Source organism: Odocoileus virginianus, chromosome 10 (assembly GCF_023699985.2).
Source record: "Odocoileus virginianus isolate 20LAN1187 ecotype Illinois chromosome 10, Ovbor_1.2, whole genome shotgun sequence".
Classification (NCBI taxonomy): domain Eukaryota; kingdom Metazoa; phylum Chordata; class Mammalia; order Artiodactyla; family Cervidae; genus Odocoileus; species Odocoileus virginianus.
In genome coordinates, this window is record NC_069683.1 from 58,324,249 (window position 1) to 58,468,427 (window position 144,179).

Here is a 144,179-nt window from a genome sequence, read left to right on the forward strand (position 1 = left end):
CCTTCCTTCTCTCCCTATTCTATGCTTGCCAATTTGGCAGAATTTAGTCTTAGCGCATGTCCACTTGAGTCCTTCAGGAATACATCTGACAAAGTGACTCTGATCCCATCTTCCTTTAGCCGTGTTATAGTCCCAGTCTGACTCTATTGTGGGGACTGATTCCCCCATAGGGAGGGCTGCTATCTCTTGTTACCTGTTTCCTATTGACTCATGTTCAAGCCATTCATCTCCAAAGGCACTAGCTTTTTTTTCCAAAACATGAGTTTTTGAGTCAGGAGTCAGCCTGTGTCCTAAGATATACACTACATCTCTCCAAGTAATGTTAAGCTCGGGGATCAAATTTATCCCAGTTTAAAATACATTTCAAAAGGATGCTTCTGGAACTATTACCTCCCATCTGTAAGAAGGAAAAAAGTGGCATCCAGCGCTGTGGCTTTTTTTCTACTGGAGTCATCCCTCCTTGCTCTAGACGGGGGTGGAGTCAGACTTTCCACCAAAGCTTTTTGCTTCCCTGGTTGAACTTAGTCTGTCCCTTACCAATGGAGGCAACTTACTCATTCCTGTCAGCCTTCCTTGTTCTGCCATCGAGGTAGGGTGGAGATGCACCAGGGGTAGACCTGATGGGCATCCCAAATTGATTTATAGTTCCTTACCATTAAGAGCTTGGCTTGATTTCCCCTTTTCCTCTGGTGCCACCTGGGGTGGAGCAGAGTAGTCCTCCGGAATGTTTCCCAAGCTAGGAGTGCTAGGGAAAGCATCTGTGTTCTGTGTGCCTGCGCACATTCTTGAGCATATTCCTGGCCTCAGTAGAAGCAGTGAGTCATAAAGGGATGAACGGAAAAAGCCAAGATGTCTCTTCTCGGTGTCACCACACCACTATATGTGACAGCAAAAGAGGTGGTGGAGGGTTGGCAAGCAAGGAAAAAGTGATTTTTGTCCTCGAACTACAAGGGCCAGTCCTTCCAGTTCATTTTCATAGATTCCACAGGAGGAATATCTAGGGAGTTAAGACAGAAGCCACTGGAGAACTTTATCTGGTTTGCTAGGAGCTAGCATTGCCAAGGAAAGAATCCCGCTGTGCTCCCAATCTGGCCATATTCTCGGGTTCCCATCCTATGTTCTTAGAAACCTCATGTTCATTAGCAGCACTTCCATCCATATAGTCTGGAGCTACAGCCATTGAAAAGGACTCACTTTTAGGGCTCTGGTCCAGTATGGAAGCAGCCAAGAGAGAGACACTCCTGGAGCTAGAGCTCCACCTAGCTCCCATCAGCAGTGCACAAGAAAACAACCAAGATGTAACTTTTGGCTGCTAGCAAGGCTGGGTGCCTCGTGACTATGCATATAAGCTTGGGGTCTATGTAAAAGTACACAGTAATAGCATGGATCACAAGTCCCTTGAAAGTCTATGATCCAACAGATTAGGTTAGTAGTTCTAATTCCCAGGCAGTTATGAAATGGTCAAAGAGACCAGAGAAAGCTGACTGAGAAAGGGAAGTTCAGTCCACACGCTTTGCCCATTTCTTGCTGCTCCCCTTCACAGGGATGTTGGGTGCCTCTTCGCATTGGCAGGGTCAGTATAAACCCCTGACAGGCTCCCCTTTCAGGGCTGCCTTCAGTCGTTACGAGGCGCCACAGAACTACAAACCCGGGCTCAACACTTCCTTTGTACTTCTTTTGTATATCTCAGACTTTCAATCTGTAGACTTAGTAAAAAAAAAAAAAAAAAAAGCAGAAATCTTGTACACTGTGAAAGCAGAGAAGCTCGAACTTTCTGCTTACCTTGTCCTTTGTCTTGAAGATACCAGATGAGCCCCCAAGATGATACCTTATGGTGAATGGTGTTGGATTCGTGATCTCAGAAGGAGAGAATTTACCTTTGGGACCATAGACGTGGCTTCAGGCACTCAGAGTTTCATGTGGCAAAAGTTTTATTACAGTGAAAAAAGGGATAGAAAAAGCTTCTGACACAGACATCAGAAGCGGGTAGAGAGTGCCCCACTCACTAGTCTTATCAAGGCCCTATATACTTTTTCAACTGATTACTAACAATAGATCAAAAGAATGTCTCAAGGTTGTAAATGTCTTACTAGACCCACTCCCACAACATACATTTTAGGATAACAGGATTAGTTAGAAGGTTCTTAAGAAGGAGAAACTTGTCTTCAAGCAAGATACTTTGTTGTTGTATAATCATTAGCACAGAGTTTAAGGAAAAACATACCCTTGAGCAAGATGAGTTCTTTTGTTGTGTAATCATTAGCTCTGGGCTTAAAGAAAATTAGTCTTAGGTGAAATATATTGTTTCCATAACAACTCAGAGCTTAAGGAAAAAAAGTGTATTGTGTGTCTAAGATGAAGGAATGTAGAAAAAAATTTTTTGTCTCTTCCTCCTCCTCGAGGGCCCCCAGACTCCTTACCAACCTACCTGAGAATTAGCTCTCTCAACAAGTATCATTATGCTCTATTCATTTCATGAATATGAATCTTCTCTCCTCAGCTTATTTTGCCCCAGGGCCTAGGCCACTGTGATACCTAATAATATTTCAATAAATGTGTGAATGGAAACCTGTAGGTTGATTTGCCAACTACCTGTTTTTGCAACTTCTACGTGTTGGCACTTCCTGGCCCTGTTCTTCCAAGACCGCAGGCTGCTCTGGTGCCTGCTGTAGCAACCTGTTTAGGCTGCAGCCCTGTGTCCAACTCTTTCCTGCCATCTCCCTTACTTCTCAGAGTAGTTTATTACTATCTGGGACTTTTTTTTAGCTAGAGCCCATTCACAATAGCAACAGGGAAATAAATCCATAGGTACAAAGCCAGTAAGAAGTGAGACCTATATGAAGGAAATGACAAAACTTTACTGATGAATCAGATTTGAATATTTGAAAAGAGACAAGAATCTGGATGGGAAGATTCAAATTACATCTATTTAAAATAGATGAAATTTTCATGAAATAATTACAAATATTTCTATTCCTTCTTTTCCCTCTATCATACTTTGATACTTCTATCACAGTCTTTCCAAATGCATACTCTCCTCCTCAGTTACTAATTCCTTCTGATTTAATCTTTCAAACAGTTTTTGTATCTTTTTCCTCTTCTTCTTATCCACCCCTACAATTGCAGTTTGATCCCCAATAATTTGTTACCTGAACTGCACAACCAGTCTCCCAACAATCTTGCTGTCTTACTTTTGACCTCTTAAATTCACCCTCAAGTGCCAGCTCTTTAAGATAAGCTTTAAGGCCATTCTTATTCTGTGTTCTCAGATCTCTGACAAGGCTGAACTGTTTATAATACTCTGCCCAGATTGTGCTCTGTTCACCTTGGTGCCTTTGTCCATACTGTCTCCATAGTATTGTCTCCCATGGCACCTAATACAGTCCAACTATTTCACTCACCTCACTGTGTAATGGATTATGTGTCTATCTTCCAACTAGACTTGCAGGCAATGTGCTCCCCTTATTCCTCTTTGTATCCAGGAGATTAGCATGATGCTGAACATATAACAGGCCCCCAGTGAATACTTGCTGATGAATGGATGAATGAATGCACAGTTCCCTAGCTCTCTGATTGTGAAGGAAAGAAAAAAGAACATTTTTCAGGGATATTCTACTTATATAACAGCACCATAAACAAATCTGCATCAGGTACATGGAGCTGCTGAGTGGTAGGAAACAAAAACAGGATATTCATGGTTGATCAGTGAGATGGAAATAAATATGGTTATTTGAGCTGAAACTGTCATTCCTTGAATCAGTGATAATAAGACATATATACTCATGGTCCCATTATTCAAGGAGTTGTGAAGGGTTGACAGAAGATGTACTGTCTGGAATTTTTGCTTCAGTGACTCAAATTATCACTGATAAAATTTAAAAAGAAAAGAAAACAAACCAGTGGTCTTCTTAAACATCTTTAGTGAGACTGTAGCTACAAACTGTCTGCTAGAGGGACCAGGTAATGGGGATGGTTGACTCTAGATTATCTCATATAATGTCTGCAAGACCCACAGCTGCAGTGTCAGTACCAAATCAGCAATGAAGCCAGGAGGGCTGAGTGCCTGGCAGACCCGCAGAAAGCAGTAGATTCAGGGGAAGCTCCAGCATAGTGTCAAGGTCAAGGTTCCCTTTCAGTTGTTTGTGAGAGAGCACCTCTGGGCATGTGGGTATTTTTTGACTTGTTAGGGAAAATTTTTAATCAAAGTTCTGTGTTCCTGAATATTAGCAGGCCTGGTATACCACACCCTTCATGATCAGGCCTCTGCCTTCGTCCTTGGCTTCTGGCTTGTTTTCAGTTTAGGTATCAGTGAATACTCTGTCCAAAGGTGTGCTGAGCTAATGGTGTTCCCTGGATGGATCGTGTATGTCTCTATGCTTTGGCACCTGGTATATTCTGTCAGAATTCTGTCCAGCTATAAACAATAAAGACTTAAATAAAGAACAGACTAAACCAACTGAAACTGAAAGATAATGTGTTTCACTTTCACAGAAAAGTCTGGAGAAGACAGTCTAGGGCTGGTAGATCAGCTGAGGCCCTCAGGGACCTGGGCTACATTTAGGCCATCACTAACATCCTTACAATGTAGCTTTTGTATTTATGGTCCAAGATGGTAAATATCACATCCAGTTTATAGTAGCAGAAGGAACTAGAAACAAGTAAAGGGACAGAGGGCATTCCTTTATGGAACACTCTTAGAAGCTTCTCACAACACTCCCACTCACATTCTGCTTAATAAAATTTGTCAAATGATCACACCTAGCTGGAAGAGAAGGCAGGAAATGTAAGTCTTTAGTCTTGGGTAGCCATGCACTTCAGGTTATTATTAGGGATTTCAATTACTATAAGAGATGAGTCAATAAAATACTGGGGAATGATTAGCATTATTTGTTGTACCAAGAAATTCTTATCTTTCATGTAAAATGGTATAGCCCCTCTGGAAAACAATTTGACTGATTCTTGGAAAACTAAACATGAATTACCATATGATTTAGCAATTGTACACTTAGGGATTTATCCTAGAGATATGAAAAGTTATTTTAACATAACTGGTGAAATCGAAGTTGGGTGAATTACATCAATGTTAATTTCCTGTTTGTGGCATTATAGCATAGCTACACAAGATGTTATCATTGGGGGTAAATGGATGAAGGTATATGGGATTTCTCCATATTAGTCCTTTTGATAGCACTGTGGTATGAAATGGTTATATTAAGAAGTTTAATAAAAAATGCTTTCAGAAGCTGAGGGTAAAAATAAAAAAATAACATAATTAGAGGTGGTCCCAAATGGCAGAGGAATAGGATGGAGAGACCACTTTTTCCCCAAAAGATTCATCAAAAGATCATTTGAATGTTGAGCAACTGTCACAAAACAACTTCTGAATGCTGGCAGAGGACACCAGGCACACAGAACACCAGACCAGTCTCTTTGAAAGGAAGTAGGACAAAATATAAAAGATGAAAACAGAGACAAAAGATTTAGGGATGGAGACCCATCCTGGGGAGGGAGTCGTGAAGGAGGAGAAGTTTCCACACAGTAGGAAACCCTCTCACAGGTGTGTCTGTGGGGAACTTTGGAATCTCAGAGGGCAACATAATCAGCAAAAAAAAAAAAAAAAAAAAAAAAAAAAACCCACAGAATACGCACCTAACTACAACTACTACAGGAGAAGTGACACTGATGCTTGCATCCACCAGCAGTGAGTGGGGCTGGGCAGGGAGGCACAAGCTGCATCTCTGGTCCTTAGGGTTAAGACTGGGCCTGGATGCCCTGAGGACAATCTGAGGGAGCTAATGTGAGATAGCAAACCAACCGTGGGATTGCCAGAGAGACCAAAAAAAGAAAAACAAACCCTTTCCTACAAGAGGTTCTAACTCCACATGGTGACCCCTGGCATGCTCACTAGAACAAAGGATTGAGCAACTATCAGAGGAGAGCAAGACAGCTGCCATAGAGGGCCCTTCCTCCGCAGAGGCCGAGAGGCAGTTGTGCAACAGCCGGAACTGCAAGGCAAGGAGCTGCTGCAATCTTGGCCCCAGAGACTGCATCTTCCACCAAACCGTGAGCAGGCTCCCCATTGATAACCACGTCTTCCTGGGATCCTGGACAGTTGACTTCTGTCAGGAGTGTCACAGCCTGAGATCAGCTCTGCGGAGGAGACACATGGCTCATCTGGGACGGCGCCCTCAAGGCACACCTAGGACACTGAGAGGCTGGGACTAGGGAGGTGCATGAGACGCATGGCCCACCGGGGGTAGTGCACTCGCCAAGCACCTGGGAAGGGTACAAAACACACAGTCCATCGGGGTCTGCGCCCTTGTGGAGGACCAGGGAACCTGGGGGGCTTAGACCTGGGAAGTGCACTGCACGCAGCGCCCGCCAGGGACAGTGCCCGTGCACAGCCCCCTGAAGCCTGAGCAGTGTGGACCCGGAAGTGACGCCACCTTGGGCTCTGGCAAGCCCAGGGTTGTCCATCCACTGCGAGCACTCCCCACACACGCCAGCCGGTGTTTGTTTGCAGTGCCCCTCCCTCCCCACAGCACAACAACAAGTGAGCCTAAGTAAGTGACCTCCTTTGCCCCCTTGTGTCCGGGAAAGTTAGACACTGAAGAGACTTGCAAACAGAGGAAGCAGAAACAAAGAGGGGAAAATGCTCTGGAAGTGACAGGTGTAACAGAGTAAAACCCTGCAGTTAATGCTGAGACCGTGCATTTGAGGGGCAACCTTAGACCTTGAGAACAAGTACAGGCTGGAACGAGGGACTATTTGACACTGAACTGACCCCATACTGCTCACAACAGCTCTAGAGAAATTCCCAGGTAAATTTTTACTATTATCACTTTCTAATTTTTAAAACAATTTTAGTTATTATTCCTTTAACTTTCATTTATATAGCCTACTATTACCATTTTAAAAAAAACTTCTATTTTTTTAAAAAACAAATTCCATATATATTTAAAAAATTTTTTGTGATAAGATTTTGTTTTGTATTTTTCATATTGTATTTTTGAGAGTCTAACCTCTATTCTAGGTTTTTAATCATTGATTTTGATATTTGTTATCAATTTTGTACCTTTAGGAATCTAATCTTCAGTATCCATTTTCACTTAGGGATTTGATTACTGGCTTGATTGCTCTCTCCCTTTTCTCCTCAAGGTTACCTCTATCTCCTTCCTCCATCTTATCATCTTTATACAACTCTGAAAATTTCTCTGGGTGTTCCTGGCTCTGAAGAATTGTTTCACCATTAACCAAGGGGCTTTATCTTCTGTGCTGTATGGACAGAGAAGTCTTGGAGCTACTGTAGGAGAAGGCCTGAAAGCCAGAGGCACGAGGCTTAACTCCAGAAATTTACACCATCAGAGAACTCCTGAATTCAGGAAACATTAATAGACAAGAACTCACCTAAAAGTCTCCATACCTACGCTGAAACCAAGCTCCACCCAAGAGCCAACAAGTTCCAGTGCAAGACACACCATGCTAATTCTCCAGAAAAACAGGAACACAGCCCAGAACATTAAAAGACAGGCTGCCCAAATCTATGCCAAACCCATAGACACCTCAAAACTCACTACTGGACATTTGCATTGCACTCCAGAGATAAGACATCCAGCTCCACTCACCAGAATACAGGTGCAAGCTCCCCCAATCAGAAAACCTTGAGAAACCACTGGTCCAACCTCACCCACAAGGAGTGAACTCCACAACTAAAAGGAGCCATGAACTTCCAGCCTGCAGAAAGGGCACCCGAAACACAGCAAGCTAAACAAAATGTAAAGACAGAGAAATATCCAGCAGGTGAAGGAACATGATACAAAGCCACCAAACCAAACAAAAGAGGAGGAGATAGGGATTCTACCTGAAAAATAATTCAGAATAATAATAGTAAAGATGATCCCAAATCTAGAAAATAAAATGTAGTTACAAATAAATAGACTAGAGACAAGGATTGAGACAATGCAAGAAATGTTTAGAAAGGACCTAGAAGAAATAAAGATGAGTCAATCAATAATGAACAATAATGGTGAAAAATTAAAAGCATTTCCTCTAAAACCAGGAACAAGACAAGGGTGCCCATTCTCACCTCCACTATTCAATATAGTTTTGGAAGTCCTAGCCACAGCAAGCAGAGAAGAAAAAGAAATAAAAGGAATCCATATTGGAAAAGAAGAAAACTCTCACTGTTTGCAGATGACATGATCCTCTACATTGAAAAACATAAAGATACCACCAGAAACTTACTAGAGCTAATCAATGAATATAGTAAAGTTTCAGGATATAAAATTAATACACAGAAATCCTTTGTGTTCCTATACGCTAACAATGAAAAAACAGAAAAAGAAATTAAGGAAACAATCCCATTCACCATTGTGATGAAAAGAATAAAACACTTAGGAATAAATTTACCTAAAGAAACAAAAGGCCTATATATAGAAAAATATAAAACACTGATGAAAGATATAAAAGATGACAAAAATAGCAGAGAAATATACCATGTTTGTGGATTGGAAGAATCAATATAGTGAAAATGAATATACTACCCAAAGCAACCTATAGATTCAACACAACCCCTTTCAAGTTACCAATGGTATTTTTCACATAACTAGAACAAATAATTTCACAATTTGTATGGGAACATAAAAAACCTTGAATAGCCAAAGCCATCTTGAGAAATAAAAATGTAACTGGAGGAATCAACCTGCCTGACTTAGACTATATTACAAAGCCCAGCCATCAAGACAGTATGGTACTGGCACAAAGACAGAAATACAGATCAGTGGGACAAAATTGAAAGCCCAGAGATAAATCCACACACGTATGGACACTTTATCTTTGGCAGAGTAGGCAAAAACATACAATGGAGAAAAGACAGTCTCTTTAACAAGTGGTGCTGGGGAAACTAGCCAACCACGTGTAAAAGACTGAAACTAGAACACCTTCTAACGCCATACCCAAAAATAAACTGAAAATGGGTTATAAATCTAAATGTAAGACCAGAAACTATAATAACAGCAAGATCCTCTATGACCCGCCTCCCAGATTAATGGAAATAAAAAGAAAAATAAACAAATGGAACCTAATTAAATTTAAAAGCTTTTGCATAATGAAGGAAACTATAATTAAGGTGAAAAGGCAGCTTTCAGAATGAGAGAGAATAATAGCAAATGAAACAACTGACAAAGAATTAATCTCCAAAATATACAAGTAGCTCATACAGCTCAATACCAGAAAAATGAACAACCCAATCAAAAAGTGGGCCAAAGAACTAAAGAGACATTTCTCCAAAGAAGACATACAGATGGCTAATAAGCACGTGAAAAGATGCTCAACATCACTCATTGTCAGAGAAATGCAAATCAAAACCACAATGAGGTACCATCTCATGCTGGTCAGAATGGCTGCCATCAAAAAGTCTACAGACAGTAAATGCTGGAGAGGGTGTGGAAAAATGGGAACCTTCTTACACTGTTGGTGGGAATTCAAACGGGTACAGCCACTATGGAGAACAGTGTGGAGATTTCTTAAAAAACATGAAATGAACTGCCATATGACCCAGCAATCCTGCTGCTGAGCATACACACTGAGGAAACCAGAACTGGAAGAGACACATGTACCCCAATGTTCACTGCAGCACTGTTGACAATAGCTAGGACATGGAAGCAACCTAGGTGTCCATTGGCAGATGCATGGTAAGGAAGTTGTGGTACATATACACAATAGAATATTACTCAGTTATAAAAAGGAATGCATTGGAGTTAGTTCTAATGGGGTGGATGAAACTGGAACCTATTTTACAGACCACATAAGTCAGAAAGAGAAACACCAATACAGTATATTAATGCATTTATATGGAATTTAGAAAGATGGTAATGATGACCCTATATGCAAGACAGCAAAAGAGAGACAGATGTAAAGAACAGACTTCTGCACTATGTGGGAGGGAGAGGCAACAGTGGGATGATTTGAGAGAATAGCACTGAAACATGTGTATTACTATATGTAAAATAGATGACGAGTGCAAGTTCAAAGCATGAAGCAGGGCATACAAAGCCGGTGCTCTAAGACAACCCAGAGGGTTGGGGTATGGAGCTATATGGGGTATAGCTGAGACACATGTGCACCCGTGGCTGATTCATGTCTATGTGTGGCAAAAACCACCACAGTAATATAAAGTAATTATACTCCAATTAAAGTAAATAAATTTTTTAAAAGTAAGGAAAACTTTGCTAAAAAGCTAAAGTTAATTGGAAATTTTATAAGTAATCAATTAAGCTAAAAGAAGGCTAGACAGGAAAAAAGACCAAAGAACATAGATTTCATACATTTTCATAGATTTCATATATTTCATATTTTTCATAGATCTCATAGATTTCATATTTTTCATAGATTTCATAGATTTCATGTATTTTCATAGATTTCATATTTTTCATAGATTTCATGTATTTTCATAGATTTCATAGATTTAATATATTTTCATAGATCTCATATATTTCATAGATTTCATAGATCTCATAGATTTCATATTTTTCATAGATCTCATAGATTTCATGTATTTTCATAGATTTCATATATTTTCATAGATTTCATATTTTTCATAGATCTCATAGATTTCATATTTTTCATAGATTTCATATATTTCATAGATTTCATAGATTTCATATTTTTCATAGATTTCATAGATTTCATAGATTTAATATATTTCATATATTTTCATAGATTTCATATATTTCATATTTTTCATAGATCTCATAGATTTCATATTTTTCATAGATTTCATGTATTTTCATAGATTTCATATATTTTCATAGATTTCATATTTTTCATAGATTTCATGTATTTTCATAGATTTCATATATTTCATAGATTTCATATTTTTCATAGATTTCATATATTTCATAGATTTCATAGATTTCATATTTTTCATAGATCTCATAGATTTCATATTTTTCATAGATTTCATATATTTCATAGATTTCATAGATTTCATATATTTTCATAGATTTCATAGATTTAATATATTTCATATATTTTCATAGATTTCATATATTTCATATTTTTCATAGATCTCATAGATTTCATATTTTTCATAGATTTCATGTATTTTCATAGATTTCATATATTTTCATAGATTTCATATTTTTCATAGATTTCATGTATTTTCATAGATTTCATATATTTCATAGATTTCATAGATTTCATATTTTTCATAGATTTCATATATTTCATATTTTTCATAGATCTCATAGATTTCATATTTTTCATAGATTTCATATATTTCATAGATTTCATATATTTCATATTTTTCATAGATTTCATAGATTTAATATATTTCATATATTTTCATAGATTTCATATATTTCATATTTTTCATAGATCTCATAGATTTCATATTTTTCATAGATTTCATGTATTTTCATAGATTTCATATATTTTCATAGATTTCATATATTTCATAGATTTCATGTATTTTCATAGATTTCATATATTTCATAGATTTCATATATTTCATAGATTTCATAGATTTCATATTTTTCATAGATTTCATAGATTTCATATTTTTCATAGATTTCATATATTTCATAGATTTCATATTTTTCATAGATTTCATATTTTTCATAGATTTCATATTTTTCATAGATTTCATGTATTTTCATAGATTTCATATATTTCATAGATTTCATAGATTTCATATTTTTCATAGATTTCATGTATTTTCATAGATTTCATATATTTTCATAGATTTCATAGATTTCATATTTTTCATAGATTTCATAGATTTCATAGATTTCATATTTTTCATAGATTTCATATATTTCATAGATTTCATATTTTTCATAGATTTCATATATTTCATAGATTTCATATTTTTCATAGATTTCATAGATTTCATATTTTTCATAGATTTCATAGATTTCATAGATTTCATATTTTTCATAGATTTCATATATTTCATAGATTTCATATTTTTCATAGATTTCATAGATTTCATATTTTTCATAGATTTCATATATTTCATAGATTTCATATTTTTCATAGATTTCATATTTTTCATAGATTTCATGTATTTTCATAGATTTCATATATTTTCATAGATTTCATATTTTTCATAGATTTCATGTATTTTCATAGATTTCATATATTTCATAGATTTCATAGATTTCATATATTTCATATTTTTCATAGATTTCATAGATTTAATATATTTCATATATTTTCATAGATTTCATAGATTTCATATTTTTCATAGATCTCATAGATTTCATGTATTTTCATAGATTTCATATATTTCATAGATTTCATATTTTTCATATATTTCATAGATTTCATATTTTTCATAGATTTCATATATTTCATAGATTTCATATTTTTCATAGATTTCATATTTTTCATAGATTTCATAGATTTCATAGATTTCATATTTTTCATAGATTTCATATATTTCATAGATTTCATATTTTTCATAGATTTCATATATTTCATAGATTTCATATTTTTCATAGATTTCATAGATTTCATATTTTTCATAGATTTCATAGATTTCATAGATTTCATATTTTTCATAGATTTCATATATTTCATAGATTTCATATTTTTCATAGATTTCATAGATCTCATATTTTTCATAGATTTCATAGATTTCATAGATTTCATATTTTTCATAGATTTCATATATTTCATAGATTTCATATTTTTCATAGATTTCATATATTTCATATTTTTCATAGATTTCATAGATTTCATATTTTTCATAGATTTCATAGATTTCATAGATTTCATATTTTTCATAGATTTCATATATTTCATAGATTTCATATTTTTCATAGATTTCATAGATTTCATATTTTTCATAGATTTCATATATTTTCATAGATTTCATATTTTTCATAGATTTCATATTTTTCATAGATTTCATGTATTTTCATAGATTTCATATATTTCATAGATTTCATATTTTTCATAGATTTCATGTATTTTCATAGATTTCATATATTTCATAGATTTCATATATTTCATATATTTTCATAGATTTCATAGATTTCATGTATTTTCATAGATTTCATATATTTCATAGATTTCATATATTTCATAGATTTCATATTTTTCATAGATTTCATATTTTTCATAGATTTCATATTTTTCATAGATTTCATGTATTTTCATAGATTTCATATATTTTCATAGATTTCATATTTTTCATAGATTTCATGTATTTTCATAGATTTCATATATTTCATAGATTTCATATATTTCATATTTTTCATAGATTTCATAGATTTAATATATTTCATATATTTTCATAGATTTCATATATTTCATATTTTTCATAGATCTCATAGATTTCATGTATTTTCATAGATTTCATATATTTCATAGATTTCATATTTTTCATAGATTTCATATATTTCATAGATTTCATATTTTTCATAGATTTCATATATTTCATAGATTTCATATTTTTCATAGATTTCATATATTTCATAGATTTCATATTTTTCATAGATTTCATATTTTTCATAGATTTCATATATTTCATAGATTTCATATTTTTCATAGATTTCATATATTTCATAGATTTCATATTTTTCATAGATTTCATAGATTTCATATTTTTCATAGATTTCATAGATTTCATAGATTTCATATTTTTCATAGATTTCATATATTTCATAGATTTCATATTTTTCATAGATTTCATAGATTCATATTTTTCATAGATTTCATAGATCTCATAGATTTCATATTTTTCATAGATTTCATAGATTTCATAGATTTCATATTTTTCATAGATTTCATATATTTCATAGATTTCATATTTTTCATAGATTTCATATATTTCATAGATTTCATATTTTTCATAGATTTCATAGATCTCATAGATTTCATATTTTTCATAGATTTCATAGATCTCATAGATTTCATATTTTTCATAGATTTCATATATTTCATAGATTTCATATTTTTCATAGATTTCATAGATTTCATATTTTTCATAGATTTCATATATTTCATAGATTTCATATTTTTCATAGATTTCATATTTTTCATAGATTTCATATTTTTCATAGATTTCATATATTTTCATAAGATTTCATATTTTTCATAGATTTCATGTATTTTCATAGATTTCATATATTTCATAGATTTCATATATTTCATATTTTTCATAGATTTCATAGATTTAATATATTTCATATATTTTCATAGATCTCATAGATTTCATGTTTTTCATAGATCTCATAGATTTCATGTATTTTCATAGATTTCATATATTTCATAGATTTCATATTTTTCATAGATTTCATATATTTCATAGATTTCATATTTTTCATAGATTTCATATTTTTCATAGATTTCATGTATTTTCATAGATTTCATATATTTTCATAGATTTCATATTTTTCATAGATTTCATAGATTTCATAGATTTCATATATTTTCATAGATTTCATATATTTCATAGATTTCATAGATTTCATATTTTTCATAGATTTCATATTTTTCATAGATTTCATATATTTCATAGATTTCATATTTTTCATAGATTTCATAGATCTCATAGATTTCATATATTTCATAGATTTCATATTTTTCATAGATTTCATAGATTTCATATTTTTCATAGATCTCATAGATCTCATATTTTTCATAGATTTCATATATTTCATAGATTTCATATTTTTCATAGATTTCATAGATTTCATATTTTTCATAGATTTCATATATTTCATAGATTTCATATTTTTCATAGATTTCATAGATTTCATATTTTTCATAGATTTCATAGATTTCATAGATTTCATAGATTTCATATTTTTCATAGATTTCATATATTTCATAGATTTCATAGATTTCATATTTTTCATAGATTTCATATATTTCATAGATTTCATATTTTTCATAGATTTCATATTTTTCATAGATTTCATGTATTTTCATAGATTTCATATTTTTCATAGATTTCATGTATTTTCATAGATTTCATATATTTCATAGATTTCATATATTTCATATTTTTCATAGATTTCATAGATTTAATATATTTCATATATTTTCATAGATTTCATATATTTCATATTTTTCATAGATCTCATATTTTTCATAGATCTCATGTATTTTCATAGATTTCATATATTTTCATAGATTTCATATTTTTCATAGATTTCATGTATTTTCATAGATTTCATATATTTCATAGATTTCATATATTTCATAGATTTCATATTTTTCATAGATTTCATATATTTCATAGATTTCATAGATTTCATATATTTCATAGATTTCATATTTTTCATAGATTTCATATTTTTCATAGATTTCATAGATTTCATAGATTTCATATATTTCATAGATTTCATATTTTTCATAGATTTAATATATTTCATATATTTTCATAGATTTCATAGATTTCATATTTTTCATAGATTTCATAGATTTCATGTATTTTCATAGATTTCATATATTTCATAGATTTCATATTTTTCATAGATTTCATATATTTTCATAGATTTCATATTTTTCATAGATTTCATATATTTCATAGATTTCATAGATTTCATATTTTTCATAGATTTCATATATTTCATAGATTTCATATTTTTCATAGATTTCATAGATTTCATTGATTTCATATTTTTCATAGATTTCATATATTTCATAGATTTCATATTTTTCATAGATTTCATATATTTCATAGATTTCATATATTTCATAGATTTCATATTTTTCATAGATTTCATATATTTCATAGATTTCATAGATCTCATAGATTTCATATATTTCATAGATTTCATATTTTTCATAGATCTCATAGATTTCATAGATTTCATATATTTTCATAGATTTCATATTTTTCATAGATTTCATGTATTTTAATAGATTTCATAGATTTAATATATTTCATATATTTTCATAGATCTCATATATTTCATAGATTTCATAGATCTCATAGATTTCATATTTTTCATAGATCTCATAGATTTCATGTATTTTCATAGATTTCATATATTTCATAGATTTCATATTTTTCATAGATTTCATATATTTCATAGATTTCATATATTTCATAGATTTCATATATTTCATAGATTTCATATATTTCATATTTTTCATCCAAATGAAGAGTTATGACTTCAAAGAAGTGGGTGAAGGGAGTGCAGCCGAGGTGCTGATATTGTCTTCCTTCACCTGAGTGGTGTAAATAATTTATACTTCATTTTTGCTACATTTCTTGTATCTCTATTGAACTTCACAGCTTAAATGATTAAAAACAAGACAAAAATAAAACAAATAATTAAATTAAATATCCACAGCAACTTAATAGCATTTTAGATGGACCTTCACATTTGTGTAGCACATTCATGCATGTTAATCCATTTCATATTTAAATAGAGGTAGGAACACGAGTACAAGTTAGGCCCTAAAGCCAGGAAATTAGTTGTGTGTAAATGTAACTCCAAGTCTAGTTATGTCATAAGGATATTTTAATAGCTTTCTTTGAACTGGCTAGTATTCTAAATTAAATTTACTATCTTTATTCTAAATCATGGAAAAAGATTCAGATTGCTGTTAATCTGTGTGAGAGTCTTTGGTTTATTTAAGAATGGCTCTATTCTGTTTTGTTATGCTCTTATATAGTGTCAGAATGCTTGGGCAGCAGAGTTCTGTTATTTTGATTGTCATTCTCTTGGTGTTTTCAAGTTCCTGGGTTCATTCTAGGCTCAGACTTCAAATTATTTCTCTGATAGTTGTGCATGCTCCGTTGCTAAGTTGTGCCCAGCTCTTAGCCCACCAGGCTTCTTTGTCCATGGGATTTCCCAGGCAAGCATACTGGAATGGGTTGCCATTTACTTCTCCAGGGGATCTTCCCAACCCATGGATCAAATTTACATCTCCTGCATTTGCAAGCAGATTCTTTATCACTGAGCTACCTGCCAAGTTGTAAGTTTACCTCTCTTCAGTGAGGTGAAAAGTTTGGCTAGTTTGGCAGGAAGCGAAAACTGTCTTCTCCAGCATGTAGGAAGCTAGCCACCCTGACTGACACCTTGAAAGAAGGAAACTCTTTGAGAATGGCCATCAGGGGGTGTGTGCATCTGGGGTAGCTGCAGCTTTGGCTACTGTGGGAAACTTCTCAAGAAGTATTTGGAGTGGGAGGGCTGGCAATTCACCTGGGACCTGTATCCGCATTGATGTCTTAATTTTGGGGTGCTGCTATAACAATACTGTGGGATGAGTGGCTTACACAGAAAACTTTCGTTTTTCACAATTCTGGAAGTTGAAAAGTCAAGATCAAGGTGCAGCTTTGGTGTCTGGTGAGGACTGTCTTCTTGGCTTGTAGATGGCCATCTTTTCACTGTATCCTCAAAGGGCAGAGAAAGGGAGAGAGAGAGAAAGGAAGCTCTCTGTCTTTTCTTATAAGGGCTCTTATCCTATTTATGAGTTTTACCACCAAAGGTGATAAAAGATCCCACTTCCTAATACCATCACCTTGAGGGTTAGGATTTCAACACAGGAATTTGGAAGGACACAAACATCCAGTCCATAACAACTTTCCACTTACTCTATACTAACTCCTGTTTGTGCCTCTGGGTAACGACAACAAAACATGTAGTCCTTTGTTAGAGGCGGGTACAGTGTCAAGTTATATTGACAAAGTAAGTTGAGGGAAAGCAAAGGAAGTGTTTGATTTACTTCTAAACTATCAACAATTGAGACTAAACCTTGTAAGGTTTCAGTGGAGAATGACCAGATCAGTATTTTTTAGAGCAAGAAGCAAGGCAGTAGATTTAGTCTATGAGTTCCATGAGATCAATAGCACCATCTTCTTTTCCATTTGATTCCCAGAGTTGGCAAATCCCTGATACAAAAATAAGTTCTCAACAAATGCTTGCTGAATAAAATTGATGAGGACACTGGATACAAGGACAAATTTTATAGCTTAATTTTCTGTTAGAGTGAGCTCACAGCCAAAAACCAAATGGATAAAAGCCAACCATAATTAGACATAATTAGTACCATAATTACTATCAATGTGTTTAATTGGTACTTTGGAGCTTCCCAAGTACTTTAATTAATGATAGTTTACTTGATTTTTACTCTTACAGTAATCTGAAAGGGAGCTGCCATTATTATTTTTCTGTTACAGATGGTAAGCCAACTTTGAGAGGGTAAGTCATTAGCCTAATGAGGCTAGCAGCACAGAAACTGGAATATGGATCTTCTGCCTGCAGATTTTTCCTAGTGTACCCTGAAGAAATAGTAAAAACTTGACCAAAAGTGGATTACAAAATTCTTGGTATCATACCGCTTCAGGCTGTTGATGTTTCTATTCCTCAGTAATTGCTACATGATTTGCACAGAAGAGCTAATACACCTACAATATAAGTGTATGGGTGTGATATGAGATTTGGCAAAAAATAACTCACAGCTCTCTCTGGGCTTCTGGGAGAAAACATCTGCTCTTCTTTCTCCCAGCAGAAGGACCTACATGCAAGCTCAGCCTCCCTGAGGACTGGAGATTTCCTTCCTTATGGTGACATCCCATAGACCCCGAAGTCTGCAGGGATAGAGCAGCTGGCAGCCAGATCCAGACTGCCTGCCTACAGAGTGCACCTATCAGATCATTCCCTCTGCCAAGGTGTGGTTTAGGTTTGCCCCCAAAGAGAAGAGGAAAAGATGTGCAGGAGCTCTTCACCTGAACCCAGACTGACAGTGCGTCTGGCACAGCACACAGGCCCTGGCAGCCTTGGGACAATGGGAAGCACTCACACCATTTTTTTCTCTTACTAATACTTGCTTTGAAATTTCCCTAGGAGAGTCTATTCCAAACCCATGTCTTGGGATGCTGTGGAATTCATTCAAGCTCTTGCATGGTAGGCACTGATCCACCATGAAGGGACTCCCCTAACCCCCAATCCTGTCTTTGATTCACCTTGCATGACAGAGGGGGCTTAACTGTTGTTTTACAAATTTAATCTCACCTTTCTCATCTCTTTGCCACACTTTTCTAGCTGCCATCAACTTTCCTCTATAGTCTCTTTGCAAGACACAATGCTAGGTACATAATAGATAAAATAATAGAAAGGTACTAAGTCAACATCTGGGACGACAGAGGATGAGATGGCTGGATGGCATCACCAACTCGATGGACAGGAGTTTGAGTAAACTCCGGGAGTTGGTGATGGACATTGAGGCCTGGTGTGCTGCGATTCATCGTGTCGCAGAGTCGGACACGACTGAGTGACTGAACTGAACTGAACTGAACTGAAGTTAACATTTTTTGCAACCCTACCCCTTGGTTTCTGTGAAGTATCCCAGTGTTGTTAACAGATGACATCACACATATTAAGGTGCCTATGAGTAGTAGCATTCTAGAGGCTATGTCAGGTCATGGGACACAAGAATCTTTGAAGTAAAAGGAATGTTTTATTTACAAAGAGTTCACATCTTTGAAGTTCTATAAATTTCTTTTTCCACATGATGCTCTATAGCTCCTAGACTGAATATACTGCAGTCAGGCCCTGCAAGGGCACTTTGCTGAGGTTTTCCACCGCAGGGCCAGAAGGAGGTACACCGGTATCTATTGCTCTTGGAGGAAGAAAGGATCTGGAGATGAGTTCACAATCCTGTTGGAACTGTTCTTTCTGTATCAAGGAAGAAATTCAAATACCAAAAATATGGCAAGTTCTGAGGGATAGTATGATAAAGTATGAATTTATCCTACAGACATCTGAGCAAGAGATGTTATTTATGTATACTGTACTATAATTTGGGCATATATATATGTATATAATCTACATGTTTATAATATACCCTTGACAGTGGAAAATAATTCCAACTAGGTAGATAGCATAATGATTAAGTCAGCATTTAAGGCTCTGGGTTCAAGATCTTGCTATGCTCTATCTATCATTTACGTATTTATGATCTATCTATTGTCTTTTGACCACCTTCACTATGTGATGCTACTTATTTGTTTATTCATTTATTACCTTTTGACTATCTTTACACATTTGGCCCAGCCCATACCTCATACCTCTGGCAACTACCAATCTGTTCTTTGTATCTAAAAGTTACTTAAAAAAAAAAAAAAAGATTTCACATATAAGTGAGATCATATGGTACTTGTCTTTCTTTCTCTGACTTAAGATCCATCTATGTTGTTATGAATGAAAGGATTTCCCTCTTCCTCATGGCTGAATAATATTCCATTGTGTATATAAATATATCATGTTTTCTTTACCTATCCATCCATCGAAGGACATTTAGGTTAATCTCATGATGTGGCTATTATACATAATGCTGCAATGAACCTGGAGGTGCATGTATCTTTTTGAATTAGTGTTTTCATTTCCTTTGGATAAATATCCAAATGTGGAATTTCTGGACCCTAGCGTAGTTCTATTTTTAGGAATCTCTGTACTGTTTCCCACAGTGGTTATGCCAATTTACATTCCCATCAATAGCACACAAGGGATTTCCTTTTCTTCATATCCTCACCAATACATGTTATTTCTTTTCTTTATGATAATAACCATTCCAACAGGTATGAGGTAATACTTCCTTGTGATTTTCTTTCTCTTGAAACTTCTGGTAATATTTTTAAATTCTCTAAGCTTGTTTGCCTAGCAAAACAAGCATGCAAACAATCTCACTTTGCATGTTGTTGAGAAAATGAAATAATGTACGGGAAAGACTAGCAGTCCTGGCACGTGGCAGCAACACTCACTAAATGGTAATTCTTGGAATGGAATCCATACCAGAATCTCTTTCATCTTATAGGACTTGATATTATACTTTGTCCTGCTTTTTTGCCATTTTGTTTCTGGATTAGAGCAGTCACTTCTGTCAAGCTCCCTGAAGAGTCAGAGGCATTGCTTGGATGAAGCATGTGTCACTGTAGCTCAGCTTCCTAGATGTGCCTCTGGGCTTGGCTGGCACTTTTCCTTTCTGCCTCTTCTTTCTTCCCTCCACCTCCCATGCCCTAGCTCTACATTCCAGCAACCTTGGTCCCCTCCTCATTCCTGTTCAGTGTGGATCTGGCCCTCTGTGTTTATGGACCAAGATAGTTTGTCACCATGAAGTTTGGTCGCTGGATTTTGTTTCCCCATTTCTGACTTCCTATAAACCCAGCCTGTTCAGCTGACCTTTCAGTTCAGACCAAGCCCTTATCTCTGTTGTGTCTTAAGATTTTGGGGTAGTACATTAGATATCAAAATGTCTATGTCCCTATGATGTATCTTTCCTGCCAGAGGTTAGAAAGTGAAGTTAGTTTGCATTTGTCTAATTGAGCACTGAGTGGATGATTCCTGCTTATGTCTGTCTCTTTGTCACTCTTAGTCACCTAATATCTCAGTTTCCGCAAATTGTCCCAGTTCACCCTACTGTCCTAAAGAAATTAACAACTTCCTCTTTTTCTCTCAGAAGTACCCTGGTTTGGAAGATGTATCTTCCAGACCTATCTTTCAGGTTAGTATATATTTAAGCTTCAATTCAAATAGTAAAGATGGTGGGTGACCAAGCAAAAAATATTTTTTTTTCACTACAATGACAAGAACTGTGAGAAGGGAAATCAGATTGAAGTCACAATTTTCAGAAATAATGCTTCAAAAAGTTTTCTTTCTTGGGCAAACTGTTCTTATCATAGCAACTAGTGTTTTGAAAAACCTGGTAAAGGCATGCTACATAATTTACATTTTAAGCGGTTGACCCTTGTTCAATGGAGTAACTATAAGCAAGCTAAAAATGTTCAAGGGAAAAACACACAGCACATAACACTTTAAAATATGCCTTTGAATGCTTCTCCCCCTTTTTTTTCACACCTCACTTCATATGACAGGATAGAATACATCTTTCACAAAGAGGTGTGAACAAGAAATCTAATAATACTTAGAACTAGAAGGAGAAACGGCAGAGTCTGTTCATCCTAAAATTGTGTAGTCATGTTAAGAAACAACAGAGAGAAATCATTCAAGGAGCTGGGAGGGAAAGCTCCTAGCTTTGCTACCATCAACTATCTCTGCCTGATCTGATGGACAGATGCCTGATGAACGGAGGTTTGTGACATTGTATAGGAGGCAGTGATCAAGACTATCCCCAAGAAAAAGAAATGCAAAAAGGCAAAATTGTTGTTTGCGGAGGCCTTACAAATAGTTGAGAAAAGAAGAGAAGCTAAAGGCAAAGGAGAAAAGGAGAGATATATACATCTGAATGCAGAGTTCCAAAGAACAGCAAGGAGAGATAAGAAAGCCTTCCTAAGTGATCAATGCAAAGAAATGGAGGAAAACAATAGAATGGGAAAGACTAGAGATCTCTTCAAGAAAATCAGAGGTACAAAGAGAACATTTCATGCAAAGATGGGCACAATAAAGGACAGAAATTGTATGGACCTAACAGAAACAGAAGATATTAAGCAGAAGTGGCAAGAATACACAGAAGAACTCTACAAAAAAGATCTTAATGACCCAGATAACCACGATGGTGTGCATGCTCACCTAGAACCAGACAACCTGGAGTGTGAAATCAAGTAGGCCTTAGGAAGCATCACTATGAACAAAGCTAGTAGAGGTGATAGAATTCCAGTTGAGCTATTTCAAATCCTGAAAGATGATGCTGTGAAAGTGCCACACTCAATATGCCAGTAAATTTGGAAAACTCAGCAGAGACCACAGGACTGGAAAAGGTCAGTTTTCATTCCAATACAAAGAAAGGCAATGCCAAAGAATGCTCAAACTACTGTATAATTACACTCATCTCACATGCTAGCAAAGAAATGCTCAAAATTCTCCAAGCTAGGCTTCAACAGTACGTGAACTGTGAACTTCCAGATGTTCAAGCTGGATTTAGAAAAGGCAGAGGAACCAGAGATCAAATTGCCAACTTTTGTTGGATCATCGACAAAGCAAGAGAGTTCCAGAAAAACATCTACTTCTGCTTTATTGATTACACCAAAGCCTTTGACTGTGTGGATCACAACAAACTGTGGAAAATTCTTCCAGAGATGGGACTACCAGACCACCTTATCTTCTGAGAAATCTGTATGCAGGTCAAGAAGCAACAGTTAGAACTCTACATGGAACAACAGACTGGTTCCAAATAGGGAAAGGAGTATGTCGAGGCTGTATATTGTCACCCTGCTTATTTATCTTCTATGCAGAGCACATCATGTGAAATGCCAGGTTGGATGAAGTACAAGCCAGGAGAAGTATCAATAACCTCAGATATGCAGATGACAGCACCCTTATGGCAGAAAGCGAAGAGTAACTAAATAGCCTCTTTAGTGAAAGTGAAAGAGGAGAGTGAAAAAATTGGCTTAAAACTCAACATTCAGAAAACTAAGATCATGGCATCTGGTTCCATCACTTCATGGCCAATAGATGGGGAAACAATGGAAACAGTGACAGACTTTATTTTCTTGGGCTCCAAAAATCACTGCAGATGGTGACTGCAGCCACGAAATTAAAAGACGCTTGTTCCTTGGAAGAAAAGTTAGGACCAACCTAGACAGTATATTCAAAAGCAAAGACATTACTTTACCGACAAAGGTCTGTCTAGTCAAAGCTATGGTTTTTCCAGTAGTCATGTATGGATCTGAGAGTTGAACTATAAAGAAACCTGAGCACCAAATAATTGATGCTTCTGAACTGTGGTGTTGGAGAAGACTCTTGAGAGTCCCTTGGACTGCAAGGAGATCAAAGCAGTCAATCCTAAAGGAAATCAGTCCTTAATATTCATTGGAAGGACTGATGCTAAAACTGAAACTCCAAAACTTTGGCCACCTGATACAAGAACTAACTCATTGGAAAAGACCCCTGATGCAGGGAAAGACTGAAGGCAGGAGGAGAAGGGCATGACAGAGGATGATGGTTGGAAGGCATCACTGACTTGACAGACATAAGTTTCAGCAAGCTCTGGGAGTTGGTGATGGACAGGAAAGCCTGGCATGCTGCAATCTGTGTGGTTGCAAACAGTCACACACAATTGATCGACTGACCTGAACTGATCTCTGCCTTACAGAAGAGACATGAGCTGGTTAAATACCATACATTATCAAGCCATGTTAGTGACACATGACCATACTGGATAGGAAGAGACAATGCATATATGTGGCGTGAAAAGAGAATAACACCTTCATATATAACAGTGACAGCTGTGATGGAAACTCAGGGCTCCCAAAACAGATCATTTACCAGGTTTACGAATTCTGACTTATTCTTAAGAGGAATATATATTCCTGTCACTACTCATCATATATATCATGCAATAAATCAACTCCTTCCCTTTTCCATTCTAAGAAAGGGCACAAAGGTATATAAGATGCAATGCAAAATCCTGCCACTTGGCACACAGCTGAAAGGGAAAGGACAGAAAATCCTAGAGGAGCTAGAATGGACTAGGAAACAACAACCACCTTAATATCTTCTATATCAGCTAACAGTAGAGAAATCAGGCTTTAAAGGAAGTTGCAAAGAAAAAGCTGGATCTTATTCATTCATTATAGCAACATCAGGCCTCAAGGTTAGTTAAATAAAAGCACTCTCTCAGACATAACACGCTGTAATTCATACCTGGTTATTCTGAACAATGGCATGATTTATATTTAACTTCAGGTTGTCAGTCTTTGACATTCTACCCACCCACATATTTGCATATTCAGAAGGTGTACAAACACAAAAATATTAAAATGAAATCCACTATGCATTATAGTAGAATGACATGTAATTTATTCATAACTGAGTTAGGCCGTACTCAAAATTCACTTAAATAAGCAAATGATTACACAAATGTCTAATAATACTAAAATTGATAGTCAGAAGGTATAAAATACCATGGGGATGAAATGCCATGGTAAAATACTATTCAACAGACTATAATCATAATTCTTAACTAAATCATGGTTTTTAAAATGACCTTAAGCAGTTTCGAAATGATTTGATTTTGTTCCCCTGCCAAGCAATTTACTTCTTCCACTGATAAAAGACAGGGCCATTAGTCTCATAAGTCAGGTTCTTCTCTTGCAACACATTTTCTTGCAAAAATTTTTTTTAATATTACTTTTTGACATAAACAACAAACCAGCCAGCACTCAGTGCCCCAAGCAAAGATGCTTGGATCAGAACAGGGCCTGGGTTTAACTTGAGTTCAGCAAGAGGCAGGCAGTGAAAAAGCTTTTGCAGCATTTGCAGTATGCGTACTTCTTTTCTGAGGCTGAAGCATCATAAACATATTTAGGCATCCAAGCCAGTAAAATTATGAGAATAAAATAATATGATGTCCAGATGACTATGCCACAATTACAACTGGGGGTAAATTACAATATAATTCTGCAGTACTTCAGACAAAAACAACACCTACCTAAATTTTGCTTCCTGTAAGCCTTGTTACATTTTCATGAAGTGCAGTGGTGTTTGTAATAATGATTTATCCTATCATGTGTCTGTTTGTATCATTTTAAAGTCTTATACTTTATTGGAATGAGGTCCAAGCATGAACCTGGTCTGAAGAGCTAGCAGCTGTAGTCACAAAACATATCAATAAATTAAAAGGCTTTCACAGAACAAGATTCAGCTAAATCTTTTACATATAAAATACAGCTAGAGAAATACAATTCTTCAATGCTCAATTATGAGTGAGAGGAAGACAATTTAAAAAAATAGAAAACTCTCTCCATACTGGATGTCAAGGCAAGATGTATGTAACACTGCATGATGCCACAATATGAGCAGTCACTGGATGGCAGATACTCCAGAAACTGTGGTATCTGGGGATCTGGTAATTATGACCAAGATATGCAAACACTGTAACAAAAGGCATGCATACAATCACTGAGTGCATTCAGGGCATGAGCTGGGACCTAAGCAGAGATCTAACACAATAATGAGGCAGTGTTCCGGGGTATCCATTAAAACAAGTGTGGGTGACTACATGTTGATTAAACCTTCTGAGGCAGCAAAGTGTGGGCACAATGCCATGTCTGGATTCTGCAGCTGTTTTATGATCCTCTTGCGGAATTTCTCCCGCACACGATTAAATTCCATTATGTCCAGAGGGTCCTCTTCAATCCAAAACTTATGAAACTCGTGCATCAAATAACCTGTTAGAGATAAGACAAGTGACAAGAATGCAAGAGGAAGAAAAAATCCTTAATCTTATTCAAAATCACCCTGAATGCTGAAAGAGATGTCAAACCAAGTATCAGCAACTCTGAAGCACAAAGATGAGATCAAAATGCAATAACTACTACTGTTAAAAATTATTCTTTAAAACTAGTGCAAGTAGAAGCTACCAATCTACAAGATTTTTGTACTTGGTCCCAGAATTATTCTCACTCTTCTAGAAGAGGAAGAAAAATCAATTCTGCCATTTCTAGAGTATGAAAAACATCTGGAACATATTCTGAAAGGTAGACAGTAACTACTTCATTCTTCCCCTCCTAGTTAAATTAACATAATGGTCTGATATTTCAAAAGTGTTCCACTCAGCCCTTTTTCTCTTGAAATTTGATTTGAATAAAGTTTTAAATTACCCTGACAAGTCAAGCAATTGCATTCTGACTATTATGAGACAATCAAAACTATAAATCAACTCTGAACAATACAGACTGGTCATTAAACTACATGAAATTGTTAATAAGACATTTTTGCTTTGAACCATAATTTCATATTCAAATTTTTTGTCTCAAAAATGTCTAGATTGGGGATATTTTGGAATAACTGATAAGTATTTGATATGAGAACCTACTTATTGTATTCTGCTTCCCCACTATGCCCTTCTTCTATCATATTTAGAACTGAAATGTGAATCAGTTCAGTTCAGTTCAGTCACTCAGTAGTGTCCAACTCTTTGTGACCCCATGGACTGCAGCACACCAGGCTTCCCTGTCCATCACCAACTCTCGGAGCTTACTCAAACTCATGTCCATTGAGTCAGTGATGCCATCCAACCATCTCATCCTCTATCGTCCCCTTCTCCTCCTGCCTTCAATCTTTCTCAGCATCAGGGTCTTTTCAAATGAGTCAGTTCTTCACATCAGCTTCAGCATCAGTCTTTCCAAAAAATATTCAGGACAGATTTCCTTTAGGACTGACAGGTTTGATCTCCTTGCAGTCCAAGGGACTCTCAAGAGTCTTCTCTAACACCACAGTTCATAAGCATCAATTCTTCGGCGCTCAGCTTTCTTAGGGAGTCCAACTCTCACATCCATACATGACTACTAGAAAAACCATAGTTCTGACTAGATGGACCTTTGTTGGCAAAGCAATGTCTCTGCTTTTTAATACGCTGTCTAGGTTGGTCATACCTTTTCTTCCAAGGAGCAAGTGTCTTTTAATTTCATGGCTGCAGTCACCATCTGCAGTGACTTTTGGAGCCCAGAAAAATGAAGTCTGTCACTGCTTCCATTGTTTCCCCATCTATTTGCCATGAAGTGATGGGGCCAGATGCCATGATCTTAGCTTTCTGCATGGTGAGTTTTAAGCTAATTTTTTCACTCTCCTCTTTCACTTTCATCAAGAGGCTCTTTAGTTCTTCACTTTCTGCCATGAGGGTGGTGTCATCTGCATATCTGAGGTTATTTCTCCTGGCAATCTTGATTCTAGCTTGTGCTTCATCCAGCCTGGCATTTCGCATGATATACTCTGCATATATGTTAAATAAGCAGGGTGACAATATACAGCCTTGACATACTCTTTTTCCTATTTGGAAACAGTCTGTTGTTCCATGTCCATTTCTAACTGTTGCTTCTTGACCTGTATACAGATTTCTCAGGAGGCAGGTCAGGTGGTCTGGTAGTCCCATCTCTTGAAGAATTTTCCACAGTTTGTTGTGATCCACACAGTCAAAGGCTTTGGCATAGTCAATAAAGCAGATGTTTTTCTGGAACTCTCTTGCTTTTTCGATGATCCAGTGGATGTTGGCAATTTGATCTCTGGTTCCTCTGCCTTTTCTAAATCCAGCTTGAACATCTGAAGTTCACTGTTCAAATACTGTTGAAGCCTAGCTTGGAGAATTTTGAGCATTACTTTGCTTGTGTGTGAGATGAATGCAATTGTGCAGTAGTTTGAACATTCTTTGGCATTGCCTTTCTTTGGGACTGGAATGAAAACTGACCTTTTCCAGTCCTGTGGCCACTGCTGAGTTTTCCAAATTTACTGGCATATTGAGTGCGGCACTTTCACAGCATCATCTTTCAGGATTTGAGATAGCTCAACAGGAATACCATCACCTCCACTAGCTTTGCATTACTTACCACTCTTGACAATAAACAGGCACTGTGAAAAATTCTTTAATGAGGAATTCACTTTTCCACTGAGAATTTCACTCACTCTAGGACAGCACAGGGTTTTAGAAGAATACAAACCCATTTGGTTTCAACATTTTTCTGCTTTACATGCAACTATTGGAAAACATTTTGAAAGGTTTAAATGACTAGAATAAGAGTTGAAGGTGGAGGGGTTGTTAATAATCTAACACCATTCTTCTTTCTCTCAAGGTTACAAAAGTCAAGCTGTAAATCTTGCAAACTGATTCCGTGGGACTTTCTTCCTCTACCACATCAGAAAAATAATTAGACACTGTAACATTATTCTAATCAAATTGTGAAAATGGTGGCTTGGCTTCCAGGGTATGTATTATAATCATAAACCTTCACTAATTTATATAACATTACAGAGTGTTCACAAATCAATTTGGCTTACTCATCAGTTGGCTCATCTGTTAATTAACAAACATGTAACAGATACAAGGAAATGGTAAAGTTTCATGCTCCCCAACTCTCAGTTTTTTGGAGAGGGACCAAGGCAGAAAATTTCAGATAATGATTTGCTAGCTAAGGAAGCTAACATAATGACATGGAGAGCAGAGGAAGGAAAGAGAAGCCAGACTATTGCTTACAGTCTCTTATTTAATTCTCACAACAGTTTTATAGAATAGGAAATGCAGATAAGTCTACATTTTACAGATGAGGACAGTGGGTTTAAACAGATGGTATACAATCATACAGTTATAGCTGGAAGCTAAGACATGAAATGAACTGCCTTTTCCAGTGGACTCTCTTCTTCTGGTTATTATTCCTGTGTATAGTTCCTTCTTTGAAGGTCAAAGAAAAGCTAATTCTTTTTTCTCTTCTGGCCATTGTACTTCCTTCTCTCATTGTACCTAATCTTATTTCATTCCAATGCAGCTGCATGTTCAGTGGAGCTTTAGATTGAATGTAATTTTCATAGCATATTGACTTGGCAGTGCAGTCAGTGCTCACTGAATACTGTAAAGTCAAAATGATAGAGCTCTTATATTCTTTCACCTAGATGAAATGCCTGTTTGAAATACAAACTTGCCTTTCCAACCCAGGACTGCAGCAAATTTGTTGTTGCCTGACTGTGTCCTGGTTTTGCTTCACTGCATTTGATTAGTACACAACAGAAACATACATAAGGACACAGGTAACTGCAAGAATATTAAAGAGGAGATGTGCAAAACTGATTATGTTTGATAGAGGAATAAAAAATCCAGGGCACAGTTTGCTTCTTCTAAAGAGGCCTAGTTCCTCTATTATAGAAGTAAATATAATCACCTAGTTGTCAAAGTAAGAGCTGTAACCACAAATGTAAGGGGCTTCCACTTTCCATTAATAAGTCATTAAAATGTAAGTATTTTAAAATTTGCTTTTTTATTCAAGTCATGCACATTTTTGCTGTTCAGTTGCTAAGTTGTGTCTGACTCTTTGTGACCCCATGGACTGTAGCATACCAGGCTTCCCTGTCCTTCACTATCTCCCAGAGTCTGCACAAACTCATGTCTATTGAATTCTGATGCTATCCAACCATCTCATCCTCTGTTACCCTTCTCCTCCTACCCTCAATCTTTCCCAGCATCAGGGTCTTTTCCAGTGAATTGGCTCTTAACATAAGGTGGCCAAAGTACTGAAGCTTCAGCTTTAGCATCAGTCCTTCCAATGAATATTCAGAATTGATTTCCTTTAGGATTGACTGGTTTGATCTCCTTGGTGTCCAATGGACCCTCAAGAGTCTTTTTCTCCAGCACCACAATTCAAAAGCATTAATTTTTTTGGCGTTCAGTCTACTTTATGGTACAATTCTCACATCCATATATGACTACTGATAAAATCATAGCTTTGACTCTATGGATCTTTGTTGTCAAAGTGATGTCTTTGCTTTTTAATACACTGTCTAGGTTTGTCATTGCTTTTCTTCCAAGGAGCAAGCATCTTTTAATTTTGTGGCTACAATCACCATCTGCAGTGATTTTTACAGCTCAAGAAGATAAAATGTGCCACTTTCATTTTTTCCCCATCTATTTACATGAAATGATGGGACCAGATGCCATGATCTTAATTTTTTGAAGGTTGAGTCTCAAGTCAGTTTTTTCACTCTCCTCTTTCACCCTCATCAAGAGGCTCTTTTTAGTTCCTCTTCACTTTCTGCCATTAGAGTGGTATCATCTGCATATCTGAGGTTGTTGATATTTCTCCAGGCAATCTTGGGTCCAGTTTATGAGTCATCCACCCTGGCATTGTGCATGATGTACTCTGCACAGAAGTTAAATAAGCAGGGTGACAATATCAATGTGCAGCCTTGACCTACTCCTTTCCAAATTTGGAACCAGTCCATTGTTCCATGTCCAGTTTTAACTGTTGCTTCTTGACCTACATACAGGTTTTTCAGCAGGCAGGTAAGATGGCCTGGTATTCCAATCTCTGATGAATTTTCCACAGTTTCTTGTGATCCACAGTCAAAGGCTTTAGCATAGTCAGTGAACTGATTGACGTACAGCTGATTTACAATGTTGTATTAGTTTCAGGTGTCCAGCCAAATAATTCAGTTATACATATGTATATCTATTTTTTTCATATTCTTTCCCTTTTTGATTATTACAACATATTCAGTATACTTTTGTGCTATACAGTAGGTCCTTCTTCATTATCTATTTTTGTATAGTGTGTATATGTAAATCCCAACCTCCTAATTTAACCTCCCCACCTTTCCCCTTTAGTAGTCATAGTTTGTTTTTCATTTCTGTGGGTCAGTCTATCTTTTTTTTTGTAAATAAGTTCATTTGTATTTTTTCAGATTTCACATAAAAGCAATGTCATATGATATTTGTCTTTCCCTGGTTTACTTCATTTAGTAGGATAATCTCTAGATCCATCCATGCTGCTATAATTGGCATTATTTCATTATTTTTTTTTATGTCTGAGTAATATTGCATTGTGTGTGTGTATACATATATGCATGTGTGTATCTATATATCTGTCCATATCACATCTTCTTTATCCATTCATCTGTTGATGGACATTTAGGTTGCTTCCATTCCTTGGCTACTGTAAATAGTGCTTCAATGAACACTGGCATGCATGTATCCTAATTCCTGCTTCCTTAAATAAACAACATTTCAATTCATTCAGCTGATTCTTTGATTACTGACTTCCATAGCTCTAAATAACATATTTTCCATTGCTTGGTTTTTTTACTTCCTTCATTTTGAAGATTCTCTTCTCTTCCCTTACAGATCTCCTGCTTTCTGGACCCCACTTATTCCTGTAAGGATTGCTCTCTTATTTTGTGGAAATATATCCTTCAAGAGCTTCCTTATAAAGATACAAAAAAGTAAAATGTTTAAGACCTTGCACTTAAAAAAATGTGTTTATTTTATTCCCACACTTAATTAGTAAGTTAGACTGGTTATAGAATTCTAAATTGGAAACTATATTTCCTTAGATTTTAAATAACATTCTCAAATGTTAGAAGATGTTATTCGACTATCTTCTGGAATAAAATGTTGCTGTTGAGAAGTCCAATGCCATCTTAATTCTCAAGTCTTTATGTGACAGACTTGGAAATTTTTAGAATCACTTCTTCCCTAAGTCATAAAATTTCATAATGATATGGACCTGAGTGTGAATCCATTTTAATCTGTTACACTAGTTCTTACTAGCTGAAATATAAAGTCATCCTTCAGCTGTGAATATTTTTCTTGATTTATTACTTTGATTCACTCCCCTTAGTTTCACTGTTCTTTTTTTGGCCCTTCTATTATAGACGTCTAAGAATGGTCCTTTCGACCTTTCTTTTCTATTTTCCATCTATATTTCTTGTTCTACTTTCTGGAAGAGTTTCTGGCTTTATCTTCTAATTCTCCCTCAAGGTTTCATTTATGTAATCTGATTTTTAATTTCTAAGAGTACTCTTTTATTCTTCGAATGCTCATTCTATGGCATCTTGTTCTTGTTTCACAGTAGCATTCTCCCATCCAAGTACTAACCAGGCCTGACCCTGCTTAGCTTCCAAGATCAGATGAGATCGGGCGTGTTCAGGGTGGTATGGCCATAGACCACAGTAGCAATTCTCTTATCTCCTGGAGATATTATTGATACATATCTCTAAAATTTTCTTCTCTCTGCATTGTTTCTATTTCTTTCAGTTCAGTTCAGTTCAGTTGCTCAGTTGTGTCTGACTCTTTGCGACCCCATGAATCGCAGCACGCCAGGCCTCCCTGTCCATCACAAACTCCCAGAGTTTATTCAAACTCATGCCCATCAAGTCGGTGATGCCATCCAGTCATCTCATCCTCTGTCGTCCCCTTCTCCTCCTGCCCCCAATCCCTCCTAGCATCAGGGTCTTTTCCAATGAGTCAATTCTTCACATGAGGTGGCCAAAGTATTGGAGTTTCAGCTTCAGCATCAGTTCTTCCAATGAACACCCAGGACTTATCTCCTTCAGGATGGACTGGTTGGATCTCCTTGCAGTCCAAGGGACTCTCAAGAGTCTTCTCCAACACCACAGTTCAAAAGCATCAATTTTTCGGCACTCAGCTTTCTTCACAGTCCAACTCTCACATCCATACATGACCACTGGAAAAAGCATAGCCTTGACCAGACGGACCTTAGTTGGCAAAGTAATATCTCTGCTTTTTAATATGCTATCTAGGTTGGTCATAACTTTCCTTCCAAGGAGTAAGTGTCTTTTAATTTCATGGCTGCAGTCACCATCTGCAGTGATTTTGGAGCCCCCCAAAATAAAGTCTGACACTGTTTCCACTGTCTCCCCATCTATTTCCCATGAGGTGATGGGACCAGATGCCATGATCTTAGTTTTCTGAATGTTGAGCTTTAAGCCAACTTCTCACTTACAGTGGCTTTATTTCTGCCAGCTTTAGACTCTCTCTCATGCTTGAGGCTTTCCTTACTGTTATTGCTATCTAGGGCTACACTCAATATGCCAGTAAATTTGAAAATTCAGCAGTGGCCACAGGACAGGAAAGGTCAGTTTTCATTCCAATCCCAAAGAAAGGCAATGCCAAAGAATGTTCAAACTACTGCACAATTGGACTCATCTCACATGCTCAAAATTCTCCAAACCAGGCTTCAACAGTATGCGAACCATGAACTTTCAGATGTTCAAGCTGGATTTAGAAAAGGTAGAGGGACCAGAGATCAAACTGCCAACATCTGCTGGATTATTGAAAAAGCAAGAGAGTTCCAGAAAAACATCTGCTTTTGCTTTATTGACAACGCCAAAGCCACTGACTGTGTGGATCACAACAAAATGTGGAAAATCCTTCAAGAAAAATGGGAATACCAGACCACCTGATCTGTCTCCTGAGAAATCTATACGCAGATCAAGAAGCAATAGTTATAACAGGACATGGAAAAACAGACTGGTTTCAAATCAGGAAAGGAGTACGTTAAGTCTATACATTGTCACCCTGCTTATTTAACTCATATGGAGAATACATCATGCAAAATGCTTAGCTGGATGAATCACAGGCTGGAATCAAGATTGCTAGGAGAAATAACAGTAACCTCAGATACGCAGCTGATACCACCCTTTTAAGGCAGAAAGCGAAGAGGAACTAAAGAATCTCTTGATGAAAGTAAAAGAAGAGAGTGAAAAAGTTGGCTTAAAACTCAGCATTCAAAAAATGAAGATCATGGCATCCAGTCCCATCACTTTATGGCAAATAGATGGGGAAACAATGGAAAAAGTGACAGACTTTATTTTCAGGGGCTCCAAAATCACTGCAGATGGTGACTGCAGCCATGAAATTAAAAGACACTTGCTCCTTGGAAGAAAAGCCATGACCAACCTAGACAGCATATTAAAAAGCAGAGACATTACTTTGCCGACAAATGTCTGTCCAGTCAAAGCTATAGTTTTTCCAGTAGTCATGTATGGATGTGAGAGTTGGACTATAAAGAAAGCTGAGTGCCGAAGAACTGATGCTTTTGAACTGTAGTATTGGGGAAGACTCTTGAGAGTCCCTTGGACTGCAAGGAGATCCAACTAGTCTATCCTAAAGGGAATCAGTCCTGAATATTCAATGGAAGGACTGATGCCGAAGCTAAAACTCCAATACTTTGGCCAACTGATGTGAAGAACTGACTCATTTGAAAAGACCCTGATGCTGGGAAAGAGGACAAGGGGACGACAGAGGATGAGCTGGTTGGACGGCATCACCGACTCAATGGACATGAGTTTGAACAAGCTCTGGGAGCTGGGTAATGGACAGGGAAGCCTGGCATGCTGCTGTCCATGTGGTTGTAAAGAGTCACACATGACTGAGCAACTGAACTGAAATGAACTGAGGGCTGCTTGAGAAATTATTCCAAAATTCAGTGGCTTAAAACAACCATTTTAATATACTCATTTATTCAATGGGTTATTAGGAATAAGAAAGGGCATAAGAGGGATTTTTTTTTTTTTAAAGAGGGATTCTAAATGAGATTTCTGCTTCAATGACTATGCTAAAGCCTCTGACGGTGTGTACCACAACAAATTGTGGAAAATTCTTTAAGAGATGGGACTACCAGACCACCTGACCTGCCTCCTAAGAAATCTGTATGCAGGTCAAGAAGCAACAGTTAGAACTGGACATGGAACAACAGACTGGCTCCAAAATGGCAAGGGAGTACATCAAGGCTGTATATTGTCACCTTGCTTATTTAACTTATATTCAGAGTACATCATGTGAAATGCCGGACTGGATGAAGCACAGCTGATATTAAGACTGCTGGGAGAAATATCAATAACCTCAGATATACAGATGACACCACTGTTATGGCAGAAAGTGAAAAGGAACTAAAGGGCCTCTTGATGAAAGTGAAAGAGAGTGAAAAAGTTGGCTTAAAGCTCAGCATTCAAAAAATGAAGATCATGTCATCCAGCCCCATCACTTCATGGCAAATAGATGGGGAAACAATGGAAATAGTGACAGACTTTATTTTCAGGGGCTCCAAAATCACTGCAGATGGTGACAGCAGCCATGAAATTAAAAGACACTTGCTCCTTGGAAGAAAAGCCATGACCAACCTAGACAGCATATTAAAAAGCAGAGACATTACTTTACCGACAATGTTCTGTCTGGTCAAAGCTCTGGTTTTTCCAGTAGTCGTGTATGGATATAAGAGTTGGACCATAAAGCAAGCTGATCGCCACAGAATTGATGTTTGAACTGTGGTGTTGGAGAAGACTCTTGAGAGTCCCTTGGACAACAAAGAGATCAAACCAGTCAGTCGTAAAGGAGATCAGTCCTGAATATTCACTGGAAGGACTGATGCTGAAGCTGAAGCTCCAATACTTTGGCCACCTGATGCGAAGAACCAAATCATTGGAAAAGACTCTGATGCTCAGAAAGATTGAAGGCAGGAGGAGAAGGGGACGACAGAGGATGAGATGGCTGGATGGCATCACCAATTCAATGGACATGAGTTTAATGTGCTCCAGGAGTTGGTGATGGACCAGGAAGTCCATGGGCTTGCAAAGAGTCCACAGGTCGCAAAGAGTTGGACATGACTAAGCAACTGAACTGACTGACTGATAAGAGGGATGGATTCACAATGCCTGGAGTCTCAAATGGGAAGATCTGAAGGTTGGGAGTGGTGACTTGACAGCTGGTGGCAGGAATCATTTGGAGGCATATTCATTCACATTTCTAGTAGCAGATGCTGACTATCCGTTGGGATAGTCCTCTGGGGCTGTCAATCTCGATTACTACCTATGGCTCCTTTGTACATCTTGGATTTCTTCAAAACACAAAGGAATCAGATCCCTTACATGGTGGTTCATGCTTCCAAAGGCAGCTCAATCCCTAATTTCCAGACCAAAAATTTTTTTCTTTAAAAAATTATTTTATTGATATATAGTTATGTTACAATGTTGTGTTAATTTCTTCTGTATAGTGAAGTGACTCAGTTATACATATATGCACATTCTTTATAATATTCTTTTCCATTATGGTTTATCATAGGATATTGAATATAGTTCCCCATTATACATATAGTAAGACCTTTTTGTTTATACTTCTATATATATCAGCTCGTGTCTACTAACTCCAAGCTCATTCCATCCCTTCCCCAGTCTCCCGTTCCTTGGCAACCACAAATCTGTTTTCTATGTCCATGGGTTTGTTTCTGTTTCATAGATAGGTTCATTTGTGTCATATTTTTTATTCTACATATAAGTGATATCATATGGTATTTGTCTTTCTCTTTCTGACTTACTTCACTTAGTATGATAATCTCTAGTTGCATTCATGTTACTGCAAATGGCATTATTTCATTCTTTTTTATGGTTGAGTAATACTGTATTCCATTGTATATATGTACCACATCTTCTTTACCCACAAATGAAAGCCTTTCCTTAATGTAGCCCTAGAAGTCACATAGTATGAATTCTGCTTATTCTATTGTTCAACCAACTGGTCAGCCCAGTTGGGCTAGGATGACAGAAACACAAAAATCCTACTTCTTAACAGAAGAAGTGTCAAAGAATTTGAGGACATGTTTTTAAGCATCTCACTCAAACATCTGATAACACCTGGATCTCTGCAGTATATTTTACTAAATAAAAAGGCAACTGGAGTAAAAGTTAATTGGCAGCTCTAAGCACTAGGTAGGGTTTGCTGATCGTGAGCATGACTGTAGAGTGATATGGCTGGGCTGTTTCATGGGGCAGACCCAGAGGTCAGCGTTTTCAGCTATTTTCTCTTGGCATGTTCAGATTTCAGAGAAGGCCTTTGTCAATCTCTTGACTGGCTGCCAAAGTTCCTACAGGAACCAGGTAGGACGAGGAGCCTGGGTGTCAGTCTTCATCATCACTTTCAGTATGGTTTGCCATTAGCTGTGCCTGATTCTCATCAGACCAGAGACCCTTTAATTTCTCTCTCTGGAAAGTAACCAGCTTTTGCTGAGGAGGGGGCAGGACAGAAGCTGTTTCTTGAAAAATGGGATTTAGGCCTCTAAGAGATTCTTAACATATTTTCAAGCAAACTTGCTAGTTTTGGTCTTATGTTAACCCTCATTTCCGAGATATGTTGATGCTGCCGATTCTTGAACCTTTTGGAGAGTCTTGCAGAATAAGTCAGGTTGCTTCTTACTTTCTATGCCACCTGTTAGGCATCTGCTTTCTTAAGACCACTAATTCATTTACCACTTAATCTGTTTTACAGCTTTCAAAATGAGATTTTCTTGTCTTGTTTCTGATTTTTATCCTTGTGGGTTTATGCTTTCTTTCAGTTCAGTTCAGTTCAGTCGCTCAGTTGTGTCTAACTCTGCGACCCCATAAACTGCAACACGCCAGGCCTCCTTGTCCATCACCAACTCCCGGAGCCTACCCAAACTCATGTCCATTGAGTCGGTGATGCTATCCAGCCATCTCATCCTCTGTCTTAGGATTTTCCTAAGAACTTTCTATTGAGTGGAATTTCAGAAGGGAGTGTAATACATAACACTAATTATGTCATCTTAAACTGGATGTCCTGATTAGACAGATATAAAAGATGACAGAATCCTACATAATATAAGCACTATTAATTTAGGAATTTAAATAAAATAAATATCTGTTAACTTTTGACTTTACCACATTTTAAAAATGAACCAGGGAACAATACTTTCCTGTGGTAGATTTGGGGTGGAATGATTGGGTCTTAACCATAATCAGAAAGAGAGCAGATCTGTTAACCAACTTAACAGCAGAAAAAAAAAGGGCCAAAATAAACAAAAAGAGAAGAACTTTGACATTTTCTTGCTAAAAAAGCTTAAGTACAGGCCCTCAGTACAATAAGCAATGTTTAAATGAACAGGAGCCTGGCGTGCTCCAGTCCATGGAGTCACAAAGAGTCGGTCATGACTTGGTGACTGAACAACAAAAACTACAAAATAACTTAAAAGGCATTTCTTCTATAAATTGCTTAGGGTTATTTGATGATTTGGCAGATTATCTTTCTATGTTCCTCCAAACCAGTTAATGTCTGGCCTGCAAGGATAATAATGACATACAGCTACATTTTAAGATTCTGCCTTTAAAATTAGACAATAGCATCCCAGGACTCTACTAAACAGTCTTGATCTTTATCTTCTGAAACCTCAGCCAACTGCAAGCTCAGGTTCAGGGTCAACAATAATTCCCTCTATTAGCACCTACAGTTAGAAGGAACTGCAAACACTACCCTCTGTAGCAACAGTAGTGGTAGCAGTAAAATTAATACCAACAACTCCAACACCATCTGTATCACCCACTAAACCACCACCTCCTCTTTCTAATGTTCACGGAATACTAACAATGGGACTAGCTAATAAAAAAACCATTTTATCTTCATTTCATTTTGCATCCATTTTATAGATGAGATAGCTGAGGTTTAGGGGAGGATGTAAATGTAGATCTGGAGTAAACTCAGGCTGTCTTCAAAGCCTGTGCGGTTAAGCGACATGCTGGATCAGAGGGAGAAAGACATCCATGATGTCTTTAAGTCAGATGGGAAGTTGATACACTGAATATTAGGCAAGAGGTGGGAACGAGCAAAGATTCATGATGCCTGAAAATATGTGGTTTTGAATGAGAAAATAAAATAAAAACCAAAGGCGGAGTTCAAAGGCTCCAAAGTAACCAAATTACAAAGATCTCTCAGCTTCAGCCCTCGTCCAGAGTGTTCTCTATAGAAGTCTATGGCAATAATTAAGCAACAAGACACTTACAGAATGTTTGCTGGAAGTGAGATAATGTTGGAGCTTCTGGAGCGATGTTGTAGAAATGGGTTTTTAGTGCTCCGCTCACCAGTAGATTATATGCCAGATCAGTTATATTGATGCCCACAATTGCAAACGAGTACCTGTAAAGTACAAGCCACAACACCAACTGTGTGTCACATATGAAAAGCAAGCATCTCAAAAAAAATGATAATTTGATTTTTACATTACATTAAACTATGAGAATGGCAGATTTCCCTTCCTCACAGCCTTATCAAAACTCTGAATTTTATTAACAGAAAATTTTAATAATGTTTGCCAAGAGAACTGAGAGTTTGTATGCCTTGACTTACTAATTCCATTCCCAAATACATGAGAAAAAAACAGAAAATGAAAAAGCTTTATACGCAAGGATAGTCATTTATATGGCAAAGATATGTAAATTATTCATATATCCTAAAGAAGGTGATTGGTGAAACAAATTATGATAATCTCATATAGTGTACTACATCTAGTAAAACTATATTCCTAAAGATGATTTAAGCAGGATATAAAACAATATATAAGGAACAAACCAAGTTTTATTATATACATTCAAATGTGAACAAAAATATTCTAAGACTCAAATACAATATTAATATGGGTATAATAGAGTAATATGACTAGGGTGTTTTTGTTTACTTCTCTATATTTTTAAAATTTTCTATAATAAATCAAATATTACTCCTAAAATGAGGAAAAATTAGTATCTTAATACTCAGCGTATATTTTCTAGTTCATTTTCCACACATCTATTCAGAATTAAGTCAAATGCAGTTCTTAAGTCTTCTCTGGCACTATAAATCCAGCACATAAAAAAGAAGTTCTCTGTTCAGAAATATTTTTGGATGACATGAGGCATTATAAAAAATTTTATAAAGTAAAATTTTAACTAGTAGCCTGACACTTGATAGAAATCCTTCAGAGCAAACTAGCAAATACAATTCCAAATTGTGACTTTTGAAAATCATTTCCATATAGTTATAACTTTCTAAACCTTATGACTAGAACATAGGCAAAGTAGTATCATATAATCATATAAGCAAATCCAAAAAACATAAACAGGTTCTTTTCAAAACTGGATTATTTATTTCCATCAGGACACGTGGATTTTCATCCTTGTCATTTTTTGCAGTCCTCTTAAGATATTTTTGTTCTGGTTCTGGCTCAGACTGACAACCCTTTATATATGGAGTCCCACACTCACCCAATTGCTTTATCCATCCTTTTCTTCTCCCATTCTGCTTTGCTGAATTTGCTGAATAAATGAGTGAACAAATAAATAAATATGTAAGATTTGATCTCTAATTAGCACCTGTTCTCTTTTAATGTTTTTTTTTTTTTAACTGTTGACTAGATGTGGGGATGGCTATAACTCAGTTATCAAACACTAATCAATTTAAATGTTATTAACTAAAAAGCTACAGTGTAATTTATACAGAGCTCAGAAATGGAATTATTTAAAGCCACGGTACTTATCCCTTATTCACTATATTATGGTAGTGAGAGACAGACCTAAAAATCAAGCATACTCTTTTATATTATCCATTAATTATCGAACAATACTTCTTCCATGAAACCTTGCCTGGTATCTCTCTCTCCTCTAGCAAGATGCTACCTCACTCTCTCATGATTCCCCACTCTGATTTTCCCTCATGGAAATTATATCATCTAGCTTTATTTGTGATGTCTTATACACAGCAGATGCCACATAAACATTTACTGATAGTGGAAAAAAGAAGGAAAGAAGAAAAGGAGGGAGGGAGGGGAGAAGGCAAGGAGAGACACACATGCTTTAAAAATTCTGTTCCAACAAGTGCTGTAGCATTTCCTCTGGCTAAGCCAAGAGAACTAAACTGCAGCAGATACATTTAACACTTTTTTATACTTACAGCTTCTGAATAAGACTATCTGAGGAAAGGGTTCTATAATAAGGGCATTCTGAAAATACTAGCTTGCATTCTATCACTTAGCGTACTTCTTATACCCCTTCTCACCCACTTCCATACTGCCAACATCTGGTAGGCAGGAACCACCTTGCATTCTTCTTTGCGGCCAACGTGACCTTCATTCAGTGTTCTACACTGAAAACTGTTGTTAGTCTTGGAACTAAATACAATTCTAAAACTAGAGCTATTACGAACATTTAGCTTCCATCTAAGTAACAGAAAGAGTTCTTCATAAAACAATGCAAACACTACAACAAAAGACACACATGTTATACACAGCACAAGCCCACGAAAACGACGCAAAATTGGTGTTTTACTCTAAGTACTTTCTACTCTATAAATGACTGGCTCTAATTCAAAGTCTTTAATTCATGCTAAAATAAGCCACTTTTTTTTAAAGTGTAACTGCCAATTATCAGCCAAAGAGGCATCAGGAGATTTTCACCGTAAACAACTCATATCCAAACTAAAAAGAGTTAGGTGTGAAATTAAAGAAATTTTGTATAAACAAATTTATAAGCAGCTCTTTTCAACAAAACTTTATAAATACATAGCATCTCTGTATTTTGTTAAATTAAATCTACCTGCATTGGAAATATAAGAAAAGGCCAAATGATCTCCACTCATTTCAATACTTTGAAGTAATGATACTCTATAGGATGTCCCAGCCCAAACAGAAGGAACTCCTTTCTTCAGGAGACACACACCACAAACAAGCACAAAAGCAAACTGTCAAAATTCTCCTCTTAAACTTGAATCTACTTTTATCCCTCAAGTTATTTCAGGATAGATCTTCACAAGAGCAACAATGTATAATGCCTGCTGAAGGGTAGACAGGGAAAAACCTTCCTTAGTATTTACTGGCTTCTCTCTCTTCAACGCCTGAGATATTCAGGGTCTGAAAGAATCTAGGGTGATATCACAATGGGTTAATAAATATTTCTTTCAGACATTGGTGAAGGACAGTGGTGATTTCAAGGCATTCTGATTTGTATTCAGTGACATTTACCATCAATTTGAAGTGGTTAATAGTTGAACTTCATCTAGTCAATTTTATTTGTAGCTTGAGGGACAAAGGATTTGCATGCTCCTCCACCCCACACATTCTAGTCTCTTCTTAAATAAGAGTAAACACACAAACCCTCAATCCTTCCTCTCTGATGGCCAACACAGGATATAAAATTATAAAGCTTTTCTTTCAAGATCATTCATAGGCAAAATTAATCCCTCTCCAACAGTTTATTAACAAATATTTTAAGCTTACTGCCACTTCCCAAGGACCGTGAAGGATTCATGTCTTCTACCTAATGCTTCTCCACGGAATAACAGTGCACAGAGACTCCTCAGTCAATTTTAATTATAGAGATTTCAGAATCTCTACATTAACAGAAACATGTAATTCGATGTAGTTAAAAAATTAAAATAGCTTGATTTCAGCCATGCAATATATGAAGAAAGAGTTAAGGGTTCTTAGTGTTTTTCTTAAAGTAAATAAAAGGTAAAGAAAATGAAAATTTAACCTTGTAAAAGATTATAATTATAAATTTGGGAAGTATAGTATAATTTAATGAATCTTAGCCATTGAAGCTACAGTCAGTATAATAGTAAGATAAGAGGGGAGCCCCAAAGTCAGTCTATACCACTCATAGATTCTGAGAGTGGTATGATAAAATTTGGGACTTATTTAGTAATCATGAACACTAACAAGGACTCTGCTCATGCTGAGGAGAAAAAAGTGATACAAAAATATGAATACATGATAGAAGAACTCCTTATAATAAGACTAACTAAAGCATGTATATACTCTTCATAATAATACAATTAGAAATACATTAATAGGAGAGTTAATATGCTTTGTGCAACAAAATTCCCAAATAAAATATCCATCTCTTGGAGTAGATGGGATCAGAGATGTGTGGTAATGTATTCAGCCTTTAGGTGACATTGCAAAATGTTTCTCCAATAGACACAGCTGTAGAAAGACTCATGACATTTTCTATCAGGTTAGTCGAATCTGATTTTTCCTTTACCAAAATGCAAGCCAAATGTAATGAACTATATTATATAAACTGTCGGGAAATGTTTTCTTTTAGAAAATTTTCATGAATTCATATTTTTTGGAAAATTCTTACCCATACTTAGCCTAAAATAAAAGTGAGAAAAAGCAAAAGCAAAGAAAAATACCTTATTTCCTCTTTAGTGATATCCCTTAATGCAATCAGTTAAAAAAAATTTAGAAAGTTAAATGAAAACACAAAGAATTTACAATCTAGAATTTTATTAAGAAAATAAAAGAGCCTCAGCAATTTTAGACTTTCTCACTTGGTCTCTGACTTCGACTTCCATCCTTGCCTCTATTCCCCCTCTGTGGTCCCTTGTTTCCCACCTCTCTCATACTCTACTTTCTCCTTCTTCTATGCCAATCTCCTCAATCTTCCCAGACACCAGAGATACTACCAATCCCTTCAGGTAAATACATATTTCACTCGAACAGTGCCACTTTACATCCTAAAACCTGTAACAAGTCTGACTTTTTAACTTTCCTGTTCAGCATTTGTCAAAAGTGCTTGTTTGAAAGAGCTTTAAGCCTCACTTCTGGTGGGTTGACTCTCTTGAGAATCTCAACAATAGAGCCATATAGGAGATGAAGTTAATTTTACCTAATCTACAAAGCCTAACTCACCTTTTATTTTTAATGATTACCTGCATTTGGGATGAAGAGAATCAGAGAGGACCTGTTGAGCTGCTGCAGCATCTCTTTCTGCAAAATACCTATAGTTGGAGGGAAAAGAAAACCGTAACTCCAGACCTTTAGAATACATTCATTTCAACCCATTTGAGGTCATTTTGGATTCAGAGATGGATACCAACATAAGTGATATCACTTGTTTCAGCTGCTCCAGAGAATGAACTGCTTTTCATAACAGAATTTTCCAAATACAATGAGAATCTAATAGGGTACTTGTAAAACCCACAAAGTTTTAGGAATGATTCCAGGAGGTTTGAAAATTTAACTATGAACTTTACCATTCCCCAGAGAGCCAAAGATATTCTTAATGAGGGTTATAGATTCTTTTGTTTGTTTGCTTTTAATTTTATTTATTTTTTAATTGAAGGATAATTGCTTTACAGAAGAGGGTTATAGATTTTTAGAAGGGAGGCAGAATGAGGCCCCTCAGAAGGCAGAAAAGGCCTGGATGAAGGCAACATGGTGAGAGGTTCTGACTGCCAAACAGCAGAGAAAGGATGAGACTAGATGAGGTTCAGTGTATTTTCTTGGAGAATATTCTTGGGGTAAATTTTGGATGAAAATATCTTACAGAGCATAGAGATGTTAAATTTCTGTTTTGGGGGGTAAAGGGCAATGAATTTCCTAACAAATGCAAAAAGCTTACATAACCTCAAAAATATATCATAAAAGTTACTTCATAAAGACAATCATAAAATACAATTAAGAGTAGCATATATTATTTGATTTGATGCATATATAATTTCTTGAATTTATCTAAAGGATAAAACAAGCTCTTAAATTTTCTTTCAAAAAGTTCAAAGACAGTCAGCAAATTTCATAAACATATCCATGATTATTAATGAAATTGAGTCTCTTCATACTTTTGTTGGTCATCTAGGTTTCTTCTTTTATAGCCTATCTGTTAATATTTCTTGGTCCAGTATATCTTAAAATGCATTCAAATAAATAAGATAAATAAAGCCTCAGAGCCTAATACAATGGAGATGGATCCTTTATCATGTATATGAATGTCAACCTTGGTTTTCATTTTATCTATGGTGGCTTATCTGACAGAAACTTTCACTTTTAATGTCTGAGATCCATTGATTTCTCTTTTACAGCTTGTGCTTTTTTTGTTTTTGTCTTTAAGAGATCCCTCTTTACTCACATATTTCATAGATTTTCTCCTAAAAGTTGTAAATAGTTGTTTTTGACATTCAACTTGTAAACTGAGGTGAGGGAGATATTTATTTTTCAAACGGAAGGTCAACTGTCCCAGCTGTACTTATCAAAAGCTAATCCTTTACATACTTATTTGCATCCCCACCTTTACTTTTCTATGCATTCACACCTTACATAATAATGTAACATTTAAAACACTTTATAAAAGAATGGGTGACTATTCAGATATAAAGAACAAACTAGTGGTTACCAGTGGAGAGGGGGAGGAGGGACAAAATCAGAGTAAAGGAGTAGGAGATACAAACTGTTGGGTGTAAGACAAGCTATAAGGATGTATTTTAAAACACGGGGAGTGGAAGCAAAATTTTCTAATAACTGTAAATTGAAGGTGACCTTTAAAATTGTATAAAATATTTACCATCTTAAAAAAAGGCATCAGTGATTATTAAACTTCATAAATTTAAAATAAAAGCAAAGATCTAGGGGGAAAATGGGTGCTATTAAAAATGTCATTTTTTCTTTTAAAAACATATCACTACCCTTCCTAAGAACAACCTACAAGGACTCCTTTTTTCTTGAAAATGAATGACCCAATTTAAGCATGAAAAAAATAATGAGGACAATTATTAAATCACATAAGCACACAAAAACCAGGAGTTAAAATGATAATTTAAAAATACAGAGATAAAGCCAAAAAAACACACCAAAGTTTGATCACTAACAAAGGCACTAGGGCACCAACTCCTTCCTGTGAAAATTGGTAACTTATTTACTTGAGCAGCTATCCTGCCTGTCTTTTAGAGAAACCAAACAACTGTATTTAATAAAAGAAACAGTCTTTACAGAATTCCAGCCAAAAACTGTGGGAAGAAAAACAAAATTAGAGAAGCACTCTATGTATAATTAATTGGTTCACTTACAATCACTGGAGGAAATGGTTAAATGGCTAGATGGCAATGGAGACATCAGGCTGTGATTCCTCTGACTCATTTCATTGTAAAACTGAGAGTGTGGATGCTACACTCTCAACATGAACCTACTCAAGTGTTTTCAAATATCTCCTATTTTCAAGAAATGCTGGGATGGGTACAAATGCAAACAGACAAATATAGACTGTGGGATATTTTACAGTACAGGAAAGTTGACCTAGATTCTTGCATGAGTTTAATGACTTGATTGGGGGTGCAAAAGGAGAGGACAGAGAGGGAGAAATTGCTTGAATTAAAAAAGACCAGAGAGATAATCATTAAGTGCAATGCATAGATCTTACATGGAACTGGATTATGACAAACCAGCTATAAAAGACATTTTTGAGAGAACTGGGAAATTTGAATATGATCAGGATATATAGATAATACCAAGGAATCATTGGTATTATGATTAACATAAGGTTAACATAAGGTAATATTCATGTCTTTAAAGCTACATATTGACATATGAGACTGAAACTACAAACAGTATAAGATTTTCATTAACATAATTCTACCAAAAAAAAAGTGCTGCAAGTATTTCAAAATGTCAATAATTACTAAATCTGGATGATCAGTATAAAGGGGATTCTTTATAATCTCTCCTCTGTTTTTGTATACAATGGAAATTTTTCATAATAAAATAGTTAAAATAAATTTGAGACTTGTTTAAAAGAATGCATAAAGTTTGCCAGATAAAAGGAAGATGGTAGTAGTTTTTTAAATTTTATGAACCTGAGTTGAAGTCAGAGGACTTGAATGTTTACTTGGAGTCTTCTGGGCAGTGGCTTCTAGGACTAATAACTTAACTTTGACATTTCAACATGAGGAGGCCAGATATCACTTTAAAACTCAACCATTCTTCATTGTACTTACTGCAAATTGTACAGTCCCAAAAGTCCCATTCCTCGGAAATCTGTTTTAGGATCATCACCTTGGAAACCAATTTCACACCATTGCTTAGAAATCCGGGATTCCAGTGGAGTATTGGGCTTCAAGAATTTCCATAACTGAAGACAAAGAAAAAATTAGCTTGTTAATATACACACATATAATACTATTTCTTACTGGCTAAAATTTAGTAAACTACACTATTAAGAAGAACTTGGGAAATCTGAATATATGCAAGTATATTACAATTGCAGATCTGATTAGCTTTCAATTATCTATGACAACAGCTCTCAAAGTATGATTGAAAGACTCCTTGAGGGAGTCTAAGACATTTCCAGGAAGCCTGGGAAGCAAAAATTATTTTGTAATAGAACTAAGAGGTTAGTTGTCTTTTTACTCTCATCTTCTCATAAACATACAGTGGAATTTTCCAGAGGCTGAATGACATGTGATGATGTCATTGCACTGAAGGCAATGGAACATATACTTGTGTATATTTTAGTGTGTTTAATCTTTCTGTTTTAGTTCCTAGTCAGTGATATGTTTATGTGTATATGTGTGTATACATACACACAATCTTCTACAAAAGATTTTTAGAAACTTCAAAAACATTTAAGAGTAAAGGGAAGGGAAGGAAAGGAATAATTTTGAGGTCATGCATTATTCAAGTCCTCAGAAATGATTAGCTAACTTTATAGCAAAACAATTAGCAGCACTGTTAACAGAAAGAAAGTGAACCGACTTGAGTTTCATTTCTCATCTATAACAGGGATGAGAATAAATAAGGATCATATAGTTGAATAAAGAAAGATGTTCTTGGATTAGAAGAATCAGTATGTGAAAATGACTACACTACCCAAAGCAATCTACAGATTCAATGCAATCCCTATCAAATTACTAATGACATTTTTTTCACAGAACTAGAACAAAAAATTTTGGTACTTGTATGGAAACACAAAAGATCCTGAACAGCCAAAGCAACCCTGAGAAAGAAAAATAGAGCTAGAGAAATCAACCTTCCTGAACTCAGACTATACTACAAAGCTAGTCATCATGGCATATGGTACTGGCACAAAAATAGGCATACAGATGAAGGAAATAAGATAGAAAGCCCAGAGGTAAACCCATGTACCTATGGGCATCTTAGCTTTGACAAAGGATGCAAGAATATACAATGGAGAAAAGACAGCCTCTTCAATAAGTGATGCTCAGAAAATGGGACAGCTACATGTAAAAGAATGAAACTAGAACACCTTCTAACACCATACACAAAAATAAACCCAAAATGGGCTAAATACTGAAATATAAGGCCAGAAACTACAAAACTCTTTAGAGGAAAACATAGGCAGGACACTCTTTGACACAGTTCACAGCAAGATCCTTTTGACCCACCTCCTAGAGTAATGGAAATAAAAACAAAAATAAACTAGCAGGACCTAATTAAACTTAAAAGCTTTGGCAAAGCAAAGAAAACTATAAACAAATGAAAAGACAATCCTCAGAATGGGAGAAAATAATTGCAAATGAAACAACTGACAAAAGATCACTCTCCAAACTATACAAGCAGTTTATGCAATGCAATATCAGAAAAACAACTCCATCAAAAAATGGGCAGAAGACCTAAACAGACATTCCTCCAAAGAAGACATACAAAGTGGTCAACAAACACATGAACAAATGCTCAACACTGCTCATTATTAGAGAAATGCAAATCAAAACCACCATGAGGTATCACCTCACACCTGTTAGAATGGTTACCATCACAAAGTCTACAAACAATAAACGCGAGAGAGAATGTAGAGAAAAGGGAACTCTCTTGCATTGTTGGTGGGAATGTAAATGGATACACTCACTATGGAGAACAGTATGGAGATTACTCAAAAAACTAGGACTAAAACTACCATATGAGCCAGCAATCCCACTACTAGGCATATACCCTGAGAAAACCATAATTCAAAAAGACACATGTACCCCAGTGTTCACTGCAGCACTATTTATAATAAGTAGGACATGGAAGCAACTTAGATGTCCATGGACAGAAAATGGACAAAGAAATTGTGGTACAATCTACACAATGGAATATTGCTCAGCCATAAAAAGAATGAACTTGAGTCAGTTGTAGTGAGGTGGATGAACCTAGAGCCTGTTATACAAAGTGAAATAGGTCAGAATGTGGAAAACAAATATCATATATTAATACATATATGCGGAATCTAGAAAAATGGTACTGATGAACCTATTTACAGGGCAAGAACAGAGACACAGAAGTAGAGAATGGACTTGTGAATACAGCGGGAAGGAGAGGGTGGATGAATTGAGAGGGAAGCATTGAAATACATATACTCTCATGTGCAACACAGATAGCTAGTGGGAAGTTGCTACAGAACACAGGGAGCTCAGCATGGTGCTCTGTGGTGACCGAGAGAGGTGAGATGGTGGTGGGGAAGCTCAATAGGGAGAGGATATGTGTAAACGTAGAGCTATTTCATGTGGCTGTATACCACTGTAAAGCAATTACACTTCAATTAAAAATAAAAATATATTGTCACCCTGCTTATTTAGCTTGTATGCAGAGAACATCATGTGAAATGCTGGGCTGGATGAAGCTCAAGCTGGAATCAAGATTTCTGGAAGAAATATCAATAACCTCAGATATGCAGATGATACAACCCTTATGGCAGAAAGTGAAGAAGAACTAAAGAGTCTCTTGATAAAGGTGAATGAGGAGAGTGAAAAAGCTGGCTTAACTCAACATTCAAAAAACTAAGATCATAGCATCCATTCCCATCACTTCATGGCAAATAGATGGGTAAAAAAGTAAAAACAGTGACAGACTTTATTTTCTTGGGCTCCAAAATCACTGTGGACTGTGACTGCAGCCATGAAACTAAAAGACGCTTGCTCCTTGAAAGAAAAGCTATGACAAACCTAGACAGCATATTAAAAAACAGAGAGATCACTTTGTCGACCAAGGCCCATATAGCCAAAGCTATGGTTTTTCCAGTAGTCATGTGCAGATGTGACAGTTGGACCAGAAAAGCTGAGTACTGAAGAATTAATGCTTTTGGACTGTAGTGCTGGAAAGATTCTTGAGAGTCCCTTGGACAGCAAGGAGATCAAACCAGTCAATCCTAAAGGAAATCAACCCTGAATGTTCACTAGAAGGACTGATGTTGAAGCTGAAGCTCCAACAGTTTGGCCACCTGATGCAAAGAGCCGATTCATTGAAAACGACCTTGATGCTGGGAAAGACTGAGGGCAGGAGGAGAAGAGGGCAACAGAGGATGAGATGGTTGGATGGCATCATTAACTCAATAGATATGAGTTTGAGCAAACTCCGGGAGACAGTGAAGGACAGGGAAGCCTGGCGTGCTGCAGTCCATGGGGTCATAATAAGTCAGACATGACTGGCTGACTGAGCAATAACGAAAAATAAAAAAGACAATAATGTTCATGCTGCTGCTGCTGCTAAGTTGCTTCAGTCATGTCCAACTATGTTGTGACCCCATAGACAGCAACCCACCAGGCTCCCCCCATCCCTGGGATTCTCCAAGCAAGAACACTGGAGTGGGTTGCCATTTCCTTCTCCAATGCATGAAAGTGAAAAGTGAAAGTGAAGTCACTCAGTCGTGTCCGACTCTCAGTGACCCCATGGACTGCAGCCCACCAGGCTCCTCCGTCCATGGGATTGTCCAGGCAAGAGGACTGGAGTGGGGTGCCATTGCTTTCTTGGATAATGTTCAGGAATAAGCCTCAAAAAGATATTATCATTGTTAACAGTTACCTAAAATAATTTAATTTATGATCAATTGCATTTTACTGGACAAATATAAATTCTAGACATTATGCTCTTCACTGATTAAGAAACTGGTTGTACTTTTTCAACTTCTTATAGAAAAATAAACTCAGTATGTATTATTACTTGAGAGAGTGAGAAAAACTGAGACCCACAACTGTATATACATGTAATGTTCAAAATATTAGTTTTTTCTAGTAAATGAAGATGGGTATGTAAACAAATTTACTTTTTAGGATATTAATAACATTTCATGTTATATCTTCATTATAGACAAGGATAAATAGAAATATAAAATTTCCTGTTACTATTTAAGACATAATTCACCTTTTAAATTGCTAATTCTGTTATATGGATTTTAAAGCTTAAAGGGAACAGTATATGTCACATCTGACATAGTATAAAGGAAAGTCCAATGACAGGAAATACTAACAAAAAGTTGTAATTCATCAAAGTTCTTTCAGGCATTAATGCAAAATTACTTATTATTCAAATGATACAATATTTTGTTTTAGCACAAGAGGTAAATTCAATCTAAAGGGTGAGAAAAAATTTTCAGAGAAAAGAAAGTATATCTATCATGCTTGAAAGTAAAATATCAAACTGATATAAGAAATCTCTTTTTTTAAAAAAAAATATTTATTTAGCTTTGGCTGTGCTGGTTCCTCATTGCTGGGCAGGCTTCTCTCTAGTTGAGGCAAGCGGGGCTACTCTCTAGTTGCAGCGCATAGGCTCTTCATTGCAGTGCTTCTCTTTTCATGAAGCATGGGCTCTATCGTTTCAGTAGTTTCAGCACATGGGCTCAGTAGAGCAGCTCCTGGGCTTTAGAGCACAGGCTCAATAGTTGCGGCAAACAGGCTTAGCTGCTCTGACGCACGTGGGGTTTTCACAAATCAGGGATCGAACCAGTATCTCCTGCATTGGGAGGTGGATTCTCTACTACTGAGCCAACAGGGAAGCTCCCAGAAATCTCTTGTTATATTCCCCATATAAGAATTTGCCAGTGCTCTTTATTCATCAAAAAACAAAATGCTATAATTCACTTGATGAGTACAAAAAACAGAGAAAAAATCTCCTTAAAAAAAAAAATCCTCTGGGAACTGATTTGGTTACTGCCACAGATTGTAAAGCTCATCATATTCACTTGAACAATATCTGGAAGTAATCTCAAGGCCCTACACAGTTTAAAAATACCTGGTTTGATTAAGTGAGTGGAGTAAAATGCCAACAGCAAGCATTTCATTTCTACACTTAAATGATAAACTTCCTTCATTCGGAGAATAGTTGGTTTGGGAAAGTAAAAGCTTTGAATGATAAAATGTTTTAAAAATAAATTTAAAAAAGAAATTCCATTTTAATAATTTCATGTATCACAACAGACTAGATTAATGGCTAAAAAGTGTTCTTAATTTCTTAACGTCACTTTGGAAAATGAGAGCCAGTGATGCTAAACCACTTACATGAAGTGCTACCAAGTGTACATTTCCTGTAAGAATGCTTGAGTTACTGCCTACTGGATTCTCTGCTGATAGATAGGCTCTTCCCAGAAAAATACCAGGAGGCAGCAGGGTAGCTCTGAAAGGTAAGGTCATTTCTTGCACCTGGAAGCTGACTGAAATCTTAACTAAGGTGGTGGGCCTCTGGTGGGGGGCTTTGATGTGTCTAGCCATCTAAGGCTGTACTACTGGGAGTAGAATTATTACAAAGCCACCTGCCAACCACAGGAGACAAGGGTTAGAAGGGTCATTCTTGTGCAGATGACAAGCCAGAGATGTGAAAGCTGCATGCTGAGTCAGTCCACCATCCTGTGTCCTGTTTAATTCTCTCCTCTTTGCATTCAGACTTTATCGCAAGCGTATCTGAATGCTTCTGCCCTGTCTCTGGTTTGCTGCAGAACAGAAAGAGAAAGGGCATTTGTCTATGTTTCCACTGAAGAAGCAGCAGCTCTACGATTAGACCTCTTAATTTTGAGTTAAATTTTTCCCATTAAGTACATGAATGCCCCTAAAGTTTTGCCTTTACTATTAATTTGGTTAGAAAGCACTTAATAAGGATGTCCGTTTGAATAACGCATATGGACAGTGCTACATCAGTGTAAACTGATGTTAATCAGTTTTATCCCAGCCTATGTTTAAATGACCATAACAATCAAGGCTTTTTTTTTCCTTTTCTTTTTAAAATAACTTTATAATTTTGAGTTTTTTAAAATAATTTTATTTATTTGGCTGCTCTGGGACTTTGTTGCTGGGCTTTTTCTCTAGTTGCGGTGAGCAGGGGCCATTCTCTAGTTGCAGTAGTACATGGGCTTCTCATTGCAGTCACTTCTCTTGTTGAAGAGTGGAGGCTCTAGAAACATGGGCTTCGATAGCTGCAGCACACGGGCTCAGGAGTTGTGGTGCCTGGGCTTAGTTGATCTGTGACACGTGGCATCTTTCTGGGCTAGGGATGGAAACCATGTCTCCTGCACTGGCAGACAGATTCTTTGCTGAGCCACCAGGGAAGCCCCAGATTTATTTTTCATAGTTTATAAGAAGAAACACTGATAATGGTCTCTTATGTTTATATAAATGAAAGCAATTAAACAATCTGGCAATATATCACTCAAGCCTCTAAACCAAGGGTCAGCAAACTTTGTCTGTAAAGGGTTAGACAGCAAATATCTTAAGGCTTTGTTGGCCATAAGCTCACTGCCACAACTACTTGATTTTTTCAATGGGGTACAAAAGCAGCCATAGACAACACATAAATCAATGAGCATGGATGTGCTCCTATAAAACCTTACTTAGAAAAATGGGTGGCAGGCCAGATTTTGACCTACAAGTCTTGGTTTTCTTATTTTAGCTCTAAAGAATTTTGTGAACCACAAGTTGGATGGAGTGGCTTAATCTGGGTCATGGTGAATGACAGAATATGGGGGAAAATGTGCTATACATAATAGGATAAAGGAGAAATAGCTTAAAGAAATAAACTGGAAAGGGTCCAAAATGCATGTGAAGATGCATTCCGGTTTTCTACTACGAGACACCAGAAACCTGAAGTTTGTAATTGAGAATACAATGAAAATAATCCCTCCAGTGGTACTTTAGATGGAAGGGAGAAGGCTAATGGTCAGTGGCAGAATTAAAAGGCTATTCTAATAGCTCAAGTTGGAAATGATGGCTAAAATAAGGCAGTGGGAACAGAAATCATTTGAGAGGTATTTTAGAGACACTCTATGGATAAGATTTAGTGACTTTTGTAGATGTAGAATACCTCCCAAATTAGATTACAAGCCATTTAAGGGTAGGAAATATGTCTTTCCTCAAGGTGCCTATTATAGAAGTAGACAGCCATAGCTTTGTAATTCACTAGCTGTGTGAATTGGAGACTGGACTAACACACCTTACATTTGCTTATCTCTGCAGTAATGAAAACCAAGATTGGGCAAGATGGCAAAGTAGAAAGATTCTGAGCTCACTTCCTACTACAGGCATATCAAAATCACAACTATTTACAGAAAAATCATCAATGAAAAAGACCAAAATCTACCAGAAAAAAATCTTCTACAACTAAAGATTAACAGAAGGAGTAACAAGACGGGTAGGAGGGGTGGAGTTACAATATAGTCATGTCCCATACTCCAGGTGGGTGATCCACAAATGGGAGAATAATTAGAAATTAGAAATGCAGAGGTTCTCTCCAAGGAGTGAGAGGTCTAAGTCTCATATCAGGCTCCCCAGCCTGGGGGTCTTGTGCTGGGAAGATGAGCCCCCAGAGTATCTGACTTTGAGGGTCAGTGGGGTCTTTCTTTCTGAGTTACCAAATGGCTGGGGGAAATAGAAACTTCACCCTTAAAGGGCACACACAAAAGCTTACATGCAGTGGGACTCAGGGAAGAAGCATTAATTTGCTAGGCACCTGGGTCAGACCTACCTGCTGATCTTGCAGAGTCTTCCAGGGAGAAAGAAGGCAACTGCAGCTCACCCCGAGAACACAGACTCTCATGGCTGCGATTTTGAGGAGTCCTTTCTACCACATGGACAGTGGTACTGGCAAGCACCACTGTAGACCCAGGACCCAGCCCTGCTCTGGCCCAGAACACTGCAGGCACCAGCACTTAGACATCTCAGGCCAAGCAACTAACTGGATGGGGACAGAGCCCCACCCACCAGCAGATTAGGTGACTTTATGACATTTTAAACCCACAGTTGCTTCTGGAATATGGCCCTTCCAATGAGAGAACCAAGAATCCAGCTCCATCACTTACTGGGAAGGCACCAGTCTAAGAATCACCTGGGTTCTGGCCCTGCTCTCTAGGGGACCTTCTCTAGCCTCTAGAGCAGCCTCACTCACCAGGGAGCAGATAACAGTCACAAGCCTATGTACATGGCCTATCGGCCAGTAGGCCAGGCCCTGCACTGGGACCAGCTAGGCTCTGGCCCCATCTATTAGCAGGCTAACAATACAAGCTTTGGGGTGCTCCAGACCTTACACCCAACTGTATCAGGAACTGACTCCATCCACTAGCAATCTGACACCAGCTCTGGGACCCTGTTGGTCCTGCAGCCAGCTCCCTAGACCTGCGCTCCACCTACCAATGTGCCAGCCCGAGCCTCAGGGCTACTCACGATTCCGCAGCAGCTGCCGCCTGACCTGGTCCCACCAGCCAGCAGGCAGCAGCCCCCAAACAAAGCAGAGTCTGACAATCAACGGGATCAGTGACTAACAAGCCTGCCACACTGCCCACGTAATCAGCCCCCCACAACAGAAGAACCCATGCAGTTCTCACAGGGGGACTCACTAAAACATAAAGCTCGGGTAAAGAGAGGGAAGTTTACTGCTGGGACACATAGGACATCTCCTACAAAAAGCCACTACTCCAAGTGTGGGACATATAATCCACCTACTAGATCATAAAAACAAAAAAAGCACGAGATTGGTTCAAGATGGTGAAGTGGAAGAACGTGCGCTCACCTCCTTCTGTAAGAGAACCAAAATTACAACTAAATGCTGAACAACCATCAAAAGGAAGATGCTGGAACCCACCAAAAAAAGCACCCCATGTATAAAGACAAAGGAGAAGCCACAATGAGATGATAGGAGGGGCACAATTATAATAAAATCAAATTCCATACTAGTGTAGTGGCGACCCACAAATTGGAGAACAATTATACCATACAAGTTCTCCCACTGTTGCAAAGGTTCCGAGTCCCACGTCAGGCTTCCCAACCTGGGGATTAGGCAAAGGGACTAGGACTGCTCAGGAAATCTGATCTTGAAGGCCAATGCGGATTTGACTGCAGGATTTCCACAGGACTACGGGAAAGAGAGACTACTCCTGGAGTGCACACACAAAGTCCTGTGTGCATCAGAGTCCAGGGAAAAGGAGCAGTGAACAAAGGAGACAGAACCAGATCTATCTGCTAGTGTTGGAGGGTCTCCTGCAGAGGTGTGGGGGTGGCTGTGGTTTACTGTGGGTACAAGGGCACTGGTAGCAGAAGTTCTAGGAAGTACTCATTGGTGTAACCCCTCCTAGGGGCCATCGTTTGCCCCACCTAGAGCCTCTGGCTCCAGGGCTGGGTTGCCTCAGGCCAAACAACTGACAGAAAAGGAGTGCAGGCCCACCCTGCAGATTAAAGTTTTCTGAGTACAGTCCTGCCCACCAGAGAAAGATACAGTTCTACTAACCACCAGTCCCTCCCAGCAATAAGCTTGCACAAGCCTCTTAGATTGCCTCATCAACCAGAGGGCAGACAGAAGCATAAAGAACTGAAATCCTGCAGCATCCAGAAAGAAAACTACAATCACAGAAAGCTAAACAAAATGAAAAGGCAGAAGATTATGTTTCAGAGGAAAGAAAAGGATGAAATCCCAGAAAAACAATGAAATGAAGTGGAGATAGGCCATCTTCCACAAAAAGAATTCAGAATAATGCTAGTGAATATAATACAGGATGTTGGGGGAAAATGGAAGCAAAGATTGAGAAGATGTAAGAAATGTTTAACAAAGATCTAGAAGAGTCCGAGGCAGGACAAAACCAAGGAGGAACACACTGAGATGCAGAGTAATCAAATTGACAAAAATTAAAGGCAAAGATAAAATCTTAAAAGCAACAAGGGAAAAACTACACATAACATACAAGGGGACTCTCATAAAGTTATCAGTTGATTTCTCAGGAAAAACTCCACAAGACAGAGAGGAGTGGCACAACATACTTAAAGGGATGAAAGGGAAGAACCGACAGCCAAGAATACTCTACCCAGAAGGCCTCATTCAGATTTGATGGAGAAATCAAAAGCTTCACAGACAAGCAAAAGCTAAGAGAACCACCCGATCAACTGTGCAGCAAAAGGAACTTCTCTAGGTGGGAAACAGACTAGCAATTTGCAAAACAAACAAAAAAAAACAGACAAAAAAACATGTAAACAGATGAACTGTTATATCACAACTTTATGGGAACAGCAAACCTCCACACTACAATAGATACACACAGAAAAGTAAAAGTAAGCCAAACACAACACCAAAGATGGTCATCACAAGAGAAGAAAATGAAAGAGACCTACAAAAACAAACCCAAAACAATTTAGAAAATTGATATAGGAATACACATATCGATAATTGCCTTAAATGTAAATGGGTTAAATGTGCCAATAAAAAGATATAGACTGGCTGGGTGGATTCTAAAACAAGACCCCTATATATGCTGTCTACAAGAGACCCATCTCAGATGTATGCATATATACAGACTGAAAGTCATGCATTGGAAGAAGGTATTCCATGCAAAAGGAAATCAAAGGAAAGTTGGAGTAGCAATAGTTGTATCAGACAAAATAGACTTTAAAACAAAGACTGTTATAAGAGACAAAGAGGGATGCTACATAATGCTCAAGGGATCAATACAAGAAGGAGGTATAATAATTATAAATATGTATGCACCCAATATAGGAGCACTTCAATATGTAAGGCAAATATTAACAACCATAAAGGGAGAACTCGACAGCACAATCATAGTGGGGGACTTAACACTCTGCTTTCATCAACAAACAGATCATCCATATAGAAAATCATAAGGAGATAGGCCTTAAATGACATATTAGACCAGATGGACTTAATTGATATTTATAGAGCATTCCGTTCAAAAGCAGCATAATATACATTACTCTCAGGAGCTATGGGACATATTATAAGATTAACCACATGCTAGGCCACAAGGTCAGCCTTAAAAATTTAAGAAAACTGAAATCATATCCAGAATCTTTTCTAATTACAATGCTATGAGATTAGCAATAAACTACAAGGAAAAAGAAAAATGGGAGAAGGCAATGGCACCCCACTTCAGTACTCTTGCCTGGAGAATCCCATGGATGGAGGAGCCTGGTGGGCTGCAGTCCATGGGGTCATGAAGAGTCAGACATGACTGAGCGACTTCACTTTCACTTTTCACTTTCATGCATTGGAGAAGGAAATGGCAACCCACTCCAGTGTTCTTGCCTGGAGAATCCCAGGGATGGGGGAGCCTGGTGGGCTGCCGTCTATGGGGTCACATAGAGTCGGACACGACTGAAGTGACTTAGCAGCAGCAGCAGCAACAAGAAAAAACTAAAATAACACAAACACATGGAGGCTAAGTAATATAAAAGTAAACAGTGAATGGATCACTGAAGAAATCAGAGAAAAGACTACCTAGAGACAAATGAAAGCACAATGATCTGAAACCCAAGAATGCAGCAAAAGTAGTTCCAAGAGGGAAGTTTATATTAATACAACCTTACCTCAGGAAATAAGAAAAATTGCAAATAAAGACCTAATCTTACATCTAAAGCAACTAAAAAAAGAACAAACAAAAACCTAAGTTAGTAGAAGTAAAGAAATCATAAAGATCAGAGAAAAATGAAACAGAGACAAAGAAAATAATATAAAGATCAATGAAATTAAAAGCTAGTTCTTTGAAAAGATAAAATTGATAAACCTTTAGTTAGACTCAACAAGGAAAAAAACAAGTAATTACAACTGACACCACAGAATATAAAGGATAGTGAAGAAAGTGAAGTCACTCAGTTGTGTTCGACTCTTTGTGACCCCATGGACTGTAGCCTGCCAGGCTCCTCCATCCATGGGATTTCCCAGGCAAGAATACTGGAGTGGGTTGCCATTCCCTTCTCCAAGGGACTGCCTGACCCAGGGATTGAACCCAGGTCTCCCGCACTGCAGGCAGACTCTTTACCATCTGAGCCACCAGGAAAGCCCACAAAGGATTGTAGGAGGCTTCTATAAATAACTGTATGCCAATGAAATGAACAACCTAGAAGAAATGGAAAAATTCCTAGAAAGTGCAATATCCTAGGGCTGACTGGGGAAGAAATAGAAAATATAAACAGTTCTATTGCAAGTAATGAAAGTGAATCAGTAATATGAAAAAGAAAATAATAAAACCTCTCAATAAACAAAGTCCAGCACCAGTAACCTCCCCAGGCAATGAAAATACAAGCAAAAATAAACAAACAGGGGATAACCAAACTTACAAGCTTTCACCTAGCAAAGGAAACCATAAACAGAATGAAAGACAGTCTATGGACTGGGAGACTATGTTTGCCAACAATGTAATCAACAAGGGCTCAGTTTCCAAAATATACAAACTGTTCATGCAACTCAATAACAAAACAACAAACAACCCAACCAAAAAATGGGCAGAAGATCTAAACAGACATTTCTCCAAGGAAAACATACAGATGGCCAATAGGCATATGAAAAAAATACTCAATGTCATTAATTATCACAGAAATGCCAATCAAATCCACAATGAGATATCACTTCACTCTAGTCAGAATGGCTCATCATTAAAACGGCTACAAATAGCAAATGCTGGAGAGGTGTGGGGGAAAGGGAATCCTTCTACACTGTTGGTGGGAATGTAAACTGGTATAGCTACTGTGGAAAACAGTGTAGTGTCTCCTCAACAGACTAAAAATAGACTTATCATCTGATCCAGCAATCCCATTTCTGGGCATATATCTGGAAAAAGTATAATCTGAAAAGACACCTGTACCCAAATGTTCATAGCAGCAGTATTTACAATAGCCCAGATATAGAAGCAATATAACTGTCCATTGACAGATGAATGGATAAAAATAGAACACAACTCAGCCATAAAAAAGAATGAAATAATGCCATTTGCACGAACTATGGTATTGGAGGACTCTTGAAAGTCCCTTGGACAGCAAGGAGACCAAACCAGTCAATCCTAAAGGAAGTCAGTCCTGAATGTCCATTGGAAGGACTGATGCTGAAGCTGAAGCTCCAATACTTTGGCCACCTGATGGGACAAACTGACTCACCAGAAAAGATTCTGATTCTGGGAAAGACTGAAGGCAGGAAGAGAAGGGGAAGACAGAGGAAATGGTTGGATGGTATCACTGACTCAATGGACATGAATTTGAGCAAGTTCTGGGAAATGGTGAAGGACAGGGAAGCCTGGCATGCTGCAGTCCATGGGGTCGCAGAGTCAGACATGACTGAGTGACTGAACAACAAGAAAGAGATAATCATACCAAGAGAAGTAAGTGAGAAAGACAAATACCATATGGTGTCACTTACATGTGAAATCTAAAGTATGATGCAAATGAACTTATTTACGAAACAGAAACAGACTCGGAACATAGAAAACAGATCTGTGGTTGCCAAGAGGGTAGGTAAGGAGGGATTGATTGGGAATTTGGGATTAGCACATGCAAACTATTAAATATAGAATGGATAAACAACAATTTCTACTGTATAGCACAGGGAACTATGTTCATTATCCTGTAATAAACCATAATGGAAAGGAATATGAAAAAGAATATATATATGCATATGTGTGTGTATGAAACTGAATCACTTTGCTATATACCAGAAGCTATCATCTCTTGTGTATCCTGCATTGGCAGTGGGATTCTTTACCACTTGAGCCACCTAGGAAGTCCCCAGAAACTAACACAACATTGCAAATCAACTGTACTGCAATAAAAATTTAAAAAATATGATTAAAAACAGGCAGAAGATTTGAATAGACATTTTTTTCTAAGAGGGCATATATTTCACCAACAGATACATTAAAAGATGCTCAACACCATTAATCCTCAGAGAAATGCAAATCAAAACCACAATTAGATATCACCTCATTTCTGTCAAAATGGCTATCATCAAAAAAACCACAAGTAAAAACTGCTGGTGAGGATGTAGAGAAAAGATAACCTTTGTATACTGTTGGTGGTAATATAAATTGGTGCATCCACTGAGAACAGTATGGCAGTTTCTCAGAAAACTAAAAATAGGACTACTATATGACTCGGCAATTCCACTCCTGAATATATGTTCAAAAAAACTGGAAACTCTAATTTGAAAAGATACATGTATATTATTTACAGCATTATTTACAGTTGCCAGGATATGGAAGCAAACTAAGTGCCCAGCAACAGATAAATGGATAAAGACATGGTATATGTATTATACATACAACGGATTTCAGCCCTATGGACTTGGAGGCTATTATGCTAAGTGAAATAAATCAAACAGAAAAAGAAAAATACTACACGATTTCACTTACATATGGAACCTAGAAGAATAAGCTAGTAAATAAAACATTAAACAAGTATCACAGATATAGAGAACAAACTAGTGGTTACCATTGGGAGAGGGAAGCATGGAGGGGCAAGATAAGAGTAGGGAATTAAGAGGTACAAACTACTATGTATAAAATAAGCTATAAGGGTATTTTGTATAGCACATGAAATATATACAATATTTTATAAGTAAATGTAGTATAACCTTTGAAAATAATGAATTATTATTTAGGGTTTCCCTGATAGTTCAGTCGGTAAAGAATCCTCCTGCAATACGGGAGACCTGGGTTCAATCCCTGGGTTGGGAAGATCCCCTGGAGAAGGGAAAGGCTATCCACTCTAGCATTCTGGTCCGGAGAATTCCATGGACTGTATAGTCCATGAGGTCACAAAGAGTTGGACACAACTGAACCACTTTCATTTTCAATTTCATTGTGTATAACCTGAAATATAATATTGTACATCAACAGTACCTCTATAAAAAAAGTTTTTTTAAATAAAGTTAATGATGAAAAAAATTAAGATAACAATCATTAAGAATCCATCTACCAATGGAGGAGACATGGCTTGATCCCTGGGTTGGGAAGATCCTCTGGAGAAGGAAATGGCAACCCAGTCCACTATTCTTGCCTGGAAAACCCCATGGACAGAGGAGCCTGGCAGGCTCAGTACATATGGTCACAAAAGAGTCACACACGACTTAGCTACTAAATAACAAAAACAATCGTCCCCCACCTATCTCTTATAGCTGTGACTATAAAAATAACACTGACATACTCAAATTGTGACCACAGATAAAAGTCATATCATAAAAGTTCTTGATCTGTATCTAATGACTTCAATAATTCATTCATTCACTCATTTTTGCTGAAAACCTATGTGCCAGGACACATACAACAGATCAACTAAGATGATGTATATCAGGTAACCAAATGTCATTGATTCAGAGGGCATTTTAGTCATTTTAATGAACTGTTCAGGAGCATATGGCCAGTGCGTTAACTACAACACTTCTTTTTTCTTTCATCACCTCTTATTTCCTGCCTCTGAGTTCATTTAATTAAAGTTGACTATCCCCAGCATAACACAGGGAAAAAACAACCAAAGAGATGAAGCTCAGCCATTGAAGCTCAGCCACTAAGTAGCTAAAAGTAAGTAGAGGAGAAAAAGAAGAAACCATTGTTAAGAATGAAACTATTGTTACTTTTAAAGATTGACATCAGATCTAGCACTCATTAGTAGGAATAAAAGAGTCATCTGCTTAAGTATTTACATACACAAAAATACATACTACACACAAAATCACAAAAGGATAGATTTTCCAAATTACAGTTTCTATTTACATTTTTCAATAAAATAAGTTAAAGCAGCTAAACAAATGTTTTCTTTCAATTTCATTACTGCCGTTTTGAATTCTAGGAAAAGACAAAGAAGCACTCCAACTTAAAGAGCATCTGTTTTCAGAAATGAATTTATAAAACAATAGTTCTAAAGATGTGTCTTGATTTTTTAAAGTTTTATTGATGTGTCATAATACAGTATCAGATCAGATAAGATTTTTAAGATTTTGCTTTGACAGCCAAGAAGGAGTGTTTAAAACTGTGTATTATTCTTCAAACAGCTTTAATACACCATATATAAACTTTTACCTACTCTTTAATACTCTCCAAGTTACATGAATAAATAATCAGCATTAAGATCTTGGGTAATTTCCCCAGGGAGCTATCATGGAAGCAGAAACCAACTTTAACTTCTTTGTCATCTACTAAAAGCCATAAATGGAAATCCTAGGTCACTCTTTGACAAATGCTATTTCTATTGGCTTTCAACACAGTTAAACAATCTAAGGGAAAGAGAAAGTATTATAGTTGCTCAGCTGTATTTGACTCTTTGTGACGTCATGGACTGTAGCCCACCAGGCTCCTATGTCCATGGAATTTTCCAGGCAAGAATACTGGAGTGGGTTGTCATTCCCTCCTCCAGGGGATCTTCCCAACCCAGGGATCGAACCCAGGTCTCGTGCACTGCACAGGATTCTTTACCATCTGGGCCACCAAGGAAGCTCTAAACAATCTAAACTTGAGCCAAATGTGAGAGGCCATAGAAATCACCTCTGATGCCTTTTCAGATTACACATGGAAAGTGGCTTTATCTTTAACTTCCCACATGAATTTTCTATTGAAAAATTAACCTTCAACATCTGAACTAGCAAGAAAAGGTAGGCTTTACCTCTTAGTTCAGTGTTCGTGTCATGTTCACATTTGTTTCCCCCACATCCAGACCAGTGCCTAGCACACAGCAGGGGCTTGGCAAACATTAGCTGACCTAAGTGAAGAACTGAAATGTGTTCAAGGACTAACCTTCAAAAGCATTTCTTCGTGTTGGGGATTATCAGAATCGTAGGACTCTCTGCGCAGTTTTTCCACATCTGCAATAAGGTTTCTGTAGCCAACAATTTGCAGAAGGCACGCCTGAAGAGAGATTCCCAGTCTAAGGGGTTAAAAAATAGAAGAAACACATATTAGGAAAAACAAAACATATTCTCTGACATTGTTCACTTGATGGATGTACAATAGGGCTTTTCATATTTATATAATATTTATGAAATAGGATCTAATAGAAGCACACTTTTTAACTGAAACTCTACATGGACAGTTGTGGAAGTTAGTCAAATTGCAATAATATGGCTTAAAAACATGGGAGCTCTTTATGCAGGTGACTTGAAAGATGTAGAAAATACAGGCGGTCATAGTTTCTTAGGGATCATTTTACTCGCTTAGGTAGATATATCAGAAACTCTTCAGAAGGGTGTGGGGGGGTAGCTATTAGTGTGAGAGAAAGAAATCATCCCAGGGGCTTAGGGGTAAGAGAAATTTCAAAACAAATAAAATCAACAAATATTAAAACACTTCTGCTTGCAAGCACCCCTGACAGATAAGGCAATGCCAAGAGAAAGAACTCACTACTTTACATTTCCCATTCCATTTGAACCACTCTACTTGTCTGAATGCTTTTTCTTAGCGGAAACCAAACATGCTTTATTACAAAATGGTTCAAATGCTGTTCTCAGAGAAAATTTATTTCCACATTTCCCTGCCATGTCTCTTAATTTTAAGACAGGAATTCTTTATTCCAGTCTCATCTCCAGGGTCTTATCTCAAATCCCCACTTTCTTCAGTTCCTTCTCATGAGACATGGTTTTCAGATGTTTTACTATCTTTCTCAGTCGTCTCTGAATGTACAGTTTGTGTGATTTTCCCCTTAAAACATATCATTGGAACAAAAATCAATCTGGCAAGCATGACATAGAGATGATCATTATTCCCTGTGATCTGAATGCTGTTTTTCTCTCCTACAACACAAAATGTAAAATAGAGTCTCCTTAAGCAGTCAAATAACATTATGAGTTCATTGAACAGGTGACCAATCACCAAGATCCTGTTTTTCTATAAATTACTGTTACATAAATTACCCTCCTGTATTCATTTGATGGCTGCTAGTTTCTTTATAGTCATTCAACTTTGTCATTCAACAACAGCAATTTCATATGATTCAAGGCAAGAATTACTGTTCAATATACTCTGACTTCTAATTCACTCATTAAATTTGAACATTTTTTGTTTCAATGGGGGGGTCATCATAATCACAATGACAGTGTCATAACCATCTTTTTGAGAGGAAGAGATGTATAGAGTTTAACTCAAAGTTGAGGGCAATAGAAAATCTTATTTTAGGACTGTATGTTTATTTCAAACACAAAGGGCAGTGTCAGATAACCCAGAACACTAAACTTATATAAAACTGAATGCTCAATTTAAAAAAAACTGAATTTGATATTTAAATTTAGGAAAAAGGCACAGTGGTACTCATCACCCAGAAAATCAACAGAGGACAGAGAGGAGAGTTAATTTTGAGGAAAGAGGAGAGTGGGAAAAATAAAAAAGAAAACAAGGGAGCCAATTCAATTTTACAGTAGTAATTCTCACCACCACCATAAGTGGCATCTGAAAAAACGTACAAAACAAAGTAAGGTTAATAGTAGTGATGACTTGATAGATTACATAGTATTTCCCCCAGCTCTATTTCTTGATTTTTTTTCCAGAAAATTATTTAATTTTTAAAAGATCACATCTTGTCAATGTCAAACTGGAAAAAAATACTAAAATTCCTATTCAGCTGTAAAAGACAATCTAGTGGGTCAGGGTCTAACCCTAACCCTAAACCCTAACCCTAACTCTAACCCTAACCCTAATTTCTGCATTGTTGAAATTTGCCATTTGATATTGGAATAGTCTTAAATAAATGTGGTCATGTTATACATCACTTTAATGCACATTTCTTGCTTTATGTTTTTTGCTAATGACTTATTAGATGCTGTTTATATTTATTTGAGACTATGGAAATGATGTTTAGGCAAAAAGCAAATTTGAACAATTTTCTTATTCGCGTTTAAATGGATTGTAAAGCAACTGAGACAATTCACAATATCAACAATGCATTTGGCCCAGGAACTGCTAATGAACGTACAGTGCAGTAGTGGTTCAAGAAGTTTTGCAAAGAAGATGAGAGCCTTGGAAGTGAAGAGCGCAATGGTCAGCCATTGGAAGCTGATAATGACTGAGAGCAACTGTCGAAGCCGACCCTTTTAACACAAGAAGTTGGCGAAGAGCTCAATGTCAACCATTTTATGGTCATTCAGCATTTGAAGCAAATTGGAAAGGTGAATAAGCTCGATACGTGGGTACCTCATGAACTGACCAAAAATAAAAAATTGTCATTTTGAAGTGTTTTATTCTATGTAAAAACAACAAAGCTTTTCTCGATTGGACTGTGACGTGCGATGACAGTGGATTTTGTATGACAACTGGCAACAGCCAGCTCAGTGGCTTGAACAAGAAGCTACAAAGCACTTCTCACAGACAAACTTGCATGAAAAAAAGGTCATGATCACTGTTCGGTGGTCTGCTGCAGATCTGATCCACTACAGCTTTCTGAATCCTGGCGAAACCATTACATCTGAGAAGTCTGCTCAGCAAACTGAAGATCTGCACAGAAAACTGCAATGCCTGCAACCAGTACTGGCCAACAGAAAGGGCCCAATTCTCCATGACAACGCCCAACCACATGTTGCACAACCAAGACTTCAGAAGTTGAACAAATTGGGCTACGGTGTTCTGCTTACCCACTATGTTCACCTGACCTCTCAAAATTCAACCACTACTTTTTCAAGCAACTTAACAACTTTTTGCAAGGAAAATGCTTCTACAACCAGCAGGAGGCAGAAAATGCTTTCCAAGGGTTTGTCAAATCCCAAAGCATGGTTTATGCTACAGGAATAAACGAACATTTCTCATTGGCAAAAATGTGTTGATTGTAATGGTTCCTATTTTGATTAATGACGATGTGTTTGAGCCCAGTTATAATGATTTAAAATTCATGGTCCAAAACTGCAATTAAATACTACCTATAAAAGTTTTTTCTTCCTAAAGGAAATCAAAAGAATAGATGGTAAGGAAACACTTCTGAATGAAACATATAACTTTCATAAGAGACAGAAAAGATTTGCTATTAAATCTAACCCAATCTCTAAGTATGATTACAGGTCTAATATATCTTTCATGCCTAATTGTAATTTTAAATTTTAAATGAATTGCATTCTTACCACCATTTCAGAGAAATAAGTCAGTAGGTTTCAAAAAGACATTTACTATATAATTAAATCACATTTAACAAAGCTGAATAAGGGAAAGAAGCTAATTAGCTGAAGCATCTGCAGAAGAATGCTATGGATACCATGTAAAAATGGAGTTTTGTGATGAGCAATTAGCTAGTACCTGGAATCCCTCCAATATATAGACCTATGCCAAGTGCACTCTGAATGTAACATCTGAAGTTAAGCATGCACATCTAAAAGACAGGTTGACTGTTACCTACCTAAACTGTATCTGAATGTATCTGCATACAGAATTTATTCTACCCAATATCCTTAGACTAAAATTTTACAGAAAAATCCCTGTACCCAATGGGAAATATAAAGCTAATTTTAAATGTCATGTACATCACCAAATGCATTTTAATACTTCCAAGATAAGACAACTAATTACAAAATTCTAAAGTCTTCATATAAAAGTCATCTCTCTTCCCACACATGTCTGTCTTCTTCACAAGCAGGTAGTAACTGTCTCCAAGATTAACAACCTGTCATGAACTGAAGAAATATTCTTCATACAGCAGAGTCAGCTCAGGCACACTTACAATTTGTACATTTACTGTTAATGTAAAACATAGGCATCATATGGAGTGACTGTTGATGAATGGGCTCCCTTTATTTCACCTTCTGATATCAAGGGTGTCCATCAGATTTCTTACATTCATTGCATCTCAAAAGCATAAACATAAATCACAACAGAATAAAAAAGTTGCTGCTATTTACAAATATGAAAAAGGCATCTTTTTTCTTTATTTTTCACCTGAAAGTCAAAACATGCAGATAATTATCTGGGGCAAAGAAAGGAGAGAGAGAGAGAGAGAAAGCGTGTGTGAAAAAGTATTTAGAAACAGAAAATTTAGAAATACTAAGTATGTGGCATGTGACTTCTGTTTTATATTTATAACATAATGAACATATTCTTACTGTGGATTTATGTCGGGGTTAATTTTTTTCAGTTCCATGATGTCGTCTATAGTTTTTTCAATAGCATCAGGGTGAACACTCACTGAAGTCTGTAATAGCTAGAAAACAAGTTTAAATCAGTTCACTTGTCATGAACACTAGTATCTTAAGTGGAGTCTATTTAAATTGGGGCTTCAAATATTTGTTTAAAGCTTAAAAACAAAAATTGATGTAGCCTTTAAATTCTAGTAAATTTGGTATTTTTCTGATTAAGGTATAAACATAAAACAAAAATACATAAGCTTGTTTTTTTTTACCACTTTCATCTGTTTCAAGTTACTCACATAGAAATAATATATTTTCTTTTTCTCACTGAACTCACATGGTTTCTTTCCACTGTTAATGAGCATACATCTATGACTGTGTGAAGTACATGGGAGATATAGTCTTAAGGATGTCAAAGTTAAATATTCAAGAATCTTAAGAAACAAATTTTTCTTTCTTATGCGGATGCTTAACTATGTGCTATAAATGCTAGCATAGTGGCTTGGAAAATCTTGAGTATAAAGTTAAATGATTTGGATACTGAGGAACTAGCAGAGAGATAACACTTCTCTTATTTCCATGGAATATTTATGATTTGGAAAGAGATATAAAAAGGGATGAATTCAAGAAGGAAGTAATATGTGCAGCATAAATCTGTCTGGAAATTCATGAGTGACTGTTTTCAGATAAAAAGCAGTGTTTTGTGATGGGAAAAAAATCTTTCTTCTCAGTTTGCCTTAGTATTCAAGTGCTTAGTTGCTCAGTTGTATCCAGCTCTTTGTGACCACATGGACTGTGGCCTGCCAGGCTCCTCTGTCCATGGAATCTCCCAGGCAAGAATACTGGAGGGGGTGCCATTTCTTTCTCCAGGGAATATTCCTGACCCAGAGATTGAACCTGGGTCTCCTGCATTGGAGGCAGACTCTTTACTGTCTGAGACACCAGGGAAGCCCATAGCCAAAGCTATATTTTGTTTCTTAAGATTTTTACTTTTGGATGATTGGAGGTAAGCCTCCAAGTGAGAAGTTGCTGAAAAATACAGAAACAATTTTACTTACCTTACTTTTTGAATCTCTCAGTGATGTTTCTGGAAAAGAGATAATTTTAAAAGCTATTCAAATATTATCTTTTACAAGTGATTTACAATTACTGTACTGAAATATAACACTGTATCCTCAATTACAGAAAGCCTACATTTTGCTTACTTCTTTGTTTCATGCTTACCAATTTTCATGGTTCTAGAAGCTCCAGGCTTGGTATTATAACAGATTCGTTGCAGTTCACATCTTCCAGTCAGTTTTCTCATTACAAATTTCAGGCAACGCCACAAAAATTTACAATAAAAATACAGGCAGACTTGGATCAGCATTCTGTCAAAAATAAAAGACAGCACTCTTCCAACAGAACTCTGGAAGAGAATAGAAAGCAGCCACCACCAGCAAGCAATAAGCCCAGAAGAAAATCAACCATTAGACTTCTTGGGTTCACAAGCGTATTTCATTATTTCAATCCCATGTTACTTTATTTGGGGTAGCTACAAAATCCATCATCAGGAGTGAAGCCCTAGGTCTGTAAGGACATACCTACTATGACAGCAAGTTCCAGAATGCCTATTCTAGTAAATTTGATACACCAACAGAGAGTGAAGCATGGGAATCCTTTCTTTTCCTACCTTTGCCTAAAAATATTGTTAAAACAGATCACTACCTCGAACACAGAATCCTTGTGTTTTAGAAGCTGTCTCTCCTATAGACATGGGGAAGAACATGCTATAGCAACTCTCATCTTCTGCCTCTATAAACAGCCTCTCAGCTCACCCTAGTAAATTTACAGCTTTTCCTTCGTGCCTTTTTTTGGCTGCTGTTTATTTCTTCCCTTGCTCCCATTTTTCTCCTTCCCTCTGCTTTTGTTTTGGTACTATTGTCCTCTTTGAGGACTTGCTTGTGTGGCCACCTGACTTCTCTGCTGACCAATCCCAATACTTCTTGGATGTGCCAGAATGCCTCCTCATCAGCTCACTAAACAAGCATGTTGACCTTTGGTTCTTCAACATTCTCTGATTTAAACCTTCCAAAATCTCCCCCTCTTGACAAGTTTGTTCCTGGTTCCTGCTAAACAAAGTTTTCTTCATTGCACACCCTGTCTCACTCCAGTAAAGTATTGGAACTATACTTTATTGGACAAACTATAAAGTGTATTGTCGCCAATCAGGTACTTATTCACAATGTCTCTGGCACATGTGAATTTGTGTTTTATGCGAACTTTTAGTTTTTAACATGAGTCTACATATTTAATACATGATTCTGCATATTTACATATTTAATATGTAAGTCCACACATTTAGTTTTTAATATGTCTACTACTTCATAATACTGTTCAGAGTCTCAAATGACTCAGGCTATAGAGGTAAAGATTTATTATCCAGGAACTTGTATTCAACTCATCTTCTCTGAATACGAGAGCTTCCCTAGAAGGTAGAGTTATTTTCCTAGAAGGCAGAATTATTTATAATACTTCTTATTGGTGTCATTTCTAAAAGATATTTTTCTCATATGTTCACTAATCTCCCCCAATTCTAACATACGGTGATCCAGGGTCATTTCAGATGAATTGGTGCAGATAACATTAGCCTCAGTGATGTGATGAAGCCCTGATGTGAACAAACACCTTAATTGTGTTCCTTTGTTCAATGCTCTGGCTCCAATACCTAGAACAGCCTAAGTTAAAAACAACAATTCCAACAAACTAACTTGTACAAAAGCATGAAGTGTATACCATATAAATGCAAAGGGAACAGAGGAAATATACAAGTAACCAAGCTGCTACATTGAAATATGAGAGAATCCTTTGTAGATAATAAAATTGGATTCTAGAGGACCTAATAACATAAAATATCCATAGAACATGTATGGAATAATATATCTTTTCTTATAATAAATAAAACAAAAAATGTAATGATGACATACAAACAAAGAGAAAAAGATTGGCAGGATATACAACAAAAAGGTTAACAGAGATTTGTCTGGGTAATGGAATTATGAGTAATTTTTACTTGCTTTTCTGGTTAAGTAATTTTCTTTTTTAATATGAATACATTATTTTAAGAAAAAAGAAAGTTATAACAGTGATCATGAAAAATCATTACAAACAAGTACATATGAAATTTCTATATAAAGTCAGATTCTACTGAAAGATTAAAAAAATGGATTTACTGTGTGGTGAAGTCTGCAATTCAACTGTTTTAGTCAAATATGTTCTAAGATCTATTAAGATTTAGATTACCAGCTTCTAAAAAAACGTAACCCTGAAAATGATTAAATGATTAAAATGGAACATTTTAATTAGATGAGTGAGAAATTATACAAAATTTCAACTCACTCTCTTGAAAAAATTTTCCATTTTTCCAACTATGGATAGCTATGACAGAAGAAGTGATTGAGCAATATCCTTATTAACTGGTTATCAGCCAAATGGTAATGATATTATTAACTGGTTGGCATTAATCATATTACTAAGTCAAAAATAAAGCTTTCTATGACATCTGCCCTTATGGTACCCATCTGAAACTTCCCGTAAAGTTTGTCTAGCATGTGGGCCAGCTACTCAGATGAAGCCTCTTTTAAGTCTATACATTAGGACTGCATAATAATCAGGTTCTTGTAGTACTAAATCTTCCTAGAGAAAAGGTTCTAATTACTGTTTAAGGAGTATCTTTGTATTCACCCTACTTAGGTACAAGCCAATTAAGTTAAATTGCAGAAAGTTTCCCCCATGCAAATTCTTCATCAGAGCTATACAAAGGTGTGGCTTGGGACCTAGAGGTGTCCTTCTAGGTGGCAGGGAGCAGTCAGATGTAGAGTGACTTTCAACCCATCTATAATTTCTCCCACTGGCCTCCTTGCAAATGAGAAGAAAATGCTTGGGGAATTATTTTGCATCAGACAGTCTTACACAAAAGGAGAGAAAAAATATCATGTTCTATGCATGTCTTTTTTTCAGTTCCCCTGAGGCTATTCACACTGTCAAAGACAACAAAATCTGGTGGAAACCCACAATGAGGGGTTAAAGATGATGCCTCATTTCTTAGGGCTCACTGCTCTGTAAAGTACATCACAACCCTCTCATATAATCACAGGAAGACTGTCACAAACCATGAAAGAGAAATGCTCCTTTCAGTTGTGAAAGTGCTAGTCACCCAGTTATGTCTGACTCTGTGACCACATGGGCTGTAGTCTGCCAGACTCCTCTGTCCATTAATTCTCCAGGCAAGAATACTGGAGTAGGTATCCATTCTCTTCTCCAGGGGATCTTCCAGATTCAGAGATTGAACCTGAGACTCCTGCATTACAGGCGCTGACTTTTATACACTGCTTCCTTACCCTTTCATAATTTCTGGGCTGATAGTCCAATTATGCTATTTATCAATACTATCCAGGATATATTTTGATTTTTTCCCCTTGTGTTTTTAATCGGCCAACATGCCCACAAATATTTCATTAAGTAACCAGCTTGTTATGGGAGGCACTGTACTTTCTTTCTATGTGAGGTATTTTCCAGCCAATCATCAGATCAAACCATGTTTTGCCAGATACTATTTATTTTGCATTTAGATCATAAACCTAAGGCATGGTCAGAGAAGGAAACATCACTGCTTCCTCTTAATTTGGAAGCTTTATTTTTATGAGAACAAGTACCCAAGTTGATTCCTCATGAAAGGACCAGATCAGCAAAACCTCCATATGAGCACCTCAGGATGGCTGTTCTTCATCATCAAATGCCACCAACCAGTACATCACTCCTTAAATGTTTGAATCTATTTAAGTGCATCAATTGTAAAATGTGTGGAGAAACTGATTAGGGTCCAGAGAACAATAAAAATGATTAAATATTTGGGGAGAATGTTATATTGGTTTGTCATGTTTACCTTGAAAAGGAAGAAATTAAGAAGTGGACCTTTAAATGCTCTTAAGCTAATCAGTAGTTGGTCTAAGAAAAAAAAAAGAAAGGAAGGAGGGAAAAAGGGAGAAAGGTGTGTCCCTTTCCATTCTGTGTTTAGGAATAGGAACTTTTGGATTTATAGTACTTTTCCTTCTTTTAATTTTATCTCCTTTCTCACCGCATGCCTGGAGTGAAGGCATAACACTATCCTGTTTTCTTAGTTCTTATGGAAGATTCTCAAATCACTACTGTAAAGATCTGCTATATTTATAGGAACTTAACAATCAAATTCTCAAGACTAAAAAAAGAAAATACTGTCACATTTCCTGTTTTTTGTTTTTTTTATATGCATGTGTTTTTGTGTGGGTTTAGTTTGTTTGCCACGCTGCATCATATGTTCATATGCTGGATCATATGTTCTGGATCATCGTTCTCTGCCCAGGGATTGAACCAAGGCCCACAGTGAAAGCACAGAGTCCTAACCGCTGGACTGTCAGGGAATTCCCACCATCTCCTATTTTTAACAACTATATGTATTGTCAGTAGTTGTTTTGCGTTTGTTTCTCTTTTTTCAATCACAGCTTTTTGATCATGTTCCAAAAGGAGCTATTGCAGTTTCAAAGATGAATGCCTGGCTTAAGCACTGGAAGAATCTGATTTAACATAAGTGTTACTTATACAGTCTTATACAGCTGCTTATATAGGGCCCAGGGTTCATGTCCCTGTCCAGGAGCAAAAAATGAATAAATAAACAAGAGCTACTTATGCATGTTCTATTTCCAACATTTTCTGTTACTGTTATTTACTAATACACTGCAGAGTGAAGTTTATGGCTGAATTCACAGCAATGTCCTTCCATAAGGCAAAAATGATCACTTTTATCATTTAATATTCATCCTCTAGTTTGCACAAGAATAGCCACCCAATGTAAATTATTCAAAATGAATCATATCTCTACCAAGTAAGTGAGCTCCTGTCTTGTACTTCTTTGTTAGAGGAATCCATTCAGCAGTGATAAGGCCTCTAAAACAGGAGATATACCTTGGACCATGTAGTCTCCTGCTTGTGGGGTGGGGGTGTGGGTACCTGTACACTACTCCGTCATCTTAAATTTGTGATTCTGATATCTTCTTTTGAAACAGGAAGAGAAAAGTAGCTTATTTTGAACAGTTTCAATGAGTTTGCTACTGAAAGTTAATTCTTGCTTGAAGGAATCCTATAATAAACAAGAAGTACACTATTGGTGAGGAAAGACACATACAAAATAATCATAATTCTTGGATCAAACCAACTTTCTTAAACAAAATACTTTTCATCTGAATGGCCATAATGAACAGCACACTACTGAATGTTTCAAACATCATATACGCTTTCTGAAATGACATTTTAAAAATTTTTAGTTGCTCTATTGAAGTTCCCAATTAGGAGCACTGGCAGTCAGATGGAAATTAACTTGTCAACAGGTATTTGGCCTAGTAAATGGGCCCTTCTAAATAATGAGAATCCATAGGAAAAGAGGCTCTGGAGGACTTGATACATGAATTAGAAATGTGAAATCATACAAATAAACCATTTGTGAGCCTCTAGAGAAACAAGATTATTTCCCCCACATTGAGCAGCAGTGAGGCAGTGTGTTGCCCCTTGGATGGAATTCCACCATTCTTTTTTTTTTTTTTTTTGGCTTTGTGGCATGTGGGATCTTAGTTCCCTGACCAGGGATAGAACATGCATGGCCTGCAGCAGAACCATAGCATTCCAGCCACTGGACCAGCAAGGAAGTCCCTCCCCGACTCATTTCCATCATTCTTTATCTGAAGAGACATGCTGCCTTTCAAAAGTAGTGGGTATAAATCTATCATGAATAGACATTATTCCAAATGCTATTGCTATAGTAAAGGGCACTATTTTTTAATTCCAGGGACATTTCATATGAGTGATTAAAGAGCAATAGCTGACTATGATACAACTGAAATAATAAATTAATGGTTTATTCTTTTCCTTTCAAAGAAAAGAGACATAAGCGTCTCTTAAATTACTAATGAGATCACTATTCAATTATAAACAATGCTAAATCCATACATTTTACAGGATTTATTTTTAAAATTCAGATTTTTTTTTTCTATTTGGACAACATATTTACTAGTTTATTTGTAAGGGAATCAGCAAACACATTATGCCTTGACATTCAGGAAACATTTAGACAAGGGGACTGACCAAGATGGCAGAGTAGGAAGACTGTTTGCTCCCCTCCTTCCACGGCACACCAAAATTGTAACTATTTACAGAGCAACAGTTGATAAGAAAGACCTGAAGACTAGCAGAAAAGATCTTCAGAAAAGATCTTCTCCAACTAAAGCTATAGAGAAGGAACCACAGCAAGATAGGAAGGAGGGGTGGAGATGAGGCACAGTCTGACCCCTGGGTAGGTGACCCACAAATGAGAGAACAATCACAACTGCGGAGGGTCTCCACAAAGAGCAAAGAGTTCAAGCCCGACATTAGACTACCCAGTCTGGGGATCCTGTGCCAGGAAGATGATCACCAAAAAGTTAAGGTCTGAAGGCCAGTCAGGAGACCCAGAGAGCTGTAGGAAAAACAACCTCACTGTTAAAGGGCGCACACAAAATCTCCCGGGGCTTCCCTGGTGGCTCGGGGGTAAAGAATGCGCCTGCTAATGCAGGAGATGCAGATGCGATTTCCAGGTCAGGATGGAATCCCCCAGAGTCAGACATGACTGAGTGACTCAACAACACAAAATCTCACACGCTCTGGTAACCAGGGCAGAAGCAGTCATTTGAAAGGAGCCTCGGTCAGACCTACCTGCTGATCTTGGAGAGCTTTTGGAGAGGCAGGAGGCAACTGGAGCTCACCCTGGGGACACAGACACTGCGCAGCCCTTGTGGGGAGTGTGTCCCACCACAGGGACATGTATGCCGGCAAGGGCCATTCTGGAATCCTCCCTGGAACGTATTAGCTCTGGGACCTGGCCCTATCCACCAGCCTGTCAGCACCAGTACTGGGATGCCTTAGGCCAAACAACCAGCTGGGTAGGAACACGGTCCCACCTACCAACAGGACTACTGCCTTAAGACCCCCTGCCCACCAGAGGGCCCAAGACCTGGCCCCACACACCAGGGCCCCGGCACTAGCCCTGGGACCCCAGGACCTCAGCCCTACCCACCAGCAGGCTGACACCAGCTCCAGGACCCCGGGTCCTACAGCCTGAGACCCCAGGACCAGGGCTTACCCACCAGGAGACAGACACCACTTCCAGGACCATGGCGGTACCCCCACAGCCTAAAATGTCACAACCCAGCCTACCCAACGCAGGCCAACGCCAGTTCTAAGACTCTCTGTCAGGCACCCTAGGATCCAGCCCCTAGATCACTAGTGGGCTTATACAAGCTTTGGGACACCCCAGACCCTGCAGCCAGCTGTGTCAGGAGTTGGCCTCATCCAGTAACACACAGACATCATCCTACCTCAGCTCTAGGACCCCCAGGGCTGTGCAGCTGGAGAACCCAGAACCCAGCTCTGCCTACCCCAGGCTGATATGATACCAGTTTTGAGACATTGTGGACCCCTCAGCCAGTCATTGTGGGATCCAGCCCCACTCACCAATGAGCTGAAACTATCTGGGGACATTCCAGGCCACGCAGTGAGCCATGTAATGAACAGGCTCTGCCCATCAGCAGGCCAACACTTGATCAAAGACCCCAAGGCCCGCAAACACTTGTCCTGGATCCCAGGTCAACCCACAGGAGGGCCAGCACTAGCCTCTGGACTCCCCAGAGTGTTATACCGAGCTGTCTTGTGACCCATCCCTGCCAGCAGCTTCTGCACAAAGCTCACTTTGCAACTGACTGATCAAGGCAGGGGTAGGGGTTAGGGGTGAGGACAGCCATGCCTACCAGACCATCTACAGCATTCAGCCCACTACAGTAGAAGGTGGAGAAGGCAATGACAGCCCACTCCAGTACTCTTGCCTGGAAAATTCCATGGATGGAGGAGCCTGGTAGGCTACAGTCCATGGGGTCGCAAAGAGTCAGACACGACTGAGCAACTTCACTTTCTTTCTTTCTATAGTTCCTTTTGGGGAAGGAAATGGCAACCCACTTTGGTGTTCTTGCCTGGAGAATCCTATGGATGGAGGGGCCTGGTGGGCTACAGTCTATGGGGCTGCATAGAGTCGGACACAACTAAGCAAGTAACACACACACAGTAGAAGGATGCATGTGGTCCACATAGGGGGCACCTCAAGACCACAGAGCTCTGGTGATTAAGAGGTAAGTGTACTGCTGGGATACATAAGACATCTCCTATGAAAGACCACTTCTCCAAGGTCAGAAAACAAAACAAACCTACCAAATACATAGAAATAAAAACAGCAAATCAGGCAAAATGAGAAGACAGAGAAATATCTTCTAAAGGAACAAGAAAAAACCCCAGAAGAAGAACTAGGTAAAGTAGAGACAGGCACTCTACCTTATAAAGAGGTAAAGTTAATGACTTTAAAGATGTTCAAAGAACTTGGTAGAAGATTGGATGAACAGAGTAAGAAATTAGAATTTTTTAATAAAGATTTAGAAAATATTAAGAAGAACCAAACCGAGGTGAAGAATAGAATAACTGAAATAAGAAATACTCTAGAAAGAATCAACAGTAGGCTTAGATGAGACATTTGCTCACAGGAGCAAATCAGTGAGCTGGAAACACAGTAGTGGAAATCACTAAAGCTAAATGGAGAAGAAAAACAAATGAGGCCAATTTAAGAGATCTCTGCGATCACATCAAGTATACTAACGTTCACATTATAAGGGTCCCAGAAAGAGAAAAGAGACAAAGGGACAGAGAATATATCTGAAGACATAAGAGTTGAAAACTTCCCTAACCTGGGAAAGTAAACAGACAGGGCAGGAGAACCAATATTGCAGGTTCAAAAAAATATGTCATGGCAAGCTCTGGTGAGATAACCTATAGGAAACCGCCTAGAAAACTATTCAGGTTAACATATTTCAACAAGGGTATGGATACTTTGTTTTAATGCAGGAAAGAAAGTAATTTGAAATATATATGTGTAAACATGTGTACCTATGTATGGGTCTATGTATAATATATATACATACATACATACATATATGTATACACACGTATATTTATGTGTGTATATACATATGTGGTGCGTATGTATGTGTCCTAAAAAAAAAAGAGAGAGAGAAAACTACGGCTAAAAGTACCAGTCTACGATGAGAGAGGTATTCAGATGCGACATAAATCTAACATTTTTTCAGGACTTTGCTTAAACATCCAAAAAATAAGCTCAGTTAAAGTCTCAAGCGAGGGTAGTCAAATTCTGGAAGAACTACATGACCTGCACCTTCAGCCCTTCAAAAGCAATGGAAATTAGTTGGTGCTGAATGGAAATGCTACCCAGTTAAATAGAAAAGTGTCTGAAGTCTGACTTCAAATCTAGCCTCAATACAGCTATGAGCTGTGTGACTGTGCACAACCTACTCATAATGGAAGCAATGGACTAGATATCCGGCTCTAAGATAAAGTCAGACATATGTTACAAGGGGAAAAGTGGTTTGTTTTTGTTTTTTTTTTTTGCCTGACATCTTTTTCTTTAAGGGCTTCCCTAGTGGTCCAGACAGTAAAGAATCCACCTGCAATGCAGGAGACCCAGGTTTGATCCCTGGGTTGGGAAGATGCCCTGGAGAAGGAAATGGCAACCAACTCTAGCATTCTTGCCTGGAGAATTCCACGGACAGAGGAGCCTGGTGGGCTACAGTCCATGGCGTCACAAAAGAGTCGGACATGACTGAGCGACTAACTTTCACTTTCAGGTTCATCTTTTTCATTATTTCTTGGTGAAAGTGTTACCATGCTTCTGGGCTGTTTTATGCCATGCTTCCAAAGGTGTCCAAGAACTGCCCCCCAAATTTATCTTTGCACCTTATCTTGTACTCACCCTAAACAGGATTTACTTCCAATAAACCTTGACCACATGATGCTTGTGGCAGCTGGTCATATTTCCTCAGGCTTTGCTCATAAGCACCTTCTCCATCTATTACATCCTCTACTTCTTTCCTTCAACATCAACTCAGTGAAGCCTTCCCTGAATATTCCTGTCACAAAATAGCTGCAGCATGTCACCAATCACATTCCTTCTTACATCTTAATTTTATATGTGTGGCTTTATCTCATTACCAAGTGGTATGTTACTTTAGAGAAGAGGCCACCTCATATGCACTTTTGTATCACCCAGAACGCCTCACAACAGGTATACAGTAAGGAAGTAACATGATACAGATATTAAGAGAAAAAAACTTTGAAGTCAGATAGGCATGCATTCAATATCTGTGTCCTATGCATGAGATCTTTTAACTTTGCTAATAAACTTTATGCCCTGTGCTATAAAGTGAAGTATTAATTCCTGTTTTATTACAGTTGTTATGAAGAGAAAATAAAAGTTAAAATGTGGCATAGTACTAGAATTACTAGTAGTACTAAACGGTACTAATTCAATCAGTGGATGAAGCTATTAATCAAGCGTGAACTTCTAAAGCTCCATTTATAGATATTTTTGTGAACTGGAAGCCTGTATCTATTAATCACAGTAGGGAAATATTGTTTCTCCCTCTACTGTTTCACAGCCAGTACAAGTCTGCTCTATATCTCAGTTTCTCCCATGGAGGTTTGAGGTTGGCAGATGTTTTCATTTTCCTCTTCTGCCTAAGGAAGGAAAGTAAGCAGTAAGATCCATGCCAAGAAACTGAGATCTTGAGGCTGAAATAGTTGAAAGCAATTATTTATATGGGGTGACTTCTAACATCCCCTTTATTAGAAAAATTCAAAATTAATAATGTTCCAGTGACCTTAAAAGTATATAATCTAAATAACTAAATTCTAGTAAAGGAAAAGATTTTAATATAAGTGTTAGGTTCTCTCTATTATAAACATCAATTGAGTTGAAATTAATGAAATATATTAAATAAACTAATCTCTAAGCTTCAGTTCTATTTCAGACTCAAAAAGTGTCCCCTCTTTCTGATCACACATAGATACACTTTCTTCTCAATTTTATCCCCTGTTTTTTTAATATAGATCAAGGCTAAAGTCATATTGGGTGACTATGGGGTACTTACCCAATATCCCATATCTAATGTCAACTTAAAACACACCCTTCAGCTGGGTGTATTAATCCTATAGCATTTATTTCTAACATCTCATGTAATGTGTTTTCTATTCCCTTAAGCTATGAGTAGTTACACCATTAAAATAGGTGATGGTAGCAGGTAGTCAGAGAGGAGTGTGGGTTCCATGTACCTTAAATGTGGATTAAAATTCATTTTTTCCCACACTTTGTTTCTTTAAGATTAACTTCATTTCTTCTGAGGCTGTACATGACCTCAGAAATTGCTTATTCTAGAGTAACTCAGGAGTAGATTAATCACTCTGTGGGCTTTTAAATGATGCTGATTCTCCTCAGTGAAAGTCAGCTCCTTATTCTGCATAATATATTTGCTGAGCTCAGGAATTAACACATGATTTGTTCAAGTTATATTTATGTAACCTTCTCTTTGGTTCCAATGAAAAGATTGCTAAATTGTCCAGCATCTGTAGGAATGGACCACAGGAAACAGAAGGCAATCTAAATGACCTGATAGAGCCTGTGATGCAGAATTCTTGCTCCTTGTCCTCCTATTTCTCCAAATCCCACAAACATTAACATATAATGAATACATACAAGTTATAACTTAATAAGAGCAAATTAATTAAAATTAAATTAAAATTAATTAAAAACAAAAATTAAAGTTAAAAGCAATACTCAACTAAGAAGAAATGATGACTGAGTTTCCTTTTATTATTTCAAAACTAAGGGTTAATGAGAAAATCCTCACATTTCTTTCTTGATGTGTAATTTATTATCCTAGCTTCAGTTTCAAAGTTAAGTCATGCCTATAAAACAAATGTGCCAAGTTAAAAGAGAAAAATTTGTATCAGAACACATTACTGAAAGGGATATGCCAGTTCCATCACCCTTGGTGCTGCTCTGTGTGAAATGAGAGTGGTAGATTTTCCACTGTATCAGTTTCAAATCATCAAATACAAATTAATATTAAAAATACAATCTCTATACCTATTCAACTTAACAAAAACTAATAGAAACAAATGCTATTTCTCTCTAAATGGCTGGTTTTGAGGCCACTCGAGTTTTCTAAAACAAATAAAACACTGAAGAAGAAATTCAGTAGTTCAAGGCTTGGTACACGCTTCACCACTACCACCCCGCCTTTACAAAAGGAACTCCTAATCTTCAACCAACACTAAAGCTATCTGTTAATATGATTCTATAGCTAACAAATACATTTACATTCAAGATAGATTTATAGTTACTAATTTTTCATGAATGTGTAAACACATAGGTTAATTGCCATGGCAACCAAAAATGTATTCATTAAGTACTTTGATGATAAATGTGCCAATGATTTTTCAAATACTATCTTTTTACACATCTAAAATAAACAGGTTGAGGAATATTCTGTACAACAAAATAAATGCTAATGCATGTAAATGATTTAATTTCAACCTTCTGAGTTTTCACAATTCTAAGATTGAATAAACACCAGTAGACACACCAAAACATAGTGAATTCCACACAAATGATTTAGGTGCTCCAGAAATAACAATGCAATGAAAACCAGTGGGAAAAAGAAAATCTTAAATTGCATCTACTGAAAGAATTAAATCATTTCCTAAAAGAAATAAGCCAACTAATTATTTTCTTAGAAAAAATAGCCAGAACAAGGGATGAGAATACGAAATATAGGTAGGTCACCATCTTGCAGGAAAGAAACTCAATATTGTAGAAAGTGTGTTTCATTTTGTAACATTCAGGACCAAATTAACTTTAGTTTGTCATATTTTAATTTAATGTAAAATTTCTGAGCATTTATAGAATTGTGAATGAAGTCAATACTCTTAAAAATAATTATGACTGTATGTCCAACTAAATGGTTTTCAAAACAAAACAAGATCATTCTAAAATACACAAACATATATGGCACCCTATACAGCATAATATTCAGGGAACCAAAAATTAATGCAGATTTCAGAGGAATCACTGAGGCAGAAAATGCAAAATCTTAGACTACATATTTTTCCCCCCAAATGAAGATTTGAAAATGCTTGTATGGATTGGTTGGCCAACCAAAATCTATATTTAAAATTACTTTTTTCAAAGAAAATGATTCTATACAAATTATACTGATTCCTTGACTACTAATTCCTCAAATCTAAACCTTTGGGCTTTATAAACACAAAGCATTGAAGTATACCTGCTTTTGTGCCTATATTCTTTTATAATCTCTTGTAATCTCCTACTTGCAAGTGCTCTCTCTTAGCATCAGTATGCATATAAAGTTAGCAGAAGGAACTCTATGTCCAAATTATTCTTAGCCAAAATACAATGCTATTTCATGCAATCCAAAGAGACCCGCTTATAGGATCACATATGGTGAACAGAAATAAAATACTAATTGTTAAGGAAGTCTCTCCATTTCATAGGGCTCATCCAGGAAACCATAAATACTCACCTCAGGAAGTGCTTCATTGTGACTATTTTGATTATCCAGATGTTATATAAACTGTTCTTAAGTAATTGTTTCCAAATTTCCCTTTGTCAAAGTCAATGTAAACTGTGGGAAGAAATTAGACACATTTACTGTTAATGGGGCTAGAAAAATCAAACCTCAAATTTCTGCTAATCTTAGTAAGCAGATAAGGTGCTAGGTACCCAAAATTTTTTCAACCAAATTTACCACACAGCAATGTAATTCAATGGGTGGAGATCAAAGCTAATGCCTTTCACTTTATAATTACACAATGTCTTCCGAGTCACTTGCTGGAGAAATTGTTAGTTTCATGAGCAATCTCAATAGTAAACTTTTCATCTATTTTGGATACTGTTCCTATATCTTGAAGAACAGTATTTATATGAAAGATAAAAATGAAGAACCAATAAATTAACTATTCTGATTTCCAGATATCAGATGGTCTTAAATCTGGCAGCCTCAACCTTTCAGAAGTATAACTCATAAAATAACTAGAAGCAACTGGTGATGTTTTTTAAGTTAAAAAAAAAGCTGATAAAAAGCAAGTACTCCAAACAAATGAATAATATGTCCCTAACCCCATCTCTGGAGAGCACTCTAAATAAAATGTTGAAATTATATATTTGTTTCATGCATGTCAGTTTACAATACACTTTCACAAAATCTACAATATCAAGGTAATGGTCTTCCAACAAGGAAGGATGCCAGCAGCTGCCTACAAAGCAGTAAACTGGGATGAGATATGAAGAAACAGACCAGAGAATAGAGAGTGGTTGAGAGCAAGGGCAGAATGAAGTTACCTCATGAGAGACAAAAAAACAACACTAGCTGCAACAAAGATAAGGCAAGAAACTACATGTGTGGACAAACGGCTTTCAGTAGAGAAACAATTACCAACTAGAACAGCCTAGGAATGTGGACACTCAGCCTAAACAAAAGACAGTCTCTTCTCTTTTTAATTTAAGTATAGATGATTTACAATATTACATAAGTTTCAGATGTACAACATAGTGATTCATAATTTTTAAAGGTTATATTCCATTTATACTTATTGTAAAATATTCAATATATTCCCTGTTCTGTACAGTACATTCTTATAGCTTATTTGTTATATACATAGTAGTTTATATTAATATCTCTTAATCCCCTACTTTTCTCTTGCTCTTCCCTCATCCCTCTCCCCACAGGTAACCACTAGTTTGCTCTCTCTATCTGAATATGTTTCTTTTTTGTCTACTTACAAGTTGATTTTATTTTTTACGTTCCATATATAAGAGATACCATGCAGTACAGTATTCAGTTATTTCACTTAGCATAACACCCTCCAAGTTGCAAACAGCAAAAATCTGTTCAGTTTTTATGGCTGAGTAGTATCCCATTGTGTATATACGCCACATCCATTTTTACTCACTAATCTGTTGATGGACACTTTGGTTGCTTCCATACACTGGCAACTGTAAATAATGCTGCTATGATATTGAGTGCATATAACTCTATAAATTAGTGCTTTCATATCTTTTGGGAACATACTCTGGAGTGGAATTGCTGGGTCATATGGTAGTAATATTTTTAGTTTTTAAAGAGTGCTCCATATTGTTTTCCACAGTGGCTACACCAATTTACATTCCTATCAACAGTAGACAAGATTTACCTTTTCTCCACACTCATGCCAGCATTTACTGTTTGTAAACTTTTTGATAATGGCCATTCTGACCAGTTTGAGGTGATACCTCATTGTATTTTTTATTTGTATTTCATGAATAACAAGCAATGTTGAACATCTTTTCATGCATTTTTGGCCATCTGTATGTCTTCTCTGGAGAAATGCTTATTTATATCATCTGCCCATTTTTTGATGAGCTATTTGTGGTTTTTTTTTTTTTATATTGAGCTGCATGAGCCGTTTGTATATTTTGGAGATTAATCCCTTGTTGTCGCTTCATTTGCAAATATTTTCTCCCATTTGGCGGGCTGTCTTCAATTCACTTATGGTTACCTTTGTTTTCCAAATGTTTTTGAATTTAATTAGGCCCCATTTGCTTAGTTTTTATTTTCATTATTCTACATGGTGGATAAAAAATGATCTTGCTGCAATTTATGTCAATGAATGCTTTGCCTATGTTTTCCTCTAAAAGTTTAATAGTATCTGGCTTTACACTTAGGATTTTAATCCATTTAGAGTTTTTATATATGGTGTTAGAGAATGTTCTACTTCCATTCTTTTGCATGCAGTTGTCCAGTCTTCCCAGCACCACTTATTATACACAATCTTATCTCCATCATATATATTCACCTCTTTCAGTTCAGTCACTCAGTCATGTCTGACTTCCTGTGACCCCATGGACTGCAGCATGCTAGGCCTCTCTGTCCATCACCAACTCCCAGAGTTTACCCAAACTCATCTCCATTGAGTCGGTGATGCTATCCAACCATCTCATCCTCTGTCGCCCCTTCTCCTCCTGCCTTCAATGTCTCCTTAGTCATAGATTAATTGACCATAGGTGTGTGCATTTATTTCTGGGCTTTCCATCCTGCTCCATTGATCTTTATTTCTGTTTTTCTGACAGAACCATACTGTTTTGACAACTGTAGCTTTGTAGTATAGTCTGAAGTCAGGGTGCCTATTCCTCCAATTCCATTTTTCTTTCTTAAGATTGTTTTGGATATTTGTGGTCTTTTGTGTCTCCATACAAATTTTAAGATTTTTTTTTTGTTGTTCTAGTTCTGTGAAAAATACCATTGGTAATTTGATGGGGATTGCACTGAATACATATATTGTCTTGGGTAGTATAGTCATTTTCACAATATTGACTTTTCCAATTCAAGAACATGGTGTATCTTTTCATCTGTTTGTGACATCTTTGATTTCTTTCATCAGCATCTTATAGTTTTTGGAATACAAACACAAAAGCTATAATACATCTTACAGCTTTTGTATCTTCAGGTACATTTATTCCTAGGTATTTTATTCTTTCTGATATGATAGTAAGCAGGATGCTTCCTTAATTGTTCTTTCTGGTCTTTTGTTGTTAGTGTACAGAAATGCAACAGATTTCTGTGTATTAATCTTGTATCCTGCAAATTTACTGAATTTGTTGATAAGCTCTAGGAATTTTCTGGTAGTATCTTTAGGATTTTCTATGTATAGTATTATGTCATCTGCAAAGAGTGACACTTTGCTTCTTCTTTTCCAGTTTGGATTCCTTTTTCCTTTTCTTCTCTGACTGCCATGGCTCAGAATTCCAAAACTGTGCTGAATAGAAGTGGTGAGAGTGGACATCCTTGTCGTGTTCCTATCTTAGAGGAAACATCTTTCAGCTTTTCACTGTTGAGTATGATATTAGCAGTGGGTTTGCCATATATGACATTATTATGATGAGGTATGTTCCCTCTATGTCCACTTTCTGGGCCATTGTTATTATAAATGGGTGTTGAATTTATATTGTTCATTTATATTTGTTCTTTAAAGCTTCTAACTCTTTATTAAACATTTCCTGTATCCTTTCAGTCTGTGTCGCCATTCTTTTTCCAAGATCTTGGATGGTCTTTACTGTCATCACTGAATTCTTTTTCAGGTAGTTTGCATATCTCTACTTCACTTGGTTGTTCTTCCAAGGTTTTATTTTGTTCCTTCATCTGGAACATATTTCTCTGCCATTTCTTATTGTCTACCTTTCTGTGTTTGTGGTCTCTATGCCTCAGATTGCAGGACTGTAGTTCCTTTTTATTTTGTGGTGTCTGTCCCCTGGTGAGTATTGCAGGCTTCCTGGTGGGAGGGACTGGCTTGTCCTCTGTTGGGCGGAGCTGGTTCTTGTCCCTCTGGTGGACAGGGCCACATCAAGGGGTGCATTTAGAGTTGGCAGTAGGCTCAGGATGACTTTAGGCACTTTTAACCATCCTGTTGGTTGTTTGGCTTGAGGTGTCCCAGCACTGAAGCCTGTATACTGTTGCGTGGGGCCAGTCTTGCTGCCAAAATGGTGCCCTTCAGGAGAGCTCACACCAATGAACATTCTCTGGGGCCCCGACCAGTGTCCCTATCCCCAGAGTGAGCCACAGCCATTTCCTATCTCCCAGGAGACCCTCCAAGATCTGCAGGTAGGCCCAACGCAGGCTCCTGTGGAGTTACTGCTTTTCTCTCGGTCCCAGTGCACATGAAACTGTGTGTGCATCCTCCAAGAATAGAGTCTCTGTTTCCCTCAGGTCCTGCTTAGCTCCTGCACTCCAGTCCCACTGGCCTTCAATGCCAGATGTTTTGGCAGCTCCTTCTCCCAACGCCCGGCCCTGAGGTTGGGATTCAGAACTCTCACTCCTGTGGGAGAACCTCTGAAATACAATTATTTTCTAGTTTGTGGGTCATTCACCTGGCAGGTATTGGATCTGATTATATCATAAAAGTGCTCCTTCTACCATCCTATTGTGGCTTCTTCTTTGCCTTTTGGTGTAGAATATCTTTCTCGGTAGGTTTGAGTCTTTTTTGTTGATGGCTGTTTAGCAGTTAGCTGTGATTTTGGTTTTTTCATGAGAGGAGTTAAACTCAAGTTCTTCTACTCCACCATCTTGTATCTTGCCCCTCTCAATAGTATGATTTTAGTCTTCAATTTGTTAATCAATCACATTGATTGATTTATGATTACTTGTATCCCTGAGATAAATCCCACTTGAGTATGGTAAATAATCCTTTTAGAGTATTGTTGGATTCAACTTGTTAATATTTTCTTGAGTTTTTTGCAACCATGTTCATCAGTGATACTGGCCTTAATTTTCTTTCTGTGTGATATCTTTGTCTGCTTTTGGTATCATGGTGAGTTAATCAAATGAATTCAGAAGAATTTCTTCCTCTGCAATTTTTTGGAGTAGTTTAAGAAGGACAGGTATTAAGTCTTCTCTAAATGTCTGGTAGAACTCACTTTTGAAGCCATCTGGTGGCTAGACTTTCGTTTGTTGGGAGTTTTGCCAGTATTTTAATACACAGCAATTTTTGTAAATATTTTATGCATGAAAAAAGTGTTAAGTGTCAACTTAAAATCCATGGCTGATTCAAGTCAATGTATGACAAAACCCACTACAATATTGTAAAGTAATTAGCCTCCAACTAATAAAAATAAATGAAAAAAAAGATTGTGGTTGCTTCTGAGAAGAAGGAGGGTTTTAGGATTGAGGAGTGAGATAATGGCCTCCAATTTTTTAAATATTCTATTTATTAAAAAGCAAAATAAATGATAAATGTGTTCATTCTGAGTAGTGGGACTGTATACTATTCTTTGTACTTTTGTGTCTTTTAAAAAGTATGAAGCTTAAGATAATTCATGAATGTGGTTTCATGAAGCAGTTTTTCAATGTAGACAGAACAGTCTTATATTGGAAGACGCCATCTAGGACTTTCAGAGATGAAGAAGAGAAGTTACTGCCTGACTTCAAAATTTCAAAAGACAGGCTGACTCTCTTGTTAAGGGCCAATGCAGCTGGTGACCTTAAGTTAAAGTTAATGCTCACTTATCATTCAGAAAATCCTAGGGCCCTTAAGAATTAGGCTAGATCCACTCTTCCTGTGCTCTATAAATGGGACAACAAAGCCCCAATGATAGCACATCTCCTTAAAACATGGTTTACTGATTCTTTTAAACCCACTGTTGGGAACTTTTGCTAGATAAAAAGATTCCTTTAAATATATCACTACTCAATACACCTGGTCATCACCCACGAGCACTAATGGAGATATACAATGAGATCTATGTTGTTCTCATGCTTGCTAATACAACATCCATCCTGTAGGCCATGGGTCAAGGAGTCATTCCAACTTTTAAGTCTTATTAACTAAGAAATATGTTAGTAACACTATAGCTGCCATAGATGGTGACTCCTCTAATGGATCTGGGCAAAGTCAATTGAAAACATTCTGGAAGTGATTCACCATTCCAGATGTTACTAAGAACATTCATGATGAACAGGATTTTGGAAGAATTTGATTCCAACTTTCATGGATGACTTTGAGGGGCTGAAGACTTCAGTGGAGGAAGTAACTGCAAATATGGTGGGAACAGTAAGAGAACTAGAATTAGAAGGGGAGTCTGAGGCTATGACTGAATTGCTGCAATCTCATAAAACTTGAGCAGATGAGAAGTTGCAAAGAAAGTGGTTTCTTGGGAAGGAATCAACTCCTGGTGAAGATGCTGTGAAGATTATTGAAATGACAACAATGGATTTAGATTATTACATAAACTTAGTTGATAAAGCAGAAGCAGGCTTTGAGAGACTGACTTCAATTTTGAAAGAAGTTCTTCTGTGGGTAAAGTGCCATCAAACACTACAGAGAAATTGTTCAAGAAACTTTGCTGTTGTCTTCAGAAATTGATACAGTCACTCCAGTCTTTAGCAACCACCACCCTGATCAGTTGGCAGCCTCAACATCAAGGCAAGAAAGCCCACAAGAAAAAAGATTATGACTTACAGAAGGCTCAGGTGATCGCCAGCATTTTTAGCAGTAAATATGTTATATTAATAATTAAGGCATGCACATTTTTTAGACATAATGCCACTGCACACTTAATAGACTACAGTATAGTTTAAACATAACGTGTATATGCACCGGCAAACCATAAAATTCTTAGGATTCACTTAACTGCATTGGTTTAGAAACAGGCCCGCAGAATCTCTGAGATATGCCTGTAGTGACTTCCTGAGTACAATATGGAAAGTGGAAAAGTAAGTAACTTTACAGTTGAGAAAGCTGACAAATATTAACTTGGGTGGATGATAAAGATGAATACTACAGAGATAATTCATGTTGACAGTATATACCCTTGATGTAATGAAATGGCACTTTAAGAAATGCAGCCCCAAACTGCAAATTTGCTGAACCCACAAGGGAGATGGTCATCCTTTCTCTCAGGTGCTGGTCTGCCCAGTCCACACTGACTTACTGACCTTGCCTGGACACCTCCAAGGAATCCTGAGTTTTGGTCCAGCTTCTAGATGTCCAGGTTCAGACAAAAGCATACATGATGTAGGACTTTCTCCATGGACTTGTGACTTGTGGTCAATATCCTATGGAGTGAGGATGCAGAAGTTGTGGGAGGTGAACAGCTGAGATCTGTGAGCTATGTACAAAGCTTTGGCTAGTTACTTAGAATATGCTTTTGGAATAGGGTTGGGCTTAGGAAGGCCTTGATGTGTCTGAATATGGGACTCAATGTTTGGGATGCTGGGTGAATAGGAAACTACAAAGATATAAAATTGCGGCAGTGTGACTGTCAGAAAGTATGTCACAGTACTGAAGATGAGGTTTGTGGATATATGAAAGTTGTTAACCAGTGATGTTTATCTTTGACAAAACTGATAAAACTTGGCACTTTCTTGGAGCATCAGTGTATTTCAGATTTGGAGGGGCAAAAATTAAATCTTTTAAAGAAAGAAAAATAACAGCAATTTACCTCTGCGGTTTTCCTCCTTTAAACCCAGATTAATCATGATAAAAACATCAGACAAATACTTAATGAGGGATACACCAGAAAATAACCAGTATTCCTCAAAACTCTCAAGATCAAAAACAAGGAAAGTCTGAGGAGCTGTCCCAGTCAAGAGATGCCTATGGAGGACATGATTATTAAATACAATGTGGTATCAAGGATCAGATCCTAGGACAGAAAAAGGACATTAAGTTAAAACTAGGGAAATCTGAATAAGCATGGATTTCAGTTAATAGGGATCAATATCTGTCTATTGTGATAAATATAGCATATTAATATAAGGTTTTTAAAAATCAGAGTATAATTGCTCCACAATGTTGTTTTAGTTTGTTTTATACAACAAAGTGAATCAGCTGTGTGTATACATATATCTGTACCCCTTGAGCCTTCCTCCTACCCCCCCACCCCACCCCCTAGGTCATCACAGAGCACCACACAGCTCCCTGTGCTACATAACAGCTCCCCCGGCTATCTGTCCACACTGGCAGTGGACGCATGTCAGTGCTATCCTCCCAAGCTGTTCCCCCTCCCCTGTGTCCACATGTCCGTTCTCTACATCTGTGTCTCCATCCCTCCCTTGCAAACAGCGTCATCTGCACCATTTTTTCTAGATTCCACACATATATGTTAATATATGATATCATATGATTTTTTTTTTCTTTTTCTGACTTACTTTACTCTGTATGACAGACTCTAGGTCCATTCACCTCACTACAAATGGCCCAGTTTTGTTCCTTTTTGTGGCAGAGTAATGGCTCAGCTGGTAAAGAATTTGCCTGCCAATGAAGGAGATAAAAGAGATGTGGGTTTAGACCCCTGGGTCAGGAAGATCCTCTGGAGAAGGAAATGGTAACCCACTCCAGTATTCTTGCGTGGAAAACTCCATGGGCAAAGGATCATGGCAGGCTACAGTCCATGGGGTCACAAAAAGTTGGACACAACTGAGCACACGTGCATACACACACACACACACACAATTAACAATAGAGGAAACTGGGCACTAGTACAAGGAAGCACTATAGTATCTTTGTAATGCTTCTGTGAATCTAAAGCTATTTTAAAAAATTATTACAATATGTTAGTGCCTACTATGCTCTAAACACAGAGTTAGGCACTAAGGATATAGGGTGAACAAGAGGCTATGAATTCCTTCTTCCAGACCCAAAAGTCTTAAGGAAGGGAGAAGAGAAGATGGTATACCAATACAAAAACAAATAGGTACTTAACCACAATATTACAAGTGGAAATGGGTGCTGTGACAGTGAATGTAAGAGATGCTTACCTTAGATATAGGGTTTGGGGGCTCCCCCAAATAGTACATGCAAGGTCCTAGAAGCAAGAATATATTATACACAATGTATGGAGGGGAAAACATTCAATATGACCTAGTGCAGTGCTCAATGAGAAGAACAGGTAAAACAGAGATGACAAAATATGGATGGTCAAGAAAGGATCAGTTCTCTTTTTTTGTGGGATCTTTGTCTGGTTTTGGAATTAGGGTGATGGTGGCCTCATAGAATGAGTTTGGAAGTTTACCTTCTTCTGCAATTTTCTGGAAGAGTTTGAGTAAGATAGGTGTTAGCTCTTCCCTAAATTTTTGGTAGAATTCAGCTGTGAAGCCATCGGGTCCTGGCCTTTTGTTTGCTGGAAGATTTCTGATTACAGTTTCGATTTCCTTGCTTGTGATGGGTTTGTTAAGCTCTTCTATTTCCTCCTGATTCAGTTTTGGAAAGTTATACTTCTCTAAGAACTTGTGCATTTCTTCCAAGTTGTCCATTTTATTGGCATAGAGCTGCTGGTAGTAGTCTCTTATGATCCTTTGTATTTCAGTGTTGTCTGTTGTGATCTCTCCATTTTCATTTCTAATTTTGTTAATTTGGTTCTTCTCCCTTTGTTTCTTAATGAGTCTTGCTAATGGTTTGTCAATTTTGTTTATTTTTTCAAAAAACCAGCTTTTAGCTTTGTTGATTTTTGCTATGGTCTCCTTAACAAATGGGACCTAATGAAACTTAAAAGCTTTTGCACAACAAAGGAAACTATAAGCAAGGTGAAAAGACAGCCCTCAGATTGGGAGAAAATAATAGCAAATGAAGCAACAGACAAAGGATTAATCTCAAAAATATACAAGCAACTCCTCCAGCTCAACTCAAGAAAAATAAATGACCCAATCAAAAAATGGGCCAAAGAACTAAACAGACATTTCTCCAAGGAAGACATACAGATGGCAAAAAAAACACATGAAAAGATGCTCAACATCACTCATTATCAGAGAAATGCAAATCAAAACCACAATGAAGTACCATTACACGCCAGTCAGGATGGCTGCCATCTGAAAGTCTACAAGCAATAAATGCTGGAGAGGGTGTGGAGAAAAGGGAACCCTCTTACACTGTTGGTGGGAATGCAAATTAATACAGCCACTATGGAAAACAGTGTGGAGATTCCTTAAAAAGCTGGAAATAGATCTGCCATATGACCCAGCAATACCACTTCTAGGCATACACACTGAGGAAACCAGATCCGAAAGAGACACGTGCACCCCAATGTTCATCGCAGCACTGTTTATAATAGCCAGAACATGGAAGCAACCTAGATGCCCATCAGCAGATGAATGGATGAGGAAGCTGTGTTACATATACACCATGGAATATTACTCAGCCATTAAAAAGAATTCATTTGAATCAGTTCTAATGAGATGGATGAAACTGGAGCCCATTATACAGAGCAAAGTAAGCCAGAAAGATAAAGACCATTACAGTATACTAACACATATATATGGAATTTAGAAAGATGGTAACAATAACCCTGTAGGCAAAAAAAGAAAAAGAGACTCAGATGTATAGAACATACTTGTGGACTCTGTGGGAGAAGGCGAGGGTGGGATGTTTCAAGAGAACAGCATTGAAACATATATATCTAGGGTGAAACAGATCACCAGCCCAGGTTGGGTGCATGAGACAAGTGCTCGGGCCTGGTGCACTGGGAAGACCCAGAGGGATGGGGTGGAGAGGGAGGTGGGAGGGGGGACCGGGATGGGGAATACATGTAAATCCATGGCTGATTCATGTCAGTGTATGACAAAAACCACTGCAATGTTGTAAAGTAATTGGCCTCCAACTAATAAAAATAAATGGAAAAAAAATAAAAAATAAAAAAAAAAGAAAGGATCAGGTCATTGAAGGCTTTATGTAATATTAAAGACCTTTCAAACTTATTCCATGAGCAGTGAAGAACTATTGAAAGTTATAGACTGGGATGTGACATGATCAGAGTTATACTCTTAAAAATGTAATCTCACTGTAGAATGGAGAATAAATTAGATTGTGGTAAAATTATTAAGTAGGTGTGTCATTTTTAAGGTTATTACAATCATCTAGGCAAACACAATAATCACAGGATAAGGCAAAAGACTGACAAAGTGTGATGGATCTGAGAGATATTTAGAAGGTAAAATCAATAGGACATTTGTTAATTGACTGATTAAGGGTGATTAGTGAAGGAAAAGGAGGAGTCCAACATTATGCCCATGTTTATGGCTAGCAACTAGGTAGACAGCAGAATTTTCCACTAAGATATGGAATTTTGGAAATGCAGATTTGAGGGTCTGGGTGTATCTGGGGATCTTAGGTTCATTTTGAATTTTCAGGTTCAAGAGGGGTTGTAGATATACATGTTTCTGAAGGTCAGTAGAGAAATCTTAGTTGTATACAAAGATCTGGGTTTCCTCAGCATATAAGTGGTAGTTAAAACTATAGCCCAGAAGAAATGATAAATAAATAGCATATGCAACATTTGTTGTTCCTAACAACACTTTTTGTCATCAGGATAATATTAAATTAGTATTGTCATAGTACTAAGGCAATAAAGTAATGGAGTACATTTCATAAATATTTTTATAAAAATTTTTTAAAATTATACTTAATGTTTAATTTCAGTTAGCTAGAAAACTGGTTTACCTAAAAAAAAACTCATTCATAATGATGCAGGACAAATGAAGTATCATAATACTTCAGCTTCATGACCTGTACATAGTGGTTCCTGAGTCTTTCCATTAAAACAAAACAAAAACTTCTTAAATACTTGTGTGCCAGTACTCTTCTGGGTAACATGTGCGTGCATGCTAAATTGTGTTGCTTCAGTTGTGTCCTACTCTTTGCGACCCAATGGACTGTAGCCCACCAGGTTCCTCTGTCCATTGATCTTCCCAGGCGAGAATAGTGGAGTGGGTTGCCATGCCCTCCTCCAAGGATTGAACCTGAATCTCCTGGGGCTGCTGAGCTGCAGGTGGATTCTTTACCACTGAGCCACAGGGGGAGCCCTTTCTGGGTAAGGCAACATAGTTTAATACTACAAAGGATCCTTACTATTTAAGGGAAGTTTGTCAAATATGGCAGAGAAGATGCATGGTGGTTAAGAGCACAAGTTTTGGAGACAGAATTCGTGTCTGAGTTTTGCCAATAACCAAATCACTTTAGACAAGTTGCTTAATCACTCTGGGGTTCAGTTAGATGGGGAGAGAAATCACAACTACCTTTAAAAGGATTGCTCTAAGAACTGAATCAACCAAAGCATAGCATAGTTAAATGCAATATGCAATCAATGAGTTGCTACTCATTTCTAGTATTATTATTAATGTTTTGTCATTCTTAATATATCCTCCCCTACAGTAAAAGCTCATTTTGTCAAGAATCACTTAGGAGACTGTTTAGATAAATTCTGGCAGGTTATGACCTGAACTAGCACAACAAAGATGGTGATAAAGAAAAGCAAACAGAAGTAAAAAATAATTCAAAGGTAGAATCAAACTGACTTGCTGATTGTGTAGGACAAGTGACGGGAAGGAAGATAGTAATTAGTCCTAATTATTTGTTCTCCAAACAGAAAACAAAAATAGCAATTAGTTCTAATTATCTGCCCCTAAAGAGGAAACACCAAAAATGGCTTTGGGTGGTAGAAGAAAGCATTTTGCAAATGGTATTTAAGTCCCTGCTCACTGGGTGCTCATTAAATAACTTCTCTAAATGTTTTCTATAGAAAGCAAAAAGAATTACTTTATTTGTTAAATCTAGCTTTGTTTTAAAGGAGGCATACCTACTAATATACTAAGTACTGTTAACTAGAAAATCCATACCAAAGACAGGAACAAATCATAATTGGTATGCAATGTAAGATACTCTGAGACACTACTGATGAGAAATGTCCTTTGAATTGTTTTTCCATAAGTGGTGCTGAGTTAATCTACTCCTTTGCAGCCAAAACAGCATTTCTGAAGTGGCTGGGCATGGCCTAAGCTCAGGGAAGATTTGAATTTACTTTTTGTTTGCATGGCACTCTAACAAAATAGTAGCCTTGATAGACTTCTCAAGTATTTTATAGAACAGCCTGCTGACATTAACTAGATGAAGCTTCAGTTCAGTTCAGTTCAGTCACTCAGTAGTGTCCGACTCTTTGCGACCCCATGAACCGCAGCACGCCAGGCCTCCCTGTCCATCACCAGCTCCTGGAGTCTACTCAAGCCCATGTCCATTGAGTCAGTGATGCCATCCAACCATCTCATCCTCCGTCATCCCCTTCTCCTCCTGCCCTCAATCTTTTCAAATGAGTCAGCTCTTCACATCAGGTGGCCAAAGTACTGGAGTTTCAGCTTCCGCATCAGTCCTTCCAATGAACACCCAGGACTGATCTCCTTCAGGATGGACTGTTTGGATCTCCTTGCAGTCCAAGGGACTCTCAAGAGTCTTCTCCAGCACCACAGTTCAAAAGCATCAATTCTTCAGCACTCAGCTTTCTTTATAGTCCAACTCTCACATCCATACATGACTACTGGAAAAACCATAGCCTTGACTAGACGGACCATTGTTGGCAAAGTACTGTCTCTGCTTTTTAATATGCTGTCTAGGTTGGTCATAACTTTCCTCCCAAGGAGTAAGCATCTTTTAATTTCATGGCTGCAATCACCATCTGCAGTATGATGAAACATAAAACATATTCTCTGACTCAAACATTTTTATTCAGGTCAAATCAAGTTGTTGTTTAGTCGCTAAGTCATGTCTGACTCTGCGACCCCATGGACTGTAGCCCACCAGGCTCCTCTGTCCATGGGATTCTCTAGGCAAGAATACTGAAGTGGTTGCCATTTCCTTCTCCAGGTAAACCAGGTTAATTAAGTCTGTAATATGTTATAGGGTGATCACATATGACTAACTCATGTCCATCTTAGCGTCAAAAACAGCCTCCCAACTCTATACTGCATAGTCTCTCTGAGCTCTGGTTCCCTTCCGCTATCACAGTCATCACAGTCATTCCATTCATATTCTCACCTATACACAGGGTTCAAGACTACTTCCTTATACTACTAACATCACTCTGACCATAAACGTCTCAGGAATGATAAACATTTATCTACACATAGACTGAGTGAGTAAGTATATAAATGTTTGGTTGAAGGCAGAGCATGGTCTAATCCAAGCTCTATTTTCCTATCTTCATTTGATATGATTTCATGTGATGCTACTTCTTGAAAGGTCTGCTTTTGGCTTCCATGTTTCCATGTTCTCCTGATTTTCTGTCTATCTCACACTCTTCCTCTGCCTGCCCTTTAAGTTTAGGTGTTCCCCAATGTTCCTATTCTTCTGTTATACCTTTCCTAAGTGACCTTGTGTGGCCTCAAACAAATTCAATAAATGATTTATCCAAGGACATACATCCAATTGGTAGGAACAGACCTCAGTTCTTAATTCTAGTCAATAAACATCATTGTGCACTTATTACGTTCACTAGAGACTCAAAATAAGTAAAACAGTCTTTGCCCACAAGCAATGTGATATAGAGCAGATCTCACATAAGGGATCTACTGCCCTTTCTGAAGTCAATATAGAAGCTCTGAGTTTTTTCACTCTCCTCTTTCACTTTCATTAAGAGACTCTAGTTCCTCTTTGCTTTCTGCCACTAGAGTGGTGTCCACTGCATGTCCAAGGTTATTGACATTTCTCCCAGCAATCTTGACTCCAGCTTGAGCTTCATCCAGCCTGGCATTTCATATTATGTACTTTGCATAGAAGTTAAATAAGCAGAGTGATGATATACAGCCCTGATGTACTCCTTTGCCAATCTGGAACCAGTCTGTTGTTCCATGTCCAGTTTTAACTGTTGCTTCTTGATCTACATACAGATTTCTCAGGATGCAGGTAAGGTCATCTGGTAGTCCCATCTCTTGAAGAATTTTCCAGTTTGTTGTGATCCATACAGTCAAAGGCTTTGGCGTAATCATTAAAGCCTAAGTAGATGTTTTTCTGGAATTGCCTTGCTTTCTCTATCACCCAATGGACGCTGGCAATTTGATCTCTGGTTCCTCTGCCTTTCCTAAATCCAGCTTGAACATCTGGAAGTTCACAGTTCATGTACTGTGGAAGTTCACAGTTCACATACTGTTGAAGCCTGGCTTGGAGAATTTTTAGCATTACTTTGCTAGTGTGTGAGATGAGTGCAATTGTGTGGTAGTTTGAACATTCTTTGGCATTGCCTTTCTTTGGGATTGGAACAAAAACTGACCTTTTCTAGTCCTGTGGTCACTGCTGAGTTTTCCAAATTTGCTGGCATATTGAGTACAGCACTTTCACAGCATCATCTTTTAGGATTTGAACTAGCTTAGCTGGAATTCCATCACCTCTACTATTGTTTGTAGTGATGCTTCCTAAGGCCTATTTGACTCCTCATTCCAGGATATCTGGCTCCAGATGAGTGACCACACCATTGTGGTTATCTGGGTCATGAGGATATTTTTTGTATAGTTCTTCCATGTATTCTTGCCATCTAAACATGTTTATAGACTTCCATCTAAACACGAAAATAAAACACATGTATTCCAACACATAATCCAACTATGACCAACCTAGACAGCATATTAAAAAACAGAGACATTTTTTTCCCAACAAAGGTCTGTCTAGTCAAAGCTATGGTTTTCCCAGTAGTCATGTATGGATGTGAGAGTTGGACTATAAAGCAAGCTGAGCACTGAAGAATTGATGTTTTTTTGAACTGTGGTGCTGGAGAAGACTCTTGAGTGTCCCTTGGACTGCAAGGAGGTCAAACCAGTCAGTCCTAAAGGAAATCAGTCCTGAATATTCATTGGAAGGACTGATGCAGAAGCTGAAACTCCAATACTTTGGCCACCTAATGCCAAGAAGTGACTCATTTGAAAAGACCTTGATGCTGGGAAAGACTGAAGGCAGGAGAAGGGGACAACAGAGGATGAGAGGGTTGGATGGCATCACCGACTCGATGGACATGAGTTTGAGCAAGCTTCCCAAGTTGGTGATGGACAGGAAAGCCTAGCGTGCTGCAGTCTATGGGATCGCAAGGAGTCGGACACGACTGAGCAACTGAACTGAATCCAACTAACATAAAGAAATCAAAAAGCATAAATCCATAAGGCTAAGGGCAACAGGAGTGCACATGAGATGTCAGCAGGATCTGGAAGCTGAAAGTTAAGCAAATGGTAATTTACTTCACCTACCTGACTAAACCTACAGTGAGGGAAGTGACCCAAAGGCAATATAATTCAGAGTATAGAATCTCAGTCATGTTCAGGAGTTAGGGGTGCCAAACTCCTCTAAAATGGGAATGCAGAATGAAACAACACAACTTGATTGAAAGTTTTCATAAGGATAAGTTAGGGCCTGGACCTCCTCCCCACTTAAAGGAAATAGGCATAACCCCTCTCCATTCCATCAGAAGAGGTGAGATTAACTCTTGAAGGGGATGAGCTAAATAGGTTCTGAATTTCTAGAAACAAGAAATGAGGCTGAGCTCTATACCGAATATTAGGAAGTTAAATGAAAGTCTACATGATAAAGGTGAGATTTATCCAGCCTTCTTCTCCCATTCAGCTCCCAGAACAGTGGCAGACAGATTACTAGTCCTCAGATTTACCCTTCAGAAAACCATCCAAACCAAGATACATGTGAAACTCTCTTAGGTAAAAACAGAGATAATGGGAGAACTGAGGAAAGAGAAAAGAATGTATATAAGGGAAAGATGTTAGGTATGAAAGTTAAATCTTCACTTCCATAGTATAAAATCAGTAGAAATCTGATATTTTTAAATATTGAGAAATAGCAATATTAGCGTATTATTTAAAAGTAAGGTGGAATACACCAGAAGAATAAGCTAAAAGAATTAAAGTGAGTATACCTGAGAAACACATGTGGAATGGAGAAGGACTGGGCAACAGGTCTATTTTACATTATAATACTGTATAACTATATAATGTTTTAAATAATATGTATTACTTTGATTAAAGACAAAAACTTTTTTTAAAAAAAGGTGACATACATAGGGTGGTGTTTCCAGCCTCCTGAGGTCCAGTGCCCTGAAACCCTGTGAACCCACACTTTAAAAAAAACAAAAAATAAGAAACTAAGGCTCCTAGTCAGTTGCTTACATCAAGTAGATAGATTCAAAAAGACCAAGTTACTTTATAATAGTATGCCACCAGACCACACACTGTAGGTTGTTTGTTGAATTTAACACAAATTAAAATGTGTTGAAAGTATTTAATGGGAAAGTGGAAGAGTTTGAGCTGACAAATGTTTACACAGTTCAAGTCATTTGATATAATAACTAGGAATCCTCTTCTTGGGGCCAAAAATAATAACAGAATAGATATGACATTTCTGAAGGTTGCTTTGGAAATGGCAAGAACAGCAATAGATTCTTTAAACAAATCTTCAACTAGAGAACATATTCAAAAGAAAGTTGCAGAGTGGAAAATCAAGATATATATTACTGCAGGATTATGATATGACCTACTAGCATCATATAAATGTCTTAAAAAGAAATCAGTGGGCACTGGTGTATTCTTCATATGGTTTTCTTTTTAAAAATCTCCCCCAAAAGGTAGCTTAAAACCTAATTAAAATAAACACACAATTTGTTTATTTTAAAAGGTGCTACAAACTATAAATTTTATTTCTAGGAAAGTAGAAACAAAATATATTAAGTATGTGTTTTAGAGCTATACACTGAAATATTCACAAATGGTATGGTATGATGTCTGAGATCTGCTTCAAAATAAAATTGGGTGGATAGAGAGTAGGTGCTAAAAATCAAACAGCATCGATCATGAATTGATAATTGTCGAATACTAGAATCCATTATGTTATTCTGTTGACTTTTGTACAAATAGAAAAGTCATAAAAAATAAATGTGCCATCCATAAAACTGAGAATCACTGTAAGTATACAGCCATGTTTTTTTTTTTTTTACAGCCATGTTTTATAGTCAAACAAAGCTAGAATGATTAGTACCTGAATTTGTTCATAACATAAATCTACTATTTTATAACAGCTTTGGGAGACTACTAGAACAATGAAACAGAATTTGGTGTTTAACTCACAACATTTCCATGACTGATCTAATTATCTTGAGTTCTCTTTAAATCTACTCTAGAGCCCCCAGTATGCTGTTACGTATCATCATTTTTTAGTAATTACTTACAGAGCCTTTTTCTTAATAGTAAAAATGTAGTAGTATATATTCAGTGACATCTTAGACTTGATGAAATATGTTAGATGGGTTGAAGAGAGAAAGGTGGCAATTAAAATATGACACACTCGTTTTCTAATTTTTCTAATGTTTTCTAATTTCATAAAAGTTAAGATGAAGAAAACAATTTGAGTCTTCCCAGTGCACCAGGCCCGAGCACTTGTCTCATGAGGGATTGGGTAGAGAGGGAGGCGGGAGGGGGGATTGGGATGGGGAACACATGTAAATCCATGGCTGATTCATGTCAATGTATGACAAAACCCACTACAATATTGTAAAGTAATTAGCCTCCAACTAATAAAAATAAATGAAAAAAAAAAAAAGAAAACAATTTTGACTCTTATGAAACATATATTTTTCCCCCAAAGCATTCTTTCTCACCCCAACCTTTCATCCCTACAATAAATCAATCTTGAGAGTCAGGAATTCAAAGAATATTTGCCTTTATCAAAGTTTGACAGTGGTGTCCCTACCTTCTCCTACTTGTCCTCATAGCACTAATTTGAAAATACCAGTTTTGCTTGCCTCTCCTACCAAATGACAAGCAAGATGTCTTGTTACAGAAATACTCAGAAAATGAATAAATATTTCCTTTTGAGCCTTTCAGAGTACTTTGTACTCAGTAGGTCCCAGTGACTGACTAAGATGCCAATATAAGCATGGACTTGTTTGCCTTGTACCAGTCAGGGTTTTTTATTATCACAAGGAATGGAAACTAGCTCTGCCTATTTAAGCAGAAAAGGAATTTGAAGGTAATCTACAGAATCTCCAGAAGGACTGGAGAAGTGGGTTTAGAGGTTACATAGACAAAAATAATGCTTAAAATGACAACACAGAGCCAGTCTAATAAAGACACCTTTACTTCCATTATCAGGTCCAGACTCAATAGCTGTCTCCACTGACCCCTCCCCAGGACGAATCAAGAGTGTTGCCAAAAAAATATGTGCTGCTGGGGCAGAGTCTGGGTCCATGTCTCTGATGAGTCCATGTCTTATCGCACACAAGGATGCCTGGGAGAGAAAGCATCTGGCTCTTTTAGCTGCTATAGTGAGAAGTGGCCTCTGTCTCATAATGTGAGACAGCCCCCTCAACACAGGAAAGGGGTTAAGACAGCAGTGTTCAAGAGTAAAGATAGGCGTCCACTCTATAAACAAATACCTTTGAAAGCCAAAACACACTGCAAACTGTACACACAGAATACACTGAGTAAATACAGGTCTGCCTTTCATCTTTGTCTATTTGGGCCATTTTATTTTAGAACCTGGACATCATCCTTTGTGGCTACTTTGTGGCTATTCAAAGAACATATTATTTTATCTAAGAATTTCAAGTCTGATCTTAACTAGGTGAACCCACTGGTGGTCACAAAGTAGAAGCATTTAAGTGATGATTGGTTAATTATCTAAGGAATAATCTTTAAGTAGAAAAGAAGGAGGAGAGATATTCATTATTAATCAAGGAAAGGATGTATAATAGTTATGTGCTACATAAATGTTACTAATTAGATGTTGGCAGATTCATATATAAGTGCCTAAGAACTCAATGTAAAATGCATAATCAGATTTAGGAGGTGCTTTTAAAGTCATATGAGCCAACCTCCTACTCAGGCTCATAAGAGTCAGGCATTCCCTTACTACTTTTCCTGACAGATGGCCCAAAATGCATCACTTTCAGTACAGCGCGTTAATAGTGGCTATTTTTGATTTTTTCATATGGACTCTATGAATCCAACCAAAGAAAGCATTAATTTCTTCTGTACTGTTGGTTAATACTCAAGTGAACTAACTTTTACAACTCAAACTGTTGTTAAAGAAGGATTCCCACTCCCTGGCCTTAGGCAACTAATTTTAGAAACTAAATGTAACCAACTCTTTCTGCACATAATTTTAGTTTCAGCTCTTGCTCTGGGCTAAGGGATATTAAGTGTAACCCTGATTGTCATTCAAATTCACTAGTTCTTGGAGCTTTGCATTATCAACAAACCTGATATATGTATAGTTTATCTGTGTGTGTATGTGCTCAGTCACTCAGTTGCGTCTGACTCTTTGCAACCCCATGGACTGTAGCCTGCCAGGCTCCTCTGTCCATGGGATTTTCCCAGCAGGAATACTGGAGTGGGTTGCCATTTCCTCCTCCAGAGGATCTTCCTGACCCAGGGATAGAGCCCACGTCTTTACAGCATCTCCTGCATTAGCAGGGGAGTTCTTCACCACTGAGCCACCTGGGAAACCCAAGTATATCTGAGTCATTGATAAAATTGTAGAAATGTCAGAGTCAAGGGAAGAGATCTGAAGCAGGCCAACAGAAACAAGGTTCTATGTGGCTTTCACACTTAGAAACATTCTTTGGTTATAGCTGATGAATCCAGCTATTACATCTCATCCCAGATCTCATTTTTTCATTTCATCTACAAAGATTACTCAAGAGTCTAGTTGACAGATGTATTCCAGAAGGTTGGTGCAGATGTAAAAAATTTGATAAGTCTGGCTCTATTTTAAATATTCTAGGTTATCTACAATTTAAAGGAATAATAGAAAAAATACTTGATACAAAACATTCAAAAACTTTAATCCAATCCTTCTGTTTTATGTCTTGATTTTCATGTACTAGTTCACATATTGGGCTACATACAGATCATATATGAGACAGAATATGAACATCAAATTTCTATGCCAGATATTTTAATGTAAGTTTTCAAAGTTTTAAGTTATATATTTAGGTGGTCCTATGTTGGGTGAATATATATTTACTACTATTATGATTAATGATGTGCATAATATATATTAATTAAAATAGCTTTGATAAATGTTTACCACTTCAAAGAATATATGATAAAACTTCTCAATTAAAAACAACTGTTTTAAGATTTTTGCTAATCCAAATGGATTCTAAGACCAAAGAAAATCTGAAATTAAAATGTAACTGTTCTACTAGAATACAGAATCTTCAGAAAATCTGGCTTTCAAATACTGAAGGGTACAGCATCTTGATTCTTCTTCTGAAGCAAAAGGAAGAAATATACTTGTATAGATAATTCATTCCAGAGACTGATTCACATTTAAAATATTTATAATGCCAAACTGTAATGTAAAAAAAAAAAAAAAAAAGGGAACAGAGTTTTTGTTATCATTGATGACATTTGCTAAACCAAAAAGCAGCCATGGTATAAATAAGTTATTAGTTTCATCATGAATGAAAGCTTCTAAACATATGGCAGCTTTACTTATACAAGGGTAAAAGGACTGAGAATATTATATCAGCTGAAATAAGACCTTATACCACACATTCTAATTAACAAAGTCCCAATCCCAATAATTAAAATGGAAACTACATTTAAAAGTTATATAAAGACTTTTGAATCTGTAGTCATTAGCTTGTTTCAAACTGATTTTAAGGGGGCTTAATGAGCTCTCCTTAAACATTTACCACAATCATCTTGATTTATATTAAAAAAAAAGCAAAAGATCAAACATAGCAAATTCTGAATTATTCTGATGGCATCAAAAACATTACAGATTGTACACAGACAATATAGAAATTGTCTAATTACATTGAGATTGAAGTTATTTATCCCTTAGAACACAATTAATGTTTATCTTATAGACAAAGGTGATTGGAGTTGACACAATATTCTCTTTTGAAATGTGTATATCTTTCATTTTTCAGCACAGAAACTAGTGTTAAATAAGACTTGCTCATGGTCAGCATAAATGAACTGGAGGGCTAAAAATTCCTGGGATGCAAAAACATACTGTCTTCAGATTCTCTAAATTCAGACTATTTACTGAAGACTTAGAATGTGAACTGAGCACACAATTTCAGTTAAAGCTCTTTTTGGGTGACAGTTCACATAAGCTGTCTTTAGAGATCACTGAAGTAAGGCTTTTTTAATAAGTCATATCACTTTAATAAGTGAAACCCTGCTGAAAATAGAAACTGTAGTCTAATTGCTTTGAGATTTTGGCAACTTCAATATGTCTTTGATCACTCTCTTTCTCATGTACTATCAGAATTATAAGGCAGTATGTTTGCCAGAGACTACAAAGAGGAACAATACAAATACTTGAAATAGAGTGTTTTCTGTTCTATTTTTAAGGAATTTGATAAGGAATTTTTTAAGGAATTTAATAAGAAAAACCTGAATTAACTGCTTCACTACACATTTTAGCATAGAGTAAATTTGTGATTTTAAAAACTTGCTGTAATTTAAAGTTTATATTTTATATGCTTATTTACTGTAATATAAAGTAGAAATTTAACCATACATATGGATACTCAGGGCTTCCCTGGTAGCTCAGCTAGTAAAAATCTGCCTGCAATGCAGGAGACCCCGGTTTGATTCCTGGGTCAGGAAGATCCCCTGAAGAAGGGGTAGGTTATCTACTCTGGCATTATTGGGCGTCCCTGGTCGCCCAGATGGTAAAGAATCTGCTTGCAATATGGGAGACCTGGGTTGGGAAGATCCCCTGGAGGAGGGCATGGCAACCCACTCCAGCATTCTTGCCTGGAGAACCCCCAGGGACAGAAGAGCCAGGCAGGCTGCAGTCCATGGTGTCCCAAATAGTTGGACACGACTGAGCTACTAAGCACAGCACAGCAATGCATGGATACTCAATCATATGAAGCTTTTCTGAAGATGGTCCCTAGAGATAACTATATCTATTGACAGACATGCAATCTAGAATGGCACTCTATCATCATTTGCTTGAGACTGGCAAATGGGAACCTTCAGAAAAAGGAGATTTTCTGTTCTCTACTCACTCTATCATCATTTGCTTGAGACTGGCAAATGGGAACCTTCAGAAAAAGATTTTCTGTTCTCTACTCGGACCATAGCAGTTTGATCTTCAACTTCCCTGGAAAATTCCTATAATGATCAATAGTGAAAGTACCCACTGGGTCTTCAGAGACACAAATATAAGTGGTGTGTTTTTTGGAATTAATTTCATTTGAAATATTCTGAGTAGGTATTCTCTAGTACTACAAGCATATGGTCATTTTCACATAGTTCTATTTCTGTAAAATCTACATTTTTTTCCATTATCAGAATCTGCTTCCTTAAAGATAGCTGGGCTAATCAGAAAATGATTGCAATTTAGTATCTTTTCCTATTGGAAGCAACAGACTTGCTAAAGCCAAAACATCTGCTTATCTTATTTCAGGAATTTGCGCCGAAGCAACCAAATATTGATCAGCATCACAAATATCAAATTTAAATATCATCTTTTACATAAAAATAACAAAACTTTAAGATACTATACACTAGATTTGTTTAATGATTTTTTTTAACCTGAGGAAACCAGGAAGGTAGCAGAACTTTGTAGAAGTCCTTTAAGTATTAGTCAAAAGGCAAACCAACTATTTTTTAAAATGCAGTAAGATGCATTCACCCAAGTACCGTTTACCAATCCTTGGACTTGTCCCTTTTCAGCTCCTTTTTCCATTCCCATCACCAACTATGTAATGTCCTTTAGCATTCCCTTTTCATTTTCCCCATTCTCAGCACGCTTCTTTGTCCTCTGACTGAGGCCGTCAACCTCTAGCTCCACTCCATTAGGTATAAAGGCATGAATTTCTTTATTCCTTGCCTCCCGGGGTAAGATCTCTCTCATTCAAGGTCAGACCTGTCAAAACTGCTCATCATTTTTGACTAGAGCCGCTAAGCAGAATTCAGTGGCTTTCCCAGGCTCCTCGAGGGGACCCTGCAAGTCTCATATCTTACATATCTTCCTCTAGCCCCACTTCCCTTATTCATCTTTGGATCTTTTGGCACCTCTCACTAAATCTAGCCAGCAGAGATATGTTGAACGATTCACTTTTTAAAAGTATTTAAAAAATTTTTTTAATTGGAATATAAGTGCTTTACAATGTGTTAGTTTCTGCTGTACAACGAGGTGAGTCGGAATGTGTATGCAGCTCTTTTAAGCATGAGTTATTTTCAATAGCTTGAACCAGAACTGGCCTTGTCCCAGATTGTCTGTAGAAAAGCATATGATTTCCGCTCCACTTTCATTTTTCAAAACATGGTGACCCCAAAAAGAGGACCGAAACATTTCCAGTGGCTATGGAGTTGCCAGATAAAATACAGGCTGCTCAGTCAAAACTGAATTTTAGATGAACAACAAATAAAACAATTTTTAGTATAAGTATACCCCAGATTGTGCACGGGATATACTTATACTAAAAACAATTATTCATTGTTTATCTGAAATTAAATTTTAACTCATGAGCAGCTTATATTTTTATTTGCTAAATTGGATAGCTTTACCAGTGACTCTTTAAAAATTCTCACAGGACTCAAAGAATGCATCTTTAGAGCACCTGGAGCTTTGTATCTGAGCTCTGCAAACTTCTCAACTGGTCATATTTTATGTCTGTTAATAATCCTGGGTTACTTTCTGAGCAAGTCAGTAATATACTTTAGGAAATGCTCTTTCTTATACAAAATTTTTACTTAGTTTGTTAATTTCATAGACTTCCTGTCATACCATCTATCAATAATTTCAGCACAGAGAATATGGTAACATTGCCCCAGATTTCTTGGAAAGCTGATATTCAGAGTCATTATCAATACTATTCCTGAATTAAGTCTTTGCATTTATGTATTAATAACTAAAATTTTTTGAAAATTTAATTTTGAAAACACAATATGAGAAATACACGTCTTTCGTTTGGGGATTCCTTTTCTTCATCAAGCACAGTGAGACATACTGTCCTCACTAACAGCCTGGGGAGAAGAAGCCTGGGAGGCGGAGGTGGAGCCTGTGATGTAACTGCAGTGGGTCTTTGCTGGAAAAGTCTTCTCTAAATGAAAAACATCTGTACACCTAATTGTTCAGCTTCAATGCGCATGGTCTTAGAAGATAAGAGACTTATCTCTTTCAGCATAATGTAAATCTTAGAGGTTGAAATCTTGGTCAACAGAGGAATTCCTCAGAAGTTGTTTAGAGACATACTAGGAGTCTCACTAAGGGAGAAAAAAAGCAGGTTTCTTCAGCAAAAGAGTACCAGTGTAGATCACTAATGGTGTGTGTGTTATAGTGGAAGTTATAACCCAAAGTGTAAGGAAAGATGCCCTACAGCTTGTTCCAATCCTGAGAGTTCCCTACATTACTGTGTTCTTTCAGTATTCTTGACAGTGATTATGGAAAAGACGTTCATTTCTTATTCCCACGGAAGAATTTAGGAGAGAGAAATGCCTCCAAGTTGTAGAGGAATACAGATTTTGCCTTCCTCCAAATTTCAACTAGATCTCAGGTTCAACTTCTAGGGAGAGAATGACTAATTCTGTGTAACTACTTGGTGTCTTAAGATGATAATGAATTAAGACGTTTATTCCAACATAAGCATATTACCTGCTTTCCACCATATTGGAAGCCCTGGTTTGTCAAGCTCCAGGCTCAACACGCACACTGCAGAGATGCAGAACAACGCTTGGATATCTGCCCAAGACTAGTCTCTCCGAAAGACAGACTCAAATTTACGGTACCAATCTAAAGCTCCCCGGGGGGAGGGGGGGAGGTCAGCAGCATCTTTTTCCTAGTTGGTATAGGAAAGGGATGAGATCTGGCAAACTGAGACACGGGGCTTCCACCTGCCTGTGGAGAGCATAAAGGCTGACAAACATATTCATTAAACTTGATCCGAAGCAACCTAGCCGACGAGGTCGTCGCTGAAATATTTATAAGGTGTGTTACCGGACTCGCCACTTAGAGGTCGGGAGGAAACACGGTGAATAGGAGCACCCACACTTGGGGGGCGGGGGGCCAAAGGCACTCACAATCGCACACCTCACCACCACACTAACTGTTTTGCTTTTAACAGCTCTGTCAGCTGTCGCTCCCCAGTCGCCTGTCCAATTCTACCTGCCTAGGAAAGCGATGTTCTCCTAAGTGAGGGGTTTCCTGGTAGTAGGAGGCATCGCGCGCCAGCCCCTCAGACAGGTCCCCGGGTTCCCGGCGCTGATGACCCTCCAGCTCTGCGGCCCGCCGACCGAAGTCCTGCACTGCCCCTGGGGCCTCAGGCCGTGGGGCAAGGGGTCCCGAGACCCCGACGGGCCACTCGCCCGGCCCGGCCGCCCTTGTCTCGGCTCCTATTTTGGTCTCTGCCTACCATTACTCCTCAAAAGCCCTCGGCGTTCGGTCAATAGGCGATTCGCGCCCCAGCCAAGATGTAAACAGCCTCTCCTGCCGACCTGCATCCCCTGGGTGTTAATTTGGGGTGGCAAGATGGGGGGACCGATGACGGTCCTCAATGACCACGAAGCCCCTGCACCGAGGTAGCATGCACTTTTCATTCCAACACCCTCTGCCCACACCCGCAGCATTCCTGCTGCGCCCCACACGCTGCACTGCTCGCGCGATGCCTCGCGTCCTCGCTGCCACCTCGCTCCTCTTCAAGGGCATTCGCGCCTCTCCTCTCCGCTCCTGGTGGGTCGCCCCAGGACGCCGCTACTCACGTGAACTCGGCGGCCGCAGAAGCTCAGCAGGTCCCGGCGTGCGGCTTTCGGGTCTCCATCTCTGCTTTCCCAAGCGCTCCGGCTGCGCGCTCCGCCCGGCGCTGGACGAGGTCGGTCCCAGCGCAGAGCCTGGACCAGGGCGGCCGCGGCTGCCGCACTAGCTGCGGACGCGGGCGGGGCGGGGGCAGGGCCGGAATCTGGGTCGCTAGGAGCTGAGCAAGCTGGGATGGGCCCCAGGCGGCGGGCGGCGAGCAGGCAACCGAGAGCAGCCCCGGGTAGGGCGTGCGGAGGTTTCCCTGGAAGCACAGCCAGGGAGGCCACTGAGCATGCCCAGTCGCGGGGGAGGGAGCGCGGGCGGCTGGAGCGGAAGGGTTAAATCTGCAGACCTGGCTGCTTGGGCAGAAAGCAAGTACAGGCTGGAAGATGGTGAACCTCAGGAGTCTTGTCTATGGGGTTCCTAAAGAGTCCTGGAATAAGAAGGCAAGCTGTATTCCTCGCTCCCTTCCCAGATAATTGTTCAGAGGGCCAAGTTTGTTTTTTAGCCCAGCTTATCTTACCAAGTGAGATCTCTCCAATCCAGACATTCACCCCTCACCTGCTCTCCTGAGCCTGGGGACCTCACCTGCAGGGATGCCTCAGCAGTACCCGCCTTTCCCGATTACTAGACCAGTCCGGTCAAGTTAAAGAGCTAGCTCTTTAGTTTGGTTTGTAATTGAGGTCGCGTCAATCCTCTCAGGTTACATATTTGCATTTTTATCAGGTTTCAGAAACAATACCTTAACCCTGGGGTTAATTATAATGGATGAATTATGAACAACAAGACCTGGGGCTGTTTGGGGAACTTGCTTCACAGTGCAAGAGGACTTGGCTCTGAACTCAACTAACACACACACACTCACTCACACACACACAGGGAGACCTGTGCCTTTCTTTTGTATTGTGTTTCGTATTAAGGAAGAACGTTTTTCTAATTAAACAGTTTCTTAAGTTAGAAGCAGGATAGAGTAGGGGAAAGACTATGACCTTGGAGGCAGGCCTTGATTTCGGTTTCATTTACCACCCGAGTAGTTTACCCAGCTATGCTTCCTCTCTGTTACCTCATCTATAAAATGATGAGTCCTGGACTTCTCTCTGGACTGGTGTGAGGATTAAGTGAGACAATGATGGCAAAGCACCTGTTACATAATAAATGTTCACTGAATAAAATTCCTTTAGGTTCCGCCTCCACCATACAGTTTTTATGAAAGGTTAGGTTAGTGATAGTCCTTAAATGGTGAACAAATTGTGTTCCTTCCTCACATTATATAACCATTATGCTTTATCCTTCTAATTTTTATTGTTCTTAGAAGCATTATCCACTATTACTTTCCCTTTATACTCTTCAGTTTCTTCATATTTTTAAATAAAACCTCTTGGGTGGCCATATATGAGTCCTCTTTGGAAGGAAAAGCTTTTTAGGAGAGATTCACTGTTGGCAGGTTTATCCACATGACAGAAGAATTTCACTCCAAAGTCGATTTTTAAAGTAATTTAATATTCTTCTTTTACTACTATTCCATAAAGTAAAGTATACTTGCATGGGAAGAAATTTACTTTCCACTGATACTGCATACATTTTAAAGTATCAGTGCTCAAAAAATAAACTTTTCAACAGCTCCCGAACATTCCATGTGTTTCGTAATGCTTTGCCTTTATTTATGGTGTTCCAGTCTTTCTGGAAGACTCTTCTCTTTCCATTCCACTTTACAAAGTCCTACCCATTCTTCAAATTCAAATGCCACCTTCTTTCAGGACACTTCCCCTAACTCCAAGGTAGAGCTAATGCTCTGCTTCCAGAGCTCCAATGCATACTGATGTTACAGCACTTATCACAGTCTACTGCTATTGTTTAAGCAATGTAAAACAATTTACTGTGCAGGCATTGTTCTGTGAAAACAATTGTGAACAAGACAGACATGGTCTTTGCCCTCATAATGCTTAAAATCTAGCTTGAAGAAGATAGGCAATAAACACCTACAAAGTAAATAATCTCCAAGGACACAGACCAAGCATTTTTGTCTTTGTGTTCATCAAATTAATCTATAGGCCTTGATTCCTTCTCTCAAAAATATCAGTAAAAATAATAATGATAGCCCTTGGTCAACCACATTACATGGACTTGGATCCCTGCCAATGATTTTTATTCTTTTCATTTGACTCTTTCAGTTAGCTCCTCTAGGTAGAGACCTGCAATTCAAATGATGAATTGGAAGGGGTAGGGGAAGCCCAGAGAGTTTAATCCCCACACAAAATTATATCTTTTTTCTAACCTCAAAGAATGGCATTTCTCCAGTGGCCAGATTCAGCCTGGACTCTCGTATCTCCTACATCTCAAACGTCTCTTCCAGGATCATTCACCTCCTAAACCTTCACCTTCTTACCACCTTTGACCTCTGTTTATGTTCCTAGTTATTCTCTCTCTGTCATGTGTTAATTGACTGTTTGCTTCTACCTACTGTCTGAATAACTTAAGCTTTTCTCTCTGTTTCTCTTATGGTCTGAATGTGAGACAGACTTGGCACCACTTAGAAAACCACTACAATATTATAAAGTAATTAGCCTCCAACTAATAAAAATAAATGGAAAAAAAAAAGAACCAACTTTTCCAAAGTAGATTTGTATACATGTACTCCATAGCATTTAGAGATAGCCTTGCCACGTATTAATGTTTAACTCTGGGCAGGATCTCATTCATCCTTGTATTAAAGAATTTAACAGATAACTAATATGTGATAGATCCTCCATAAAAGATTGTGAAATAATGAATGAATATATACAGGTTCTCAACTCTTCTCAGTTTCCTAGACTATACACATCTTTTCTTACTAGTCTTCTAAATAAGTCTAGGATTGGAGACAGTTTTTCCCTTTCCTACTCTATTAATTTCCCTCCAGTCACAAATTCACAGATTTCTACCCTTAAGGGTCCACAGCGCATTGTGGAAGAAAATCCTAGCCACAATTCATTACAAATTTGTGTGTTTTAGCTAAAGCCACAACCTATCATCTATAAATCAGTATTACTATTACCTCCTCCAATTCACAGCAGCTATCCTTAAAATTTTTCTCTTTTCCACATTCTCAACCCACCGTGTTTTTAAAAATGGACATCCAGCTCTCCCCACTGCACCAGAGAAGAAAGACTACTGGGCATCATCACCCTAGGAATTAGCTTGTTATTTTAAGTTAGTCACTTAGTCATGTCTGACTCTTTGTGACACCATGGACTGTAGCCCACCAGACTCTTCTGTTTCATGGAATTCTCCAGGCAAGAATACTGGAGTGAGTAGCCATTTCCTTCTCCAGGGGATCTTCCCAATCCAGGGATTGAACCTGGGTTTCTTGCACCGCAGGCAGACTCTTTCCCATGTGAGCCACCAGGGAAGCCCAACCTTCCTTTCCTTCTCTTAATCCATCTCAGTAGAGTGGGTATTCTCTTCATTCTTGAGCTAGTCTATACCAATAAAATGTCGCCATCATAAAATATCCTTTATCTTTTAGCTGACTACTAGGTACTATTTCAAGAAAAACTACTATGATACATAGCTTTGTCACAAGAAAACAAAGCATTTCTCATCAGTTAATAAATTTTGGGAAAATGCAGCTAATAGAAAACCTACTAGGATGACACATAGAGAGGTTTATAGAATTTCAGGTTACAGACTTGTTGGGACTAATATATCTTTGAATTAATTCAGAAAGTCCTCATGGGCTGCCAAACTGCCAGGGACTTATGCTCAGGTAGTTTGAAAGCAATTGATACCAATCACGATTCTTGGCCTTCCCAATCAATAGATGTTGACTAAGTACCACACAAGAAATTTAGGGAAGGCTTTATTGAGGCTCCTGCAGGAAGGAGTGAAAACAATAGCTTCCCTTGCCCACTCCCCAAAGTGGGAGCAAGCTGGTTTCTTATATGGAGTAAGGGTAGTAGTGTGTCCATGGGTCAGGCAGGAAGGGTAGCTTAAGTGTTTTGTTGAATCTTTCAATGGTGTTGTGTGGAGGCCGTGCACAGTACCTTGCTTCTGCTCCTGACACTGGGCTTTTGCTCCCAGCTCTTGAGAAGTGGCAGTTGGGTCTTTTAGTATTTTTGTATCTTTTTTGCCCAATTTGCCCCAACTATGCATGCATACAGTTATTTTTAGTCTCTTATAGTTTCTTTGTATTTTGTTGCTCAAGGAGATGTTTGTCCAGGTGCAAGCATTACATCACTGCAGCAAAGGTCCCAGGTCCCACCCTGTTTCACAGTTAATTGTTTGAATTAATTGTGTTTGGTGACATTTGCTACAGCAATGTTACATAATGTTCAGATACTAGCCTGGAAGTTAAGCGACCTGGCCTTAACCTCTTTCAGTTTTATCTCTAAAGTGAGGATGATGATAATAATAAACTAAAGGATATTTACCCTGTGTTGTTGCTGACAGAATTAAATTTGTAAATAATTTGTCAAGTGCTTAGCATAATTGTTGTCCCATAGTGGTCCATAAATGTTAGCCATGAATCCACCTGCCATTATTTCCACATAAAAGCATATTTACCAGATTACCATGAGATTCACAGAGAGGTAGTTGAAGAAACTGAAATCACCTGATGTAGTATTTAGATGTGATGAGTAGGGAATCCATGGAGGAAGAAGTTGTGCCTCTAAAGTCTGCCTCAGCAGTGGAACTGAGGAGGAAGGGAAGACCTGGGAGATGCTGCGCTCTGTCATCTATTTGGACTCCAGATTGGTCCATTACAAGTGACATAGGGCTTAGTGTTTTCCAGACAGGTGACTCTCTTACTGAGCATCATCCTTAGGAATTTATTTGCATAAGAACTTCTCCACCCAAAAGTCTCTTTCTTTAACAAGGTTAGATTGGGCAATGGGTAAGTAGAAATTTCCTGTTTGGATCATTTTGTGGGTGGAGTGGAAGCCATTTATTTTTAATCTAGCTTTGATCTTAAGTGTTGCTACTTGAAGAATTTGTAGTAGAAGATGTATGTGTTGAATGTATCAGTTTCATAATGAAAGTAGAAATGAAAACTATGGGCTTAAAAAACATTAGGCCATTGCTTAATTGTTGTGTAAAATTTAAAAATTAAGACCACTCTTTTCTAATAGAATGAATTTTATAGGCCTATGGAGTTCTGTGTCCTAATTGGAAGTGAGAGTTGGACCCAGAATGGCTATTAATATCTGTGTTGATAAAACTGTGACTGAGATTACATGAGTTATTCATTCTGCTAGAGAATGCTTTAAATAAAATAAAGGAAGATTTATAGATATGTTGCTATGGCAATAGTTCTCAAAACATGATCTGGAGAAGGCTTTCCAGTTGGCCTAAAGACTGGTCCAAAATGTAATTCACTTAATAATCATTTATTGAGTGCCTCTACTCCAGTATTCTTGCTTGGAGAATTCCATGGATAGAGTTTATAATCCATGGGTTGCAAAGAGTCATGATTGAGCAACTAACACTTTACTTAGCATATATAATACACTATCTTATATATTGGAGATACAAAGATGGATAAAATACCTTGAACTACGAACTCAAGATATTGATTGTAAAGATGATCAAAGGACTTGAGAGAAGAATGGATGAACAGAGTGAGAAGTTAGAAGTTTTTAATGAGTTGGAAAATATAAAAATGAACCAAACAGATGAAGAGCACAGTAAGTAAAATGAAAAACATGCTAGAAAGAATCACCAGTAGATTAAATGATACAGAGGAATTTATCAGTGAGCTGGATGACAGAGTAGTGAAAATTACTGAAGCTGAACAGAAAAAAGAATAAGATGAAAATAGTCTAAGAGACCTCGGAGACAATACTAAGCATAATAATATTCACATTAGAGCAATCCTAGAAAGAGAATAGAAAGAGGACAGAGAACATATTTGAAAATGTAAGAGCTAAGAACTTCCCTAGCCTGGAAAATGAAACAGACATTCAGGTTCAGGAAGCACAGAGAGTTCCAAATAAGATCAACACAAAGAGGATGCATAGTAATTAAAATGGCAATACTTAAAAATAGAGAATATTAAAAGCAAAAAGGGAAAAGCAACAAGTCCTATACAAGGGAACGCCCATAAGGCTATCAGCTGATTTTTCAGCAGAAACTTTGCAGGTCAGAAGGGAGTGGCATGATATATTTAAAGTGATGAAAGGGAAAAACCTGCAGCCAAGAATTCCTGGCACAGTTTTCATTCAGATTTTAAGGAGAAATAAAAAAATTTTACAGAGAAGCAAAGCTAAAAGAGTTCATCACCATGAAACCACTTTTACAGGAAATGTTAAAAGAATTTCTCTAAATGAAGAAGAAAAGGCCACAACTAAAAGCATGAAAATTATGAAAGGAAAAACTCATTGGTAAAGGTAAATATGGTAAAGGTAGTAAATCAACCATGTACAAACATAGAAGGAAGGCTAACAGACGAAAGTGGTTAAATCATCTATTTTCATAATAAGTATTTAAGGAACGCCAAAAGATGTAAAATATGATGTCAAAAATAGTAAATATGTTCAGTTCAGTTCAGTCGCTCAGTTGTGTCCAACTCCTTGCGACCCCATGAATCGCAGCACACCAGGCCTCCCTGTCCATCAGCAACTCCTGGAGTTTACTCAGACTCATGTCCATCGAGTCGGTGATGCCATCCAGCCATCTCATCCTCTGTCGTCCCCTTCTCCTCCTGCTCCCAATCCCTCCCAGCATCAGGGTCTTTTCCAATGAGTCAGCTCTTCGCATGAGGTGGCCAAAGTATTGGAGTTTCAGCTTCAGCATCAGTCCTTCCAATGAACACCCAGGACTGATCTTCAGGATGGACTGGTTGGATCTCCTTGCAGTCCAAGGGACTCTCAAGAGTCTTCTCGAACACCACAGTTCAAAAGCATCAATTCTTCTGCGCTCAGCTTTCTTCACAGTCCAACTCTCACATCCATACATGACCACTGGAAAAACCATAGCCTTGACTAGATGGACCTTTGTTGGCAAGGTAACATCTCTGCTTTTTAATATGCTATCTAGCTTGGTCATAACTTTCCTTCCAAGGAATAAGCATCTTTTAATTTCATGGCTGCAGTCACCATCTGCCAGTGATTTTGGAGCCCCCCATAAATAAATTCTGACACTGTTTCCACTATTTCCTCATCTATTTCCTATGAAGTGATGGGACCAGATGCCATGATCTTAGTTTTCTGAATGTATGTTGCAGGGAGTAAAAATGCAGGATTTTAAAAATGCATTTGAAATTAAGAGCTCAGCACCTAGTAATAATTATGTATATTTAAATTGGTATAAATAAACCTCATGGTAACCACAAACCAAAAATGTATAAATGATACAAATACCAAAAGAGAAAGGAATCCAAACATAACATTAAACATTGTTATCAAGTCACAAGGTAAAAGAACAACAGAAAAAGAAACAAAAAAGGACTACAGAAACAACTCCAAAATAATTAACAAAATGGCAGTGAATATATACCTATCAAAAATTATTTTAAGTGTAAATGGACAAAATGCTCTAATAAAAAGACATAGAGTGGCTGAATGTACACAAAAACAAGACTCATATATTTACTGCCTACAAGGGACTCACTTCAGGTCTAAAGACACACACAGATTAAAAGTGAAGGGATGAAAAAAGACATTCCAGGAAAATGGAAATTTTAAAAAAATCTGGAGTGGTGATACTTATGCCAGACAAAAGACTTGAAAACAAGGACTGTAACAAGAAACAAAGAAAGATAATATATAATGATTCAGAGATCAATCCAACATAAAAATATAACAATTGTAAATACATAGCACCCAACATAAGAGCACCTAAACACATAAAGCAAGTACTTACAGACAGAAAGGAGAAATTGACAGTAACAAAATAATAGTATGAGACTTTAATATCCTACTTACATCAATGGATGGATCATCCAGAAAAAAAATCAATATGAAAACACTGACATTAAAAGACACATTAGGCAAAATGGACTTAATAGATAAGTATAGAACATTTTATCAAAAAGCAAGTGAATACACATTCTTTTCAAGTATACATGGGATATTCTCCAACATAGATCACATGCTAGGTCAAAAACAAGTTTCAATAAAATGTAAGAAAACTGAAATAATATCAAGCATCTTTTCCAACCACAATGCTATGAGACTAGAAATCAACTACAAAGGGAGAAAAATCTGCAAAAAGTAACCACAAACATATGTTCACTTACACACACACACACACACACACACACACACACACACAATTGGGACTTTTATTCAGGTTTGTTTCCAATAAAGAATTAAATCTCTACTAAGCCTCTTTCTCCTGTCATCTCAATCACCCAGTCAGACTCCTTTGTGCTTGGCATTTAAGATGTCATTCCAGTGTGACCATGTAGGCTCAAAACATCTATGAGTTTTAGTTCTCAAGTATAAGAAAATTTAATCTCTGAAAGATGGTTGATCCTGCAGAAATCTAAGAATAAGAAACTAGTGTTATACAACAAGATAATAGTTCAAATATACTGACACTGTGTATGATGCTCCTACTTGGAAATTTTAATGGGCTCATCTTACAAAGGCTTTTACAGATGGGCAGCCTCAGGCAGGGACATTGACATTCAATCAGTGGCAACTTCCTTAACAGAATCTATTTTTAAGGGACAAATTTACATTTTTAAAACAGTTTTGAAGAACAGTCAAGTTTAGCAGAAAGGAGAAAATTTAGGCTTCTATGGGTCCAGGAAAATCAGGCTCTGAATCAGATTTGTTATGTAATTTTTTGCTAGAAATTTATCTTACTTAGGTTGAAGTGAAACCTTTTACTGAAACTCCAGAAGGACAAGTTGTCTGTTTTGATGCCAAGATAAGATTTGAGGATAATTCACTATATATACAAGAAGATGTATTTGCCATGGACAACAAATAAAAAATACATCTACTAATATGTTATCAGATGTGACCTAAAGTACATAAAATTAAACGGGAATACCATGTGCTTTGTATTCGGTGCTGGGCTAGACATTGCTCCATATGACATCAGTTCTCTTCATGGTCCAAGTCCAGCCAACTTCTTGGATCTCAGTGTTAGGGAAGCAATGTATTAAATATTTTAATTGCTTATTGCTGATCCTAAGGTGAATAGTGAAATTTGCTAATATTACTGATAACACCATCAAAGACTGCTGAAAACTAGAACTCATATCTCTGGTGATCAGGCTTGAAGGAATCAAGGTGCAAGAGTCTCAGAGCATATTCAACAACATCCAACTCCCTGTTACTTCTGGCATTGACTTGGAAGATACAGTCAGGAAATCTGTGGCCAGCTTGACAAGGAAGTCATTCCTCTGTTTCTAATCCATTGTGGGTAGAAGTCTCTATTCTTAGAAAAAGAGACAGTTCAAATCACTAGGAAGAAAATAGTGTCCATTGCAGGTAGTGGGGGGAAATGAGTGAAGGTCAGGAATCATAAACAAAAATATTATATCTATAGTTTTTAGGTACCTAAGGATTAGGTACCTAAGTAGCTTAAATAATTCTGATCTCACATACAACTTTCATTAAATAATGGCCTATCTTGTGTTATATTCTTTATCATGGTAAATCTGCCAGTGAACAGCATTTTGTTGACTTTTGGGAGCAATCTATATGGTCAATGTGGATAGAGTGAAAATTTTAACTCAGGACCTAGTTTATTTAAGAGAATTCTGCAGGACATATAGTCCAGAGTTAAAAAAAGGTGAAAGAAAAAAATCTCAAGCATAATCACACTTGAAACAGATGGTTTGAAAAGATACAACTGAAATATAGCCATAACAAAAATTATAACAAATAGCTATTACACAACATAATAACAAATTTCTTATTCTAACACATATTGTGAATTAATTGTTCTTCCAAAAATATTTTTGTACTGTTTACCCCACATACGTATCATACATTTGCTTCATCTTCTATATTCTATTATCTTAAAATCAACATGATACCTGAAGGCTTGTTTGCATCTGTGAAACAGAATTTTTATATTTCAAAGCTGAATAATTTTGATTATTTGAAAATCTATATATTTAATTCATTTTCAAGTAACACAGCGCTGAAGATTAAGTTTGTTATAGATATTAGTGCCTTAAATTAATTTTATTTCTTCAGAATCTATCAGCCTGTTGTTGAAAGAGGGGAAGAAATAATAAAGAAAGCAGGTTTTTTTTAATGATATTTATGTGATGGAAAAGAATTTGATTCAGGTTTTTGTTAACATGGCTGGGGTATTCATCTGTCCAGAATTTTCTAAGACTCTCCAGATCTCAAACATTTTCATTGTCAGATTGTATTTTAAATGATGAGTCTCAATATTTTGTCCATAAAATATGTTACCATGTACATGGAGACATTTTTTAATTTAATACAGAAACTGAAAAACATGAAGTTTACAGTGATATTATATTTTCACTCAGCATTTATTGGTGGGCAATGAAGATAGAAGATAAATAATGTGAAGCCTGCCCTAAAAAATCCCAAGAAGCAGAAAACATCATGGAAAAGGTGAATTTAATGCTGAAGAATGAGTGGTAAGCTACAGATATGGATAGATTTTGATAGGACCCCATTGGAAGGAGTGTCACTGATAAATCTTTTTTTAGTATGCCCAGAAATTTTCTACATATAGCAAAAAAAATTCCACTGAATTGCATGTCTCTGCTTAGTTCAGTGGTGTGTCATATAAAATTCTATAACTTTATATTTCATGGCATAGTGTATTTAAATATTTTAGTGGAAATCTAGAGCAGCCTTTGAAAATCTGACTTTTCGTACTTGAAATTCCACATAACAGCTGGGTTTAGAACAGAAGTTCTTTCTGTTGTTATTGTAGAAAGGGTGTTTCTTCTATGAAGCATTTCTGAAATTCAAAAACATTATTTATAAATTCATAAATATTTAACTTCAACAAACTGTTCTTGAGTACCTACTAAAGTCAGTCAGTTCAGTCACTCAGTCATGTCTGACTCTGTGTGGCCCCACGGACTTCAGCATGCCTGGACTCCCTGTCCATCACCAACTCCTGGAGTTTACTCAAATTCATGTCTATTGAGTTGGTGATGCCATCCAACCATGTTATCCTCCTGCCCTCAATCTTTCCTAGCATCAGGGTTTTTCAGATGAGTCAGTTCTTGGCACCAGGTGGCCAAAGTATTGGAGTTTTGGCTTCAGCATCAGTCATTCCAATGAATATTTAGGACTGATTTCCTTTAGGATGGACTGGTTGGATCTCCTTGCAGTCCAAGGGACTCTCAAGAATCAACTCCAACACCACAATTTAAAAGAATCAATTCTTTGGTGCTGAGCTTTCTTTACACTCCAACTCTTACATCCATACATGACTACTGGAAAAACAGTAGCTTTGACTAGACAGACCTTTGTTGGTAAAGTAATGTTTCTGCTTTTTAATATGCTGTCTAGGTTGGTCATAACTTTTCTTCCAAGGAGTAAGCATCTTTTAATTTCATGGCTGCAATCACCATCTGCAGTGATTTTGGAGCCCCCCAAAATAAAGTCTGACACTGTTTCCACTGTTTCTCCATCTATTCGCCATGAAGTGATGGGACCAGATGCCATGATCTTAGTTTTCTGAATGTTGAGCTTTAAGCCAACTTTTTCACCCTACTCTTTCACTTTCATCAAGAGGCTCTTTAGTTCTTTGCTTTCTGCCATAGGGTGGTGTCATCTGCATATCTGAGGTTATTGATATTTCTCCCAGCAATCTTGATTCCAGCTTGTGCTTCATCCAGCTAGAATTCCATCACCTCCACTAGCTTTGTTCCTTCTATCTGCCCACTTTCTGGAGAGTTTTATAATAAATGAGTGTTGAATTTTGTTGATAGCTTTCTCTGCATCTATTGAGATGATCATATGGTTTTTATCTTTCAATTTGTTAATATGGTTATCACATTGATTGATTTGTATATATTGAAAAATTTAGAAATTTATCCATTTCTTCTAGATTGTCCATTTATTGGCATATATTTACTCATAATTGTCTCATATGATCCTTTGTATTTCTGTGCTGTCTATTGTAACTTCTCCCTTTTCCTTTATAATTTTATCAATCTGAGGCTTCTCCTTTTTTTCTTGGTGAGTCTGGCTAATGGTTTTTCAATTTTGTTTATCTTCTCAAAGGATCAGCGTTTATTTTTAGTGATTTCTGCTATTGTCTCCTTCATTTCCTTTACATTTATTTCAGCTGTGATCTTTATGATTTCTTTTCTTCTAAGTTTGTGGGTTTTGTTATTATTGCTCTTCTTCTTCTGGTTGCTTTAGGTGTAGGGTTAGTTTATTTATTTGATGTTTTTCTTGTTTCTTGAGGAACACTTGTTTGCTAAATCCCTGATTTTCTTTAATACTCCTCAATCTTGTAGAGTAACTAATGGTGGACAAGAATGACTATACAGTTTTTAACATTTTATGTCTCAATAGAGTCAATTAACAATGTTGTTTAATTTCAAGTGTACAGCGAAGTGATTCAATTATACATATACATGTATCTATTCTTTTTCAGGTTGTTTTCCATTTGGATTATACAGAGCATTGAGCAGTGTTCCCTGTGCTATACAATAGGTCCTTGTTGATTATCTATTATAGATTTAGCAATGTGTACAACTCAGTCCCAAATTCCTAATCTGTCCCTCCATGCTCTCCTCCTCCCTGGGAACCAAAGTTTGATCTCTAAATCTGTGACTCTGTTTTTGTTTTGTAAGAAGTCCATTTGTATGGATTTTTTCTATTGGACATATAGTAATCAGTTCAGTTCAGTCGCTCAGTCGTGTCTGACTCTGCAACCCCATGAACCGCTGCACACCTGGCCTCCCTGTCCATCACCAACTCCCGGAATCCACCCAAACCCATGTCCATTGTGTCGGTGATGCCATTCAACCATCTCATCCTCTGTCGTCCCCTTCTCCTCCTGCCCCCAATCCCTCCCAGCATCTTCGCATCCCAACTCTTCGCATGAGGTGGCCAAAGTATTGGAGTTTCAGCTTCAGCATCAGTCCTTCCAATGAACACTCAGGACTGGTCTCCTTTAGAATGGACTGGTTGGATCTCCTTGCAGTCCAAGGGACTCTCAAGAGTCTTCTCGAACACCATAGTTCAAAAGCATCAATTTTTCTGCGCTCAGCTTTCTTCACAGTCCAACTCTCCCATCCATACATGACCACTGGAAAAACCATAGCCTTGACTAGATGGACCTTTGTTGGCAAAGTAATGTCTCTGCTTTTTAATATGCTATCTAGGTTTGGTTATAACTTTCCTTCCAAGGAGTAAGCGTCTTTTAATTTCATGGCTGCAATCACCATCGCAGTGATTTTGGAGCCCAAAAAATAAGTCTGACGCTGCTTCCATTGTTTCCCCATCTATTTCCCATGAAGTGATGGGACCAGATGCCATGATCTTAGTTTTCTGAATGTTGAGCTTTAAGCAAAGTTTTTCACTCTCCTCACTTTCATCAAGAGGCTCTTTAGTTCTGCTTTACTTTCTGCCATAAGGGTGGTGTCATCTGCATATCTGAGGTTATTGATATTTCTCCCGGCAATCTGATTCCAGTTTGTGCTTCTTCCAGCCCAGTGTTTCTCATGATGTACTCTGCATATAAGTTAAATAAGCAGGATGACATATAGTAGTAGCATATATTTGTCATTACTTCACTTAGTATAATAATCCCCACCTTCCCTGGTGGCTCAAATGGTAAAGAATCTGCCTGGAATGCAGGAGACCTGGATTCAATCCTTGGGTCAGGAAGATCCCTCGAGAAGGGAATGGCCATTCACTCCAGTATTCTTGCTTTTAGAATTCCATGAACAGAGGAGCCTAGTAGGCTACAGTCCTGGGGTTCCAACGAGTCAGACATGACTGAGTAACTAACACTTTTGCTTTTCACTTTCAATAATCCCCAGGTCCATCCATGTTATTGCAAATGGCATAACTTCATTGTTTTTAATGCTGAGTAACATTCCATTGAATATATGCACTACATCTTCTTTATCCACTCATCTGTCAATGGACATTTAGGCTGATTCCATGTCTTGTCTATTGTAAGCAGTTCTGCAATTAACATTGCAGTGCATGGATTCTTTCTTTCAAATCATGTGTTTTTCTGGATATATGTCCAGGAATGGGATAGCAGGATCATTTTATAGATCTATTTCTTAAGGAACCTCCATACTGTTCACCACTATAGCTCTACCATTTTACATTTCCACCAACAATGTGGGAGGGTTTCCTTCTCTCTACGCCCCTTCCAACATTTATTGTTTGTAGATGTTTTGATGATGGCCATTCTTACTGATGTGAAGTAACAACTCTTTTAGTTTTGATTTGCAACACCTTAATAATTAGAAATGTTAAGCATTTTTTCATGTGCTTCTTGGCCATTTCAGTGTATTTGAAATGTCTGTTTAGGTCTTCTGCCCATTTCTTCATTGGACTGTTTTGGTTTTTTTTTTTTATATTGAGCTGCATGAGCTGTTTGATTAATCTCTTGTTGGTGAACTGTTTGCAAATATTTGCTTCCATTCTGTGGATTATCTTTTCATTTTGTTTCTGGTTTCCTTTGCTGTGCAAAAGCTTTAGAATTTATTTGGTCTCATTTGCTTATTTTTGTTTTTATTTCCATTACTTTAGGAGATGGATTGAAAAATCTGTTGCTGCAATTGAAAACTAAGAGTGTTCTGCTTATGTTTTTCTTTAAGAGTTTTATAGTATCTGGCCTTACATTTAGGACTTTAATCCATTTTGAGTTTAGTTTTGTGTATGGGATTAGAGAATATTCTACTTTCATTCTTTTGCATTTAGCTGTCCAGTTTTCCCAGCACCACTTTTGAAGAGACTGTCTTTTCTCCATCATATATTCTTGCTCCCTTTGTCACAGATTAATTGACCATAGGTGCATGGGTTTATTTCTGGGCTTTCCATCCTGTTTCATTGATCTTTATTTCTGTTTTTCTGCCAATACCATACTGTTTTGATGACTAGTATCTTTGTAGTATAATTTGAAGTCAGGGAGTGTGATTCCTCCAGCTCCGTTTTTCTTCCTCAAGATTGCTTTGGCTATTCAGGGTCTTTTGTGTCTTCATACAAATTTTAAGATTTTTTTGTTCTAGTTCTATGAAAAATGCCATTGGATATTTATAGGGATTGCCTTGAATCTGTACATTTCTTTGAGTAGTATATTCATTTTCACAATATTAACTCTACCAATCCAAGAACATGGTATATCTTTCCACCTGTTTGTGATATTTTTTATTTCTTTCATCAAAAATATGAAAGATTTATATTCTTTTCATTTTGGAGTACAGGTCTTTTGTGTCCTCAGGTATGTTTTTTCCTAGGTATTTTATTCTTTTTGATATGGTAGTAAGTGGGATTGTTTCAGGCTTTGTAGGTGGCACTAGTAGTAAAAAACCCATCCATCATTGCAGGAGACATAAGAGACAGGGTTCCATCCCTGGGTTGGGAGGATCCCCTGGAGGAGGGACAGCAACCCACTCCAGTATTCTTGGCTGGACATTTCCATGGACAGAGGAACTTGGCAGGCTAAAATCCATGGGGTCGCAAAGAGTCAGACATGACTGAAGCAACTTAGGATGAATGCACAGAATTGTTTCCTTAATTGCTCTTTCTGATCTTTTGTTTTTAGTGCATAGAAATACAATAGGTTTCTGTGTATTAATTTTGTATTCTGAAAATTTACTGAATTTGTTGATGAAGTCTAGTAGTTTTCTGGTATCATCTCTAGAGTTTTCTATTTATAGTATCATGTCATCCTCAACAGTTAGTTTAACTTATTTTCCAATTTGGATTCTTTTTATTTTTTTCCTTCTCTGATTGCTGTGGCTTAGAATTCAAAAACTATGTTAAATAAAAGTGGTGAGAGTGGACATCCTTGCCTTGTTCATGATCTTAGAGGAATTGCTTTCAGCTTTCCCCATTTACTATGTTATTAGCTGTAGGCTTGTCATATATGGCCTTTATTATGTTGAGGTATGTTCCCTCTATACCCACTTTCTGAAGAGTCTTTATCATAAATGGGTGTTGATTTTTTCCAAAAGCTTTTTTGCCTGTATTGAGATGATTGTATGGTTTTTATTCTTCAAGTTTTTGATGAGCTGCAGCAAGCGAATTGATTTGCAGTTACTGACAAATTCTTGCATCCCTGGGATAAATCCCACTGGACCATGGTGTATGGTAATTTTAATGTATGGCTGGATTCAGATTGCTAATATTTTATTGAGGATTTTTGTGTCAGTATTCACCAGTGATACTGGTTTGTAACTTTCTTTTTGTTGTTGTATTTTTGTCTGGTTTTGGTATCAGGGTGATGGTAGCCTCAAAGAATGCATTGGTGAGACTTCCTTTGAGATTTTTTGGGAACAGTTTCAGAAGCATAGCTGTTCAGTCAGTTCAGTTCAGTTGCTCAGTCATATCTGACTCTTTGCGACCCCATGAATCGCAGCACGCCAGGCCTCCCTGTCCATCAGCAGCTCCCGGAGTTTACTCAAACTCATGTCCATCGAGTCAGTGATGCCATCCAGCCATCTCATCCTCTGTCGCCCCCTTCTCCTCCTACCCCCAATCCCTCCCAGCATCAGGGTCTTTTCCAATGAGTCAACTCTTCGCATGAAGTGGCCAAAGTATTGGAGTTTCAGCTTCAGCATCAGTCCTTCCAATGAACACCCAGGACTGTTCTCCTTTAGGATGGACAGGTTGGATCTCCTTGCAGTCCAAGGGACTCTCAAGAGTCTTCTCCAACACCACAGTTCAAAAGCATCAATTCTTCTGTGCTCAGCTTTCTTCACAGTCCAACTCCTCCATCCATACATGACCACTGGAAAAACCATAGCCTTGACCAGATGGACCTTTGTTAGCAAAGTAATGTCTCTGCTTTTTAATATGCTGTCTAGGTTGGTCATAACTTTCCTTCCAAGGAGTAAGCATCTTTTAATTTCATGGCTGCAATCACCATCTGCAGTGATTTTGGAGCCCCCCATAAATAAATTCTGACACTGTTTCCACTGTCTCCCTATCTACTTCCCATGAGGTGATGGGACCAGATGCCATTATCTTAGTTTTCTGAATGTTGAACTTTAAGCCAATTTTTTCACTCTCCTCTTTCACTTTCATCAAGAGGCTTTTTAGTTCTGCTTCACTTTCTGCCATAAGGGTGATGTCATCTGCATATATGAGGTTATTGATATTTCTCCCGGCAATCTTAGTTCCAGCTTGTGCTTTTTCTAGCCCAGCGTTTCTCATGATGTACTCTGCATATAAATTAAATAAGCAGGGTGACAATATACACCCTTTATGTACTCCTTTTCCTATTTGGAACCAGTCTGTTGTGGATAGCTGTTAACTCTTCTTTAAATGTTTGATAGAATTTACCTGTGAAAGTCCTGAACTGTTGTTTGTTGATGTTTTAAAATCACAATCGCAATTTCAGTACTTATAATTGGTGGTTCATATTTACTATCTTCCTGGTTCAATCTTGGTAGATTGTATCTTTTTAAAAATTTGTCCATTTCTTCTAGGTTGTCCATTTTATTGACGTATAGTTGCCTGTAGTAGTCTCTTATTCTTCTTTGTATATCTATGGTGACTGTTGTAACTTCTCCTTTTTCATTTCTAATTTTATTGACTTGAGCCTTCTCGCTCTTTTTCTTGGTGAGTTTGGCTAAAGGTTTATCAATTTTGTTTATCTCTTCCAAGAACCAGCTTTTAGATTCATTGATCTTTTCAATTGTTTTTTTATCTCCATTTCATTTATATCTGCTCTGATCTTTATGATTTCTTTCCTCCTACAAACTTTGTGTTTTGTTTGTTTGTTTTTTCCTCCAGTTGCTTTAGGTGTAAAGTTAGGTTGTTTGAAGTTTTTCTTCTTTCCAAGGTAATATTACATTATTACCTCTTAGAACTCTTAGAACTACTTTTGCTGCATCCTTTGGGTTTTTTTTTTTTTTTCCAATTAGATTATGGTTGCTTACAATGTTGTGTTAGTTCCTTCTAACTAACTGAATCAGTTATACACATACATGTATCCACTCTTGTTCAGATTTCATTCCAATCTCGGTCATCACAGTGCATTGAGTTGAGTTCCCCGTGCTTTGCAGTAGGTTCTCATTTGTTATTTGCTCTACACATTGTAGTGTATATATGTCAGTCCCACTCTGTCAGTTCATCCTACCCTCCCTTTCTGCCCTATATCCCATAGGTTTTAGATCATCTTGTTTTCATTTTCATTTGCCTCTAGGTAATTTTTTGATTACCTCTTTAATTTCTTCACTGATCCATTGGTTGTTTATTATCAGATTGTTTAGCCTCCACATGTTTTTTTTTTTTTTATAGTTTTTTTTTTCTTGTAGTTGATTTCTAATCTCGTGACATTTGGGTCAGAAGAGATGTTTGATTGATTTAGATTTTCTTAAATATTCTGAGACTTGTGGCCCAGCATGTGATCAACTCTGTGTACACTTGAGAAGAATGTGTATTCTACTGTTTTTGGATGGAATGCTCTACAAATGTGAATTAAATCCTTCTGGTCTACTTTGCCATTTAAGGTCTGTCTTTCCTTATTGATTTTCTGTCTGTATGATCTGTCTGTTGATGAAAGTAGGGTGTTAAATTCCACCACTATTGTTGTGTACAGTTGATTTCTCCTTTTATGGTGGTAAGTTGAGATTCTTCTAGATGGATGCGTATGTATCTAAAATTGCTCTAGTTTCTTCTTGGATTGATCTCATCATCATGATGTAATGTCCTTCTTCATCTCTTGTGACAGTCTTTATTTTCAAGTCTATTTCATATAATATAAATATTGCTCTTCCAGTTTTCTTTTGACTTCCATTTTGATGGTATATCTTATTCCATCCCTTCACTTTCAGTTGGTATGTGTACCTAGATCTGAATTGGTTCTCTTGCAGATAGCATTTTTATGAACATTGTTTTTATATATATATATATATTTTTTTTTTTTTTTCCAGTCAGTCCTCATCTATTTGTCAGATCATATAATCCACTCACATTTCAGGTGATTATTGACATGTATATTCTGATTGCCATTTTGTTAATTGTTTGTGATGTCTTTTTGTAGATTTTCTCCCCCTTTTTACTGTGTTCTCTCCTCTTGATATTTGATGATCAACTTCAGTATTGTGTGTGGATTTCTTTTTCTTTTTTGGTGTATCTATTGTAGAATTTCAGTTTGTACTCACCATGAGGTTTTGATATAGCAGTCTATATACAAAAAAAGATTGTTTTAAATTGTTGGTCTTTTAATATCAAATGCATTTCCAATATCCAATATCCTCTCTTCACAACTTCTGGTTTTGATATCATATTTGTGTGTGGATACCTTTACTGTATGTTTGCCTTTACCAGTGAGTTTTTCCATTTGTAATTTTCTTATTTCTCCTTATGTCCTTTTCTTTCTGCCTAGGTAAGTTCCTTTGGCATTTGTTTCTTAGTGGTTCTGTTGGTGCTGAATTCTCTTAGCTTTTGCTTGTCTGTAAAGCTTTGGATTTCTCTGTCAAATCTGAATGAAAGCCTTGCTGGGTAGAGTATTCTTGGTTGTAGGTTCTTTCTTTATGTCATTTTAAATATATTGTAAAACTACCTTCTGGTTTGCAGAATTTCTACTGAGAAATTAGCTGACAGCCTTATGGACATTCTTCTGTTCATTTTTTGTTGCCTTCCCTGGTTGATTTCAATATTTTTCTTTGCCTTTAATTTTTGTCAATTTGATTACGATGTGTCTCAGCATGTTCCTCCTTGGTTTTATCCTGCTTGGAATTTGGAAAACTGTTTCCTTTCCCATGTTAGGAAAATTTTCAGCTCTTCAAACATTTTCTGAGGTCCTTTTTCTTTCTCTTCTCTTTCTGGAATCTCTATAATGCAAATGCTGGTACATTTAATGTTTCCCCCATCTCTCTTCAGTTCAGTTCAGTTCAGTTGCTCAGTCATGTCTGACACTTTGTGACCCCAAGAATCACAGCACGCCAGGCCTCCCTGTCCATCACCAACTCCTGGAGTTTACTCAAACTCATGTCTGTCGAGTTGGTGATGCCATCCAGCCATCTCATCCTCTGTCTTCGCCTTCTCCTCCTGCCCCCAAATCCCTCCCAGCATCAGGGTCTTTTCCAATGAGTCAACTCTTCACATGAAGTGGCCAAAGTATTGGAGTTTCAGCTTCAGCATCAGTCCTTCCAATGAACACCCAGGACTGATCTCCTTCAGGATGGACTGGTTGGATCTCCTTGCAGTCCAAGGGATTCTCAAGAGTCTTCTCCAACACCACAGTTCAAAAGCATCAATTTTTCAGCACTCAGCTTTCTTCACAATCCAACTCTCACATCCATACATGACCACTGGAAAAACCATAGCCTTGACCAGATGGACCTTTGTTGGCAAAGCAATGTCTCTGCTTTTTAATATGCTATCTAGGTTGGTACACTGTCTTAATTTCCTTTCATTCTTTATTCTGTTTCACAGCAGTGATTTCCACCATTGTCTCCTAGGTTATCATTTGTTCATTCTTTTTTTTTTTTACTGTGCTTCAAAACACATACAAAATTTACTATCTGATCCATTTTAACTGTACACTTCAGTAGTGTTGCATATATTTGCATGATTGTAAAATAGATCTCCATAACTTTTTCATATTGCACATTTGAAACTCAATACCCATTAAAAACAGTTCTTCCTTTCCCCCCTCTCCCAAGCTTAAACCCACTCTACTTTCTGTTTCTATGATTTTGACTCCTTGAGGTATCTCATGTAAGTAGAATCATATAATATGTGTCCTCTTTTTTCCCCCCAAACTTTAGACTTTTTATTTTTAATTGGAATGTATAGCCAGTTATCAGTGCTGTGTCAGTTTCAGGTGAACAGCAAAGGGACTCAGCCATGCGTGTATTTGCCCTCTTATAACTAGATTATTTCACTTATCATGATGTCCTCAAACGTATCTATGTTACATCGTGTCACAGAACTTCTTTCCTTTTTCAGGCTGCATTCTATGTATATACCACACTTTATCCGTTTATCTTCTGATGGACATTTGGGTTGATTCTACTTCTTGGCTGTTGTAAGTAATGCTACTTTTAAGTTTAGATATGCAAATATTTCTTTGAGGCCCTGCTTTCAATTCTTTTGGATATCTGCCCAGAAGTGGGATTGCTGAGTCATATGGTAGATTTATTTTCTGTTTTCTGAGGTACTCTTATACTGTTTCCTATAACAGTTGTACCATTTTACAATCTCATCATCAAGATTGGAGCACGGGTTCCAACTTCTTCACATGCCCACCAATATTTATTTCTTTTTTGTTTTGTTTAATAGCAGCCATCTTAATGCTGTGGAGGTAATATCTCACTGTGCTTTGAGTTTGTATCTCTCTGGCAGTTAGTGATTTTGAGTATATTTTCATATGCTTATTCACCATTTATATATCATATTTGGAAAAATGTTTTTTTAAGTCATTTGCTGATTTTTTAAAATTAATTTATTTTTTATTGAAGGGTAATTGCTTTAGAACCATTGCTGATTTTTAAATTGAGTTAGTTCTTTTTGTTGAGTTTTAGTTGTTTATATATTCTAGATAACCCTTATCAGGTAAATGATTGTAAATATTTTCTCCTATTCCACAGGTTGCCTTTTTATTCTGTTTGCAGTCTATTTTGATGAATAAAAGTTTTTAAGTTTGATGCAGACCCATTTGTCCATTTTTTATGTTTGTTTCCTGTGAATATTTGTTTATTCTTTCAGCACTTCAACATGTTCTTTCTTTTTTTAAATTTTTTATTTATTTTTAATTAAATTATTTTAATTGGAGGATAATTTCTTTACATATTGTGATGGGTTTTGCCATACACTGACATGAATCTGCCACGGGTACACATGTGTTCCCCCATCCTGAACCCCCCTTCCACCTCCCTCCCTACCCCATCCCTCTGCATTGTCCCAGAGCACCAGCTTTGAGTGCCCTGCTTCATGCTTAGAACTTGTACTGGTCATCTATTTTACATATGGTAATATACATGTTTTGATGCTATTCTCTCAAATCGTCCCACCCTTGTCTTCTCCCACAGAGTCCAAAAGTCTGTTCTTTACATCTGTGTCTCTTTTGCTGCCTTGCATATAGGATTGTCATTACCATCTTTGTAAATTCCATATATATGCATTAATATATTGTATTGGCATTTCTCTTTCTGATTTACTTCACTCTGTATAATATTCTCCAGTTTCATCCACCTCATTAAACTGACTTAAATGTGTTCCCTTTTATAGCTGAGTAATATTTCATTGTGTATATGTATTATAACTTCCTCATCCATTCATCTGTGGATGGACATCTGGGTTGCTTCCGTGTCCTAGCAATTGTAAACAGTGCTGCAATGAACATTAGGGTTCGTGTGTTTCTTTCAATTCTGGTTTCCTTGATGTGTATGCCCAGCAGTGGGATTGCTGGGCTGTATGGCAGTTCTATTTCCAGTCTTTAAAGGAATCTCCACACTTCTCCACAGTGGCTGTACCAGTTTGCATTCCCAACAACAGTGTAAGAGGGTTCCCTTTTCTCCACACCCTCTCCAGCATTTATTGTACATAGGCTTTTTGATGGTGGCTATCCTGAGTAGCATGTGGTGATACCTCATTGTGGTGTGGATTTGCATTTCTCTAATAATGAGCGATGCTGAGCATCTTTTCATGTGTTTAGTAGCCAACTGTATGTCTTATTTGGAGAAATGTCTGTTTAGTTTTTTGGCCAACTTTTTGCTTGGGTGTTCATTTTTCTGGTATTGAGTTGCATGAGCTACTTTTATATTTTGGAGATTAATTCTTTGTCAGTTGTTTCGTTGGCTATTATTTTCTCCCATTCTGAAGACTGCCTTTTTGCCTTGTTTATAGTTACCTTCATTGTGCAAAATCTTTTAAATTTAATTCAATCCAGTTCAGTTCAGTTCAATCGCTCAGTTGTGTCCAACTCTGCAACCCCATGGACTGCAGTATGCCAGGCTTCCCTGTCCATCACCAACTTCTGAAGCTTGCTCCAACTCAAGTCCATCAAGTCATTGATGCCATCCAACCATCTCATCCTCTGGTGTCCCTTTTTCCTCCTGCCTTCTATCTGTTCCAACATCAGTGTCTTTTCCAATGAGTCAGTTGTTCACATCAGTGGCCATAGTATTGGAGTTTCAGCTTCAGTGTCAGTCCTTTCAATGAATATTCTGGACTGATTTCCTTTAGCTAATTGATTTAATTAAAGTTTAATTAGGGTCCCACTTGTTTATTTTTGTTTTTATTTCCACTACTCTGGGAGGTGGATCATAGAGGATCTTGCTGTGATTTATGTCAGAGAGTGTTCTGCCTGTTTTCTTCTAAGGGTTTAATAGTGTCTGGTGTTACATTTAGACCTTAATCCGTTTTGATTTTATTTTTATGTATAGTGTTAGAAAGTGTTCTAGTTTCTTTCTTTTACATGTGGTTGACCAGTTTTCCCAGTACCGTTTGTTAAAGAGACTGTCTTTTCTCCATTGTATATTTGTAAAAAAAACAGTGCTTAGCTGCCACAAAGTAGGAGGCAATGCCTTGACCATATGCATGTTGTCAGGTCTGAGAGCCTCTTCCATTCTCATCAAGGGGGATGCTAACTTTCTCTCCTTTCATACAACACTGTTCTGGGGTTTTTATCTTGTGCCCTCATCTGGGACATATTCTTCTGCCATCTCATTTTATCTAGCTTTCTGTGTTTGCATATTCCATTCCACAAGCTTCAGGGTTGTAGTTCTTCTAGCTTCTTGCTCCCTGCCCCCTGGTCAATGAGGCTGTCTAGAGACTTGTGCAAGCTTCCTCATGTGAGAGACTTACACCCACTCTCTGCGGGGTGGATCTGGGTCTTGTCCTTCTAGTGAGTAGGGCTGTGTCTGAGTCTGTGTTTTTTATCAAGCAGTTGTTTATTCATGGAGACTTGAAGCAGTCTTTCTGCTCATGAATGGGGCTGTGTTCTAGTCTGATTGAATGTTTGGTCTGAGGCTTCCCAGCACTGGAGCCTACAGGTGGTTTGATGGAGCCACCATCTTATTCACAAAGGCTCCGTTTTTTACTCATTAAAATGGCAGAAAACCTCACCCGAAGAGTTGTCGGTGGCTCAATCCAAATGGAACATAATTCATAATTTCATCATTATAAACTTAAACTATAGACATTTACTTCTGTGATTGGATAATTTGTTAAGAAATCACTAGTATACCTACTTATATGGAAAGGCCATAACAATTGTGGTTGATTTTTTTCACTCCAGTAGTTGAAATTGCTTTTGTTGAATGGAAGGCAATGGGCCAGGAATACTTGGAACACTAGTTTTACATCAGAATCACTTAGGTAAACAATTCCAAATAAACATGCCAGAACATCACCTAGGCCTAGTAAATCAGAATCCTTTAGGGACAGAGCCCAGGTATATATTGTTTTTAAAAACTCCCAGGTGATTCTAAAGTGCACAGCTGATTAAGAGGCAAACACATAGGAGATAAGCCAAGTTATGTAAAAGCATGAACTGTAACTCACTTATTTTTTATATTCTTGCAATAAAATTATAAAATTTGTTTGTTGCCCAAGGCTAAACCTCCTAAACAGGCTTATTGTGGATATATTATGATGTGGTTACCGCCTTTCTTTGCCTGAGTGAAACTAGTATTTTTCTAGCAAAACAGCAAGAGTAATAGCCATTCCACAGAGAGAAGCAATGGTTGCTATTGTTTACCATTAACATTAGGCTGTGGTAGGCATGGTAAGGCCACGAGAGACTGGGCCAATGCATTTACAAAGGTACATGATGTGTTAGGAAAAGTTGGGGGCAAAGCTGTAAAGCAAAACATTTTTTTAGAATAAGGTTCTTTCTTTGTGCCAGGACTTAATCAGAACACTTTACTTGTATCATCTTCTTTCATCATCATGACAGTCATGAAGGTGAGGTCTATTTTTATCCCATATTAAAGAACCTGAAGTAGAAAGAGATCAAGGTTAGAGCTGGCAAGATTCTAGGTCATTTATCTATTGAGTCCACATGTGACCTACTATGTAATATTGTCTTTCAAAATCATACTAGTTGACTGCTATTTGATGAGATGAAATAAAATGTGCAAGTTTTTTAAAGTTGTTAGCCAAAACAATGCCATATTTAATGGCAATATGTTTTAGAGAAGCAGAAGAAACGAATAAATATCACTGTAAACCAAGATGTTGCATTCTCTCACCCATGCACAGTAAAGTCAGTCTGAGACTGAATTGTGGTGAAAGAAAGTACAGCATTTATTGTAAAGTGGTAGACAGGGAGTCCAGGGCAGCTAATGCTCAAAATATCCGAACTCCTTGAGGGGTTTAAGGGATGCATATTTAAAGGCAAGGTGACGGGGGTGGGGGGTTCCCAAGCTATGTAATCAGATCATGTACAATTCTGACTGGTTGATGGTGATATAACAGGGCCATGTCATAAGGGCTAACATTAGCAGTTTTGGGGCTCGTGTATGTCTACGGGCTGTTTTGTGCTCCTGGTCATCAAATAGTTAACTTCCATTTCATGGGGTTTTTGTATCTGTAAAACAATTTAGGAAATGTGCATCAGGTACTGTTATCTATGTGTTTCAGAAAGGAATGAAAGGTTCTGTGACTGCCATGTAGTTAACTTGTATTTAAATTGTTACCAGTTCTCATTACCCAGTTGCTACATTCACATCCTTATATTAGAATAGATATATAGCTAAATTTGGGCTTCCCAGGTGGCTCAGTGGTAAAGAATTTGCTTGCCAATGCAGGAGATGCATGTTTGATCCCTGCGTCAGGAAGATCCCCTGGAGAAGGAAATGGCAACCCACTCATGTGTTTTTGCCTGGGAAATCCCATGGACAGAGCAGCCTGATGAGTACAGTCTGAGGGGTCACAAAAGAGTCAGACATGAATTAGCAGCTAAAACAACAGACAACAATCATTAAATAAGAGCAGAGAAAGGGGGCCAGGCTAAATGGCAGGAGACCATACATCTTGTAAGCAACAGGAGTCTTTTGGTAAACAAAGAAAAGCAGAAAGCTTGGACTGACAGGAAACCATATACCTTGAGGAGATAGATGTCCTGGAGGTAGACAAAGATAGGTGGGAAAATGCAGGAATTTTCAGCATCTTAATGTAACCTTTTGCTTATTCTCTCGTTAAAATGGAATTAGCCTTGCAGATAAGTACTACCCATCATGCACTGGTGCTATCACACTTCTGATCAAGGCTTTTGTTGTTGTTCTTCAGTCATTAAGTCATGTCCGACTCTTTGTGACCTCATGGACTGCAACTTGCCAGGCTTCCCTCTCCTTCACTATCTCAGAGAGTTTGCTCAAATTGATGTCCAATGAGTCTATCTAACTAGACTACCTAGTTAGATGCTATCTAACTAGCTCATCCTCTGCTACCCCCTTCTCCTTTTGCCTTCAATCTTTCCCAGCATTAGGGTCTTTTCCAATGAGTCAGCTCTCCACATCAGGTGGAGCATCAGCTCCAGCATCAGTCCTTCCAATGAATATTCAGGGTTGATTTCCTTTGGGATTGGTTGGTTTGATCTCCTTTGCTGTCCAAGGGTAAATAAGGACAAAAATCCTTCCTCCCTTTGGGAAGATAGAGCTGGGATGAAAATCAAGAAATATGACCCCCAAACCATCCCTTCCCAATGAATATCCTGCCCATTCATTTTTACACCCCCATATAAGTAGCTTGCCAAAGAAGCTCATGGTAGCTACTCACGTGAGTCTGCCCACTCTTCCCTTTTGAGTGTAATAAAGAGCTTAATAAATCCTTGTTTTGTTTTCTTGACCTCCAAGTTTTGTCTCTGAATCCTTCCTGTGATGAGACAAGAACTCACTCTTCAGTAGCACTGTCAACCAATAATTGGTGAGACAGGCTTTTGTATGTCAGGGGAAGACTGGGAGACTGTAGCTTTTCTACAACAAGAGGCAGGCAGAGGACATGGAAGGAAGCGTCTGTCCCAGCAAGCCCACATAAGGTCCTGCTTGGTTACATAGAGACCATACATACCTCCTTCTTCTATCACTCCTCTTGCTTTCCTTATTTTCTATTGTATTTTCCATTTCTTCTTCCTGTATCATTTTTCCTTCTCCATTGCTGAGGCTTAGTCTACAGATAGCACTCACATAAATTTCTTAGTGGTTTTGAGAATCCTCGGGTGTAAATAGGCAGAGGGGTGAAAAAAACAAAACAAAACATTATGCCAGCAAAGAAGTAGTAGTAAGAAGTAAGAGGTAAAAACATCATCGAAAGGGTAAAACCAAAAGAATCAGAGATGTATCTAAGTTTAGCAGAGATAGAGGTGTCTCAGATAAATCTCCTAAAAGTTAGAACACTAATCAGGCTGGAGGGAAGGGAGGTTGTCACACATTTGAAATGAATGAACTGAAGGGTGTGAAAGAGGTATGTGGTTAGATGCAAACAACACAGCTGTCTATTTCACCTCTGCAAAAATGTAACGTGAGGGTAAAGGGAAGCACAGTTCTTGCATTAGGATGGACTTCAATTAATAAGACTCTTCCCACCTAATGTCTATGAAATTACAAAATCATGTTAAAGCAAAAAAGACCTTCGAAATAATTGAGTCAGGTGACTCAAAAAAATTTAGTCACAGAACTCTTGAAACCAAGCAGGACCCAGCAGAGCCCACCCAGATTTTTTTTTAAAAAGGCTTTCCATGTCTCCTGTTTCTTGTTTGTAGGAATGTTTCAGCCTCTTAGAGCTTCCTTGAGTTCCAAAGGCAGATTCAAACAGTTATGAGTTAGGGGAGTAAGGGGTTTAAGGGATTATAGAAACAAAGGAAAGGCAGTCAAGAAAAATAGTGCAGCCATCAGGCAGGGTCCTGGTTCCTCCTCAAGGGATATACATGACAACCTGATACACTTCTGAGTTCTCCTATAGGAACTAAGGCCCCCACCCACGTGGAGGATGATAACTTCAGGCTGAGCATAAGCACAAGAACCCCAGACTGGTTGGAACCAGAGGCTGTGAATGGGATTTCTGGAACACCCCCATTACCTTACCACCCGTCACTCAGAGGAAGGTCAGACTTCACCTGAAATTTTGCCTGTAAGAACTCAATCATGAAAATTTTGGGTCATTAGACCATGAGCACCCACCCATCTCTCCAATATCCTTGATTTATTGGCACTTGCAATAAGGCTTTCTCTGCTCCAGATTCTGAAATTTTGGTTTGTTTGGCCTCAAGGGTTGTTGAACTTGGGTTCAACAACATTCTTACAAATGTAACTTCAACTCTGAACTCCAAAATGTAAAACCAACAAAAGTGAATCTGCTCTCAATAAAGTGGTCATGGACCAGTGTCCTTTTCCTCTTCCTACTCCCATTGTGCATGATGACTACCTGAGGCATGTTTAAGAAACCATAAGCCACGAAGGAACATAGATTAAAAATTAATAATGTTACCCCAAACTGGGTTCACCTATTGTTAGGTTTCAAGCCAAAAGACACAACTAAGCCAAAGATTAGGAGAAGGAAATATTTATTATTACTTGTAGCAAGTAGGGAGAACACCAGGGATCTTCCCAAAGCAGGGTCTCTCTGAACAACAAAACTGGGGAAGTTTTAAGCTTATAGTACCTGCATATTCATGAAGGGGCAGAAAGAACTGAAATGCAGAAAAGTGACAAGATTTGCCAGAATTAAATACTTGTGCTTCCTGTTTATAATAGCCAGGACATGGAAGCAACCCAGATGCCCATCAGCAGACGAATGGATGAGGAAGCTGTGGTACATATACACCATGGAATATTACTCAGCCATTAAAAAGAATTCATTTGAATCAGTTCTAATGAGATGGATGAAACTGGAGCCCATTATACAGAGTGAAGTAAGCCAGAAAGATAAAGACCATTACAGTATACTAACACATATATATGGAATTTAGAAAGATGGTAATGATAACCCTATATGCAAAACAGAAAAAGAGACTCAGATGTATAGAACAGACTTGTGGACTCTGGGAGAAGGCGAGGGTGGGATGTTTCAAGAGAACAGCATCGAAACATGTATATTATCTAGGGTGAAACAGATCACCAGCCCAGGTTGGGTGCATGAGACAAGTGCTCGGGCCTGGTGCACTGGGAAGACCCAGAGGGATGGGGTGGAGAGGGAGGTGGGAGGGGGGACCAGGATGGGGAATACATGTAAATCCATGGCTAATTCATTTCAATGTATGACAAAAACTACTGTAATGATGTAAAGTAATTAGCCTCCAACTAATAAAAATAAATGGAAAAAAAAAAAAAGTACCTCCACCAAAAAAATAAATAAATACTTGTGCTTCTATGCAGGGTGCTTCTCTGTTGTACCATGCTGCCTTTAAATCAGCAGTAGAATGAGTCAGCAAATATATATTAGTACTGCTTATGTGCAGTACTTAATCCTGGATGCTAGAGTGTAAGATACAGAAGTATAAGCTGTGGGCTTCAAAGAGTTTGTAACTTGATTAAGAAAAATTGAATTAATGATGTAAAATTTGAATAGTTGAAAGAAACCAGGAGATGGGGCCTACCTGACCACTCTAAGAGGTATAAATCAGATGCCTCCCTCCATCTCTGTGACCTGAAGGCTTGGCTTGTTCTCGCAGTGGGAGCCTTTTGAGTGCACCTCTAGACCCAAAGCAGCTGTTGCCCCAGCTGCTTCCCCCCAACAGGGATTTGAAAGCCTCTGTAAGGCTCCTACCTGCTGCTCAGTTTCAGGTTTAGTCTGGGAGTGCTTTGAAAGTACTTCCTGTCCACTACTTCTGAACCCATGTCCTGGGAACAAATTTGCTTTCTATGAGAAGGGAGACCCTGCTTTGCTTTTAGGAGTTCTCCAAAGGAGAGCACTTTGCTTGTAAACTCTTAAAGCCTTTTACCTCCTGGTGTGGCTTCAGGTGGCACTAGTGGTAAAGAACCTGAATACCAATGCAGGAGATGCTGGAGACAGGGGTTTGATCCCTGGGTCAGGAAGGGACTTCCTGGTGAAGATGCCTGCTGGGAATTCTAAGGTTTACCTGCTGTTGGATCTCTCTTCCTTTTGTCACTGTTTTGTGATGACTTTGGTACCTTATGTTTCTTTCATGTCACTTACAAGTCTGTCCTGCTATCTGAATATACTGTTTTCAAGCAACACTGGTGGACTGATGTTTAGTTTCTATGTGCAGTTCTGTACCTTCCCCTGGGGTTTAAGCAGGCCCTGCCAACAGTGGCTGAAGAGATCCTGACTCTTCTTGTTGGTGGCTTCTCCTGTTTTTAGCTGTTGCTAGACTGGATCATCAAAAAAGCAAGAGAGTTCCAGAAAAACATCTATTTTTGCTTTATTGACTATACCAAAGCCTTTGACTGTGTGGATTGCAATAAACTGTGGAAAATTCTGAAAGAGATGGGAAAATCAGACCACCTGACCCATCTCTTGAGAAACCTATATGCAGGTCAGGAAGCAACAGTTAGAACTGGACATGGACCAACAGACTTGTTCCAAATAGGAAAAGGAGTATGTCAAGGCGGTATATTGTCACTCTGCTTATTTAACTTATATGCAGAGTACATCATGAGAAAGGCTGGGCTGGAAGAAGCACAAGATGGAATCAAGATTGCCGGAGAAATATCAATAACCTCATATATGCAGATGACACCACCCTTATGGCAGAAAGTGAAGAGGAACTAAAAAGCCTCTTGATGAAAGTGAAAGAGGAGAGTGAAAAAGTTGGCTTAAAGCTCAACATTCAGAAGACTAATATCATGGCATCTGGTCCCATCCCTTCATGGGAAATAGATGGATAAACAGTGGAAGCAGTGTCAGACTTTATTTTTGGGGGGCTCCAAAATCACTGCAGATGGTGATTGCAGCCATGAAATTAAAAGATGCTTACTCCTTGGAAGGAAAGTTATGACCAAGCTAGATAGCATATTAAAAAGCAGAGACATTACTTTGCCAACAAAGGTCCGTCTCGTCAAGGCTATGGTTTTTCCAGTGGTCATGTATGGATATGAGAGTTGGACTGTGAAGAAAGCAGAGTGCCAAAGAATTGATGCTTTTGAACTGTGGTGTTGGAGAAGACTCTTGAGACTCCCATAGACTGCAAGGAGATCCAACCAGTCCATCCTGAAGGAGATTAGTCCTGAGTGTTCATTGGAAGGACTGATGCTGAAGCTGAAACTCCAATACTTTGGCCACCTCATGCGAAGAGTTGACTCATTGGAAAAGACCCTGATGCTGGGAGGGATTGGGGACAGGAGGAGAAGAGGGCGACAGAGGATGAGATGGCTGGATGGCATCACTGACTCGATGGACATGAGTTTGAGTAAACTCCGGGATTTTGTGATGGACAGGGAGGGGTCGCAAAGAGTCAGACACGACTGAGTGACTGAACTGAACTGAACTGAACTGTGTATTCTTGACCCTTCTTCTTAATCTCTTCTGCTTTGTTAAGTCCTCACCATTTCTGTCCTTTGTTGTCCCCATCCTTGAATGAAACGTTTCCTTGATATCTCCAGTTTTGTTGAAGAGATCGCTAGTCTTTCCCATTCTATTTTCCTCTATTTCTTTGCATTGTTCTAGAAGGACTTCTTATCTCTCCTTGCTGGTCTCTGGAACTCTGCATTCAGTTGGGTGTATCTTTTTCTTTCTCCCTTGCCTTATGTTTCTCTTCTTTCCTCAGCTATTTGTAAAGTCTCCTCATACAATCACTTTGACTGCTCACATTTTTTTCCCCCCATTTGGAATGGTTTTCCTGTACAATGTAACAAACTTCTGTTTATAGTTCTTCAGGCACTCTGTCTACCAGATCTAACCCCTTGAATCTATTCATTACCTCCACTGTATAATCATAAGGGATTTGATTTAGGTCATACCTGAATGGCCTAGTCGTTTTCCCTACTTTCTTCAATTTAAGCCTGAATTTTGCAATAAGGAGCTCATGATCTGAGCCACAGTCAGCTCCTGGTCTTGTTTTTGCTCACTGTATAGGGCTTCTCCATATTTGGATGAAAAGAACAAAATCAATCTGATTTTGATGTTGACCATCTGGTGATGTCCATTTGTAGAGTCATCTCTTGTGTTGGTGGGAAGGGCTGTTTTTTATGACTGGCATGTTCTCTTGTCAAAACTGTGTTAGCCTTTTGTACTGCTTAATTATGTACTGGTAAGGCCAAGTTTTCCTGTTATTCTGGGTATCTCTTGACTTACTACATTTGCATTCCAATCCCCTGTGAGAAAAAGGACATCTTTTTTGTGGTGTTAGTTCTAGAAGGTCTTGTAGGTCTTCACAGAACCAGTCAACTTCAGCTTTTTCAACATCAGTGGCATAGACTTGGATTACTGTGGTGTTGAATGGTTTGCCTTGGAAAAGAATTGATATCAGTTTTTGAGGTTGCACCCAAGTACTGCATTTTTGACTCTTTTGTTGACTGTGAGAGCTATTCCATTTCTTCTAAGGGATTCTTGCCCACAGTAGTAGATATAATGGTCATCTGAATTAAATTCACCCATTCCAGTCCATTTTAGTTCACTGATTCCTAAGATGTTAATGTTCAATCTTGCTATCTCCTCTGTGACCACGTCTAGTTTATCTTGATTCATGAACCTAACATTCCAGCTTCCAGTGTAATATTGTTCTTGACAACATCGAACTTTACTTTTACCACCAGATATATCCACAACTGAGCATCATTCCTGCTTTGGCCCAGCTACTTCATTCTTACTGGAGCTGTTAGTAACTGCCCTCCACTCTTCCCCAGTATCATACTGGATACCTTCCAACTTGGGAGGCTCATCTTCTGGTGTCATATCTTTTTGCCTTTTCATGTTGTCAATTCTCAAGGCAAAAATATTGGAGTGGGTTGCAGTTTCCTTCTCCAGTGGACCATGTTTTGTCAGAACTCTTCACTGTGACCTGTCTGTCCTGGGTGGCCCTGCATGGCGTGGATAATAGCTTTGCATTGTTCCTGGGTGCATCTTTTCCTGTAGTTGATGCTCATAGCCCAGCCAGGGCCAGACTGGAGCCTGCCCCTGCACTTGCTGCTTCTACTCAGTCCAGGGCTGGCCATGATCATTGATGTCGAGGTCTGCCCATGCTCCCCCAAGAGTTGAGGACCCTCTTGTCTTTCCTTCTTGCAATATGGGAGACCTGGGTTCGATCCCTGGGTTGGGAAAATCCCCTGGAGAAGGGAAAAACCACCCACTCCAGTATTCTTGCCTGGAGAATCCCATGGAGCCTGGCGGGCTGCAGACCATGGGGTCGCAAAGAGTCGGACACAACTGAAGTGACTTCACTTTCTTTTTCATGTCACTATGTCCTTACTTTATCCAAACCAATATATGGGGTCTTACCCCTACTTTAACAGAAAAGTATAGTTAGGGGAAATGGTATCCTGAGGCACAGTTTTCACTCAGGAAATGCAAATGATCATTCAAATATGAACATTTGTTTAGAACACTAAGCAAAGGTTTTCAGCTGTTCCTCAGTTATTAGTTTGACCCACTTCCCCACTTTCAATATTCCTAGGTACTTATAGCTTCAACCACCATCTCTGCGATAGACTTGTCTAGAAGAACTAAAGACAGTTCCAGATCATCTTGAGACCAAGCCATGCTTTATAAAATGGCACAACCAAGAATGCATGGCATTGTACTAGAAGTGAACTCTTTACTGTAATGTGTTTCCATTTGGTGATTACGCCTGATAACCTCTCCCTACCCGTCTCTTTAACATACGGTTAAAATAATTCATTTGCCTTCTCTTATCTGACTCATTTTGACACCATGGCTTCAGCCCTCCATCACTGCATTTACATCAACAACTAATGTAAATGAAGCATTCCTTTTCAGCTCCTCCCATAGACATCTTCAGTACAACCCAAGAAACTGAACTGCCCTTAAATAAACAATCATTCTCCATCACCAAAATAACTTACTAGTCCTGATTTCAGTCCTCCCAGGGAGTCCGTTCATATGCTCCCCACCGCTACTCTAGTAATGGTCAGAACCAGGTGCCCAGTTTAGATTTTTGGTACTGACCATTGTGTCAACATCTTTTGTTCCCAGTCAGATTTGCTTTTGCTCTGCTCTATGACTTGAGTCTTAAATCCTTGTTATCTTCCTGTTTCTTATTATAGTTCTTTGTCTTTGGTCAAATTATAGTTGATTTTTCTTGGATTAAACTATGCTGGCTTCTGAGAAACCTTTTGCTACCATGGCTTGGTAACAGTTGCTCACTACTCCTAATTTGATTTTAGTACTTAGATTTCTGTTTGTTCTCTAAATGGGAGAATATCTGGGATCACTTCATTGAAGTGGAACCTCCTAAACGCCTCCATGTCAGCCAGAAGACTTTGGTGATTATGGAACTTTTGAGGCATGTTCCTGACTTCCAAATATTGTTGGTATCTCTTTTGTTTCTGCAAGTTCCTGCTTCCACTATTGCTATCTCCTGATCACAAGTACCTGCTATATTAAAGGAATATGGCTATGAGCTTACTATAGTTCTTTAAGTTCTAGATTCCCATTTCTTTAACAATTTGTCACTAATTCCTTTTGTTTCCTGAACTCTCATCCAAGGCTTGTTTAATTACCTTACCCACCCCGATCTCCTTGGGTTAGATTAAAATCAATTAACATTATGTTGGGCTTCCCAGGTAGCTCAGTGGTAAAGAATCTGCCTGCCAATGCAGGAAATGTGGGTTATATCCTAGGGTCAGGAACGGCAACCCACTTCAGTATTCTTGCCTGGGAAATCCCATGAACAGAGGATCCTAGTGGGCTACAGTTCATGGGGTCACAGAGAGTCAGACACAACTTTACAATAAACAGCAACATGAAGCCACTGTCATGATAATATTTATAGTCATTGGACTATAAATTGGAAGAGCATTCAAAACTATGGAGGAATTTGTAATAGAAGCATAAGAAATCTGTCAGAGACTCATAAACCCTAAGCAATTATTTTCACAGGCATGGAAAACATTTTAACTTGAGATCATGGTCTACCTTTATTATTGCCTCAATAATTCAGTTTCACTAAGTTTCTTGTTTCAAATGATTTTTCAAAGTTATTCCTATTATGTTTAAATTTCATGAAGAGTTCCATAATCAATGCTAATTATTAATTTCTCATTCTGAGAATGTCAACAGCTTTCTTAGAGATGTTTGAAAGGTCTAGTTAAATTCTAGGTCTAGTTAACTTTCTAGTAACCCACATGGTCCCTGAAGCTATGATTTCAAATTGGTTGAGAAAATGGTGACAGCCAATCATTTATGAC

At 37.6% G+C, this 144,179-nt stretch overlaps 1 protein-coding gene and 1 non-coding gene across 6 annotated transcripts; both read right to left on the reverse strand.

The window, feature by feature from the left end:
- Nucleotides 1-24,699: 24,699 nt before the first annotated feature.
- On the reverse strand, nt 24,700-108,884 carry ELMOD1 (ELMO domain containing 1). 5 transcript variants are annotated; one of them, XM_020879364.2, is made up of 13 exons: nt 108,793-108,884; nt 82,306-82,407; nt 73,793-73,922; nt 68,993-69,138; nt 68,827-68,855; nt 67,745-67,842; nt 63,471-63,600; nt 46,723-46,856; nt 43,669-43,737; nt 43,150-43,173; nt 40,224-40,274; nt 38,987-39,120; nt 24,700-26,092 (listed from the first exon to the last, which is right to left on the reverse strand). In XM_020879364.2, the coding sequence occupies exons 4-13, from the start codon at nt 69,135-69,137 to the stop codon at nt 25,920-25,922; spliced, it is 987 nt and encodes a 328-aa protein (XP_020735023.1). In that variant the 5' UTR covers nt 69,138; nt 73,793-73,922; nt 82,306-82,407; nt 108,793-108,884; the 3' UTR covers nt 24,700-25,919. The 5 variants fall into 5 exon arrangements, with proteins under 5 accessions (XP_020735023.1, XP_020735021.1, XP_020735020.1 ...); XM_020879362.2 differs by lacking the exon at nt 73,793-73,922 and adding an exon at nt 89,248-89,367 and having other exon boundaries at nt 108,793-108,881; XM_020879361.2 differs by lacking the exon at nt 73,793-73,922.
- A 23,516-nt stretch (nt 108,885-132,400) lies between these two features.
- LOC139037264 (U6atac minor spliceosomal RNA) lies at nt 132,401-132,526 on the reverse strand. Its single transcript, XR_011490094.1, has one exon. It is a non-coding gene; the product is annotated as a U6atac minor spliceosomal RNA (small nuclear RNA).
- Nucleotides 132,527-144,179: the final 11,653 nt, after the last annotated feature.

Bases quoted from the DNA above. Each gene is read 5' to 3' on its own strand.
- ELMOD1 (XM_020879361.2), bottom strand. The intron at 63,601-67,744 runs GTAAGAATATGT...TTAACCCCTTAG, and splicing joins AACCCCGACATAAATCCACA to ACTGGGAATCTCTCTTCAGG. The intron at 39,121-40,223 runs GTGAGTGTGGGA...TGTACTTTACAG, and splicing joins AGGATGGATAAAGCAATTGG to GTACTCGTTTGCAATTGTGG.